At 45.9% G+C, this 143,198-nt stretch overlaps 7 protein-coding genes and 1 pseudogene across 12 annotated transcripts; 3 read left to right on the forward strand and 5 right to left on the reverse strand.

Annotated features, from left to right (window-relative positions):
• Positions 1–7,346: 7,346 nt before the first annotated feature.
• On the reverse strand, positions 7,347–61,161 carry KIAA0753 (the record flags this gene model as incomplete). Its single annotated transcript, XM_079725767.1, has 18 exons — positions 7,347–7,464; positions 16,254–16,478; positions 17,211–17,331; positions 22,718–22,799; positions 23,916–24,101; positions 26,919–27,002; positions 28,056–28,134; positions 31,372–31,461; positions 31,707–31,796; positions 32,880–32,999; positions 35,397–35,563; positions 36,256–36,491; positions 46,222–46,432; positions 48,338–48,553; positions 49,026–49,088; positions 51,176–51,282; positions 53,308–53,932; positions 61,066–61,161. 18 exons carry the CDS (start codon positions 61,159–61,161, stop codon positions 7,347–7,349), a joined length of 2,916 nt encoding a protein of 971 aa, XP_079581893.1.
• Positions 9,896–11,470, reverse strand: LOC307068105 (small ribosomal subunit protein eS1-like; annotated as a pseudogene). Its single transcript has one exon. The product of its transcript is annotated as a small ribosomal subunit protein eS1-like (transcript).
• Positions 57,873–58,473, forward strand: LOC307068038 (large ribosomal subunit protein uL1-like). Its single transcript, XM_079725664.1, has one exon. The coding sequence runs from the start codon at positions 58,027–58,029 to the stop codon at positions 58,426–58,428; it is 402 nt and encodes a 133-aa protein (XP_079581790.1). The 5' UTR covers positions 57,873–58,026; the 3' UTR covers positions 58,429–58,473.
• Positions 61,162–63,305: 2,144 nt separating the features above from the next.
• Positions 63,306–65,748, reverse strand: LOC307067953 (uncharacterized protein; the record flags this gene model as incomplete). The annotated part of the gene is made up of 2 exons (XM_079725571.1): positions 63,306–63,497; positions 63,763–65,748. 2 exons carry the CDS (start codon positions 65,746–65,748, stop codon positions 63,306–63,308), a joined length of 2,178 nt encoding a protein of 725 aa, XP_079581697.1.
• Positions 65,749–66,462: 714 nt separating this feature from the next.
• On the forward strand, positions 66,463–68,930 carry TXNDC17 (thioredoxin domain containing 17). The gene is made up of 4 exons (XM_079726188.1): positions 66,463–66,645; positions 67,240–67,321; positions 67,747–67,822; positions 68,694–68,930. Exons 1-4 carry the CDS (start codon positions 66,501–66,503, stop codon positions 68,760–68,762), a joined length of 372 nt encoding a protein of 123 aa, XP_079582314.1. The 5' UTR covers positions 66,463–66,500; the 3' UTR covers positions 68,763–68,930.
• A 1,087-nt stretch (positions 68,931–70,017) lies between these two features.
• On the reverse strand, positions 70,018–76,992 carry MED31 (mediator complex subunit 31). 2 transcript variants are annotated; one of them, XM_079726272.1, is made up of 5 exons: positions 76,921–76,992; positions 75,955–76,032; positions 75,364–75,460; positions 73,466–73,498; positions 70,018–70,365 (listed from the first exon to the last, which is right to left on the reverse strand). In XM_079726272.1, the coding sequence occupies exons 1-5, from the start codon at positions 76,946–76,948 to the stop codon at positions 70,173–70,175; spliced, it is 429 nt and encodes a 142-aa protein (XP_079582398.1). In that variant the 5' UTR covers positions 76,949–76,992; the 3' UTR covers positions 70,018–70,172. The 2 variants fall into 2 exon arrangements, with proteins under 2 accessions (XP_079582398.1, XP_079582399.1); XM_079726273.1 differs by lacking the exon at positions 73,466–73,498.
• A 404-nt stretch (positions 76,993–77,396) lies between these two features.
• Positions 77,397–77,774, forward strand: LOC307067313 (uncharacterized protein C17orf100; the record flags this gene model as incomplete). The annotated part of the gene is made up of 1 exon (XM_079724770.1): positions 77,397–77,774. One exon carries the CDS (start codon positions 77,397–77,399, stop codon positions 77,772–77,774), a length of 378 nt encoding a protein of 125 aa, XP_079580896.1.
• A 28,685-nt stretch (positions 77,775–106,459) lies between these two features.
• SLC13A5 (solute carrier family 13 member 5) lies at positions 106,460–130,833 on the reverse strand (the record flags this gene model as incomplete). 4 transcript variants are annotated; one of them, XM_079725185.1, is made up of 12 exons in its annotated part: positions 106,460–106,585; positions 107,762–107,899; positions 110,939–111,100; positions 112,771–112,889; positions 113,945–114,045; positions 115,118–115,333; positions 118,585–118,707; positions 120,447–120,612; positions 121,618–121,754; positions 124,111–124,247; positions 124,530–124,658; positions 130,732–130,833. In XM_079725185.1, the coding sequence occupies 12 exons, from the start codon at positions 130,831–130,833 to the stop codon at positions 106,460–106,462; spliced, it is 1,656 nt and encodes a 551-aa protein (XP_079581311.1). The 4 variants fall into 4 exon arrangements, with proteins under 4 accessions (XP_079581311.1, XP_079581310.1, XP_079581312.1 ...); XM_079725184.1 differs by having other exon boundaries at positions 121,618–121,805; XM_079725186.1 differs by lacking the exon at positions 124,530–124,658 and having other exon boundaries at positions 121,618–121,805.
• Positions 130,834–143,198: the final 12,365 nt, after the last annotated feature.

A 143,198-nucleotide genomic window follows, 5' to 3' on the forward strand; every position in this document is an offset into this window, starting at 1 on the left:
ACTAGAGTTTCAATTTTCTTTCAAGGTCTCATTCAAAGGCCACGTCCTCCATGAAGACCACCAGGATTGCAACCTTCGCTCAATAAAAATGAGTCACTCCTTTGAACGCACAACCATGCTCTGTTGCTTCCCTCTGTTTCACCTTAATTTTCATTCTGCTTAACGAGGGTCTGTGCCTTACTTATCTCTGGATTTCCATAGATGTAGTAAACTTTGAATGAAAATTAAAATACATCTTGTGACCTAGTCTTAAGAAGACATGCTACTTTTTGTAGTGCGCACCCGCAGACTCTCTCTCCAGCTTCAGGTAACGCAGCCTCTGTTTTCCTCCTGCCGCTTCTCCATGTCCAGTCCATGTCGTTGGGATGCTGCTGATCCATCCTCTTTTCCAGGTGCACGTGACTAAGATCTGACCAATCAGAGCACAGGCATTAGGTCAGGGATGGGTCTGTTACGTGGGTTGGGCCTATTCGACCAATGAGCAGTGACCCTGCAGCCTTCGTGGCACTCCTGGGAGAGAAGGGCGTCTCTCTGCTGAGGTTGCCAAGGGGAGAAATGTCCAGCTGCGGCCGCTGGGGCCCCGCGTGACGCTACGTGGGGAGGGGCTGCCTGAGAATGATGCCTTGAGGAGGCAAAGGAGGAAATTAGACCGGAGGGCGGGGACACTGGTTTTGCCACTGAGGCTGGCCTGCACGGGGCAGAGGCCTTTTGTGAACGGTGCTTGGCAGGTAGAGCAAAAGCCCAGGTACCGCCCAGGCGAGGGTTGTACCAGCACGTCCAATTCGGCACATGCCCCGGGCACAGGAGGCGAGGCCGCAGCTGTGGCTTCGGCTGCCTTCTGAGCGGACGCCCAGCCTCCGTCTGGGGGAGGAGCCTGAGAGGCAGGCAGGATGCCAGGGCCCAGGGGGGTCCACTGCGGTACACTGGGCAGAGCCCAAATTTGTAAGCAGACCCAGAACCACTGTCTCACTGGGAAAATCTCCTTCTCACTTGGCTTCAGTTTTATCTGTAAAACAGGTTAATAATCTCTATTTCAGTTTAGTGTGAGAATCAAATGAGATCGTGTAAATAAAGCACCTACCTGGTCAGCACTCAAGCAGTGGATAATTATCATTACTCTGTGGGCTGAGTTCTGGGCAGGGTTCAGCCCCGGCAGGAGCGCAGGGGACGAGGGAGGCAGATGATGGAAACTGAGGCAGCAGCTCAGCTCTGGGCAGTGGGGATGCTGTGTCAGGAAGGTGGGAAATGCATCTTAGTCATCTTTGTAGGCCCCAAACTAAGCCTAGTGCCTGGCAGAGTGCAGGACCATAGCAAGTATTTTTAAATGCAGATTCCACTTACAATTACATCTACTAAGACTTTCTAGACCATGTAAGAGTCATCTGCTTGAGAGAAAGACCAAATGGTGTCACAGAATGGAAAGGTTACTAGGTCTGAAGTCAAAAGATGCAGATTGAGTTTTGGTTCTGTCACTGTGTGTCCATATGACCTCTTCATTTCTGTAGACCTCAATTTTTTCATCTGCAAAACAAGACTAGTAGACTTCCCTGGTGGCGCAGTGGTTAAGAATCCACCTGCCAATGCAGGGGACATGGGTTCGCACCTTGGTCCGGGAAGATCCCACATGCCATCGAGCAGCTAAGCCCGTGCGCCACAACTACTGAGCCTGCGCTCTAGAACCTGCGAGCCGCAACTACTGAGCCCGCGTGCCTAGAGCCCGTGCTCCGCAATAAGAGAAGCCACCACGATGAGAAGCCTGTGCACCGCATGGAAGAGTAGCCCCTGCTCACCGCAGCTAGAGAAAGCCCGTGCGCAGCAAAGAAGACCCAATGCAGCCAAAAAGCAAAACAACAACAACAACAAACCAAGGCTAGTAATACTTCATCCGCCTGCCCCTTAAGGATGTGGTCCAGTTCAGAAGGTTCTGGTGGCACTGGGAGCCCTAGAGCAAGCGTACAGGACCACTGTCCACCGTGCAGTTAGTCCCGTGGCCAAAAGGGACATCTCTCTGAGGTGGTCCAGGGGGATAAGCTGGAGGGGGAACCAGATGCGTGGCCAAGGGCAGCCAAAGGAATGGCTAAGTGTTGCCGAGTGTTTGGCTTTGAGGGCAAGGCAAGAAGAGGCACAGGGCTGTAGGCAGGAAGAACACAAGAGCAAAGAGGCAAGGAGAGCACTTGAGAAGGAAGGCTGTGAGAACAGCCACAAGCGTCCCCCTCCTAAGTCCTCAGTGACAAACCTAAGAGTGAACACTTGCTGAGCACTTACTATCCGCCAGGTGCTCTTCTCAATGTTTGCAAGGATTACTTCCCTTAATCCACACAGTAACCCTGGGTGGATACTACTGTTATCCCCATTTCACAGATTAGGAAACTGAGGCATGGAGGTCCCAGGAGATTTTAACTCATTGCTCGCATTCTTAAGCAGTCCATGTTACTGCTGGTACACAAAGTAGGATGACTACAGTGCCTGAAAGAGAGAAGGGAATGTATTGAAAGGCATTTTGTGAATTGTGAAGTGCTGAGTAGATGTGGGATGGGGTTAAACCCCAAATATTCACTTAACCTCTCTCGGCCTCTCAGTAACTCTCCAAGAACGGTGTGTTGGACAATCATGGCTAAGGAGAACCACGTTTCCTCCTGAGCCTGGCCCTGGAGCTCGGTCTGTAGGGGCCATAAAGGCAAGTGGCTGCACAGGTGCTGGTGGCCAGCCTCATCTCCCCAGCTCTCTGGACTCCCAGCCTCCCATGCCATCTCAAGGAATCGTCTGCTGTGGGCCTCCTAGGTAATTCAGCCCAGGCTTAGGGAACCCTGGAGCTGTGGGGTAGATGGCAGAGCCCAAGTGTCCAGGATCTGATCACAGTGTGTCAGAGCCGGACGCTGCTGGAATTCTCCCATTCCCAACTGGGATGCCGGGCGTGGATAGAGACAAAGCAAGCTTCTAGACACAGGCACGGCGACCACAAGTGGGAGGCCTTAGGCTGACCTCACCCGCACCCAAGGGAAGACAGAGGAACAGTGTGTGGACGGAAGATTCCAGGGAGACAACCAGAGCAGAAGGGAAATGCTTCTGGTCCAGGGAGGGGGCAGTGAGGGAGGCTGGGGAGGGGAGGGCGAGGAACGCCACAAGGTGTGAAGACACACCCAGAGGGGGTGCCGAGGGGCCCGGGGGAGGGTTGCAATGGAAGCAAAGGGAGACAGAGCCTGGGGAGGCAAAGGCTGTGACAGAGGGGCTCTGGGAGAGGGTGGCTTCTCTTGGATCCAGAGCAGAATGGGAGGGGAGCAGCCCCTCAGTCAGCCCCTGGGAGAGCTGGGGCTCAGAGAAGGGTAGGAGGCGCAGGTGTCTTACTCATTTCATGGCGGTGGGACATGGAGTAGCCCAACCTCCGGACACCCGCTGGGGCATGCGGGTGGGGGGTCTGATTCAGTGGCGGGAAGGATGGACTCAGCCACAGGAAAATTCCCGCTGGGTGGATGGAAAGTCAGCCAGAAAAAAAGGTGAGAGGCAGCAGGTTTGGTTCAAGAAAAATCAATCAGGGTTACCAGGCAGATGGAGCACAGAAACAGCTAAGGGGACTCTAGGAAGAGCAGCGGATAAAGGGGGTTCATCAGAGAGGGTGGGGGCAACTTCGGGGCTCCCTGCTCCAGGCTGAGGGTCAGAGGCCACACTTGAGGCTCTGGGAAGACTGACTGGTGAGAGCAGAGCAGGCCCAGTGTCACAGGAACAGGGCCCTGGGCAGGCTGGCAAGAGGGACCTAGAACTGGAGCCGCAAAGCAAAGAGGAGGCCTGGCCACACAGCCAGCCCAGAGTCATTATCAGAGCTGCGAGCCTGGTCGGGGTGGGACCCGCACTGATGGACGAGTTGACTGAGATCACTTGGGCCTGACAGCCAGCCCGGGGCCGACGTGGGATTCCCTGGGGCCCTGACCGAAGGAAGCCCTCAGGACGTCTTGTGGAAGCCCTTCCAGGCCAGCCGGCATTATTAGGTTCAACCAACTAATAAACAGATGAGAGGTCTCTGCTCTTGAACCAGCAGAGTCGAAAGGGAGAGGCCACTATTTAGGAAGATAGTGGTCACACCGCTGCTTCTCATGAGCCCCAAGAACCGAGAGCTCTCCAGACCGCTGGCCCTCCCAAAGGGCGCTCCTGTGGTGACCCGTGCGTGGTGAGCAGACACCCCTGATTTACAGGGTTTGCGGGGAATTCTCATCACTCCCTCAAGTTGCTAAAACAGAGTTCCTCAGAAACGTTCAAGCATTAAGGAAACCTACACGGCACCAGAGAAAACCGGAAGCTTTCCGACCGGGCTTAGAGCCCCTTCCTCTCCTCTGGGCCCTGGGGGCTTCGCTCAGAGCTCACTCTTGCCTTCCTGACCCACCAGTGCACAGTTCATGCCTCCTCCAGGCACTGCCTCTGGCTGCCCACCCCCTGCACACACACTCCCCTCAATTTCAGGGAAGCAGGAACTGCGAGCAAAGGGAGGGAGGGAGGAGAGGCAGAAAGGATGCTACTCACCGCCTCCCCTCCGGCCCCCAGCACCGGCAGGCAGAGGGGGAAGGGACCCCAGCATCAAGGCAGTCATTCCTGCGGTCCCCCATTCACTCCTCTGCCCTCCGCCCGAGCCCTGGGCCCCCGCCAAGCCCACTCTGCAGCAGTTCTGGAAGTTCTGAGTTGGAATCCCTGATGTGTCGGCACCTCGGAGATGGGATCTGCAGCTCCTCAGAGGTCACATCCTACATCAGGTCACAAAAGATTAACAGAGATTTCTGTGGACTCTGCAGAGATGTGATAGATCCCCCATCCCAAACCAAAACCGACCCCAGGAAAAAGTGTGCCTTCCTTCTTTCATTAACTCAAAAGAATTCACTGAGCACTAACTACATGCTGGACAGAGGCCCTGCCCTCAAGGAGCTGTACAGACTAGAGGCAAGCATGTAAACAGGTAAGACCCCCTAGGGCCAGAGCTGTGAAGCTGGACAGATCAGGAATTTCAGCATGTCCGTCCACTGGGACAGCCTATGTAACACAGAACTACTACACTCATGCACTTCTCTGTTTCTGAAAATAACACAGGAATAGGTCAGGAGAAAACTGGAGGGGATTAGAGAATAACCTATACAGGATCAGCCTTTGCTCATGAAGAACAAAAATTCTAGAGGTCTGGGATAATTGCAAGGCTATAAACAGGAAAATTTATATTTTAAGGATTCAACTTCCATTTTCAAGTGAAAGTTTTTATTTCTTGCAATTTATTTTTACATCTTTGGAGAATGCTTTGGCCGAGGAGGTTCACTGTGGGCCAGGGCTATGAAGTAGACAGCAGACACGGAGGTAGGTGTAAGCCTCACCCATAGGAGTCAGAGACAGGGAGACCCAGCCGGTGGGAGGAGCAGGAGAGATACTGGAAAGATCTGCAAGCAAAGGAGTCTGGACTTGACTCTTCAGTGGACAGGAGGTGCTTAGGAAAGGACTGGTCCAGACAACAGTGTCTAAGACATGTTGCGCGGACACAGGAAGAGGCAGGAGAATGCACTTGAGTGAACTCTCAAAACTTTGACACCTATCTTTATGGGAGTAAGTGAATACATGACCACTGTGCTGCTGCGTATAGGCTTATGTGATCAAATTATCTCCCCATTCTGTGCCTCATTTGATTCATCTACAAAATGGGAATAATAATGGTATCTACCACACACAGATATGAGGATTAAATAAGTTAATACAGGGAAGGCATTTAGAGTTATGCCTGGTACATAGTATGTGCTCAATAAAATGTTAGCTTTTTATTATCATTTATTTCTTTCTGGGGGTAGTGAGAGGTGGCAAATAATCCACTACACTCATGTTAATCATAAAAGTATTCTCAGTGGTTTCTGTAAATCACATTTCACTTTGTCTGGAAAAAAAAAGGAGATGTAAATTTTTTCAAACCGACATGTACATACTTTAAAATATTGAGTTTATTTAAAAAATGAGCACAGTAAAAACTGCCACACAAATTATCAATAACAGACACTCCTATCAAGTGTATGTATATAACTCCTCAAATAGAGGACCTTTAATTTCCCTTGAAGCCTTTTAAATTCTCAGTTTATATAAAATTAAGCAGGAAAACATTAACATTAAACAAAAATCAATTTTGCACAAATAAGTGTGATCAAGCAGCTTAAATTATCACCTGAAATACTTGTACTTCAGAGAAAAATCCCAGATGACAACACTATATGTGCTATAAAAGGATTCACAGTATTCTGTGGGGTATGTCTCACGTCACTCATTCTCCACATTTCTTTCACCAAGCCCCAGGCAAAAAAGTGAGGGAAACTTTTTCGAGGCAGTGGCCTTAGTTTATACACATTCCTTTTCTTTTTCTGAATCCAGAGTTTCTGAAAACACAGAGGCTTTTCTCTTGGTAAAATATGACTTACAAGACGTTCGAGGACCAAGCTATTGTGGTTCTTCAAGTTTCTTCCTTTCTTGGGGGAGACCTTGTGGTCTTCACACTATCCAGATCTGTTTTCTCCTCCCACACAGGCTCCTTTTTGGTGTGGAAACATAGCAACTTGTGACCTCAGCAGAGAGCAGGGTGAGCTCTGTACCTCTGACCAGGCCCCAGAGAAGGCCGGCCTCTCCTGATGTCCTCAAACTTCCTCTGAATTCAGAGTTCTGTATATCAGAATATGTCAACCCACAGCGACAAAAGACTTGAGGAACTCAAAATGTGAAGAAGCACCTAGCAACTGAGAATTAGAGAAATGTGTGCTGATTGTTGTACACAGATAACTGCTGGGTTCCTATTTTAATGATGGAGCAGAGTTTTGGCAGCATAACTAAGTCCCGTGCTCGACACAAGTCTGTAACCCGGCAGGACAGATGTCCTGGTAGGAAACTGTCAAAGAAGCAAACACGAGCCAGGTGATGGGACCACAGAGTAATTGCACTTGTGCTGGCATCAAGACCACCCACAGATCAACAGCAACTTGAATCCCTGTGTGAAATAGACTTATCTGTTATCTTTCAAAACGCTCTGATCACCATACTGAGCCAGTGTAATGAACATGGTATTTCAATGGGAAAATTATACATTCAGAAAATATTATACTGTCATAATTGATTCACGTTTCCTGGGCACTGATAAATATAACACATTCCATCGTAAACTACCAGAACCATTGCTCTGACAATGAGAAGATGCAAAGTGAGGATGGCCTCACTGACTTCCTTCCTTTCAGTGGGAAGCACCTTCTGGGCCTGGATGGACAGCTGAGGACAAAGATTTCCTGTGGCTAGTAGAAAGGGTGGTGCCGTCCCCTCACCAGTGACACTGGGGGCCCTGCCTTGGAGAGCCTTTATGTAGCTGCCTCCAAGAATTCTGAGGTGAACACGGCTTCTGCATAATCTTCACACACATCCTGAAGTTCAGCAGCCACAGCCCCCAGAGCTTCATCTACGAGCTCTTCTGCAAAGCTAGAAGACAAACAACACAGCTAAAGGTACATACAGCCAAGTATGGGAGCCATTCTGTTACTCAGCTGAGGAACTTACCAAGTCACTTCTAAGATTTAAATGGAAACTCAAAAGGCCAAGAATAGCCAAGATAATTTTAAAGAAGAAAAACAAGGTGAGAAGCCTGGCTTTCCTAGACAGTAAAATGGTGGTGCTGAGATCCCAAAGTCAGGCTAGAGGGAGGGGCCTGTAATACACACAGGGCAGACCTCACCCTTGAGATGGTTGAAACCAGAGGTGACTGTAAACTAACTAGCTGCAACCCAGCCCCAATCCAGATCTACCTCCTACAGCTGCCCAACTGCCTGACAGAGGAAAGGGTGTGGGCCTTCTCTGTGGGGCGGGGGGCAGGAAATTCCAGGTTTCTCACAACACACACATACACACACACATTTTCCCGCCTCCAAACTGTTTGAGAGTAAGCTGCAGACTTGATATCCCTCAGGTACTTCTGGGTACATTTCCTAAAAACAAGGACATTCTCTTAAATAACCCTGATACAATTATAAAAATCTTAACATTAACACGGATACAATACTATTATCTAATCTTACCTACAGACCTTTTTCAAATTTTTGCCAACTGTCCAAAAAATGTCCTTTAAAAGAAAACATTTTCTAGTCCAGGATTCAGTGCAGGATCACATGTTGCATTCAGTGGCCACATCTCTTTAGTTTATTTTCATCTAGAATCGTTCTTCAATCTTTGTCTTTCATGACCTTAACGTTTTTTGAAGAGTAAAGGCTTTTTTTTGTTTGTTTTAGAATGTCCCTCAATTTGGGTTTGTCAGGTTCAGGTTCTACATTTTGGGGACAAATGTCCAGAAGGGATACTGTGTCCCTCAATACATCTTTGTCTTACTATGATGAGTGCTAATTTCTATCACACAGTTACGCTGATGCCTGCCAGGTTTCTGCCTTGTAAAGTCACTATTTTCCCTTTGTAATTAATACTTATATTGCAGGGAGATACTTTGAGACTATGTAAATATCCTGTTTCTCATCAAACTTGCTGAATCAATTATTGCAGGGTTGCCAACACTGATCTTCTAATTCTGTCATTCCCAACTACATGGAAGAGCTTTCCCTTCTCTATTACTTATTTATGTATTTATATCGGCTTGGTCTTACACATTCTTATTTTATTCAACAGTTTGTAATCTGTTTCTATTATTACTTATTTTGATACTCAAAGTGTCCCAGATTGGCCAGTAGGAGCCCCTTCAAGCCAGCCCCAGGTCCTCTTGACATGTCCCCATCATTCTTTGAGCACTTCCTTTCTGCCACAAGATGATGTTTCAGCCTCATCTTACATTTTCCCAGCCCCAGTCTTGGAATCGGCTATTTCTCCTAGGAGCCCCATACCTTTTCATGGAGAAGAGTATTTAGAAACCAAAATCTGGGTACTAAGTGTGCACATTGCTACTAAGTGTGCCATCGCTTCTAGGCCCTCTCAGCAGATAGACTCGGACAGACAAACAGACACAAAGATACACACCCCATGTCTATTTCTGTATCTATCAAAAACCATAAATTCATAATACCGCCAATCCCACTTCAAAACAGGGGATCCATTCTAGCCTTCCCCCAGAAACCTGGCTCTCATTATTCACAATATACTTATTTACTTGATCAACCCTAAAATATAGAGAAAGTAGTTTTAGAATTGTTAACCCATGCTGCTGGGTAAAAGAAACCTACTTGTTAGAATCTAATATGTGTTTACAGTCTTTTTGTCTTTAGCCAGAAGGTACAGGGTCAAAATACTGCATTCAAAAGTAACTCAGACAAGGCCTTATCTGTATGTATCCCTTTAGTATGGTTATTTCTTGGAAATACAGTTGGTGTCATATTTCTTTTTGTATTCCAATTTAGCGTCAACCTCCACTGCCCCCCTCATCATCCTTGATGATTTGGAGGGATGTACAGGAAACATGAACAGTGCCAAAAGTCAGAATTATACAAAAGAGGTAAACGAAGATAAGTGTACCGTCCCCTTCTCGCATCCCTTCTACCCCGATTCCTGTCCCAGCTGTTTTATTTTGGCTAATCTGACAATCTTTCATCTTTTAATTGGTGGGTATAGTTCTTTTTCACTTAATGTAATTCTGATATATTTGAGCTTCTACTACTAGAATACTATGTACTTTCTATGTGTCTATTTGTTCTCTCTTCTTTCTTGCCTATTTTAGGATTTTGTGATTGTTTAAATTACATTCTTTCCTCACTACTAACTTGGATTTTAAACACTCTTACTATTCTTTTAGTGGCCACTCTAGATTACAATAAGCATCCTTGACTTAAAGTCTAACATTAATTGATATTCTTACCATTTTCCCAGACAATTCAAGAACCTTATTAGAACTCTATTTATCCCCTTCCCAATTTATATGCTATTTTTATCGTGGATTTCAGATGTATATATACATACATACACACACCCATAAGACATCAGTTTTTTGTTTTATACAGTCAATATTCACTTACCTACATTTGACTTTTTCTTAATTCATGCCTTCCCATATTTCTGACTTTTCATCTGTGACTGTTTTTGCTCTGCCTGAAAAATACCCTTTTAATGTTTCCTACAGTGACGGTCTACTGGTAATATATTTTCTCAGCTTTGTTTAGAACCTTTATTGCCTTCCTTCTTGAAATACATTTCACTGGGCTTAGATCCAGATTGGTAGCTTTCTCTTTTAGAACTTTAAAAAATACACCAGGTCATACAGCTTCCACTGTTTCTGTTTCTCCTTTTTCCTTTGGCTGATTTTAAGATTTTCTCTTTGTCTTTCATTTTCCAACAATACTATGATATGTTACATATGGATTCCTTTTATTTTTCTTGCTTGGGGCATTTAGAACTTCTTGAATCTACGGCTTGATGTCTTTTGTTATTTGGGGAAGTTATCAGCCGTTCTCTCTATGGATGTGGTTTCTGCCCCATTCTCTCTCTCTCTCCTCTCCTTCTGTGACTCCAGCCACATGGATATTAGACCTTGTCCCTTTATCCTCCATGTCCCTCATCCTCTCTTCTTTATTTTCATCTTTTTGTGTGTCGCCGTGCATCACACTGGATATTTTCTTCTGTCCTATGTCCCAAGTCTCTAATTTTCTTTATTTCATAAATAAGATCTTTTATTTGTCACCATTAAAAGTCTGAATTTTCAGCAGATCCTTGGCTCATGTCCATCAGCTCGTTCAACTTGAGCACCTGCCTCATCCCCAGTAGCTTTTCCAGAATGAATACCTTCACCACGTAGCTCCATGAGTTTTCCCAATTCAAACTTGGGCTTCTTCAGCATTTTTACCTTTCTAGCAATGACATCATGGAGCAGATAAATAGATTGGCAAGCCTTTTCTATGTCTTTTCCAATGCTGTCTGGAATCAATTTATTGACCACCTCTTTCAAGTCATTTGTCTGCACCTCTCGGGTCATGATTTCCCTCATCTTCTTGCGGATCTGGCAGACCTGCTGGTGCTGGGCATAAAAGGTCTTCCAAATCTGACTGTTGCGTTTTTTAGTAAAACCCACACAGAATAGATGAAGCAAATAGCCATCATTAGTCTTGACATCAACGTGAGCTTCAATCATGGTCTGACATTTTTTGACCACGGGAGCACATTTTGTCATGGGTAATATCCATGCCACAGAAATTAGTCAGGCAGTTTTTGCCCTGAACATCCTCAGTAATTAGCTTGAATTTTCTAAATGCAAACTCATCATTCTGCAGATCAGCAAGGCTCACTTCAAAAACACAACACTTGAGGCCGTCAGATGCGATTTTGGTTCCCTGAGTTCTCGTGACTAGTGTTTTCCCAATATTTCTTACATTGAACATAGCTGGTGCTTTCACATCATACCAATCTTTCTTAGAAAATGGGTCAACCACTTTCTTCTTGGCTCCCTTTTTGCCGCCCTTCATAAGACTCCTGTTCTTGCTGGCACCACGGTGCTGCACAGAGAGCCAAAAGGCTCTAATTTTTTCTTTTGATGTGTCTAATTTGCTATTAAGCCCATCCAATGAGTTGCTCATTTCAGAATTTGTATTTTTCAGTTCTAGAACATCCATGTGGATTTACTTTAGCTCCCAGTTCTCTGCCAAAATTCTAAATTGTGTCCTTTATCTCTATGCCCATAGTAGGCACAGTTATTCCAATATCTGTGCCCAGTGGCTCTAATATGTGGAGCTGCTGTGGGTCTGGTTCTTGTTATTGTCATGTTTCTCTGTTGCCTGCTTTTTTTTTTTTTTTTTTTTACCATATACCAGACATTGAATTTGAAAACTGCAGAAATAATTTCAATCCTAAAATGATATTATAAATCTTCAGAGAAAAGTTAAGTTTGCTTCTGCTCGGTGCCTGTGGGGCAACAATCTAGAATCACCTCAACGTAATCTCAGGAAGTGAGATGACGTGGAGCTGAGTGGAGTCCTGAGAGGGCCTGCCGGCATCCCAGTCACCCTTATTCCAGAGTGCCACCCTTCAGGGTCCCAATCAGAAATGAGCCAAGTTCATCAGGCCAGTTCCCCGCCCTTGGCAAGCCCTTAATTTCCACCTCTGTCCTCGGATCTGAAAAGGCCATTGAAAGTGCCATTCATCTTCCTCCAGAACCGACAATCCAGTGCCAGACAAGGGCTAACTTCCCTGCGTCTCTGTCTTCTCAGGATCCTGGCCCAGTTATTCTTCATTACCTAGTTAACTTCCTGGTACCTTCAAGCATGTATGTTTTATTTTTAATCTAGCTTTTCTATTAACAGTTATCCTCAGTGGGAGAGGCGGTCCAAATTACCAAGTGTGTCATTACTAGAAGCAGAAGTGATTACTTTGTTTTTACACTTGCTTTGCTTTCTATATTCCTATCACTAATTCATCCCCAAACTATGAGAGAAACACAAAGGTGCTCCCAATACATTCAAACGCATGAGGTAATGTATCTGTTTTCTTCTTCTTTTTTAACCTTCCTCACGCTGGCTTCCCCCTCTGGAAACTCCTCCTCCTGGGGCCCTCTGTCCTCCTGACTCCAATCTAGACTAGCTGCTTTCTCTGCTCACTGAAAAATTCTCTTAGAAATAGCTTTTCCCATTTTCCTGCAAGTTCCACGTTGGAGTCTTAAGTTTCCTAAATTCCGTCTTCCTCTTTCTCAATGTGCACCTTGTGCTGGTGGCACACACCCTCTGGTAGCTTACTGAGGAACAGTGCATGGGAACTACATTTTTGGACACTTTGCATACCTTAAACTGTCTTTATTCTACCCTTTTATCAATAATTTAGCTGAACACAGAATTCTAGGGTAAATATGGGAAGTATGCTCTAGTATCTTCTAGCAGGGCTGCTACTGACAACAGTATGCCATTCTCATTTCTGATTATTTGAATGTGCCCAGTTTTAACTCTCTGGAACCTTCTGTCATCTTCTCCTTACATTGGGATGCCCGCCTATCCTTTGCACAACAACATGCCGTGAAGTGTTCTGTTCTGTTTATTTATTCAGTTATTCACTCACTCACTCACAGTGGACAACTGGCGAACCCTTTCAATCTAGAGGCTAACAACTTTCTGGGGATTTTTCTTATAATATTTCCTCAATAATTTTCCATTCCTCCTTTTTCCCTGTTTTCACATTCTGGAACTCCTATTATTCAGATGTTTTCTCTGTTATAATAGCCTATGTAGCTTTCATGATTTTCAGCAAATGTCTGGATCTCTTAGCAATCTGCTATATTCAAGAATGAGAATTTCAACTAAGCCTCCTACTTTCTGACTCCCCTGGACCCATGCATCTAGTGCTTCTCATTCCTGAGGCTTACCAAGGTTCTTCTGCACAAATCAGCTAGGGTCTTGGCTCCACCCTCATCAGGCACTTGGCTCTCTCTGGTGTGCTAAGTCACTTGCCATTTGTCTAACTGCTTCATGGCTTCCAAAATTTTCTTGCTATTTCTTATTTGCTGTCATCTATGGTTTCATGCCTTTTATTTAGTCTTTCAGTGGCATAGAGTGGGCTAGGGATATAGGGGGTAGAGATAAATCATATGTTCAATCTGTCCTTTTCAACCAGAAATCTCCTGATTTGTTTTTCAAACAAGGAATCTTTAAGAGTTTGCTTTCATTAAAAGCATTATCACCTTAAGCCTTCCCTTCCAGAATCACTCTTTTATTTACATCCAGTTTATATCACCTGCCCCATTTGACCACCGGAACAGTGCTTTTCTCCACGTGGAGGGAGAAGTGGAGACATTAAAAGAAAGAGAAAAACTCAGCTTACTTCTCCCTCACCCAAGAGGCTATCAGATGAAGTCAACTGTCTGGATACTTTTTCAAGATTTGATCAATATACTTCTCATCTCTGGAACACTCAAATAAGAAACAAAACAAGGGAGATCAAAAACAGAGCTAGAATATTTAGATTTGCTGTCACTTAAGGGTCAAGGACAGGAGAGGAGAACATCCGTGAAATTCAGGCGTATTTTAATAGATCTGACCTCAACATCTTAACCTATTAGTCCTTATAAACTGAGAGAACTTTTCCCTACATCTACAAAACAACTCTGAGCAAAATGTATCGTTAATCAAGTGTTAAGAACATACAAGGAACAGTCTATCTTCCTTAGCTTATTTTGGATTTCCCAAGATGCCAGTTAGCCTAACCAATCCAGACAGGTTCTGTGCAAACCAGTGAGTATGCTACAGGACTGTGTGTTAACACATGGAAGCAAGTCAAGTGTACCTACTCTCCTCTCCAGAAAATAAATGCGTATCTCAACAGAACAAAGGGTCTCATATGCTTTGAAGGGTATGTACATTAAGAGAAGTCCCAGGACTTCAGGCTAAACCTGAGAGATAGAACATAAGTGATTATCTCTGACCTCACCCAAAAACCCACCAAAATAAAAGGAGATAAATGAACACATAAATCTGCAAGGAGAAAAAGACAAAACTAGATGAGAAATGTCCAAGATTTTCGGAAGATAAAAAGCACATGGAAGAATCAAAATTGACTCAGCAGTACAGAGGAAAAATACAGAGGAAGCTGAAACCTTAGGGTACACAGAGGGAGACGCCAAGGAAAAGCAAGCTGATCTGTTTCACAAAACATGTCTCACAGAAAGACTCTGGAAGTAAGAGAACCAGGAACCATGAAAGTGGAATGAAGGATCCGGTAGGAAATGAGGCAACTGTCTGAGAATCTGCAGAACAAGCAGTTAGACTGATGGGTCTCCAGGTCTGCTCCTGGCAGCTACCTGACGATCCCTGCTTGACCCCCACAAAAAAAAGGAAGGTATATTCTTTGGAAAAAATAAACCAGTAATTTGGGACTTTCCTGGTGGTGCAGTGGTTAAGAATCCGCCTGCTAATGCAGGGGACACGGGTTCGAGCCCTGGTCTGGGAAGATCCCACATGCCGCGGAGCAACTAAGCCCGTGCACCACAACTACTGAGCCTGAGCTCTAGAGCTCGCGGGACACAACTACTGAGTCCGTGCGCCTAGAGTCCGTGCTCCGCAACAAGAGAAGCCACCGCAATGAGAAGCCCACGCACCGCAACGAAGAGTAGCCCCTGCCGGCCGCAACTAGAGAAAGCCCGCGTGCAGCAACAAAGAACCAACACGGCCCAAAATAAATAAAGTAATAAACCAGTAATTTAAAACCCAGCCAAATCATGAATCAAGTATGAAGACAGACACCTTCAAACATGTTAAGTCTCAAGAAATGTCCTCTAATACACACAGCAGTATAGGCTCCATCAAAGTAAGAGAGTAAACCAAGAAAGAGGAGGACATGTGCAAACAGAAAATAAGGACCCTAACATGGGAGGGAGAATCTCACACTCAGTGTGGTTCCCAGGACAAGAACCACACTGAAGACCTAGAAAGTGGCTGGGCCAGACTGAGACAGAAGGAAAGAGGGCCTCAGAAGGAAGAGTGGGGGTGGAGGCGAGAGACAGAGATTAATCAACGTATCTGATCATGAGGAAAACTATGTTCCGACGTGCTGGCTAGTATGTGGGGAACGATAACAAATACGTAGAAGAATAAGCAAATTAAAAAGAGGCAATTATTAACTGCTGGAATACACTTGAAACTTGTTCAAGAAAGAAATGTAACCATAGTATACTGCTGGGCTCAGTGATGAAGCTTACCTGCATGTATGTAATAAAGTGATACTCATGAGGAATTTAAATTTGGGCTCCATTTTAAAAGAAGGAATTTACACACATCTTTCAATTAACTATTTACGTAAAAGAAGGCTACCCATTCTTCAAACATTTAGTAGCAGTGGGACTGTTTTCTGACTCCACAAAACTCCCCTTCTCAGGGGAGGTGACAGCCAGAAGGAGAAGGTTAAGTGCAGCGAAGTCTGTAGGCCTGCTGCTCCTACTGTAAGTTTGTCCCGACCGTGAAGATTTCATGATCATAACTGTTTCCTGCCCAGTAATAATCTGTGTTCTCTGATGACACAGCCCTCAGTAACAGCAACAGGAAACCTGTCCTGACTTGAATATTGTGCCTCTACCCAAGGAGAGGAGTCTGCAGAACGCTCCTTTGGATGCCATCAGCCATGCAGTTTTCTGATCTCCTGTCCCTGAAGAAAGGCATTTAGCAGAGAAAACCTGTTCACTAGCCCTGATGCAGCCACTGGAACTCCAGGGCGCAAAAGCACGGCCTCAGACCCCAGCCAGGCCTTTCTCCAGCCTTTCCATAAGTTGACACGTGGCACCCAGTTCCTCAACAAAGCACAAACCTTCTACTGACCTTTCAGCTATCAGCCACGGGTTGAAGGAGCCCACAGCCTCGTGCGCAATAACTCGGAGGTACTGCTCGAAGCGGCGGCAGTAGTCACTGATGCTGTGCCGCATGCCCCGCGGGACAAAGAGGGCAGCTCGGCCTTCCTTCTGCTGAGCATCTTCTGAAAGGGAGAGAAGGGGAGGCTCTCTTTTTTCCGGTCTCTCCTCTGTTCCCACACTTTCATCTAGGGAACTGAGAGCAAATAAAAATGATGAGAGCGTTCAAAATCATCTGCAAGCGAGGATAAACTGTTAACTCATCCTGATGGTTTGACAACCAAAGGTTTACCTTCATTTCCCTTCCTCACACTGAATAAAACTCAACATCTTTTTTTTTTTTTTTTTTTTTTTTTTGCGGTACGCGGGCCTCTCACTGTTGTGGCCTCTCCCGTTGCGGAGCACAGGCTCCGGACGCGCAGGCTCAGCGGCCATGGCTCACGGGCCCAGCCGCTCCATGGCATGTGGTATCTTCCCTGACCGGGGCACGAACCCGTGTCCCCTGCATCGGCAGGCGGACTCTCAACCACTGCGCCACCAGGGAAGCCCCAAAACGCAACACCTTATCACCACTCATTGTTTCTCCTTTACACCGGACTAACCCTCCACACAGGAGGAACATGTGTCCCACGGACAAAAGAATTCTTAAAGCAGATCTTGCAGTAATTACCTGCACAATCACCTGTGCCAGCGTGATGCTTTCAATCGTAAAAACCAGCTAAACGTTACTGAAAGGATCCTTAAGATGCAACACACTCAATGCCCATCTTATAAGCACTACTATTTTACTGGGCCATCTTGGAGTTTGTCAAGATCTTGGTCAAAAGAAGAATCTCTCTCTGTCTTGTGGTAATTGAAGGAATGTGAAATCTAACAACATCAAAGGCAACCAACTACAATGAAATCAGACAGTCTCGTTACCACTTACGTGCCATTGCAGGGCCTTCCTAACACGATGTTCACATCTGGGTCTTTACGAGCTGCTGTCTTTGTGATCCTGATTGGATGAGGAGAAAGACGCCTTTCACTTACTGCTGGGATTTTTTGGTCTAGAAAAGGAGAAGCATAAAATGACTGCATATAAAGAAATGCTGGTGTATATATCAGAGCTGTCTTGGTGGCCAATAACCTGTGAGGAAGTCATGGGCACATCTCTTAAGCACAAAGGTTGCATTAGCAGTACAAAGGGAAAAAAGTGCCCTTGTTTTAAATGAAAAGGGGGAATTTAGAAGTCCCCAAGAGGGACTTCTGTCGTGGTCCAGTGGTTGAGGATCTGTCTTGCAATACAGGGGACACCAGTTCGATCCCTGGTCAGGGAACTAAGATCCCACATGCTGCGGGGCAATTCAGCCTGTGTGCCACAAGTGCAGAGCCTGCACACCACACCTGGAGAGCCCGAGCGCTGCAACTACTGAGCCTGTACTCTCTGGAGCTCACACACCACAACTAGAGAGCCCACGCGCCACAACTAGAGAGAAGCTTGCGCACCGCAGCGAGGAGCCCACGTGCTGCAACAGAAGATCCCGCACGCTGCAACTAAGAACCGATACAGCCAAAAAATAAATAAATAAATATTATTAAGGGGACTGTCCTTAAAAAAATAAAAAAATAAAAGTTACCAAGAAACAAACCAATGAGGAGTCAGTTTTAAGAAATAAAGAACTTGTTTAAAAGCTTCTGTCAGTTCTTTGGAAGACTCTTTGAACAGGTTCCATTAGGATCCAGCCCCCATTCCGAGGAGTCTTAAGCAGTTGGGTTTGTTCTTTAACCTTTAAATGATTTGATTACTGGAGAAGGAAAAAAACCACTCACATCTGAACACTTAATTAGCTGATCTAATTTGTCTCTGGGCTGCGTTGGAAGAATCTGCATGATGATAGTCAAAACATTTAACTTATTAACTATACCTTGCAGGCTTGACAGCTCTTTTGAGTTTTGGATTATTTATCATTTTAAATGCATTTCAAATGTAGAATCCCACTACTGGCACATACCCAGAGAAAATCATAATTCAAAAAGACACATGCACCACAGTGTTCATTGCAGCACGATTTACAATAGCCAGGTCACGGAAGCAACCTAAATGCCCATCAACAGATGAATGGATAAAGAAGATGTGGTACATATATACAATGGAATATTACTCAGCCATAAAAAGGAATGAAATTAGGTCATTTGTAGGAATGTGTATGGACCTAGAGACTGTCATATAGACTGAAGTAAGTCAGAAAGAGAAAAACAAATATCGTATATTAACGCATTTATGTGGAATCTAGAAAAATGGTAGAGATGAACCGGTTTGCAAGGCAGAAATAGAGACACAGATGTAGAGAACAAACGTATAGACACCAAGGGGGGAAAGCAGGGTGGGGGGGATGAATTGCGAGATTGGGATTGACATATATATACTAATATGTATAAAATAGGTAACTAATTAAAAAATGTAGAATCTCTGACTCGCATATTTATATGCTTATGATTTTTTACACTCAGAAATACTGCATAAGTCAGTTTTTGTAAAAATATTACTGAGAGGGGCTTCCCTGGTGGTGCAGTGGTTGCGAATCTGCCTGCTAATGCAGGGGACACGGGTTCGAGCCCTGGTCTGGGAGGATCCCACATGCCGTGGAGCAACTAGGCCTGTGACCCACAGCTACTGAGCCTGCGTGTCTGGAGCCTGTGCTCCACAACAAGAGGGGCCGCGATAGTGATAGGCTCGCGCACCACGATGAAGAGTGGCCCCCGCTTGCCACAACTAGAGAAAGACCTCGCACAGAAACGAAGACCCAACACAGCAAAAATAAATTAATGAACTCCTACCCCAACATCTAAAAAAAAAAAAAGAATATTAAAAAATATTACTGAGAGTACAATTTTCAATTGATTTCAGAAAAGAGAAGATAAGAGATATAGATTCGACACTGCACAATTCAAAAATCACTTTAAATTTGGTTTTTGTGATGCAACTGAACATACAATCAGAACAATTAGAATCAGAGGGTTCTTATGAGGATTTCATGATTCTGGATTTAAAGTGTCCGAAACTTGATTTCAGAGCTCCTTTTAAATGCATACCTAGACACCAGCAGAGTCAGAGATAGTGACTAACAATTTAAATTGTCCTTGAAAAAGAGAACACCAAATCCTTGGTAAGGCTGTCTTCTGCATGATGCAAGCTGACTGTGGCCATTGGCCAAACCATCAGTGAAACACTTGCCCTTCAACATTTCCCTCTCCTCTGCTTCCTTACGAAAAGATGCCCGCTGATTCACTAAGCAATGATTAGAAGGGTCCTCCCTGTGCCAGGCCCATGCTAGATACAGTTGGGACACAACTGAATATGACAAAACTCTCTGGCCTCAAAGATTCTGTGGCTTCTCTGGGAGAGATAAAGAGCTCTAACAGGGTAGGACATGCCAAAAGTCCATGGGAGCTCACCGGAAGGGAGCAAAGTACCAGCCCAGGAAAGCCAGGAAAAGCACTGCCGAGTAGGATCACGTGAGCCGAGCCTCGAAGAATGGTTCAACTGTCATGTGAGGATGGAAATGGAAGCTGGAGTAGGACTAGGGGAAAGAGAGAACGACATGAACAACGAATAGTGCTGGAAAAATTACAGAAGACAAAAGGAACAAATTTGTATTTTGTTTAGATGGCTCACCTGTCTGTCAAAATTTGACACGGAGAATACTTTTCCTAAGACAATACCCCAAACTCATACTCTAAAAAAAGTATATATACATAAGCTGCTGTTGTAAACCTTCTATATCCACAAGTTCCTTTACTTCTCTTAATACTCACAGTACTGAAATTCCTTTAGAGGTAATGTTTAACCACATTTTATTTTCCTCCTTTCACTGAGTAAAGTAATAACTGATAAGCATGTGTCAAAGAGAATTTGAGTAACACTCCCCAGCCCAAATTGTGATAGTAGCCTAGCAACTGCAGCCAAAACGCATATGTATGAATTTTTTAAAGTGGAAGAGAAAAGTGAAAGTCTTTTCAACAAATGGAGCAAGAACAAGTGGATATCCATTAGTGGGGAAAAAAAAGAACCTCTACCTCAAACCACAGGCAAACTTTTATTCAAGATGGAATCATAGGCCTACACATAAAAGCTAAAACCATAAAGCTTCTAGAGGAAAACAAGAGTCTCTCTTCTCAACTTGGGAGTAGGCAAAGGTTTATTAGATCAGAGAAAGCAAAAACTATACAAGAAAAAATGCACAGGTTAGACTTTATCAAAATTTAAAATGTCTGCCCATAATAAAACACATTTGAGAAAATAAATACGTGAGTTATAGATGGGGAAGAATGTTTGCAGATATTCACTGGAGGAGATTAGTGACTACTGGGATGAGGGGAGGGAGAATGAGGGGTGATGCTACTGGATGCAGGGCTTCTTTTCAGTGATGAAAACGTTCTGGAATTAGCAATGACGTCTGCACAATTCTGTAAATATACTAAAAATTACTGAATTCTTTAAAAGGGTAAATTTTTTATTTTTATTTTTTTAATTTTTTTGCTGTACGCGGGCCTCTCACTGTTGTGGCCTCTCCCATTGCGGAGCACAGGCTCTGGACGCGCAGGCTCAGCGGCCATGGCTCACAGGCCCAGCCGCTCCGCAGCATGTGGGATCTTCCCGGACCGGGGCACGAACCCGTGTCCCCTAGCATCAGCAGGCGGACTCTCAACCACTGCGCCACCAGGGAAGCCCTAAAAGGGTAAATTTTATGGTATGTGAATTACATCCAATAAAGCTGTTTTGAAAACAAACAAACTATATATATATATATATATATATATATATATATATATATATATATATATATGACAAAGAACTCAAACCCACAATGCATAAAGAATTCCTACAACTCAAAAATAAAAAGACAATCCAATTTCTTAAAATGTACAAAAGATTTGGACACTTCACAAAGGAAGATATACAAATGACTAATAATTACTTGAAAATGTTCTAAACATCATTATTCACCAAGGAAATGAGATTAAAGCCATAAAGAGATATTGCTACAGGCCCACCAGAATGGTTACAATGAAAAAGACTGACAATTCAAATATTGGCAAAGATCTCTAGCAACAGGAACTCAATGTAGATGGGAGTGTAAAACCGTACAGACACTTTGGGGAAAGGTTTGGCAGTTTTTTATCAAGTTAAACATGTACCTATCCCATAACCTGCCAAGTCTACTCAGGTGTTTATCCAAGAGAAATGAAAACTTATGTCCATACAAAGACTATACATGAATACACCCATAGCAGATTTATTTCTAATAGCCCCAAACTAGAAACAACCAAATGCAGATCTACAGGCAAATGGATAAACTAGATGTGGTACATGCGTACAATGGAATACTACTCAGCAATAAAAAGGAACGAACACTGATACAAAGTGTGGTCGGCTGCACACTGGCTCCACATTCTATTCCCTGGAACCTGTTAATGTCCCCTCTATGGCAAGAGGGACTTTAAGGATCTTGAGATGGGGAGAGTAGCCTGGATCACTGGGGTGGCCCCTAAATGTAATCAACATGTCCTCACGACAGGCAGGCAGAGGAAGATTTGACTCAGAAGAGGAGAAGGCAATATGACAACAGAAGCAGTGTGAAGTAATATGGCTGCAAGCCAAGGACTGCAGGCAGCCTCAGAAGCTGGAAGAAGGAACCAGCCCTGCCACCACCTTGATTTTAGCCCTTTAAGACTCACTTCAGACTTCTGACCTCCAGGAACTGTAAGAGAAAAAATTTGTTTTAAACTGCTAAATGTGTGCTTTAACTTGTTACAAACTTGTTACTGTGGCAATAGGAAACAAGTAATAGATAAATTTATAAAATATCATGCTAAATGAAAGAAGCCTTAGACAAAAGAGTAAATACATGTATGATTCCATTTACATGAAATTCTAAAACAGGCAAAACTAATCTATAGTGAAAAAAAAAAAGCGCAGTGGTTGCCTGGGTGGTGGGGAAGGGAAGGAGCATAGGGGTACTCTCCGCCGTGATGAGAAGCTCTGTTTTGAGAGGAGTGTTGGGTAACAAAGGTATGCCCGTCTGTCAAAACCCATCAAATAACACTTAATAAGTTAAGATCTGTGCATTTTATTATATGTGAATTTTATCTCAAAAGGAAAAAGAGCCATAAATAAATATTAAGCTCTAGTTAGTGATAACAAACGTTGAAATATTTCAGATAAGATGTACTGATGTCTTCAAATTACTCTGAAATGCATCCAAAAATAAGATGGATTGGTGGATGCACAGAGGATAAGTAGACATATGATAAAGCAAACACAGCAACATTTTAATTGTAGAATCTAGAAGATGCGTATATGGGTGTCCACTGCAGAATTTTTTCAACTTATCTGTATGTTTGAAATTTTTCAGAATACAATGTCGAGGGAAAAAGTGGGGAAACACTCACCATTTTTTTCTTCCTGCATCCAGAGATGAGGATCAGTATACACAATTTTATTATATCTTTGGCGAACCGTCTCCTGGTATTTCTTTTTAAAAAAAAAGTATAATTTATGAGGAAAAAAATTAGTTTCATTACAAACCAGAGACTAGTACAGCAGACATTTGCTATAGACACGTTGCCAGAAACAGGCATCTCCCAGGGCCAGGAAGTGATTAGTTCATGAGATGAAATGTAAAAGAAAATGAAGCAATTAATCTAATTAATCTAATCTAGACCCACACTGCCCACTAGAACTTGAAGTGATGATGGAAATGTTCTATTTTTGCCATGTCCAATATACCAGCTACTAACTACTGACCACTTGAAATGTGAGTAATGTATTTAATCTTAATTAATTTACATTAGATGGTCATCTGTGGCTACAGACTACCATTTTGGACCCTTCAGGTCTAGACAGTTAACGAGGGGAAATCAGTTACAAGACTAGGATAAACTATACATTTAAAAATTTTCAAAAACCAACTAAAAGTTGCCTTCCCTATAATGTTTCTGTTTAGCAGCAAAGCCAAAATGAGATTTCATCATGGTGGAGTTAAAAAGAAAATGCTGAACTAGGAGTCAGGAGACCTGGATTCTCAGCCCACCTCTGGTGGGAATTTTTGTGTGACCTTGGCCACGTCACTTACTCCCTTATTGGGTCTCAATTTCCTGCTCAGAACAATCCAGGGGTTGGCTTGAGTAATGTCTGAGGTCTAAAATTCTCTGAGAAAAGTGTTCTAAAGTAGTATCATGGGAATTAGAGAAGGTAAAGTTAACTGTGATTTGCCAGGATCACATGCTAGCAGAGCAGAAGAGGCAACTGAACAGCTTTTACAAGCTGAGGGATGAAGAAGTTAAGTTGTTGGTCACATCTGTGGGCCTGGGCTCCGCTCCAGTGTCTTTCGTATCCCATACCAACGATGAGTTATGTGTCAGGTAGGGTGCTGATACTTCATACCTCATTTTGTCCTTAAAAGCACCCTACTTATTAGAGAGGGTACAGGACTTTACCAAGGCCGTACACTGGGCTGGCAGTCGAGCTGGGATTTAAACTCAGGACCAGGTGACTCTGAAGTTCTAAGCTACAGAGCCATGAGGAGGAGCGGCGCTCGGCAGAAGTCAGCTGCCAGCCGCCAACAAGAGCTGGCAGTCCTGGCCTTACCTCCATTTCCTCCATGCGGAGCATCATGGCCTCTAGACATGGGCTGTCCTTGCTGTCCCCCAAGGTGGCTAAGGCCTCAGGCTCCGAGATCTTAGAGTGAGTCACAGCCCAGAGCTCATGAGCGGCATCTTCCAAAAAATCATCCAGCTGATGAATGCTACTGGATTCACAATCAATAGCTGTAGCCTGCAAAACAAGGGAAGGGGATGGAAAGGCAATACAAAAATAACAGAGATCTTAAAGATTAATGCTAATCATAATAAACCAACCACGCAGTGATCCAACACGCAGTTTCTACACTAAATCTAATCTCTCCTAAGTCAGTAAACATCAAGGGCAGTGACATCAGTACAATTTCTACCACAGTCATTTAAACAGTAACATCAACTGAGGAGTATCATTACTGTCCATGGGAATTATTTTTATTACCTGTTTTGCCAGTTGGTAAAGCAAATATATTCCTGTGCTATACTCAAAAGAATGTCCAATATTTCACATGTCACATACTACAGAGGACATACCTACAGTATTCTCTTTTTGGCTCAGTGCTTTGTAAAAACACCTGTTCATGACATCACAGAAGTTCATGATTCCTGTCTTTGCTTGAGACTTTCTACCTATAACCTGGAAGAGCTTTACCAGCCTTCCTTGACCTTGTATTCTTTACATTCACTTTATAGCTCGCAAAGCATTTTTATATGTGTTATTTCTTTTGATTCTAATATATGTCTATAATCTGCTCTGAAAGAGGCTTTTACAAAGAATGTCTGCTGGGGGAATAATCATATCAGGCTCTGGAATGAGACATTCCTGGGACTAAATCTTGGTTCTGCCTACTGGTATGCCTCCAAGTGTGGGCAAGTTTACTTAACCTCTCTGGGCCTCAACCTTCTAGTCTGTAACATGGAAATAATAATCCTATATTTCAGAGTTGTAAGGATTACATGAGCATTTGCACATTGGAACACTTACAATAGTGGTTGGCACGAAGAACAGTTACTGCCATAGTAATTTTTAAAACCTTTTAATTAATGGTTCACAGAAGAAAATATATTAATGGCCAATCAAGATATAAAGAAATGCTCAACCTTAACCAAAGTTAAAGAAAGAAATATCAGTTGAATAGCCAATATAATAAAATTAACAAAAAAATCTAGAGACAACTAAACCAATAATACAGGCCTGGTTAAGATTTGTTTATACTTTCATTCTTAATATTTAAAGAATTGAATATCAAGAATACTATGAGATGAGAGATAAGGAAGGTCCCAATATGCTGGTATGGAAAGATCACCAAAATATAAAGAAAGAAGCTGGATACAGAAGAGCATATGGTATCTGTTTGTGGGGAGCTTTTACTTTTTACATTACACTTTTTCTGAATCGTTTGCATTTTTAGCCATGTGCATATACAACTTTTAACTAAAAAAAAACACACTTTGGAAAAATGTATTTCACATACAAGTTCAGTTAATGACAATAAACTTTTTCCTGATATCAGGGATCATCTTTTCTGCAAGTAAAACTACCGAGAGCTTCAGTTTACTTGCAAAGCGCAGCAAACGTCTTCTCCATTAGAGAGATGAGAACTCTGGGAATATGTGTTCAAGGTCCCACAGCTCTTTTATAAGTTAACACAGCAAAATAACTCTTTTTACTTCATCATGCCAACTTCAATGAGTTTGTTTTTATTCAGTTATTTATAAAAACTGACTGCTGATGGTGCTGCCTGGGAAATTCTTTGCAGTGATGCCGATGTTTACCAGCAGCCCGGAATACTGAATACTGGATAGAGTTACTTTTCTTTTTCAAGAAATTGTATTAAAGCCCATTTAATGCCTATAGAATGATTATTGTATATAAGGCTGATCATTTCTAGTAATATTCAGACATGTCTACTTCACTGACAGCATTTATGACCACTTCATATTTCTGTCATATTAATATGCCTTATGGAGCTGCCTCCCTAGATGAGAGGCTAGTCTCATTTTTCGCTAGGGAAGAAGGTATTTGGTGGCTCTGATGCACAAAGCATCCAGCCATAGCGTGCCCAGTCTGTACGAGTCAGAGGTAGGCTTTCAGCTTCCGGTCTCAGAAGCCTCACCTCACATGAGATTCTGTCACAAAATATTGGTACAATAAAATTACAATTGCAAAAATTACGAAAATACACCAAAACTAAACTATTGCTTAATAGATTAGAACAGGGATACATTCTCAAAATCTACTTTCTTCCCGTTCCTAAGGTTGGGCTGGTGGAACTTCATTCCAACTTCCTTCTAACTCTGAGACCTTCACCCTTGCTCTGCCCTTTACTTGCTTTGAGCATGTAAAGCAGTAACTTCTTTCCAACCTCCACAAAGACCCACTAGAGGCAGCCTGCACCTCCCCCTCCCTACGCCTAGGCAGGGTGGGAACATTCCCACAAATGCTGAACACAAGTCCTCCGGAGGAAGAGCACAAGGGTGGACAACCACAAGATATGTTCTCATTCTTCTCAAATGTTATCATTTGTTCCTAAGCCACCTCTTCTCTCTGCCAGGCCAGGTACTGGTCATTATTAGTCACTCAAAACATGCTTGCCTAACAAGAAATATTAGGCCCTCAGTATAAAGGAAATTAGGCCAGTAATGAGCAAAACTAGGCTCATTTCCTCCTTTCAGAGGAAATGAGGGCAGCCATTCTTCTGCCGCAGGCCATCAACAGTCAGGGTCACGCAGTCTACACACATTCCATCATCAGGAGGAAAGGAAAGAGCCGCTGACAAAAACCTGTGGCTCTAGAGATTTCTGTGAGCTGTCTGCAAGGCTCATCTAAGTCATAATGCTAAATATACACTCTAAGAATTAACATGCCAAATATGAAAAACAACCTCCACCCTCTGGAGTGGGATAGTCTAGCGTTTGCAGGGTAATCCGCGTATCAGTTTTCCTTACAACCGAGGACATTATCATGCAATAATACCAGTGTCAGTCCAGAATGCCAGCCCCACACAACACGCACCTTCTCTGCAGGCTGGGCTGTTGCTGCGATCACTGATAGTCGATCCTTCACATGAGTATCTGCTTCCAGAGAAGAATTGACTCTCTATTAAAACAGACAAGCATGCTCATAAATTATGAAAATTTACAACCCATATTAGTACAAATGAATTTTGCTCCCAGAATAACTTCTGTGTGGAACTGTTCATCAGCTTTAGCTATACTGGGCTTTTTGCGGGAATTCAAAGCACTCTGTCTTCATGAAAATAAATGCCATGTGCTGGTCTTGGCTTTCTGCCCCTTTTCTTCCCCCAACTTTGTAAACACTGTCAGAGTAGCTGTGTGTTTTTGTGCAATTACTCAACTTCTCTGTTCCACAGTTTCCTCACTGATAAAATAAGGAGGTTGGACGGTTTGGCCACTAAGAACTCTCCCAGTTCTATAGTCCTGAGATTTCCATGGACTCTAAAAATGACTTAACATTTCTTAGACCAAGAGATACAGAAGTTCAGTGGTCTATTCAGGGTCCCAGAATGTCCTTCATTCTATTTAAAATTCTAGTGCTCTTCTGTGGCCTCATCTATTCACACGAACAAGATTATTTCCATTTACGGGGTGGATCTACAGGGTCTGGCCACAGCCTTCAGCTCACTGCTTATAGGAGGACGGCCAACCTACTGGTGGTGCTCTATGCAATTTCATCTTGAAGAAAGTACTGGTTTGTGCACAGAAAGCTGTCCTAACATCTCTCTCCTTGGGAAAAATAGAGCAAATCATTCCAAAGCACTGAGGTGAAAGAGCAGTGATGGGATTAGAGTGGAAGCAGTGAACGGAACACTAACACCACCAATAGCTCTATTTGATTAAGAACGTAAATTGCAATAGAAACTCATTCCCCAAACTAAAATCTCACCTTTCTCAAAAGTGGTACTTTCTCTTCCCTCATCTTGTTCCCTTACTCACAATGGAAGACACATCAACAGTGTGGGTGCCCAAAAGGGGCCCCAGCAGCACTGCACGCACGCTATGAAGCACGGAGCAGCACTGTAGCTTCCAGCTGCCAGGCACTCAGCCCTGCAAAGGCTCAGTGTGACCTCTGGAGCAACTCTTTTTATTTGAGAACTTCCAAAAGGCAAGCACATGGGATGAACTAGATTACCTGGGCCTTGACCAGAAGAGGCTTCAAACGCTCCAGAACTGCCTTCTCTACCTTATCCGCTAATTGGGTGGCAGAAACACTGTTTAGAAATAAAACTGAAAATTAAAATCAAAAGCAAGAAAATATCTTATTGTGCATATTTATTTACCACCCCAGGCGAAGGGAAACCAAATGATTATAAAAACTGTAGGGCCTCTCTAATGTTCATGGCCATCCCTGGGGATCTTGTTAAATGCAGATTCTGATTCAGTTGGTCTGAGAGAGGCCTGAGAGTCTGCATTTCCAACAAGCTTTCAGGTGATGCAGTAATGCTGGTCCTGAACCTAACTTTGAGGACAAGGGCTGAGATAACATCTGAAGAAGTATATTAGGCTCTGAATCCATTTTGAAAGAATAATGGCTGCCTTGAAACAACTAAAGAGGGCAGAAGACTCAACAAATGAAGCTAATTTTGTTCCCTCCCAAGCCCAACAATAACAGAATTAGACATAAACTCATAAAGACAAGGGGGGAAAATGGTGCTGGAAACAGAAGGACAAAAGTGGTAAGTAACTTACTGACCTGAGAAAGCTGAATTCTAGGGTCATAATGGGGAAACCTGAGAACTCACACAATTTGTACTGCTGACTTAAAGAGGCCCAAGACTGGTAGCACCAGGTATGCCTAGGCCTGGGGGTGAGCTGGGAGGAGGTGGCTTAACTATAAAAGACAAGAGTCAAATGATGTTTGAGAAGTTAGATCCCTAGGTCCCTTTCCCTCCTTCGCACAACTGGACCACTGCCTCTCTCCAACTCTGAGGGAAGTCTGGTTGCTCATTCTCTGGAGGGGCCTCTTGACTAGGGGATGCCAATTACATTGAGACAGTAGGTGCCCTACTGAAAAGAGGGGATTCATGTACGTAAGCTGAATGCCGAGTGGTAAGACTCACCACCCTCCTGCCCAGCTCAGCTCCTAGGACACTGGCATCCAGGTCCTCACCCTCCAGGCAGAAGATCAAAAGACTCATCTCTGGATAGTTTGACCTACCCTAAAGGAAACACCTAAAGACCCACATGAGGGTCCTTATCCAACAGTCCACCCAGATGACCCTAGAGTAAAGCTCAAGGTCAATAATCCTTTCATCAGATAGTGCTAGAATAGCCAGATATCCATAAGGAAAACAATGAACTTGGATCAGCATCTCATCTTGTGTACAGAAATTAATAAAAAATGGATTGCAGACATAAAAATAAAACCTAAAACTATAAAGCATTTAGAAGAAAACACAGAATATCTTTGAGATGTCAGCATTGGCAATGATTACTTATTTCACAAAAGAGACTGTAAAATGAAAAAATTGATAAGCTGATCTTAATCAAAATTTAAAACTTCTAGTCATCAAAAGACCCCATTAAGAAAATATATAGGCAAGCCACAGTATTGTGAGAAAATATCTGCTGCACATATTCTGAAAAGGGCCTCAAATCCAGAAAATATGTTTTAAAACTCTTAAAAATCAATAATTAAAAAAATGATAAAAAATGGCAAAAGATTTGAATAGACACATGACAATAAGCACTAAAACAGATCCTCATCATCATTAGACTTCAAGGAAATACAAATTAAAATCCCAACAAGACACCACCACACTCTCACCTGAACGGCTAAAATTAAAAAAAACAAAAAACAAAAAACCCCAGACATTACCAAATGTCAGCTAGGATGTGGAAAAACTAGAAAGTAACTCCCATACTAACTAAAAATGGAAAATACCCCAAAGGTTAATTCACAGGAGGATGGATAAACAGACTGTGGGATAGTCATGCAATAGAATACTTCTTGGCGATAAAATAGAACACTATACAAGACAGCCCGCTGTCCCCCTGACCAGGCTTCTTCCAGAAGTCCACTGCACTTGGTTCACTTCCAGATGCCCCAAATGGTGTAAGCCCTACATTTGCAAGGACTCGTTCATGACCTTGCCCATTAACTTCCCAGGATGGGCACCTAAAAACTCCTAGGGAAGTGCAGGATGGACTCTGTGCAGACTACTTTCCCTGGGAATCTTCATCTACTACCAGCAGCATTGCCTTTTCCTTGTTTAGCTAGGTTTGGGCTTGCTTCTCAGCTGTCAGGATGAACAATATATGGCTAGCGATACACACTTATGTAACAGATTTATGAATAAGGGTAATGAAAAGATTAACACAGGAATCAGGACAGTGGTGAACTCTGGGGAGAAAGAAGGGGATGCAACTGAAGAGAGACTCACAGGGAGTTTGAGAGCAGGGGTGCTGATCTATCTCGTGGTTTGGGGTGGTGGTTCACAGTGCTCACCCGCTAAAGAAAGAGCCACGGCCCTTCCAGCCTGGGAGTGAACGTTCTATCATGACCAGTGACAGCATGCACAGCTGTGTCAATGAGAATTCTGTTCATGTGACTTCAGGGTGAATCGTTATCAGAGCTAGAAAAATGAGCCAACTGCAGCAGTACCAACTCAACCTTCTCATGAACTTCTTCGTGCCTGTAGTTAGGTGGTAACACTCTTGGGGGCAAATGGGAAAAGCAACCTCATTCAAAAACCTTAGGCTGCACTCAAGCTAACACGTGAAGCAAAAGTATCCACACAGCCACCCACAAGAGCAGACTGCACGTTAACCTCCTACCCTACTGAGCCAGGAGAAAAGCACCTCTGAGTGCAGTACAAACAAATAGATATAATACCGATCTTTCAGATAAAACTCCTCCGAAACTATAGATATCATTCAAACTCCACACAAAAGAAATAATTCCTAGCAAAAATACTGTGTAAAATACACACAGGCACGCAGATATTCATTCATTCATTCATTTAGTGAGCTTAGGCCCAAATGGTCCAGCTTGGTGGTGAAACTATCTAGACCAATTAGAATAGGCAAGCATTCACTATCCTTCCTCAGAAGCAAACACATACCTCAGTTTTTTTTCCCCCTTATTAATTAAGCAATCTATTTATCTATTTATTTATTTATGGCCGTGTTGGGTCTTTGTTGCTGCGCGTGGGCTTTCTCTAGTTGCGGCAAGCGGGGGCTACTCTTCATTGCAGTGGGCGGGCTTCTCATTGTGGTGGCTTCTCTTGTTGAGGAGCATGGGCTCTAGGTACACGGGCTTCAGTAGTTGTGGCACATGGGCTCAGTAGTTGTGGCTTGCGGGCTCTAGAGCACAGGCTCAGTAGTTGTGGTGCACAGGCTTAGTTGCTCCGCAGCATGTGGGATCTTCCCGGACCAGGGCTCAAACCCGTGTCCCCTGCATTGGCAGGCGGATTCTTAACCACTGCGCCACCAGGGAAGTCCCATACCTCAGTTTTTGAAGTCTATCCATTTCTCCAGTTTTGAGTTCATTCAATTCCTTTGTTCTTCTGGAAGTTTCAGCATCAAGCCAATTGAGCCTAGAGGATGGTATCAGAGTCACCCCAACTCTCCTCAAACCAGCCAGGACTCCCTGGGGCTCCAGTCTGGGCTCCACTGTTGGCTTCTTAGGTGACTTCAAAGTACTTTAAGCAGGCAGATGGTCAATAAACATGAGAAGTGTGACTACACCACTAAACAATCTCAACTAGTTGTGAAAATGACTAGATGATGTAAAACAGCCCTGCTGCTTTGGTTTTTCTCTACCTCAGAAACACACAGTTACCTCTGTTTTTGCATTTTGTCCATTTCTTCGGCTTTTAATTCTTCTAATTCCTTTAATCTTTTGGAAGTTTCAGCATCAAGCCAAGTGAGTCTAGCAGACAGTACAAAAGACTCAGACCAATTCTACCTTGACCTGCAGGTATCATTACCACATAAAGAGACCAGGAGTCAGGATCCCCCAGAGCACCAATCCTGGCTCCATTAAAGACTCAAGAGGTAACGCAGCCTCTGGGCCAGTAAAGCTCTCCGTGTAACGTTTCACGTAAAAAGACATTCACCCGCAAGAGCACTCCTAGTGAGCGTGCAGAGCCACACACACAAAAAAATACCCACGAATATTCTCGAGAAAACTAGCCATTGCTGCAATTAGGACTTCTCGCTCAGCTGTAAAACAAAGCTGTTCCTGTATCTTCCAGCTCAGACAAAGAAATGGGCTCCCAGGAGAGCCCTAAAGGCAGAGCAAAGTCAAATAAAAACAGAAAGGCAAAGCTAACTCGGAACAACGTTATTGTATGTGTTAGGGCTTGATGCTTTCAGTTTAGGGTACGTGAATAGTATCAAATTATCTAATGGTCCACTTTCGCTTTGGCTTCCCCATAATTGCAAGAACAATTCCAGCCAAATGAATGCAGAGCAACCTGTTTTCACTGCTCTCTTGTCATGGAGTGGCCTCACCTCATCACCCCCTATTTAAAGCCTATTCTTTAAGTCCTAATTGATTTTCCATCTCCCTCCACAAAGCCTAGATCTCTGCAGAGGTGTCCTGTCCCCTTTCAGAACTCTCTCAGCTCTTAACTCTTCAGTTCTCAGGGGACGTACCATGTTCTATCTTAAATTATAGTCAGTGATATGTCCTCTCTACTGAGTATAAATAAGTAGCGGCTGGGATTCTGTCCTTTTTGCCCCCCTTTTTAAAAGTCTCCAGAGAGCTCACAACTGTACCATATACAAAACGAGCAATTGGTAGACAACAGACACATACGTAATTTTTGAATGAATTAGACAAGGAATAAAAAAGGGGTTCACTGTCTGAGCTGCATAATTTGACAGAAAAGTTTAGTAATTTCCATTTTAAATAGCCAACTTTACACATGGGAAAGAGAAGAGTTCGCTTTAGAATCCTCGTGAAACGGGGCCTTTACTTTTCAAAGACTTGACGAACGCCAGGACAAACCTCACTGCTTCGTGCTCAACAGCACCTCTCAACTGACTTTCCTCTTGAGTATCTTCTTGCTGGACAGACTGTTCTTTTGCGGCATCTTTGGGGCTAGATTTCACCTTTAGCCAGGCAGCACTGCAAAAAAATGGAAAACTATGCCTTTGTAATCATTCACTCCACATCCAATGACTCGTAAAAGGTGCCAGCTTAGAGAAGACAAGAGCGTTAAATTAATGGTGATCTACAGGATGGGGCTCTGAATCGGAAACTGAATGTAAAGCAGAGTGAGATCCTCCAGGGTTCAGGCTCAGTGTCAAAGGAAAGAAGTCCTCCTTTGCTTCATAGAAGCAATCACTATTTTAAACGAAAAAACAACTGTCAATTACAGAATAATGGGTGAACCTCAACAGAACCCTGTTTTAATATATAGATTTGGGTCACTAACTACATTCCATGTTACATAGCAACTTTGTGCCTTTATAAGGCCTAATACAGCACTTTGAGCCCATAAGCCTTATGCCCTCCCCTCCCCGACCAACCACGCATACACTCTAGAAGACAGTCCACTGTATATTTGGTTTGCAATATAAACTCCAACCAACTGCTGGTTTTATGAGCTTACAACTGAATTCACATCTCTATACTAACGCATATATAAAAATACAGATTTTTTTTTTTTTTTTGGCCACGTTGGGTGGCATGCGAGATCCTAGTTCCCCAACCAGGGATCGAACCCATGCCCCCTGCAGTGGAAGCACGGAGTCCTAACCACAGGACTGCCAGGGAATTCCCCAAAAACATAGAATTTAGAGCAGAGAAATAAAAGCAAAAAAGCACATACACTGTGAAATCAGAAGACCTGATTTTAGTCCCAGCTCTGCTATATAAGCAAGACATTAGATTCGCTGGACACCGTTTCTTCAGCTTTAAAGTGAGAGTTGAGGAATAAGCATAACCATCCATTCACAATCATTCAGAGTCTTCGGGGACTCCATCCCACCAGGCTTCTCACCGTGTTTCCTGCCCGCCTCTTAAAGGCTGAACCCTTCAAGTCACCTATCTTCTCACTTGTTCTCCTCCCCCCATTACTACTTTTGGCTGCCTTCCTTTTACTGTCCTACCTCCTGGCCCTTTCCATTGTGCTTTTGAGAACCGCTGTCCCACAGTATACAAGCTCCCTTCACTTTTAATTTTTTTTTCTATATATATATATATATTCTATAAATTTATTTATTTATTTTTGGCTGCATTGGGTCTTCGTTGCTGCGCACGGGCTTTCTCTAGTTGTGGCAAGTGGGGGCTACTCTTTGTTGCAGTGCGCAGGCTTCTTGTTGAGGTGGTTTCTCTTGTTGCGGAACACGGGCTCTAGGCGTGCAGGCTTCAGTAGTTGTGGCGCATGGGCTCAGTAGTTGTGGCTCGCAGGCTCTAGAGTGCAGGCTTCAGTAGTTGTGGCACATAGGCTTAGTTGTTCTGCAGCATGTGGGATCTTCCCTGACCAGGGTTCGAACCCATGTCCCCTGCATTGGCAGGTGGATTCTTTTTTTTTTTTTTTTTTTTTAATTTATTTATTTTTGGCTGTGTTGGGTCTTCGTTTCTGTGCGAGGGCTTTCTCCAGTTGCGGAGAGCGGGGGCCACTCCTCATTGCGGTACGCGGGCCTCTCACTGTCGCGGCCTCTCCTGCTGCGGAACACAGGCTCCAGACACGCAGGCTCAGTAGTTGTGGCTCACGGGCCCAGCTGCTCCGTGGCATGTGGGATCCTCCCAGACCAGGGCTCGAACCCACGTCCCCTGCATTGGCAGGCAGACTCTCAACCACTGCGCCACCAGGGAAGCCCCGGCAGGTGGATTCTTAACCACTGTGCCACCAGGGAAGTCCTCCCCTTCACTTTTAACCAATTCCCCAAAGACTACTTCCACCTAACTGGACTCTGCTGCCCCTGAAGGACAATGCCTTCTCCCCAGCTCCGTGGAATGGCAGGTCCTCATTCTCCATGTGCTATGAGTGAGGGTGACAAGGCAGTAATGTCAGCATTACCCTAACTGTCCCCTGCGGTCAGGACAGCATCTATGAGATTTGCATGGTTTTATCATTCATATTGTCTTGACTTGGAATAGGAATTATTTTTAAATATTCATTCATTCAGCAAAGATTTACTAGATGTCTACGAAGATTTACTACATCAGGCCCTGTACATTCAGATATAAGGAAGGCACAGTTCCTGGCCTCAAGTAACTAGGATCCACTGGGTGAAGAGACAAGTGAAGGCAGCCCATGATCCTCCATACGGTGAACATGTCCACAGGGTATTGGGGTGACCCGTGGGAGTTACTCTACTCATAGCTAGGTAGGAAAGAGGAACCAATAGGCTTCTAGCAAAAAATGTCTCATGTATATATTACTCATCCAAATAAGCTTTTCTCCTTAATGGGAACTAAGGATGCTGCTTTATTTGCTCTAAGGAGTAGGTCACCTTTGATCTGCGGAGGAAAATAAAGTCACACACCCAAATGGTTCCGTTAATTTTTACATACCATTTAGGAGATGCCAGCGGGGGTGTGGGGTTTGGAGGTATCCAAGGAGCCCTATGGTCCTTCACAGGCTGCTGGTTCATTTTTAACCTGGAGGAGACTGTTGTCCGTTGCAACCTGCTTTTGCTGTAAGATCGGGGTGGTCTACTTTTTTCAGCTTTGTGGAGTCTCTGCAAGAGATAACTATGAATTATAAAGCCAAACGGACATCAAAGAAACTGGCTGTAACCTCTGGCTTACTGAAGCTTCAGATGGCCCTATGATGTTCATACACCCATTCAGCAAAAACCTAAGTGGAAAGCACTGTAGCAGAAATTTGGGGAGGGTACAAATTACATTGAAACAACCTTGGTTGTGGGGAGAGGGTTGGAGGCATAAAACTAGAATCCCTGGCTTGGCCGTACATTAAAATATAATATACTTTCAAGCCAGCTGGCTCCCAAAGCCATATTAGAAAGTACTCACCCTAAGATGCCTTTCAATATCAAATATTTATCGATATTTATCTGTAGCAGGAAATCTTAATCCTCTCAAATTTCACACTTCCAAATCAGAAGCAGAAAAAGTCTGAATTTTAAAATAGCCTACCCAGTGAAGACCTTGGTATCCAAACAGTTAGGCTCTTACTAAACCAGGACAAGAAAGAATGCCCTGCCCTTAGTAACAGTATTAAAACTTGTTGTTTTTTGTTAAAAAATAAAAACGACCTGGAGCTAAGCTTAGTTTAGACAGTTGGACTCAAGGGCTCTGGCATTCAAATGCCTGAGAACTCAAATCCTAGCTCCACCTCCTACCAGCCTGTGTGACCTTGGACAATGTCAGATTAATACAAATGGGCCAGAAGAAAGGAGTGATTTCATACTTGCTGTAGTCTTGCCGGTGCCAGAGTATCTTTCTTCCTAAAGGGTGGCACGTTCTCAGTCACAAGCTTCTTTTTCCCTGCTCTTGTTTTTGCCAGGGCTAATGCCTCTTCTTTGAAGTTTGCATTTTGGTCTACAATAGATGGAGCTTCTTCCGGAAGGATATCCACATTTAATACATCAAGCTCGTTTTCCAACCTCTGGGTCATTGGAAGCTCTGTATCAGGTTGATACTTATCTACATGGAGATTTCAGAAGGACAAATTGAGAGAAATGCTGTTCAAATCAAGTGAGAGTGATTATCTAGAGACAGATAAGCTCACAATACCCTGTTAAAAACTGAGGTGTTTTGCTGTCAGAGTTGCTCCTAATCCTATGACTCCTACTGCAGTTCTACAAGCAGAAACCTAAGTGCCATGGCTGACTCCCTGAATCTCACCTCCCACAGTTACTTACTCACCTGGTCTCTCAGATCCCAATTCTTAAATATGTCTTATCCTTCCTTGCCTTCTGCCACTACCCAAGGTCAGGCTTGCAATATCCTGTGACTGTAACAATAGCATCTTCTAACTGACCCCTTCTTTATCTTCAATCACACCTTCTCCTGGCTACCATAATTATTTTTTTCAATGTAAATATTTAAATATCACTTCTCAAAACCTTCAATGGCTCCTAATTTGATACAGAATAAAGTCTGAACTCCATACATGACATACAACCTGCAGTGGAAAAGAAAGTAAAACTGTCTTTATTTGAAGATGAGATATTTCCTACATAGAAAAAAAATCCAAGAGAATCTACAGATAAGCAATTACAACTAAGAATAGAGTTCAGCAAGGTTTCTGGATAAAAGAAGAAAAATATACAAAAGTCAATATCATTCCCACAGATCAAAATAACTAATTAGAAAAAACACCCCATTAACATTAGCAACTAAACTGTAGGGCACTAAGGAAGAAATCTAATGAAAGGTGTACAAGACTTTTACCGAAAAAATTCAAAGGTATTTTAAAGGACATGAAAGAAAATTTGGATTAATTGTATTTATGAATGAAAAAATACTGTAAAGCTGTCCATTCTCCCCAAAGTGATCTACAATTTCAAATGCACGTTCAATTAAAATCCCAACAGATTTTTTTGTGGATCTAAACAGGTTAATGCTAAAATTCTTATGAAGTGTAAAAATCCCAAGATAGCCCAAATAATTCTGAAGAACAAAAAAGTGGGGAATAGGGCAGGGGTGGGAGTCTTATTTTCCCAGAGATAAAGTGTTCGTGATAAAGCTGTAATAATTAAGGCAGTGTGGGAGTGATACAGGAACAGGCAGAAACCAATGAAGCAGGATGGATATGACAAAGGCAGTATGACAAATCAGTGAATATGAACTGGATTGTTCAATAAATAGTGCTGAAATTATTAGTATCCATAGGTAACAAAATAAAAACTTAACTGTTCAGCGTGAGGATCCTTGCCTCAAACTGAACACTTACATTCTAAATGGAATAAAGACCTAAATGTGAAAGGAAAACTTTAAAGATTTTAGAAGAAAATACAGGAGAATATGATTATGACATCAGGGCAGAAAAGGCTTTCTTAAAGTCAAATATAATGTTAACATATTTAAACTTAATTACATGAAACTACAACTTCCTTTTGACAAAAAGACACCATAAAGTCACAGACAAGCCAGAGTCTGGAAGTACATCTCTGTAATGCATATAACTAATATAGGCTTAATATACAGAATATATAAAGAACGCCTATGAATCTATAAGAAAAACAAACAATCCAACACAGAAACAGGCAAAGGAAAGAAAACGGCAATTTAGAGAGAAAATCTGAACCGTCAATAAAAACATGAAAAGATGATCATCAGTAATCAGAAAAATTGAAATTAAGACAATGAGGTACCATTTCACATCCATCAGATTAGGGGGAAATTTTTAATGTGACAATACTATGTATAAACAAGGATATAGAAAAACAAGTACTCTCACAAGCTACTAGTGCAGGAGTAAACTGGCACAGCTACTTGAAAACTCACCCACACTGTCAGCCAGCAGTTTCACTCCTGGGCACAGACTCAGCCTAGAGGAACCCTCACGCTTACACAGGAAGACATGAACACAGATATTCACTTCATCAGTGTTTGTAACAGCAAAAAAGTGGAAACGACCCAAATGTCGATCAATAAGAACTGAGAATAAACTATGGTATATTCATACAAGGGAAACCCACCCAGTGGTTAAATTAATAAATTAGAATTCATGTATAAGTATGAACAAGTCTTACAAACCTAAGTGGAGGGGAAAGCAAACTGCAAATGTTGTATTTGTAAGATATCACTGACATGAAATGCATAGCATATGAAACAATACTTTATAGTGTTTATGGATAGAGACATAAGCAGTACAGGTATAAAAACAGGGCAGGTCCCTATTATAATAACAAAAGTAACCTCTGGTGAGGGAGGGAGGGGTATAGAATGGGGAGAGAAATATAAAAGGCACTTCAGCTGTAGCTGTCATATTTTATTTCCAAAAAAAATTCTGAAGCAAATAAAACAAAAACGTTAAAGTTTATTAAATCTGGCTAGTAGATATACAGGTATTTATTATTTTCATTCTTTTTCTATATGTCTAAATATTTCATAATAAAAGGAAAACTATATTTAGACTACTTTAATCTGGCCAAAGGCCAGACTCTCCTTGCATCACCATGGCTCACGGGCCCAGCCGCTCCGCGGCATGTGGGATCTTCCCGAACCGGGGCACGAACCCGTGTCCCCTGCTCTCAACCGCTGCGCCACCAGGGAAGCCCATCACTTTTTTAATCTGGTACTTTTCAAGGTCATGGAAGTTAAGCAGCAAGGATACATAAATTGGAAGGAAAGAATGCTTAGACTAAATCCTCAGTCTAAAACTTATTTATTAATCCCCAAGTTTACATATAGCAAGGCAACTCTGACCTCTAGGTCCTGATGCCTTTTCAGCTCTGACTTGCAAAAATCAACTGCAAATATAGTACAAGTTCCAGAGGCAGCTGAGTTTGAGGACATTGCTGGTGATGGGGAGGGAAGCAGCATCCTTACATCTGACAAGTTATACTAATGAAATCAACCACTGTAAGAACATTTCAGAAGCCGGTAAAGAAACGTGCCAGCCAACAATTACATAAATCACAAGATCAAATCAGGCTCACACATATATCCCAACTGAAAAGACTGGGTTTTCCACCCAAGTGGCTCCCTGTGACTTTTAGGGATCGGGGCGGGGGCGTTGGGAAGAGGACACCTTAGGAATTCAGAATGGAGGTATTAGGTAGAGTGAATTCTAAAACAGAAACAGAAACTGCAACCTTCTGAAATCCAGATTATAATGACCAAAAAAAACCAGTAAAATAAATAAAAATAAGAGGGCTACCATATCCTTCCCCATAAGCAACTGTATTAAATTTGCAAATTTACAAATTTCCATAATACCTCAATTTGTAATGATGATAACGACAGTGATTTTATGATCAGCCCTGACATCTGCACACTTTTTCAGTATCTAACACAATTCACATTCACATTTGAGGCTCACCATGACACACAGAGCAGGTGGGGCAATGATTACTATGTTTTTTCAGATGAGGAAGTAACAGTTAAGTGCTTTACTCAAGGTCACAAGGTCAGCAAGCAGCAGAGTCACATCTTCTGACTCTCTCAGTCCAGGGCAAGGCCCATTCATTCTGCCCTGTCAGGAACTACGGAGCTGTTCCACATGAACACATTTTCCAGATAACTGAAGCTCACTTAATTCTTGATGAATTATCTAATTTGCTACTTACCACAACTAAGTCAGTTACATCGGATAAGGACCACAGGCGTACCTGAGAGATCTTGCAGGTTCGGTTCCAGACCACCAAAATAGAGCAAATATCATCACAATAAAGCGAGTCACACAAATGTTTTGGTCTCCCAGTGCACATAAAAGTTATGTTTACACTATGTAGTATGTAGTCGATTAAGTGTGCAATAGCCTTATGTCTTTAAAAAATGTATACACCTTAATTAAAAAATACTGTATCACTAAAATATGCTAACCATCACCTGACAATGCAGGATTGCCACAAACCTTCAATTTGTAAAAAGCACAGTATCTGTGAAGCGCAATAAAGTGAAGCACAAAAAAATAAGGTATGCCTGTATTATCCCCAGTCACAGATGAAAAAATGAAGGTTCAGAGAGATTAAGTCATCAACCCAGGATCACAAACTGGCGGAGCTGGGACTAGAGTGAGGTCTTTCTGGTCCCCGTTTTTCCCACGGTGGTCTGTCTTCCTGCTTTCCCACACTGGTGCCTACAATGAGTTTTATATTAGCAGGTTTCCCAAATTCTCTCTCTGAATCTGGTCCTCACCTTTCACAACTCAGTTATGGGCGCCTCTCATCTTTTAACTCATTTAGGGAACACATCTCTGTGTGCAGGCCTGGAAAGTTCTCCACATTCCCTCCAGAGTATCATAAATGAGCACCCAGAACTCAGGTTACTGTGATTTGCTGCTCAGAGGCCTTTTCTTGTCCTATTTCACTTCTTCACAGTCACTCATTTAAATGCCTAACTATGTGTCGGCCTTGGGGCTACCACAGAGGATACAGCAGCAAATAGACATCACACCTGTCCTGAGGGAAAGGCTGGCAAAGGCAGCCTTCTGGTTAGAAGGAAGGTGCTATACTAGTTCTACCTGCCTACCAATGAAGGGAACAGAATACCACATTACAGTGAGTAAATATCTAATAGTAACTGAGTAAGTTAGGTTTTGTTACATTCATGATAGAGGCAGTGCATTAAGCTACAGATTTCCACAGAATTAGTTTAGATTGAGAAATAAATGAAAACCAGACTGATATATAACTTTCAAATCAGTAGAGGAAACAAAATGAAACAAGAACAACTTGATTAACATAATAAATTACAACGAAGAAAAAAAAGTGGCAAGTGGAAAACAAAAAATAAGGTAAAAGAAGTTCAAATGTGCTATTAATCTCAGTAAATGTAAGTAGGTTAAATATAGAACTCTACAACAGGGTTAAAAATACCAACAATAAACTATTTACAAGAGACATTCTTAAAATAAAACAGCAAAGAAAAACTGAACATAAAGGGATGGAAAATGTTATTCTAGGTAAATGCCAAACAAGTTAGGTAGATGAAACAATATTAATATCAAACAAAACAGAATCCGAAGTGAATGACGTTAAAAAGGCAAAGAGAGATATTTAATAATAACATACAAAATCCACAGAAAAAAGATTTATCAGTAAGGAACGCTTAGGCATCTAACAGCACATCTTCAAAATGTACAAAACAAAAATGAATAGAAATACAAAGAGAGGGCTTCCCTGGTGGCGCAGTGGTTGGGAGTCCGCCTGCCGATGCAGGGGACACGGGTTTGTGCCCCGGTCCAGGAGGATCCCACATGCCGCGGAGCGGCTGGGCCCGTGAGCCATGGCCGCTGGGCCTGCGCGTCCGGAGCCTGTGCTCCGCAACGGGAGAGGCCACAGCAGTGAGAGGCCCACGTACCGCAAAACAAACAAACAAACAAACAAAAAAAAACAAACAAAAAAATGAATAGAAATACAAAGAGAAATTTTTAAAGTCTCAAGAGACTTGAACATACCTTTAGATCAGTCATCTACAGATCAAGTAAATAAAACCAGAAAACCATAGAAGAAAAAGAAATAAAAGCAATAAAGATTGGAAAGGAGGAAATAAACCAATGGTTATATTCATAGATGACATGACTATATACACTGCAAAACACAAATAATCTGCCCATAAATTATTAGAAATAAATTAGCTTAGCAAGGTTGCTAGATATAAAATCAACACATAAAATCGACTATATGTCTGTATATCCACAATATTCATTAAAAATTAAGTTTTTAAAAAGACATCATTTACTGAATGCACTGAAAATAGCAATACCAAGGAATAATTCTAAATAAAGATGAACAAACACACACACACATTATAAGTTACTGAGAGTATTTAAAGACAACCTAAATGAATGGAGGGATATATACCCTGCTGGTGGATTGGGAAATAGAATATTGTAAAGATAACAATTCCTCACCAAAATTCCAATAGGTTGTTTGTTGTTGGAGGGGGAGGGGATGAAAATTAACAAATTCTGATTCTAAAATTTCTATGGAAATACCAAGGGTCAAGATTTGCCAAGACATTCTGGAAGAACAGGTGACAAAAGCTGTTCTACTAGATATCAAGACTTAGAATAGGGCTTCCCTGGTGGCGCAGTGGTTGAGAGTCCGCCTGTCGATGCAGGGGACATGGGTTCGTGCCCCGGTCCAGGAAGATCCCACATGCCGCGGAGCGGCTGGGCCCCGGAGCCATGGCCACTGAGCCCGCGCGTCCGGAGCCTGTGCTCCGCAACAGGAGAGGCCACAACAGTGAGAGGCCCGTGTACCACAAAAAAAAATTTTTAAAAAGACTTAGAATAGTTAAGTAAGATAGTGTACACTAGCATAAGAACCAACAAATAAATCAGTGGAAGAGAACAGAGGACCCAGAAACTGACCCACACATATGTGGACACAACTTATGACAAAAGTGACACTGTATGCCACTGTGGGGAAAGAATAATATTTTCAACCAAGAGTGCTAGCTCAACTAGATATCCACCTGGAAGAAAATGAACCTTTTTTAGGAAATAACATCGGAAAATAGTTTCTTAATTTGGGCATAAGGAAAAGCTTCTTAAACAGGATCCAAAAACAAACCAAAAAAACAAACAACAACAAAAAATCTATACAGGAAAAGATTGCTACATTGGAATACAGTGAAATTAAGAATTCTGTCCATCAAAAGACACCTCGGCAACATTTAAAAACAAGCTACATCTTATTTCTATGAGGATATTTACAACACAGGTAACTGAGAAAGGGTCCTATGTAGAATACTCCTACGAGGAACTCCTACAAATCAATAAAGAAAAGGAGAGAGAGAGAGAAAGGAAAAATGGGAATCGAAAATGGGGTGGGGGGAGGGAGGACTGGTCAAGAGACCTGAACTGGCCCTTCACAAAAGAAGACATGTAAATGGCCAATAAGTATATGAAGAAGTACTCACCATTAAACATCCAGAAAATGTAACTAAAACCACAATGACAGCCTTACACAACAACCAGGTCGCCAAAAATTTAAAAACTAATAACAAGGGCTGGCAAGGATGTGTAGCAACTGTTCTCATACACGGTTGGTTGGAATATAAAAGGATAAAACTACTTTGAAAAAAATCTTTATTACAGTTGAACCAATACATACCCTGATGAACTAACAATTATACTCCTGGGAATAAACCCAACAGAAACACAGGCACACATGTACCAAGAGACATATATAAAAACGATCGCAGTAGTTTCCCTTATAATCACCCCAAACTGGAAAAAACCCAATGATTAAAACAACAGAATAGATAAATGGCCATATATTCGTACAGTGGAATACAGCAATGAACATAAACAAATTACAGCTACACAAACAGAACAGATGAATCTCACAAAGTGTTAAGTGGAAGAAGCCAGTCACAAGAAAATACCAATTGTGTGATTCTATTTTTTATAAAGTTCCAAATCAGGCAAAACCAAAGTACAGCATTAAAAATCACAGTGATACTTAATAGAGGGGAAGAAGCAGGGGAAGGAGGTTGGAAGAGCAGCGTCTAGGGGGATTTCCTAGTGCTTGTAATGTTCCATTTCCTGGCTTGGGTGGTGTTCATACACAAACGTTTGTTTTCTGATAACTGAGCTGTAAATTTATAGTGCCCTTTTCTATCTGTACATTCCACTTCAATTAAAAGAAGGAAAACTAGTTTACTGGATTCATCCACACTCTAATATAAATGGCATATTAAAAAATTCAATATTAAAATCTTAAAACTATTTTAAAATACTATCAATGTATATATGTCAGTTTAAGAAGGAAAAAAAAAAGAGGAAAAGAAAATCTCTTAGCAAAACAGGAACAGAAGAAAATTTCCTTAACTTCATATGCAGATTTGCCAAAAATCAATAGTCAGCATCACATATGAAAAAGCATTCCCTTTAAACTGGTAAGGGGGGGGCACGCAAGGCGAGTTGATGTCCACCATTCCAGTTATTATTCAATATTACCTGAATTAAAATCCATTCAATAAAGCAGAAAGAGGAAAAAAGAAAGGTATAAAAATTGCAAAGAGAGAGGCAAAACTTAAGTGAGCTCATCTATCTGGAAAAATACATAAAAGTTAACAAAACCTCATATTTTATTCAAATCTGAAATATCAAGTATAAGACATATCATTATTTTATGTACCGATACGAAATTTTAAAATATCGTCAAGTAATTGTAAGATATCATCAATTTAAGAATGCATCCCAATTTCGAAAATGTTCAAATGTATACCTTAGAACCAATGAAATACAATACCATAACAAATAAAAGATTTCAGCGAGGTGTCAGATATAAGAGCAATGTACAAATCCAACAGCTCTCCTATAAGTAGCAATAACCAATTTCAAAATGTAATTTTAAAAACAGATCCCATTCACGATAGCAATAAAAACTGGAAATAAACCTAACAAGAAAATTTAGGAATTCCTATATATTCCTACGTCAGGGATTATCATATGCAGAAAGTTATAAAATTCAACTGAAGGGATGGAAAAAGGGCATGAATAAATTGATAGATCATATTGTAAAGATGTCATTCCTCTCCTAATTAATTTATGAACTCAATGTAATACCAATTGAACTCCCAACAGCATTTTTCATGGAACTTGACAAGCTCATTCTAAATTCCTCTGAAGATAAGCAATCACCATCGGCAAAATTTTGAAAAAGCACAACAACAAAGAGGAAAGAACTACCTCTTACAATATTAAAATATGTAGGAAAGAATGACGATTTTGCCTACAAAATTAAAATTTTCTGGGAATTCCCTGGCAGTCCAGTGGTTAGGACTTGGTGCTTTCACTGCCAGGGTCCAGGGTCAATCCCTGGTCAGAGAAGTAAGATCCCACAAGCCTCGTGGCACAGCTGAAAAAAGTAAATAAAATAAATAATAAAAATAAAATTTTCTGTGCCAGAAAAGATATCATAAACAAAATTCAAAAGTAAGTGTCTAAGAGAAAATATTTACAATACATGTAAACCAGAAAAGGATTAAGATCCAAAATATATAAAGAACTTCTATATACTCATAAGCAAAAGACAGAACCCAGTAGGGAGATGGCAAAGGATATGAACAGATAAATCAAAGAAGAGGAAATAAACAAGGCTAAGGAACACATGAAAGAGAAACCTTCCTGACTAGGAATCAGGGAAACACAATATAAAACAGTAAGGTACCATTTTCCACCAAGAGACTGGAAATTTTTTATATTTCATTATATAAAGTACTTGGCAAGGATATGGGGAAATACATACTGATGGTCACTGCTAAACAAAACATAATTGTATGCCCATTTTCAAGGGCAAGTTGGCAGTATCTGTTTAAATGTGCACACCACGTAAGCTTGCAACTCTGCTTATTGGAATAACGAGAATTTATTACCTATGTAAAAAAAGATCATATGTATCAACCAACGTGTATTTGTGTAGATATGTATATATCTATCGTTAAAATGTAAATAAAGAAACTTAAAAAAAAAAAGCAGGGTTCTAACTTCCAGCTCTGCAGGGATTTACTTTGGTTAGCCCAAATGCTATGATGCAGGTAAAGGGAATTTTACTTTCTCCACCCTCCTCTAGGGAAAAATACTCCAGCCTCCAGCCTAAGGAAGCATTTTGGTTGCTATTCCTTTATCCTAGTTCAAGTGCACCTATTGTGGACTAGGCTTTAAATCCTGACCCAGGGGGGCAACTGTTACAGTCCAGACAATTTCAAAGAATAAAGTATCTTGTAATAAACACTTTAGGACACATACTAGCAAGAAGCTTCTTTGCCACTGAAGGTCCTCTTGTTTCCTGTGGAAATATCTCCTTTGCTACGACGGGCCTCCTCTCACTCTTTGGTGATGTACTTCGCCATCTCTCTAAGGCCCTTTGGCTACCAATAGGAAATCTCCTCCGAATTTCACTGAAACATTTCTTTGCCTTTTTTGGTGACAGTGTCTTTTCCAGGAGGGATTCCAAAGCCTGCCATGAAACAGTTAATCATTCTCTTAGTTTATCTCACAAAAGTCTGACTTCTCAATTATAAAACTGAAAATGGGAACTCCAGAGAAACTCATTATTAAATGGCTATCTCTAATTGTTAATGAAACATCACTTAGTTTTAAAACTTGGTTATTTAGAAATCCAATTTATAAAAGAATTCGGCATGTTCTTTTATATGTTTAGCTCACTAAAACCAATAGCAAAAAAATAAAGAATATGACCACTCTTAAAGGCATCCAAATTCTAAAATTAAGGATTCCTATTTTAAAAAATAACCACAGTCTTCAGAATATAATCCTATACGCTATATAAGCATTTTAATTCCAATGAAAACCTCATAAACTTAAATTATCCTTTAAGTGAGCACACAGACTGTATTTAATGTACATCTTCATAAACTAAAGGAAACTTAGCATGTCCAGTGGCTCTAGTCACTCATCTACCACAACGGGGGAGATCTGTGCCCCGCCACCCCTTCTAAGAGAGGCATGTCCTCTAACAAGTACCCACTCGTCACCAGGCAGCAAGGGCCCAGTCTCCCTCCAGTCAGTACAAGTTAAGGACACCTGAACACAGCCAGGGACATTTAGTTCAGATGACAGTAAGGCAATAAGAAAATAATAAGCTATGGGTTGGTGTAGTACACATCAACAAGAAAGAATAAATTTCTTGTGCTACTGAATATTTTCAAATGTAGAGGAGACAAACATTATATTTAAGAAACATTATGTTAAGGCACTCCTGCTCAAAATTTGGGAAAGGGACTATATCTCTTGAGATCCTTTCTAGGATTAGCAAGATATGTCCTCTAAATGAAATCATCTGGCCAATAAATATTTCTTATGGATAAGTTTAGAAAGCACCACATAACTTGATATGCTACCTAAAGGTCTCCATTTGACAATAACATTCCTGATAGTAAGTTCTATACACATGAATGTAACCAATGTAAATCACAAACATATTTGCTAGATAATGAAACTGTAAAGGTAGAAGGGGACTTAAAGATCACCAAGGGCTAGTTAATGGTAGAATTGGTCTGTCACTTAGTCTCGAATTCTTCCCACTACAGCATCCTTCCTCTACAGCCAACAGCTTACTGTGTCACACTAACAGAAAGGCCATCCTTTTATTTGTGGATGAAAATGTGTGGCGCAGTGGAAATAACAGTGGCATGGGAGTCAGAAAACAGGCACTGGATTTCCAGCCATCAAGAGAAGTAACTGTGTCATGTCTCTGACCTTTTTTTTTAATCTGTAAAATAAAAGTAATAAAACCTATTGCAAATCACAGCAACGCAGTAAGGATGAAATGACAGCACTCCACAAACTTCAAAGAACTATAAAGATTTAAGGACACAGTGTTTTTGCTGTCTTTGTCACCAATAAAACTAAAAACCCTATCTATTCCTGACTAGCACATGCCGGTTGTGATTTCCAGAAGTCTCTAGCCATAGCACAAGACTTTAGGCTCTGCTTCCATATATTTTTGTGTTTTTTTTCAAAAATCTATCTAGATTGCACACTGATACTCTAATCTAAGCACTAATCTAAACAGTGCTTTACTGTTTTCCTTTTGTATGCTAACAAGTTCTTTTCGTCACGGTATGGAACATTCTGTTTAATTAATGGACCTGGTTAAGAGTTGTTATATGTTCTAGACTCAAGTCAACAATTCTCAAAGCAGTGAAATACAATATAGACTAGACTGTAAAAACAAAATTAAAAGGAAGTGCTTCTTCTGCCCTCTGCAAAGCTTGAATTTACTAGGTACCAGCTTTGTCTTGTGTTCTCCACAAATCTCAATGAAATTAGGCAATGGTAAACATTACTTCCCTGCTTAGAAACAATGCACTTTAAACAAAAATTGGCATCAATTTCATACCTCAGTTTGTTGCAGGATATCTATCACCACATCAGGGACAGAAGAATTGGCCTCCAGCTTGGCAGAACAGAGTGAAAGCTGGCGGATGAGGCTGCCCAGTTCCTTGCACCAAGTAGGAACTGGGTGCTCTATCCGGTCAGTAAACTGAGTAACAAACATCTGTAAGGCCCGAATGGCTCCTCGATGGGCAGCTGCCAGCCTGGACACTGCCCATGACTGGCAATAAATGAGATGCGAGAGTTATTTCAATACTCACAACTTCTAAACATTAACCCAACCCTTACGAACGTTTATAGCCCATCTTCTTTCTATGTAAGAACAACTTCTCAACATTAACCCAACCCTTACGAACGTTTATAGCCCATCTTCTTTCTATGTAAGAACAACTTCTACTGTAAAAACGTTTTTCATAGTAAAGGGAATTGTAAAGCTGAAAGGTCTTCTAATGAAAAAGCCTTTTCCCTTGTATGCTCAGTTTCTTATACCAGGAGCAAGAACAAAAATCTATTTTCAGAACCTGTTTCTTGGAAGATGAGCCCAAATTCAGAATATGTAAGATGCTCACTCCCTAATAGGTTTCTACAAGCACTGAAAATAATATTAGTGCAGAGAACCCACACATAATACTAACAAAACACTGGAAATGTAGTTTATAAGTAGTATTAATCATAATTAAATTGCATCATACCTTCTTAGTGTGTTTAATTTTATGTGGACTCAATTTATCCAATTCTTCCTGGATTTCTTTAACCTGTTTTGTAAAGAGGGGAGAAATGAAAACTTCGTACCTTTCCACTGATCTTTTCTGTAGAAAAGGATACATTTTCTCTTGTCCAAATATAACCATTATTATTTTTTTTATATAAATTTATTTATTTATTTTTTGGCTGCATTGGGTCTTCGTTGCTGCGTGCGGGCTTTCTCTAGCTGCGGTGAGCAGGGGCTACTCTGCGTTGCGGTGCGCAGGCTTCTCATTGCGGTGGCTTCTCTTGTTGTGGAGCACAGGCTCTAGGTCCACGGGGTTCAGTAGTTGTGGCTCGTGGGCTCAGTAGTTGTGGCTCGGGGGCTCTAGAGCGCAGGCTCAGTAGTTGTGGCGCACAGGCCTAGTTGCTCCGCGGCATGTGGGTTCTTCCCGGACCAGGGCTCGAACCCGTGTCCCCTGCATTGGCAGACGGATTCTTAACCACTGCGCCACCAGGGAAGTCCCAAATATAACCCTTATTAATTCAAGTCACTTGAAAATGAAACAAGGCTCTTCATTCATGCACCCCCAAAGTAGCTATTGGTTTCCAGTTCGAGATGGTGACTAGAGCACAGGGTTCACCTTCCATCCCTTGGTCCCCAATGTAAGAGGAATTTAACATGAAGGAGTGAAGGTGAAGGTGACTCTGGAAAGGTAGGAGGGCCAGATCAGGATGTCTTCAGTGCTGTGGCTAACGAATTCAGCTTCCACCCTCTAAGTAACAGCGAGCCAATCAAACCTTTCAAGCACAGCTCTGATTCGTGTTTCAGAACAATCTTTATGGCAGCAGCACAGAGTAAAAAACAAAATGAACCCAACAAGAATACAAAACAAAATCTAACTCAGGCATTATCTTTGAAATGAAAGAGTCCAGTTTGGGGTTCAGCAATAAGGCTAACACGTGAGCTAAGTGGCCAGAAATGAGTTCAAGGCTTAATAATGAGTAAGGCGTTAAAGTTAAACCAAACATTTAAAAATTCTATCCACAATGTAAAAAATGTAAATGCCTGCTTATCAGCCACTCCATGTGTCCTGAAAGACACTTAACACATTCTTCACTCTTTACTATTTAGTAAAGACGATTAAACTATTTACTATCTACTAAGCTTCTAGTACACAATAAACATGAGACAGATGGGAAACTAACAAGGTCCCTAAACTCGAAGACTATAAGGTGCATTACTGGGGACCATGGGTTTCAGGGTAACTGATCCACTTAAATTTATCTGCAAACATATGGGCTGTATAAGCATTTTTTTCTGGGGAAAGGACACATAGCTTTTAGTAGATTCTCAAGAGTCTATGACCCCAAAAAGTAAAGAAAAAACAAAAACAAAAACAAAAAATCCCCCAGTATTTAAAGAGTTTGGCCAGGGACTTCCCTGGTGGCGTGGTGGTTAAGAATCCGCCTGCCATTGCAGGGGACACGGGTTTGATCCCTGGTCCGGGAAGATTCCACATGCCTCGGAGCAACTAAGCCCATGCGCCACAACTACTGAACCTGCACTCTAGAGCCCACAAGCCACAACTAGTGAGCCCGTGCGCCACAACTAGTGAAGCCCGTGTGCCTAGAGCCGGCACTCCTCAAGATGAGAAGCCACTGCAATGAGAAGCCCGTGCACCACAACAAAGAGTGACCCACACTCACCACGACCAGAGAAAGCCCGTGCACAGCAACGAAGACCCAACACAGCCAAACATTTTTTTAAGTAAATAAATAAAACAAATAAATTTATATAAAAAAAAGAGAAGGCATCGCAATGAGAAGCCCACGCACCACAACAAAGAGTAGCCCCTGCTCGCAGCAACTAGAGTAGGCCTGTGCACAGCAATGAAGACCCAAGGCTGCCAAAAATAAATTTAAAAAATTTTTTTAAAAGATAAAAATAAAATAAAGAGTTTGGCCATATACACATGATACACAAACACACATAAAGGCAAAGGACGAGAAGCAGAATTATTTGTCCACGTGTTCAGGAAATTCGGCCTCACAAACACATCAGAATTCATGTAGGATACCTGGTGCTGATATTCCTGAGACAAAAGGAAAACAGGAATTCCCTAAGAAGGTCCCCCGGTCCCTTGAGCCTCCGCACCTGCTGCTGAAGGACGTAGAGCATTCGGGCAGAACGGACGGCCTGCTCCTGTCTCCTGACACGGATTCTCCGCTCTTCATCTGGATCCAAAGCTTCTTCCATGCGATCTGAAAATATTTTTCCCCCAAAAGTGGATTATAAACCACACATTAAAAACTTATAAAAACTTCAATTACTCAAAGAGATAAGGAGGTTGACAATCTCTAGTTTTATTAAGAAAAATAATGAAGCTGTCATAACTGAAAATTTCAGTTTTCATCAGCCAAAAAACTAGGAACCAGCAAGTGGGCCTGTGTCCTGACTCAGAGATGGAAGAGACATGAAGACTAACTAGATCAAGCTCCGCTCCAGGCAGGAATTCCCTGAACCAAATCCCACTGGACAGCCTATGCCACAGTTATGCATCTCTTACTATTTTTAAATTCTTTCTATTGAACCCAAATCTATAATGCTTTCTATTTTTTTTTAAATTAAATTTCTTGGTCACGTCACGTGGCATGCAGGATCTTAGTTCCCCGACCAGGGATGGAACCCATGCCCCCTGCAGTGGAAGTGCAGGGTCTTAACCACTGGACCACCAGGGAAGTCCCGTGCTTTCTACTTTTTAAAAAAAACATTTACTGACCTATTTTTATGTTTAGCAAGATTTCTTTTGCACTCTCTTATCCTGAACCCACATGAGAAGTCCTTTCTCCAACATATTAAGACACCAAGGGCTAAAATTATTTGCGTGTCCAAAGTCTTCGTTTATTTGTCAGGAAGCACACCCTCGTACACACTGCTGGTCCACATTTTCAAAAGATTCATTCAAAGAAACTGTTTCTGGAAGACTGCCTGAGCAGCTCAGCTCTAAAGGTCCCCTGTATGAGGCCCCATCACCAGAGCAGTGGGCCTCGTGGCTTTGCTCCCCTGGTAGCATGGTTTCTACCAAACTATGCTGTGGAGTCATGCCGCAGACCGCTACTGAGCAATGTTAGGAGAAAAAAGCCACTACACTGCTGCTATTCTGATGTAGGAATGTTTTCGAATTGCTCATATTACACAACATACTCTTTATGGAGACCCACCAGAGAAATTTTTTTCCAGCCTCAATACGTGGTACAATTTTTTTCCTCATACAACTGTTTTCTTCTTCGTAAATTCTGCAATTGATCACATTTTCCTTGTGAGCGACTGTGAGGAAGCTCAGAAACAAATCTGTAACCCATTCCTAATAAATTTTATTTTTCCTTTCCTTATTTTTTCCTTTCCTTATTTTTTCCTGTGCCAAAATATCCTCATTTACCTATTTTTGTTCTATTTTATTCAATCTGTTTCTGTAAGGCACCTTAAATTTCTTACATAACATGCATACACGCACATATGCATACATTACTTGACTTTATAGCGTAAAAGATCATTATAGACTATGTGTTATCTTAGCACAGTAGCTCCTTTTGATGTTAACTCCCTATTCCTTGCAGTCTGAAAGCTAGGCTTGATCCCCATACTTGTTAGCTATGGTAACCCCAAATTTTCCATGTGCAATCAATCTTCTACTCCCCAGGGAAATGCAAGGGCATCGGGAACACTGAACAACTGTAGAGAACAGTATATGAGGATCACACACCTTCCTTTCTACCCTGTGGTCAGATATTTTATACGTATATCCATAACTCCCCATCACTGCTGTGTACTCATCTAAACATTGCCTAAGTTAGAACTGGTTTTAGCTATAATATACAGGTATTATGCTCTTTTCTGAACAAATTAAAAATCATTTTTCTGGATACAGAAGCAAAACATTACAGGATAATTACAGGATAATTTGCACTCAGGTGCTAGAAGACCTAAGCTTCAGACAACAGGTACTGCAGTTACTAGGCGGGGCCCTCAGTCAGTCGACTTACCAAGTACAGCCTAAGGAAAAGGGGCTCTTTCAGGTACCTCTGCTGGAAAGAGGGGCTAGGGCAGGGCAAACGCATCAGAAAAAAAGACACTGGTCAAAGTCAAAGTCCACCTGTCTTGTCCTGAGTGCTCACTCTAGTGACAGGAGAGAACGGAATGTGACGGGGGCGGGGGTCCCGAAGAATGTATTTGGGCTATACCCTCTCCTAGCATCTTTTCGAAGTCAAGAGTCCAATTTTTCTCACCTTTTTTAGTTAATTCTTCAATTTTATGGATACAACTGCTCAATTCTTTCTGGAGTCGCTGAACTTCCAGCAGGCTTTTGTGTCCGCATAGGTTTTTGTGGTCACCTATCCTGGCACGTGGCTGAAGTCCTGGATCACGAGTGGGTGGCGAATTTGGCTTGGTGAGGTCTGACTGTCCTGGATGAGATTTGTACAGATATACCTTGGCACCTGAGCTGGAAATTTCTACTTTGGATGGCTGGTTGCTGCCGTGACAGACTTCCCGACTCTTTGATTCCTTCCTTTCCACTCTATGGTCAGATATTTTATGGTTAGAGTGTCCACATTTCTGAAAGATTTGGGGCTGACTTCTGAGATGGTGTTCTTTTATATGTTCTTCAAGCTGTCTTCGTTTTACATCTCTTTTGGCTAGACGGACGGCATAGCTAAGTCTCTCTTCTGATATGACAGAAAATGAAACAGAACTGCTTACGTCAGGACCGTCTCTAAAACCTGAATCTCTGCAATGGTATGACTCATTGTATGAGTGCTTCAGTTTTTCAATTCTAATTCCATGTGGGCAAGAATATCGGATCGCCAAGTTGCTTGAATGTGTAGGAACATTCCTATTAAACTGCAGCTGGTTCTTTAAAAAAAAAAAAAAAAAAGCAAGCACACATTAGAAAAATAACATATTGCATAGTTAGTATATGTCTATAATCAAGTTTCTAACATTTCACCCACACGATTATTAGTGCTAAGAGGTATTTTCCTGTTGTACTGATAGAATCAGCTACTCTCACACACCCTTGAATTAACCATACACCCCTGGTTCTATCCTACAATCACCCAGTCCCCAGTATTATACTTCTGGTTTACTAGTAGCATACTAGAATCCTCCTCACAAAGTCAACTCAGAAAGCTTCAAACAGAACCAGTAAGTTCCTCAACTCCCCAGTGATAGACTTCTGCCCTGTATCAAAATGTCAGTTTCCAGCAAGTGATCAGTACAATTCATTATGAGTGTTCCTGAAAATTGCTCCACAGATGCACCACACAGAACCTAAGCCACTGACAATACTCTTCCTGAGATTTTTCATCTCTTATTCTACACCTAAGTGCATCTTGCTCTAAACAGTCCACTTCACCTTCTTATGCAGGTTTAAGTCTTTGTTAGTTATAATCATGATAGACACAGGTTTTGTTTTTCAGTTAACAAACATAGGCATGTTTCCATACTCCCACAGTTTGCATTATTTTTCACAGTTGAATTTTCCAAAATCCAATGAATGGCCTTTTCATGCTTAACCTAACTATAACCTTATTATTAAATATTTAGATTGTTTCAGCTTTTCCACTAATAGAAATATTACTTCAATTAATATTCCCATGCATTTAGTTCTTTTCTCTTTTTAGATTATTTCTTTAGGATAAATGATCTGTTCTGCAATTACTATGTCAAAGGGAGCAAACAATTCTGTGGCTTTGGACCTGTCCATGGCAGGTAAATAGCACTAGGAGAATCGTGCATGCAAACCCAGCGCAGCCTGTGCTATGATGCCTTATTCTTGGGACGGCTTCCCCAACTCTCACAGCACACACAAGAACATGTGTTTATAGAATCACGTGTATGAAGAGTTAGTTTAAACTAACCCAGTGTGATAAAACTTCAGGAAAGTATTTTAGGGAAAGAAAGTAGAGATGAGAGAGAAAAAAAATAATTACCATCTGAAAGGTGCACAGAATGAGGAACAATACTTGGAACTTATGGCCTTACTGGAGAAATCTTCCCCCAAAGTAAAAATAACCTAAAATACCTAGGGGATTTCATATAAGTACTAGGAAAAAAAAAAAATGAATGAATGAGTTCCTCTTTAACCTGGGTGTAGGGAAAGGCTTTCTAACTGTGACTCAAAATCCATATGCAATAAAAGAATGATAATTTTTACTACATTAAAATAAAATTTTTTAAAACAATTTCTATTTTTTATGGTTTCAAAACACCATAAACAAAGTCAAAGAACTGAAAAACCGGAAGAAAACTATTTGTAAATTGAGATGAATAAAGACCAAAACTCAGTAGAAAATGGTGAAAACATATAACAGACAACTAACAACAACAAAAAAAGAAACACGGCCCTTAAATATATGAAAAGTTCATCAAGTTCATAAAAACACAGATTAAAAATACACTGAGACAGCAACAGATCAGCAAAAATTAAGAGATATAACAACACATGCTGTTGGCAAGACTGGGAAAACAGGCCTTCTCACAGGACGCTGGTGGGAGCACAACCCTCAGAGACAGGACTCCGGCAACAGCAAACAAAACCACACACGTGTTTGCCTTTTGACCGAGCAGTCTCACTTACAGGGATTTATCCTGAAGATACACCCCCAACAATACATATGCACAGGGTTACTCACTGCTCTATTGTAACTGCCAAGTATTGGAATTGACCTAAATGCCTATGTAGAAGCATGTCTCAAACTGTGCTATATCCTGGACTTCCTTGGTGGCGCAGTGGTTAAGAATCCGCCTGCCAATGCAGGGGACACGGGTCCGAGCCCTGGTCCAGGAAGATCCCACGTGTCGCAGGGCAACTAGGCCTGTGTGCCACAACTACTGAGCCTGTGCTCTAGAGCCCTCAAGCCACAACTACTGAGTCCGTGTGCCACAACTACTGAAGCCCACGTGCCTAGAGCCTGTGCTCCCCAACAAGAGAAGCCACCACAATGAGAAGCCCGTGCACCGCAACGAACAGTAGCTCCCACTCGCTGAAACTAAAAGCCCACACTCGGCAACGAAGACCCAACGCGGCCATGAATAAATAAATAAATAAATAAAAGAAAACAAAAGAAACTATGCTACATCCACACAGAGGAGTGCTATGAAGATGTTAAGAAGAATGAGGAAGATGTGTATGAACTCATGCAGAGGGATTTCTCAGATATGCTGTTCAGTGAAAAGAGCCAAGTGCAAAAAAGAGTATCTGTAATATTCCACCCTTCAAAAAAGGGGAGAAGTACTTCATGAGAAAGCACACACACACACATCTGATCATTTGTGCAGAAAGAAACAAAGGGAAGAAAAATCAGAGAATAATAAGATTAGGTGTCTACAGGGTGTGGGTAGGAATTGGGTGGAAAGGATAGAGGGAATGGGGGAGGCGGTAATACTTCACTGAATGTTCCTTTTTGCACACGTTTGTTTGGAACCACATTAATGTTTCCCATATACTAGAGAGACAGGAAGGAAGAGGAGAAGGGAGGGAGAAAGGGAGGAAGATAATAAATAAAATTCATACGGATGAAGGAAAACCCTAAAAATAAATACTAACAGAAACCAACGAACCAAAATGAAGTTCAAATGACTAACATAACCACACTAAAAGGTGGAGGTTTAAAAAAAAAAATCAACCCAATTAACGTTTGAACACAGCATTTGGACTATATGCCCTCAGGCTAAAGATAAAAAGTTCTCTAAACAAATACTGAACTCTAATTTGTAGGGCTCTTTTCTTGCATAGGCATGGATTGCAATTCTCAAACAGTTTTGTACATTCTAGGATTGAGCAAATGAGTACGCATACTGTGGATAACTGGAGACTGGTTTCACACTGTTGAATACGGGAGTTACAAACGGGAAGTGTTGGATTGGACTGGAGATACCTGTGTGAACTCATGGGTTTAATATAGACAGATAGGCAGGTAGACAAACAGATACACGGAAAGGGAGGAAAGAATGGAGTAAGAGAGAGGAGGGGGGAAGGAAGGAGGAAGTGCAGATCTGCATACAAATGTGTGTACAGGCACACAAGTATATACAACTATTTCCCAGTTATGGCCTCTGAGAGGGCATATGAGAGAAACACTGACATCCGAGAACCAATGAGCATATCTAGTACCTGGATACTGATTCCTAAAATCCATTCTCCACCAAAGGGATGAAGTCTCCTTTGATAAATGGCTGATTCTAGGGCTGGGACCGGGGAAAATTATGCTGAGCCTGGAATATCTTTTTATAGCAAAAAGTAGTCAAAGATTGATGGAAACGTGAAAGGGACACTGGAATCAGCTTGAAGTGACTCTCATTTCACTGGCCAAATCAGAGACCTTTTTTTTTTTTTTTTTGCGGTACGCGAGCCTCTCACTGTTGTGGCCTCTCCCGTTGTGGAGCACAGGCTCCGGACGCGCAGGCTCAGCGGCCATGACTCACAGGCCCAGCCGCTCCGCGGCATGTGGGATCTTCCTGGACCGGGGCACAAACCCGTGTCCCCTGCGTCGGCAGGCAGACTCTCAACCACTGCGCCACCAGGGAAGCCCCAGAGATCATTTGAATATCATACTGAATTAAGTAACAATCTAAAAGTCTGCTCTGATATAAATAAATAAATAAGTCACCACTTGCCTACCATCATAATAAAAAATTGATTCAGGCAAAAATCATCCATGAGCTCTTTTCCGGTTATCGCTGTGCAAGGGACCATAAGCAGCAAAGTCTCCCGAGACACCCTCTACGAGGCAGTGCAGGAAGTCCTGCACGAGAACCAGCGCAAATGCCGGAAGTTTTTGGAGACGGTGGAGCTTCGGATCAGCCTTAAGAACTATGACTCTCAGGAGGACTAATGCTTCTCGGGCACCGTCAGGCTTAAGTCCACTCCCCGCCCCAAGTTTTCCGTGTGTGTTCTGGGGGACCAGCAGCGCTGTGATGAGGCCAAGGCTGTGGATATCCCCCCCATGGACACCGAGGCCCTGAAGAAACTCAGCAAGAATGAGAAACTGGTCAGGAAGCTGGCCAAGAAGTATGATGCCTTTTTGGCTTCAGAATCTATGATCAAGCAGATCCCACGAATCCTGGGCCCAGGCCTGAATAAGGCTGGCAAGTTCCCTTCCTTGCTGACCCACAATGAGAACATGGTGGCCAAAGTTGATGAAGTGAAGTCCACAATCAAGTTCCAGATGAAGAAGGTGCTGTGTCTGGCAGTGGCTGCTGGCCACATGAAAATGACAGATGATGAGCTTGCGTACAACATCCACTTAGCTGTCAACTTCCCGGTGTCGTTGCTCAAGAAAAACTGGCAGAACGTTCGGGCTTTGTACATTAAGAGCACCATGGGCAAGCCCCAGCGCCTGTACTAAGGCACAGCTTAATAAACCATACTCCCACCATTAAAAGAAAAAAAATCATCAGTGAATGCTAAACTAGCAAATGAAGTTTGGGGAATAAAAGGATATTAACATAGTCTCAAAGACAGATACTTCCAATTACAAAAGGCAAAAGAGTAACTTTACAATGGAAAACTTGGCAGAAACCACCTTAATCAAATAATTAAAGTTAACATTGTCAGTAATGGGACTAAATTGACAGCGTCTACCTCCTGATATGATAAACTGAGAAGAACTCAGTATCACCTCAGTGCTTTTCCCACAGCAAGTGCATAACCTGAATGTAATTATAAGAAAATTTCAGACAAACCCAAAATGAGAGGAAATCCTCAAATAATAAGCCTGTATTTTTCAAAAATGTCAATGTTATGAAATACAAAGACAGACTCAAAAATCGTTCAGATTAAAGGAAACTAAAGAAACATGACAATGAAACTCATGATCTTAGATTTTCTTTCACTATGAAGGACATTATTGGAACAACTAACAAAATCTCAGTGAGGTCCGTAGATTACATGATAGCATCATTTGATGTTAATTTCCTGATTTTGATCACTGTACCATGATTATACAAGCAAAAGTACTTAGGGGCAAAAGTGCATTATGTTTGTAACTTACTCTTAACCAGTTTAGAATTGTGTGTGTGTGTGTGTGTGTGTGTGTGTGTGTGTGTGTGTGTGTAGTAAGACAGAGAGAGAGAAAAAAAAGGAAGGAGGGAGAGAGAGAGGGAGGGAAAATGCAATAAAATGCTAACATTTGGGGAATCCGGGAGAAGAGTATCCAGGAATTCTGCGTCCTATTCTTGCAGCTTTTCTGTCAGTCTGAAATTATGTCAAAATTTTAAAAAAGTTTTTCTTTGAGATATTACTATACACCCACCAGAATGGTGTAATTAAAATATATATATAATTTAAAAACACCAGCAAATGCTGGCAAAGATGTGGAGCAACTGGAGCTCTCATTCATTACTGGTAGGAAAATAAAATGGTACAACCACTTTGGAAAAAGGTCTGTTGGTTTGTTAAAAAACTAAACATACACCTACCCTATGACCCAGCAATTTTACTTCCAGGTATTTACCCAAGAGAAATGAAAACATGTTTACAAAAAGATCTGTACAAGAATGTTCATAGCAGCTTCATTCATAGTGACCCAAACAGCCCAGGTGTCCATCAGTTGGAGAATGAATAAACAGTGGTACACCTTTACTATGGAACACTACTCAGTATTCAAAAGTAACAAACTACTGATACATGCAACAAGGTGGATGAATCTCAGAAATATTACACCAAATCTCAGAAACATCATACCCAGTGAAAGAAGCCTCACACAAAAGAGTATACAGTATATGACTGCTTACATGAAGCTCTAGAACAAACAAAACTAATCTATGTTGAAAAAAAATCAGAATAGTGGTTGTCTGTGGAGGGCCAGGGTGGGACTGACTAGGAAGGGGCACGAGAGAACTTTCTGGGGTAATGTAAATGATCTGTATCTTGATAGTGGTATGAGTTATACATGTGTATACACTTGTCAAAACTCAGCAAATGTGACAAGATGTATACATTTCAGTGTATTTGTTGCAGATGTAAAATGTACATCAAAAGAAAAAAATGGTAAACAAAGAATGAATTCTAGGGGACTTCCCTGGCGGTCCAATGGTTAAGCCTTTGCCTTCCAATGCAGGGGGTGTAGGTTCAATCCCTGGTCGGGGAGCTAAGATCCCAGATGCCTCCAGCCAAAAAACCAAAGCACAGAACAGAAGCAATATTGTAACAAATTCAATACAGACCATTTAAAAATGATCCACATCAAAAAAGTCTTTAAAAAAGAATGAATTCTAGTGTATGATATGCATGCTCAAGTACTCAGAGCCTGCAATTTATTTATTTATTTTTATTTTATTTTATTTTATTTATTTATTTTTGGCTGTGTTGGGTGTTCGTTGCTGCACGCGGGCTTTCTCTAGTTGTGGCAAGCTGGGCCTACTCTTCGTTGCAGTGTGCAGGCTTCTTGTTGCGAAGCACGGGCGCTAGGCATGTGGGCTTCAGTAGTTGTGGCATGCGGGCTCAGTAGTTGTGGCTCATGGGCTCTAGGGCGCAGGCTCAGTAGTTGTGGCGCACGGGCTTAGTTGCTCCGTGGCATGTGGGATCTTCCTGGACCAGGGCTGAACCCATGTCCTCTGCCTTGGCAGGCAGATTCTTATCCACTGTGCCACCAGGGAAGCCCCTGAAATTTATTTTGATCTGAGTCCAAAAGTATGAGGGATTGATGAATAGATTCTAGAGGGATGGATTGAAGGATAGATATGCAATGGAACAAACACGTGAAATAGTAATGGAATCTACAGGTTCACTGTAAAATTCTGTTTGTTGTATGTTTGAAGATTTGCGTAAACACAATGCTGGGGGAAAAGACATTTTGGGGACAACTGGGTGAAGCTGAATAAAGACTGGTTATTAGGTAATATTAGGGAATTATTTCTTGTCCATTTTCTTAGGTGTGATAATGGTTAAATCTAAAAGGTGATTTAAAACGTGTTCATTGCCCTTTTCTTTGTCTGAAATGTTTCATAACAAAACTCTGAAGAGAAAAATAAAACGGAACTACCTGGGTCTGAAGTTTCCTGGGTTCATTCTTCCCATCTAGTTGGACACTAGATGCTAGATGAACACAGGTTGAGGCTGGTCTGCCTGATCCCATCATGTCAGAAAGTATAGTACGATAGTGAAAGCTCAGTCATCAGCCAACAGTTCTCTCCTAAAATCATTGCCTAAAATAAAAGAAAGTACTTTCAAACCAACTGTATTCAAACAAAAGGAAAGAATAAGTAAAACACAATGCTATGCTCATATCAATATTCTAGTAGTCCCCAGCCACCTCATACTACAGAGTGAATGCTTAAAGACAGGTATATGATAGTTTCTTCCACTTACGAAAGCAACTACACTTTTGAAATTCTACCTTCCAAGAGAATAGGGCACACACTAGCTTAATGACTATCTCTTGAGCCCTTTTCATTCCAAATTTCACATCTCAAAGGTCGCCGATAAGACATTCCAAAAACAGCTCTGCTATGGTAAACAAGCACTTTCCCGCAAGGAAGTTTTACGGATATACAGCCTACATTAATAAATCCAAACTACTAACCAAAAAGCAGTACACTTCACTCTTCTAGGTAGCTCAAAAGGACGTAACTCTGAATGACTCTAAGTAAACCTGTGGCATCGGAGTACCTAGACTGACGCCAGGAACTGCCATTAACTAGCTGAATGGCCTCTGTACATCTTCCATTTCCCCCAAACTCCCCCCACCCTATATTCACATACAGTGTCTAACAGATGAGAGCGTTTTGTAAACTTCACACGCATCAGTGCCTCTCCCTATTCTGAATGCCTCCCTATAGACACTACTGCCCCTGCACTCACACACTTGCTCATGTCGTTATTTACCTATTTCACAGGTATCTGTCTCATCTTCCCAGCTAGACAAGGTTCCTGGAGGGTTAGGGCCTTGTCTTGCTCTTCTCTGAGATTCCCCACAACAGTGCTTTGAGCAGAGTGGACAATTTAACTCAACATTTGTCGAATTAAGCAGATTTTCCATAAACTGACTAGTGTTAACTGCATGGGGGAACTTGCCCTCTCAAAGAATCCCACAGGAACTCAACTGGGAAATTCAGGGTTTTTTAAAAGATCCCTAATTTAAGCTTTTGAATAAACTCAAGGATTGTAGACTGGATTTGCTTAAAGACTGACACATCTGTAGAAATATAAAGATTCCTTATTTCTAAGGCTGTAGAGACATGATCAAAAGCGGAGATGGGAGGAGGCACCCGAGTGAGGCAACCCCAACTGGCTTGACATCACCACAGTCCAGGGGCTGGAGCCGCAGAATGAAGGAGCCTGCAGAATCGGGGCCTGGGCATCTGCGGCTTGTACGTGGTCAGTGCTTTCCCCCTGGATGCCAAAGGCCTAACAGTCCGTTCTCCAACAGGAAGAAACTAGGTGATCCCCACAGTTTCAGGATACCTCAGGTGATGCTACACACACACACAAGCACATACACACACAAAGTCCAGGGACACCCACCCCGAACCGTTCCCCTACACAAAGTCCTGGGACGCCCCTCTCCTTGCAACCTGTCCCTTTCCCATTGTGCCAGGACACCTCCCAATGTGTTATCCCATATACCATGAGGCATCTCCACGAAGTATCTCTCTCCCCGATCCTGAGACACCCTTACGGCCTGTGCCTTCATCCATAACCCAGGACAAATCTCCCCCCAACCTGTTCCCTCCCAAAGTGCCCCAGGGCCCCCCAGCTTGTTCCCTATATATATTCCCTACTGGAATGCACCCCTCAATCTGTCCTCCCCATCACAATCTTCTCCCAAATTGTTCCCCCTCCCTCTGATTCTAGACCCTCCTGCAGCCTGTCTCCTCCCACCCTGCTGTGCACGATCTCTCAAGTGGCCAATGCCTGTCTCCTCCCTTGAAACCGGGAGCACTTCCTCGGCTTCATTCACCCCCCGAGCCGTGCCTGTCCTGGACACCCCTGGCACGTTCTCAGAGTCCGATTCTTCCCCCGCAGACCTTGGGCAGCTCCATAACCTGGTCCCACACCCACAGGTGTAAGACACCCCCCCCGGCAGCCCCAGGACACTTCTACCTCCTGTCTCCCACCCTGGAGCCCCGGGGCCCTCTGTGGACAGCCTCCTCCCCGCCGTGAGGCCGGAGACAGCCGCACTGGGTTCTTCTCCTGCAGACCCAGTCACCCACACTGCAGCAGGCCGGCGCCCTGCTGTGGGAACTCCTACAGCTGCAAGCACCCCCAAAGACAGAGGTACCCTCACAGCCCCAGGGACGGCTCCATCGGCGCTCCTTCTCCATAGGCCTGCAACGCCTTCAGAGTCAGTCTCCCCGTCCCCAGGTCCTGAAGCCCTGGCAGCAGTGGGCACCTCAGTCGCCTGTCTCCTTCCCCATACCCCTGAGCCACCCCCACAGCTGGCATCACCCACCAGCAGCCCAGGGGCCCCAGCAGCTGTGGACACCCCTGCGGTCAGAGGTACTCCTGCAGTCTGTCTCCTCCCTGGCAAGCGTGAGAAACCCCCAGGGCCAGTCTCCACCCCCAGGGGACCAGGTACCCGAGAAGCCATGGGCACCTCAGCAGCCACAGGAACCCTAGCACTCTGTCTCCTTCCCCATGATACTGGGGAAGCCTCACAACCAGTATCCTCTCCCAAAGACCACAGCTCCTGGGGAGCCATAGGTACCCCTAAAGCCAAGGGTATCCTAGCAGTACAAACCTCTCCCCACAGGTTCAAGTCATCCCTGGAGCCGCCTTCCTGACACACAGAGCCAGACACCCACACAGCGGCAGGTACCCTGGCAGGTACGCTTCCAGACCCAGACGTACACATAACTGTGGGCGGCCCTGCTGGGGCACTCCTGTGCTTGGACACACCTGCTGCCTCTGGCGACCCCACTGCCTCAGACAGCCCCGCGGCCTGTCTTCTCATGCAGAGACATGAGGCATCCCCACAGCCAGCCTCCTGATCCACAGACCCGGGTCCGCCTAAAGCTGCAGGCACCGGAGCCTCTTGCCCGCCCAGAGCCTGCCTCCTTTCCCACAGACTCAAGACATTCCCACCGCAGGTCTCCTCCCCGACAGCCCCCGGCACTGCATCAGCCGGGGGCACCCCCAGAGCCTGCTGCCTAGCCCACAGTCCTGGGACACCACCGCCGCTGGTCCATTCTCCCACGGCTCCCGCTACCACCGGAGCCTGGGATACCCTCACAGGCTGTTCCGTTCCCCACAGACCCCGGACACTCCCACAGCCTGTCTCTGGCCCCAGAGCCCTAGGTACTCCCATAGCCTGTCCTATGTCCCACAGGCCTGGAGCGCCCCCAGGACCTGCCTCCTGCTCATCAGGACCAGACACCTCTGCAGGCTGTGCAGCTTCCCGGGACCCGGAGTCGCCCCCAGAGCCTGTCTCCACCCACACAGCCTGCCCCCTCTCCCTGAATCCTGGCTCACCCCGACATCTCGTTCCCGCTCCAGTCGCACTAGGCACCCCTATGGGCTGTCCGGTGCCCCACAGGCCAGGGAGACGCCCGGCGTCTGTCTCCTCCACGGCTTGTCTCCTCCGCCACGCGGCTGGGGCACCCACAGAGGGAGTTTCCTCCCGCGCAGCTCTGGGCACCCCTGCGGTCCGCCCCCTTCCCCCTAAGCCTGGGGTATCCCCATACAGAGGCGCCTGCGCTGCCTGCTCCCTCCCCCGCAGACCTGGAGCAGCCCCGCCGCCTGGCTCTCCCTCCACAGCCTCAGGCCACCCAAAAGTGGCCCCGGGAACCCCCCCAGTCGGCCCTTTTCCCCAAGAGCCCGGGGCAACCCCATAGCCTATCCCCTCCACGGGCCCAGGCACCGCCACGGCTTGTCTTCTCCCCCGCGGGTGTGGGGCAATCCCAGAACTTGCCTCCAGAGTCCCAGGCACAGCCACAGGTGGCATCCTCACAGCCTGGCCCTGCCCACACAAACCTGAGGCCCTCTCACAGCCTGCCCCTAGGTCCGGAGCTATGGCTACTCCTGCGGCCCGGGGGGCTGTCCTGGCCTGTCCTTTCACCCATGGTCCGGTGAGACCACCACGGCTGGTCTCTACCCACGAAGCCCGGCCAGGAACCCCCCTTTCAACCGGCCCTTCTCCTGCGGACACAGGATGGAGCTCGACTCTGCTTCCTTCCCCACATCCTGAAGCTGCCCTCATAGCCTGCACCTTCAACCACAGTTCCAGAATGCTCTCATGCCCCGTAGATCCCGGACGACCTTTTCTCTCACAGCCTCGGGGGCTCCTATAAGCCGTCTCCTCCTCCTCCCCAGTGCCAGTCACCCACACAGAGCCGACAGGCCCCACCACCTGGGGTTCCCCCACTGCCCCGTTCACCCACACAGTCCCAAGGTCCCTTGCAGCCTCCATCGAGCCTGCCGTGCCAGGTGTCCCCGCAGCCTCGTTCGCCCCGGCGGCCCGGGCTGTCCCCGCTGCAGGTCTCCTCCCCCATGGCCGCCGACAGTCCTGCAGCCTTTCCGCACTCACACAGCGCGTCTCCCGCACCGAGGACCTCGCCCGGCGCCTCCCTCCACGGCCTCGGGACGTCCCTGCACCCCGTCTCTTCTCCCACGGCCGCCGGCCTCCGCGCCCGGACCTGCTGGGCCCCACGCAGCGGCCCGGCGTCTCCGCCGCTAGCTCGCCCCTGCGCAGCCCCGGCAAGACCCCTGGGCCAGCCGCCCCACTCATCGCTCCAGGGCGACTCCCGCCTTCCTAGCGCAGCCCCGCGGCACTTTCTGTCTCAGCACCGGCTCCCAGGGCGGCTCCACACACGCACCCACACACTCAGCTCCAGCCCTCGGAGCCTTCTTCCCGCCCAGTCCCGGACGCCCGCCCCCCAGTCCCGGGGCCCCACTAAAGCCTCGGCAGGAGAAAAGGTAATTAGGCCCGACGAGCGGCAGGATCTGCGCTGGGTCAAAGTCTCCTCTCCCGCAGATCCATGACTCCTAACGCGGCTTCCCACAATCCCCCCAGCTCCGGCCAGAGCCCACCTGGTCTAGGGCGCGGCGCGCCTACCAGAAAGCGGCTGGGGGCCGCAACTAGGCCTCCCTTCCGGCCGCTCGCCCAGTCGCCATGGCAACGGGCGCAGGGCGGCTTGGGAGCCGTTAAGGCTCCGGAGCCACCTAACGGTCCTGGGGCTGCGTGGCGGCAGGTTTTGCAGCCACTGCACATGGGGCTGGGGCCGGGACCAGACAGGGGCAGAAGCCGGGGTTTCGGGGCGCAGCCAGCACTGAGAGACCTAAGAAGAGAGAATAGAAAGACGGTGCGGAGGAGTTCTGGCCGTCAGAGGCTCCCGTAGCACCTCAGAGCCAGGCTTGCTTTCTCAGGCCCTGCCCAGCTCCCCGCCCACCCGGAAACAGCTTCGCCCCACCCCGCATGGAGCTCCTCCCAGCGGCAGCCGAACCTAAGACACCTCTAGCTGTCCGAGGCACGCTCTCCCGATGGCCCGCTACGAAGAGGTGAGCGTGTATGGCTACGAGGAGTTCATGCAGGCGGTGGAGCAGCACAGTGGCAAGGCCATTTTCGCCTATTTTTCTGGTTCTAAGGACGCCGAAGGCAAAAGCTGGTGCCCCGACTGCGTGCAGGGTGAGGCCGGGATTCGGGGGCTGCAGCCCAGAGGGAGTGGCAGGAAGGCCGAGGCTATGGCCAGAGAGTGGGGTGGAGAGGAAGCGGAGGGAGTCTTGCTACCGGAGTCCCGCAGGGCGATATGAGCTCTCACCTTACCTTTTCCTACCCTGTTCGCGACTCTCCTCCTATTCAGTCCTTCCCGCCCCGCCAAGTGTGCTCTTCTACCATTCGACCCAGGTAATCTTGGAATCTAGTCCATCAGAACTTTTCACTTCCCCAACGTGATTAGTGTCCTACAGGAGACGTGAATTGGTCTCCTTATGATAAGTCAGCAAATATTTGTCTTTCATTGTTCTGGGCGCTGTGGCCTGGGGACAAATCAGGACTGAGAGTGGGTCCTTACCCTTAAAGTGGCTCTCAAAAAAATCAGGAAAAATCATGTGACTTCTGTTAATCTCCTCAGTTAACTGCAGGATAAACTCTGTACTTTTCAAGACGGAGGGGAGGGGAGGGGAGGGGAGGGGGAGGGGAGGGGAGGGGAGGGGGAGGGGACGCTGTTCATCAGTGCCTGATTGTAAAGTTGGTAATTATTTCTATCAACTTTTTAAAAAGCTGAACCAGTCGTACGAGAGGGGCTGAAGCATGTTGGTGAAGGCTGTGTGTTCATCTACTGCCAAGTAGGAGAAAAACCTTAGTAAGTGGCAATGCGTACTCTATTTCCCACACATGCACTAGACTTGCAAATTTAGGCGGGAAGGGTCTTGTGATTCAGCTTCCGAGTTCTAAGATGCAGTCGGATAAGTCAAGCAATTAGAAGCTATTAAATACAAATTAAAAATTCGAATGTTCAGCCATTTGTATTGGGTAATGGTAATTCAATAATTTGGCCTGATGTTAGTTCAGAACTTGTCTTTACATTTATTTTATATCTTAGTATATATTCACTTAAATGAAAACTTTGCACAGGAGAATATATGTTGTAGACGTCAAGGTTTTTTAAATGTTTACAACAAAAACAATGATTATTGAAAGACTGAAAGTGGGAATATATCAAATACCAAGCAGAATGTAAGAAACCAAGTAAATGTTTTTCATGATCACTTTCTCCTTCTGAAATAGTTGGAAAGATCCAAATAATGACTTCAGGAAAAAGTTGAAATTAACTGCAGTGCCTACACTACTTAAATATGGAACAGTGAGTATCTTTCTTTAACTGTGTTGGGGATACAGTTCACCCTATCAAAACTCTTTTAACTTGTTCTGGATTCAAATTTGAAAAGATCTTGACATTTCATCCCAAATATCACATTGCTCTTCAGAATGTATTCAAAATACACATGGCTGTCCATCCCTATGGCCTATCCCAATAAGTTATTAATAATGCAAATATTAGGGGTTTTTTCATGCCTTTTAAAAGCCATTCTTTTTTTTTTTTTTTTTTTTTTTTTTGCGGTACGCGGGCCTCTCACTGCTGTGGCCTCCCCCGTTGCGGAGCACAGGCTCCGCACGCCCAGGCCCAGCGGCCATGGCTCACGGGCCCAGCCGCTCCGCGGCATGTGGGATCCTCCCGGACCGGGGCACGAACCCGTGTCCCCTGCATCGGCAGGCGGACTCTCAACCACTGCGCCACCAGGGAAGCCCCTTAAAAGCCATTCTTATTTTAAAATTCTGTAAGCACTGTTGAAGAAAGTTGGTTAACATACAATTCCTTAAAACAGTGGCATCAATAGTTGTTTTCGACTTAATCCATAATTCTGGATGAAAAGAAAGGGCATGTCCTCTAGTTTAGTCATGGCCCTGGGATTCTAAATTAAAGACTTAAAGGGAAGGGGTGACATCGGGCTTCCTGTCTCCTGTTTTAGTCCACGTAGCCAAGTATTTTAATGATTCACCTTAAGGTAAATATCTTAACTATTTCATAAAGCTTGTTACAACTAGTTAATAGTTTCTGAATAGCATAATTTCTCTGTTCCAAGACTTGTGTCATTCAAGGTAGAACAACTCATTCCCCTCCTAATAACATTTTTGTAGCTGTGGGTTAAGATATGACTGTTGTTCTCTTACAGCCTCAAAAACTGGTAGAATCTGAGTGTCTTCAGGCCAACCTCGTGGAGATGTTGTTCTCTGAAGATTAAGATTTGATGATGGCAATTACGTCTTTATTTCCTGATTTGCTCTAGTATAAAAGAATCTGCATACTTGCTTTGAATTCATGTTAGCAGTAAGTAAATAAATGATGATGTAAAAAAATTGGTACATGTCTAAACAATAGAGAGTGCTATTAAAATGCTCATGAACCCTCAGTTTGCTTTAATATATGGATATTTTTAAGCTACCATAGGTAAAATAACTCTTCAGGAGTGGCAGTAATAGCACAAAGGAAGCTATTATTGGAGATGACAGAAATACCTAAAAGCCCCTAATAGTGCAGTAGACAGCTTCCAAATCTCTAAAGGAGTTGGGATCTTTTACCTTAAATTCCACGAATTTACAAAGAACTGTTATTCCTAAAACGCCTTCTTTGGCTTTAGAATGTAGAACTTAACCTAACCACTGAAGGGAAGCACAGCACATCTAATCCAGCCTCTGCTTAATGCTGGCAGTTTTGTTACAGCTGTCTGAATATGCTTCACTACTTGGGATGAGGCGGGTGGCAGAGAGGTCAGAGACCATATAACCTAGCGATGGGAAGGACTCCAGCCTGTGAATCAGTCTCACTGATTATCACTTACTAGCTGTGTAACCATTAACCTGTCTAAACCTCAGTTTCCTCCTTTATGAACATGGATCGTTCTGAGGATAAAATGAGAATGCAACTAAGCACTTAACATTGTGCCTGCTTTGTGGTATCTGCCAAATAAAGGTCAGCTTTCCCAAATGAGCACAGATATTTGAGGCTCCTCACCTTTGTTCTAGTCTTAAGGTCAAGAGTCCAATTAGTAGTTAACCACCAATCTTCTCCCTGCCATTACTAGGTCAGTGACATATCAATGATTCTTCCTTAAAGCTCTCTTGCAAAGCAACTGGCGATACAGGCATGTCTCCTGCCCTGCAGAATTTAAGAACCTTTATGCAGTCCCTGCTGCCTGACGTAAAGAGGTCACTTACTCCACACCTCTCACTCTGTAGATGAAGGGCAGGATAGCTGATCTGAGGGACAGCAAGGTTCCAGGAGACAGACTTGTCCCAGGCCCCACTGTACATGAAAACAGAGCTCAGCTTAGAGTCTGGGATACTCGGTGGCTCTCCCCTTACCCCACCCCCCCCTACCTTAAATTGGTCTGAAACACCTAACATTTCTATTCTTACTCAGCTGACTGTGTTAAATACTAATAAAAGCTTACAAATCCACAGGGAAATCAAAGTAAAACAATTCTGGTTTAACAGAAATAATCTATTAACAATAAAAAGTTAGTTCAGTTAAATAGCACACTAACGGTTCTAGGTGCTACCACAATAAAGGTACATAGGAAGAGTCTTTTTTTGTCTTCACTGTACAAAAGCAATATATACATGTCTGAAGAGCCGGGTCTGGATCCAACTGTTCATTTTCCTGAGGTGTTATTTTGCTGGTGCTGCTCGGCCAGGGCTTGCTGCAGGCGCATCCGCTTCCGAGAATAGTGCTGCCAGTGCAGAATTTGCTGCTCATCGATAAATTTCGCACACTGAGCATTCACCAGCTCCTTACGGAAGTGTTCATACTGGAGCAGTTCTAACATGTGTAAACACTGAGGGTACCTGGGGTTAAGTTTGTAAGTTAATGATCGACATAACGTAATAATACCACGCTCTAGTTCAGTTACTCACCTAAAAGCGATCTTGCAGCCTACCATTTCTGTAACATTAATTTAGTACACTTTGGTAGTACAGTTCTTTTTTTTCCTGCTTATGCATCAAAAGTCTGCAAAATTTTCAAAAGTGAGAAAACTTAAGTTCAGAAAGATTAAATAACTTGCCTAAGACCACACAGTAACTGGTAAACGGAGTCAACATTGGGGGACAAATCATGCTCTTCTCTTCTGGTGGTTTCCAAGGTGAGGAACATGAACACTTTTTATTTTAGTAATTAATTATGTGTTTAATTAATACCTACTGGTTTTCCATAAACAATAAGACAACTTTTATTTTAAAACTGAGTCAGTCTCAGAACTAAGCACAAATATTGTATTCTAGCTTTCCATAGGGATATAACAATTCTGAAATTAAGTACATATACTCTAAGGTTGAGCAAATACCTAAGTAAATATGCTGTAGATAGAAAGCCAAATTTCTGGCTCTCAGAAAAAAAAGAGTTTCAGATAAGGAAGGGGGAAGGCTAGAATGAATCTTGTTACTGAGTTGGGATTGAAAACATCAGTATGAACTCATGGCTTTTAATATATACACACACAGAGATAGAAATAGATATTTATATACACACACACACAATTTCTAGCTTTTTGTGTTGAGAGGGCCTAGAAGCTATGAAACCAATGAGCACACTGAGTGCCCAGATCATGGGTTTTATATAGAATTATCCAAGGTTGGTTGGAGACATGGCTGATTCTAAGGCTAACAGAGGGAAAGTACAAGATGAGCCTGGAATATTATGTAGTGCCAGAAAGAAAAATGCTCAAAAAATTATAGGGAAATGTCAAAAGTACTCAGGAGCCAATGTGAAGGGGCTCCCACTGGCTATATCTGGGATCAAGAAGATACATAATTATAACCCACAAGATAATTCAAGAGTCCATATTGATGTAACTTCTTTAAATGAATAAATAAATCAGGAACAAGGAAATGTTCCTTACAACTGAATACCAACTAATAAACGAATAAAGAATGATGGAATTAGAAAATCTCCACAGTAAAAATTGTTTCAAGCAAGTATCTTCCATAGGTGCTAAAGTTAGGTAAAAGAATGAAATATGAAACAAGATATTTACATAGTCTCAAAGTATTCCCTCACAAAATACGTATTAAATACAAAAGGAAAAATAGTAACTTGATACAGAGAAAACTGGCAGCCACCACCTCAACCAAGTGACCAAAATATCTCCAGTAGAGGGACAAATTGACATCCTATGACTCCTGATATACCAAGAAGGATATAACATCACTTTTGTGTCACACTTATGGGGGGAAAAAAAAAGAAGACTGATGAACTCAGATTAATGGAGACTAAGACATGACAACAAAATGCAGCATCTGAGGGCTTCCCTGGTGGCACAGTGGTTGAGAGTCCGCCTGCCAATGCAGGGGACGTGGGTTCGTGCCCCGGTCCGAGAAGATCCCACATGCCGCAGAGCGGCTGGGCCCGTGAGCCATGGCCACTGAGCCTGCGCGTCCGGAGCCTGTGCTCCGCAACGGGAGAGGCCACAACAGTGAGAGGCCCGCGTACCGCAAAACAAAACAACAACAACAAAAAATGCAGCATCTGAGCCTAGACTGGACACTGCCCCAGACACAGGACATTAGTGAGACAGCTGGCAAAATGTGAGGTCTGCTGGGTAGATAACAAGATCAGATGATATTATCAATGTTAATGTTCTGATTTTGATCACTACTATGATTATATAAGAGGTTTGCATTTAGAATATCTGGGGGAAGAATATACAGGAATTCTTCTTACTGTTTTTCCATTTGTTTTTAAGTAAAATTATTTCAAATAGAAAAGACATAAAATTTAAATGAGTCAATTAAAAAACAGTAAGTCTTATAGGGAGTACACAGATAGAGCCAAAATTGTACAAGTGGTATACAAATGACTAAAGTTTGGGGACAGTGTACTACAGCAGTGCTTCTCAAATTTTAATGCACCCATGGATCACTTCTTAAAATGCAGACTCTGATTCAGGAAGTCTGGGGTGGAGCCTGAGGACTGCATTTCTAACAAGCTCCCAAGTGATACCAATGTTACTGGTCTGAGGACCACATTGAGTAGCAGGGCCCTACACCATGTTGTCCTTATTACACATTTGCTTCCTATACTCCAAAGATACATAGTTGCTTGTAATTGTCAGCAGCTAAGCCTGGAAAGCCCTACTCACACCTACCCTGGCTATTTCCTTTTCATGAGGACATTGTTGGTAGTTAAAAAGACCTAGGTTTAGGGCTTCCCTGGTGGCGCAGTGGTTGAGAATCCGACTGCTGATGCAGGGGTCACGGGTTCGTGCCCCGGTCCAGGAAGATCCCACATGCCACGGAGCGGCTGGGGCCATGAGCCGTGGCCGCTGAGCCTGCGCGTCCGGAGCCTGTGCTCCGCAGCGGGAGAAGCCACAACAGTGAGAGGCCCGCGTACCGCAAAAAAAAAAAAAAAAAAAAAAGACCTAGGTTTGAAATCAGCTCTGCCATTCTCCAGCTGGGTGGCCTCAAACAAGGTACTTAAACTCCCTTAAGGTTTAGTTTCTTCAACTGTAAAATAAGTTAATGTGATGACTGAGAGAATGGTCTTCAAGTAGCATTTAGTAACTGGAACTTAGACACACAGTGATCATTTATCAGACTTGTAGAGACAATGCTCAGAATACATTACATGACAAAATAAGGAATTATAAATATGTTAATAGGCTACAATTATAGCATTAACCAACAAGATGAAATAGAAGAGGTACAAAAGGAAAGTTCTGCAATTAGATTTTTTTAAATAAATAATAAATAAATGGAGAACTAAACTAATAGCATTGATGAAAATAAGAACTGAAAGATTTTAGTTGACATAAAGCTCCCAGCAAGTCAACAATATGAATCCTTGCCCCCTCATTCCCTGCCCCCCCAAAAAAGGTAATGTAAACTTAAGTTGAACAAATAGAAGTATAATGTCCATATGAAGAAAAAAAAGCTATTTGGTCCACTGTACCCTGACATCTGAAGGCCTGTGTTCAGCTCTTGGCTGAAAAACATAAGGCATAAGTGTAAAATATCCAAAGGTGGGCACATGAGAAATGGCTGAAGGTAGGTGAGAAAAAAAGCTGTAAGAGAGAAATTATAGTTGCAAGTCGTGGCTATTAGTGAAATGGTGGAAACTGTCCAGAAGAGGCAGCTGCTCCTCTGCCCTAGCCAGTGGCTGACCTGGGAGAACAAAGACCTGGGGTTACCAGATCATCCAGAATTTTAAAGAGTAGCTAGAAATCTGGATTAAAATATGAAACTTTCTAATCTTCAAATGTTGGCAACTATTAAACGAAAACCTTGTGCAGAAATGAAATGGGGGTTAATTTGCAACCTCTCTTGAATTTAAATATCTGAATGGCTGTTCCTCAAGAGGGCATAGATTGGTTCTGGATTAATTCAGGTACAAAACTCAACATGGGTTGATGTTACATGGAGGTATATCATATTATAATACAAGGAAGAACTTTCTAGCGTCTAGCTTACAATGGAATTGGTTGCCCCTGAATGGAGTAGTATGTGCTCACTGGAAACCTCCAGCCAGCATGTAGATGACCATCTCAGCAATGTTGTGGGTGAAACTGAACTTGATGGTGTCTAGGGCTCAGTGTCCAAAACTGAGTCTCTAAGTCTACATACATACAACATGTTGCAATCTAATAAAAAAAAAGTCTTTTCTCTGGATTATTAAATGAATAAGTGGTTCTTTATAAAGGGCCAGTAAGGGTGCCAAGGGTCCTGCAAGCTACAGGAGGATGTGGGCTTCACACATCCTCCTTGTTACGAGACACAGATCAGAAAAGTGGGAGTACAAGTTTGAAACATTTTCCTCTCAAACTTGTGTTTGTTTAGGGAAAAAAAAGACTAAAAGTTTCACCATTGCTTTTTGACTACCTAGTTAAGACAAAGCACAGGTGGGAGTTCACGGTTTCTTTTTTACCATTAAAAAGGAATAAGTTCGGGGACTTCCCTGGCAGTCCAGTGGTTAAGACTACGCACTCCCAATGCAGGGGGCCCGGGTTCGATCCCTGGTCAGGGAACTAGATCCTGCTGCCGCAACTAAGACCTGGTGCAGCCAAATGAATCAATAAATATTAAAAAAAAAAAAAAAAAAAAAAAAAAAGCAAGCTATAGCACTACTGCAAATTAGCAGAATTTTAAAAAAAAAGGAATAAGTTCGTGATTATAGTATGCTCCTTGCAATTCATAAGCCTTAAAACGAAAGCATCTATTGCACAACTTGAATAATAAATACATATATTTATTATGTAAAATATATAAAATAAAATAAGCAGCTACTAAGACTCAGGTAAGGCTACCTCCTCCAGAAAACCTTCCTTACAAGTAAGTACCCCTTTCTATGGTCTTTCATGTTCAGGCTATGGCTATGTCATTGCATATGTAGACTGTGGGTTCCTTGGGGTCAGAAACCCAGTGAGATGGAGTGAGTGGTACAAGGTAAGGTCAGACAAGACAGGGCCAGATCATACAGGTCTTTAGCTTGAGAAGAGAGACTAGATTTTCCTCTGCATGCAATGAGAAGCAACTGAAGAGTTCTAATGGAATGTTGTGATTTCTATTTTTCAGATACCAAGTTGGCTTCTGTGTAGAAAATGATTCTGCTTTGTTTGGCTTGGGGGCGGGGGATGGTGAGGAGAAAGCAGGGATACTGGTGAGTATATCACTGAAATAATCCAAGTTAAGTTAGAGATCAGTGTGTCTCGTATTAAAATGGAGACAACTAAAAGAAGTGCAGAGATTCAAACTATATTTTTTCCAATGTGAAACTAAGATGTCTATTAAATATCAGTGCTTTGGAGTATAATAAAATACACACATATTTAGGACTATAAAAATTAAACTTACTTTAGATACTTGGCGTATTCTGGTTCTTTCCAGTAAAGCAAGTACTTAAGATAATTAACAAAAGCTTTGTCTTTGAAGTAACCTCTTTGGGCAAGAACTGAAAGGCATAAAAAAAAAAAAAAAAAAAAAAAAAAACCTGTAGAGCAAATCAATCCTTGGACTACTGATTTGTGAGTCCTAACATAAAAGCAAAAAATTTACTTACATAACATCCCCACCACCAACACTCACTGAATTCACAACGGAAGTCCCAGTTTGCTCAATTATATATATACCAATATAAGTGTAGCAATAATTCTGTTCAATTGAGAATGTACAAAAGTAGATACTAAAGTCATCCCTCAAATCCACAGGAGACTGGTTCTAAGAGACCCCCCAGACACCAAAACCCACAGATGCTCAAGTCTCACATAAAATAACATAGCGCAATGACAATGACAGTACTGTCACCCTCCGTATGGGAAGATTCAACCAACTGCAGTTGAATCCGAGGATACAAAGGGCCAACTATGAATTGGAACTATGAATTGCAACTCTTCTATCAGAAATTATAAATAGCTACTCAATTCAATGAGGTGCTCAACAACTTACAATTAAGGTAATTTGGGTTGGCTAAACACTGCACAAATTCCAACTCCAACTGAAACCGAAGTCGATTTCCAGCATCATCTAGGAGAGAAGATAGCAAAAACCATCCAAAATAAACGTCACCATATACAATATTGATTTGTAGAAAGAAAACAGCAGTAAAGAAACCTGACTAATGATGGGATACGCTTCTACATAAAGAAGGGCATGTGAAGGTTTTCCTAAACTGGTTGAGGGAGGAGAAAAACCTTCCTTAAAAGTCTAAGGAAAGCAAAGCCCTGATTAAAAGGAATGTTTAATCAGGAATGAATGAATTCTCTAATGTTAAAGACAAGTTATCAAAGAAAACAGGATCACACACGGGCAGAACATTTATCACTCGTGAGCCACTATGTTGGGATTTTAACATTTTAACATTGACCACTGTTGCGGTAAGTTGCGGTAACTATGCCTTGCCTTACTTTAATAATGTGTTACAAGTTGTTAAGTGATTAAGCTCAGCAAAAACAAAGCAAACGCTAAACCTATCAAGAAAAGTTCAGAATGCAAGCTGAAAGAGACCACGGCGAAAACGCAAGATCAGGGAACGCGTGCTTCGGTGAGAGGCGTCAGTGGCAAAATAATACACGAGTTTGTGGACGATATTTTAAACTTATGCAAGCTCATTTAAGACGCAGAAAACAAATCGAGGAAGCGGTTTATAATCCAAAATCTCTCCTTTAGCCTAGCCGGAAGACGGTGGGGTCGGTGTCTGAATAACAAGTGAGGAGAAAGGATATACCAACAAACTCTGAAAAGGCCAAACTACCTTCGCCCTTCCAGACGCTAGAAGAGCCCTCGCCCCTCCCGGTCCGAACAATCACCTTGCAGGGAGTTAGGCCTGGAAGGCGAACCCGGGGAAGCGGGAGTAGGTGTCTGGGCCCAGGATAGTTCTATTTGCCAAAACGCACGGCGCCGAGCGCCACTCACCTGTCTCCATAGCGACGGCTGCTGCCATCACCAGCAAAGAAGCTAAGCAGCCAACAGCCCAACACCGCGAACGCCGGGAGTGGCGGGGGAGGTGCCGGAAGCCGAGGCTCCCACTTCCTGCCGCGGTGCAGTGTGGGATGCGGGGAGGCGGGCAGAGCCTCGCGCGGGGGCGGGAGGCTCCGCCCATCCCAGGCCTGGCCCGTACCCGCCTCCGCCCGCGCGGGCTCCTGACAGGATAGGGGGCGATGCGGGGGCTGACCTAGCGTGGGGCCCAACCCAGGGTTTCAAAGGGGCCGTCACCAGTCCCCGCCAGGACCACTGTTCCTGCCCGTCCCTGTGTCGTAGGATCCTAGGCTACCGCTGTGCGTGCGTCACAGTGCCATGTGATGTCACTCCTCACCTTGTGACGTAACCCGTCGAGGAGCGTGGGGCAATGCGGCCTCGCGAGGCCTGCTTGGTTCCGTTACCCCCGTAAGATGGCCTCAACCCTTGGGGGAAACCCCTCTCCGCCCCGGGCTGAGTCCGCCCGCTACGAGGAGACGGCGACGGTCCGCGTGGAGACCTCGTCCCACTGCGTTGAGACGACCTCCCGTCAGGTGCGGAGGTCTTCCCGGCAGGTGGAGACTACCCAGCGCCGCAGCGAGGGGCGCTCCGTCTCCCCCTCGGGGAAACGGCTCCCTCGCGTCTTCGAGGTGTCCTACCAGCACGTGGAAACCGCCTCGCAGCGCACGGAGACGGCCTCCCGCCGCCTCAGGGCCTCGTCTCTGCGGGTGGAGACGTCTCTGCACCGCGTGGAGAGCCCGCCGCGGCGGGAGCAGCCGGCCGCTCGCCAAAATGTCCAAAAGGCCCGATGAAATGCTTCCTTCCTTGGGGCCACGAGAGGGCCATGGCCCTTGGCCAGGGCAGAATTGCCTCCCGTTCGCAGCCAGCCTGCTGCCAGGTGGACCGATTATCTTTGGTTTCCTGGAAACGGACCACAAATCAATTTAAGAGCCAAGCTGCGGTTTCGGGACTCAGCCAACATTCATTGTCCCTGCTGCACCTTGGACCATCCTTTCCTGCCTTTGACCCAGTGAGCTACTTTAACTTGAAGCCAGCACAAAAATTTTCGGGCCCTAGATATTGTATATATTGAGATGATGGACAAAGAGACTGTTTGAACCTCTGAGGCAGGTGAGTTTTGGATTCTTAGCCCCTGAACGACCTTTGCTGCTTCAAATTTAGGGACAAGGAGCAAACTGAAGTCATGACCAGTGGAATGATTATATGCCTGCAGCAAACCTGAGGGGCAAGGAACGGACTTTCCTTAATTAATTAGTTGGCCTGTGTTTATGTTTCAAAATTGTTATTTTCTTTACGCCAAGCCCTTGTGCATGGTAGCCCAAGCCACACACATTTTAACATAGGTCAAATGTAGCTCAAAGTGAAACTACATCCACCGTCAAGAATAATCTTAGAAAGGAAACCTGACCTGTGATTTGAGGTACAGGGGAGGAATATTTATTGAGCACCTACCCTGTGCCAGGTGTTATTTTAGCATTTGGGCTATAGCAGTGAACAAGGCAAACAGGGTCCTGGCTCTTGGGGAGCTTACACTCTAGTGAAAAGGCAGACAACAAATGACAAAACAAGAGTTTTGTATCGTGATTAGCACTATGAAGGAAATAAACAGGTAATGTGATAGAGGATGTAAGGGGGTTCTTTAGACGGGGTGGTCAGGGAAGGCCTTGCTGATTAGGCAGCATTTGATCTGGGACTTGTTTAGTGAACAATGAGCCATGCAAAGGTCTGGGGAGAGTGCATTTTAGGTAGAGGAATCAGCCAAGTCCAAGGGGTGAAGGGGAGCAAGCTCGGACTGTTCAAGGAGCAGAAAAAAGACCAGTGTGGGGCTTCCCTGGTGGCGCAGTGGTTGAGAATCTGCCTGCCGATGCAGGGGACATGGGTTCGAGCCCTGGTCCGGGAGGATCCCACCTGCCGTGCAGCAACTAAGCCCGTGCGCCACAACTACTGAAGCCCACGCCCTAGAGCCTGTGCTCCGCAACAAGAGAAGCCACCACAATGAGAAGCCCGTACGCTGCAACGAAGAGTAGCCCCAGCTCGCTGCAATGAGAGAAAAGCTAACGCATAGCAATGAAGACCCAATGCAGCCAAAAAGATAATAAAAAATAATAATAAATAAATAAGTAATAGACTTTATTTAAAAAAAAAAAAGACCAGTGTGGCTGGAGCTTAGGGAGGGAGAGCGTTGTGTGGAAGAGAGGATGTTAGAGAAGCAGGCAGTGGCCAGTTCATAGAGGGTCTTGAAAGCCACGATAAGGAGCTTGGGTTTTATTCTAAGGTCAGTGGGAAGACTCTGGAGGGTTTTCAGCAGGGGAGTGACATGATGCATTTTGCATTTAAAAAATATCCTGGTTCCTGTGTGTAGGATGTAGGACAGTGGTTCTCGGGTGATTTTTATCCCCCAAGGGACATTTGGCAATGTCTAGAGACTTTTTTTTCGTTTGTCACGATGTGGGAGTGGGGCAGTTGCTACTGGCATCTAGTGAGTGGAGACCAGGGATGCTGCCAGGCATCCTACAGTGCCCAAGACAGCCCTCCTCCCCCAAGCAAAGGGAACTACGTTTGGACTAACACACTTAGTCCAAAATGTCAATAGTGTGAGGTTGAGAAACCCTGATGTGTAGGGGATCGGAGAGGAAACAGGAACTAGTTAGGAAGCTAATAACGTGGTCCAGTAAGAGATGATAGTGGCTTATACTAGGGTGGCAGACGTGGAGCTAGAGAAAAGAGCGCAGATTAGGGATGTGTTCTGGAAGCGAAGCTGACATGACTGATGGATATGGAAGGTGAGGGAAGGAGGAATAGAAGAGGGCTTCCCTGGTGGCGCAGTGGTTGAGAGTCTGCCTGTCGATGCAGGGGACGCGGGTTCGTGCCCCGGTCTGGGAAGATCCCACATGCCGCGGAGCGGCTGGGCCCGTGAGCCATGGCCGCTGAGCCTGCGCGTCCGGAGCCTGTGCTCCGCAACGGGAGAGGCCACAGCAGTGAGAGGCCCGCGTACCGCAAAAAAAAAAAAAAAAAAAAGAGAGGAATAGAAGAATCAAGGATGGCTTCTATTTTGGCTTGTTTGGTGTATGGTGGTGCCATTTACTAGGCTTAGAAATACTAGGGGAGGATCGGTTTAGGAGGAAAAATGAGTTCCATTTTGGCCGTATTGATTTTCAGATGCCTATCAAATACCCAAGTGGAGTTGACTGTAAGAGGCTGGCTGCCATGAGAAAGGTGAGGATTGGAAATATAAAATGTAGGGTCATCAGTCCATAGATGGTATTTAAAGCCAGGGGACTGAGTGACAATCGTCTGCCAGTCTGTCTCGCTCACTTTATGCCCATGAATGGATTGGAGCTCTTGTTCATCAGGGAGCACCAGCTGGCTAAACACCTCTTCCCCCCCTCTCACCCCCGCAGGGTCTGGCTTGACCTACCTAACTTGTCCTTGCCTGCAGCCCTTTGGTAGCCACCAATAAGGGAGAAAGTTTGCACTGAAATGTGAGACAAATGCTTCTGAAAACTTGACTTTCACTGGCAACATTACACTGCTCCTGGGAAGAGGGTTGTTAAAGGTTCAGAAGTTCAACGTTTTCGGGGGTTTTGTGTGTGGGGGTGTTTTGGAGGTTGTTGCATGGATATCAGTGTCCCAGGTTCTCGTGCGATGGCTGAACGACTGAACTGATATAAAACAGTGGTTCTCGACTGGTGGCAGTTTTCCCCACAGGAGACACTTAGCAATGTCTGGAGGCATTGTTGTCACAACCGTAGTGGTTGGATGCTACTGGCATCTAGTGGGTGGAGACCAGGGATGCCACTACACATCCTGCAGTGCGCAGGGTCATCCGCCACCCCATCCCCGACGACAAAGAATCACTTGGCCCAAAATGGCAATAGTACCAACACTGACAAACCCTGAAGATTCTAGCAGTTTGGAAAGCTAGAGCATGGTCCATTGGGGGAAGCACCCCACTTCATGACAGATTTGCTATGGGAAAAGGTTTAGAGGTAGTGGTCTCTGTCAGATGTCAGGGCAGGAACTGTCAGAGGGGAGAGATATGTGGCTTTTCGAGGAGACCTTACATCCCTGCTTTCAACAATGTATGATATTTATCCCAGGAGGAAAGGCCGTCCCATCTAGCAAGATGTAAAGACCTTGATTTTGTGGGACCTCCTTGTGAGGCAGAGTACTCTCTGTTGGCAGGCACTGTGCTCAGTCGTTACCACGTTACCTCATTTAATTACAGGGGAGCGCACTGGGCCTCCCAGGCAGATAGGGGCTCAGGCCAGGGAAACGTTAGAAAACCCCAGAGGCAACCCTAATGCTTCTGCCTCATAAAACTTCTGGTGTAGACTAACAATTAGACTTCGGAATTTTAGTCTTTGGTGAGCTTACTCATTCTTTTTAATGTGACAGACCGCGTGCATTATATACACTCTCAAGTGTTTTTTAAGTGAACAAAGTAGTTACTTTAACAATGTTCCTTATCAATGTTTTTAATACACAAGCGATAGGTGCTTAATGTAACAAATTAAATAATTCAAGATGTGTAAAGAAAGTTTAGTAATTTGTCCATTTCCATCCTCTGGAAATAATTCATGTCAGCAATTTGGTGTATATCCTTCTAGACCTTTCTGCATTAAGTGCTCCTAACCCCCTTCTTAGTCATACCTGGAAAAATGGTTGGAAGGTTACTGTGAAAAAGCCAAAGACTTGGTTTCTAGATGATTGATTCTCTTGGAAGGATATAGGATTCTGGTAGCTCTTTCTTTTTGTTACGCTTGTTTCATAAGAAGGGTTTTTACCTAGGTTTCTTCCTCCCAATTTCATTTACTCATATTTCCAAACTGAAATCCAAAGAGATATACACAGAGAAAGAAAGTGTCAAAAAAGACAAGAGACATGAAAAAAAAGGATGTGACAAGATACTAGTCATATATACTGTATATCAGATTCCACAGCTTTAAAATGATCCTGTATGTTAAAGGAGCTTATATCTGTCATAATTTTTAAGGTACCTGCTGCATATTGTTAAGTGTGTGCTACCCATACTGTGTGTCATCATCCTTCGCACTTTGTCTTGGAAGCTCCAAAGGAGCGCGGGTGCTTTTGTATCTGTGACATGGTATACAATCGCTAGCCAAACGTGCGTGCAATGAAGAACGAAGAGCAGTGCTGTCCCTCTATTCCCAGCCAAGAAGGCATCGCATGGCTCCATCTACTAATCTGTTAGACTTACTGATCTAGGTAGTAGCCATGACCTGCCTTCAGTTGTTGCCAACCAGGTTAGTTCGGAAAAACTAAGTACCTGTCAGCACCTGTCATTCTCATAATCCATTCACTTATATGTAAGCTGAAGGCAGCTTACAAAGTTCAGCATATGTATTTTCTGTCAGCTGTGTTGAAAATACTTGAAAGAATTCTGTTACTACAACACTCTTTCCCCAGATCACATGAGCCATGGAAAGAATCAGGAGCCCAACCAGCAAGGTATTTGGGTCAAGGGCCCATCTAGATCTCCCAGGATTCCGGTTCCTCCATTCTTACCGCTGCTCCCATCCCAGCATAGCTGGTACTTGACCCAGCCTCTAGGGGGTTCCACAAGCTGTTAGGCTGGAGAAACAGTTCACCGTTTAAAAACTTTTTTTCCGAACGGTTGATCTTCATGGTACAGATGGAAAAACTGAAGTCCATAGAAGCCAAAAGTACTTTGGCCAGGAGCAGAGGTGCCAGCCACCACTTGTGACTGCCTCCTAGGATGGTGTCTTTTGGTACCAAATGAAGGTAGGTCTAGTGTCCTTTAATTTACAACGAGCATAGTGGATCATACTAAAAATAGAAAAGGAGAGAGACAGAAGTAACATTTATACGGAATTCTGCAGAACACTCTCATTCCTGTGAGACTCCAAAAACATTATTATTTTGAAGCTCTGTTATTAAGTGCAGAAACATTTAGCATCATCATGGCTTCTTGATATCATTATGAAATAACCTTATCTCTGGTAATGTTCTTTGCTCTGAAATCTATCTATTTGATATCAATATAGCTGCTCTAGCTTTCTTTTGATTATTGTTAAGATGGTGCATCTTTTTCCAACCTATTTGTGTCTTTTCATTTAAAGTAGATTTGTTGTTAGTATTATAGTTGGATCTTGGTTGGGTTTTTTTTGTTTTTTTTTTTTTATCCTAATAATTTCTGCCTTTTACTTGGGATGTTTAGACAATTTATATTTTCTGTAATTATTGATGTGGCTGGGTTTAAATCTACCATCTAGCCGTTTGTTTTATATTTGTTCCCTCTGGTCTTTGTTGCCTTTTCTCCTTTTTTTTTTTTAAGACTAATTTAGTATTTTTAATTATTCCATTTCATCTCCTTTGTTGGCTTATTCACTCTTTTCATTTTAGTAGTTTCATGAGGGTTTAATATACATTTTTTGACTTTTCATATTCTACCTTAACATGATATTATACTCCTTGACCCATAGTATAAGAATCTTACAAGAGTATACTTCTGTTTTTCTTGACTTTTTTGCTGTTGTTGTCATACATTTTGCTTATACATGTTACAAATCCTACAGTACGTTGTTAGCATATTAGCTTTAAACAGTCGATTGTCTTTTTTTTTAAATTGTTTTACAGTAGGTCCTTGTTGGTTATTTATTTTAAATATTCAGTTGATTGTCTTTTAAAGAATTTTAAGTGATAACTTTTAAAAGCTCTACTCACGTAGTTAGCAGTTTTGATGCTCTCCACTCCTTTGTATAGATCCAGATTTCCATCTGGTAGCATGTTCCTTCTGCTTAAAGGACTTCCTTAATCATTGCTTCTAGTACAAGTTTGCTGGTGATGAATTCTTTCAGTTTTTATATGTCCAATAAAGTCTTGATTTTGCCCTCATTTTTGAAATATATTTTGAAAATCATCAATGTAGTCTAATCTGTTTGTTTTACTTAATAAGGAAACTGAGGCACAGAATGAGAACATCTTGCCAGTCACATGGCACTTAGCCTACCTGCAGTGGCACTGCCCCCACTGCTCTCTCAGAATAGCAAAGATTTTGCCACTGGAAACTCATTCATTTAGTTGTCAGTGGCCTGTCCACATTACCCTTTAAAGACACCAGGAGAAAGGTCTAAAGTAATTAAATTGCTCTTTAGTGTGTCTTCGTTGATCAGATTCCTTTACCACTTCCAGAGCCACTTCATCCATTAGGCATGGCAGGCTATAACCCTACAGGTTGTGAACTTTGTAAGGGCCTGCCAAAATGGTTGAAGCATGAAAACTTCATCGGCTTCAAAATACAAGAAGAAGGGCTTCCCTGGTGGCGCAGTGGTTGAGAGTCCGCCTGCCGATGCAGGGGACACGGGTTCGTGCCCCGGTCTGGGAAGATCCCACGTGCCGCGGAGTGGCTGGGCCCGTGAGCCATGGCCGTTGAGCCTGCGCGTCCGGAGCCTGTGCTCCGCAACGGGAGAGGCCACAACAGTGAGAGGCCCACATACCGCAAAAAAAAAAAAAAAAAAAAAAAAAAAATACAAGAAGAAGAAAATAGCAAAATTGAAATTAATAAGTGCCAATGTGCACACATTGTAATAGATGTGATAGGATACAGATCAGGACCTCCAAAAATAAGAGTATCTAAGACCCAGGTCTTAAAATGGCTCTGCCAAGGTAACTGTAAACTGAAATCTGGACTCTGGTGAGATGACAGGGTAGGGCCTCTCTCCAAAACTGATAAGACTGGTAAGACTTTGGCCAGTGGTAGCCTAGAGATCTCAAGTTTCCTTTATTTTCTTTCTTCCCTCCTTTGACCAGACTGACCTTCCCACTGACTGAAAAACTAGACCTCGGATAAGTGAATTCACCCCTCTGGGCCTCACTGCCCCCACTGAAAATGAGATGTTTGGACTAATCTTTAGATCTGGGATTTCCAAAGTGAGGAATGCAAACGTTGCTGGTGTGCAAGAGGATTTTAGGAGGTATGGAAACATTTTTTATTTTGATAATTAAATATTTATTTCAGTGTGTATTAGATTAAAAAATATAACTAGCCCTCAAACTTGTTATTTCACCAATATTTTACTTCAGCTATAGTAGGGGTTTTTTTTGTTTTTTTTTTTAAAAGAAGATGTTGGGGGTAGGAGTTTATTAATTTATTTATTTTTGCTGTGTTGCGTCTTCGTTTCTGTGCGAGGGCTTTCTCTAGTTGTGGCAAGCGGGGGCCACTCTTCATCGCGGTGCGCGGGCCTCTCACTATCGCGGCCTCTCTTGTTGCGGAGCACAGGCTCCAGACATGCAAGCTCAGTAGTTGTGGCTCACGGGCCTAGTTGCTCCGTGGCATGTGGGATCTTCCCAGACCAGGGCTTGAACGCATGTCCCCTGCATTAGCAGGCAGATTCTCAACCACTGCGCCACCATTGAAGCCCTATAGTAGGCATTTTTAAATGTTTAAATGAATTGATTTAAAGAAAAAATAATCAGATACCATAAACAATCGGCCTTGGGTGTGGCCAGAAGTTTGAAAGTAATATGGAATATACTGACTGATGTTTGGGAAACGAGGCACTAATTTAGTTCCTTAAGTGAATGTTTTTTGAACTCCATGAGAAAGCCTGGAGCTGTGACATCAATTTAGTGGATTGTAATCAGCATTTTTCTTATTAATGAAATAAAAATAGAAAAATATAGAACATATCAGAGTGTTCACACATAGTAAAGGTAATAATTGCTTTGTGAAACTTTTCTGTATTGTCACAGTGTAAAATATGTTAATATTGAGAGTCACTGTCCAGAAAGTTGGAGAAAAGTGCATCCTGTGAGTCCGTGACCATCCTTGAGTTTGTGCCATGACAGACAGTGGACAGCAGAGGTCAGGCAATCCCCGCACGGCAGCAAAGGCTGATCCTTAGCCCAGCAGAAACCTCAAGGGAATGCCAAGCGGCGCAGAGGCCTGACGCCAGGCCTGAGGTGACAGTTGTTAACAGAAAATCCAGCTCATTGGCCTTCAGGGGTGACCACTACTGAGAGCGACCAGAGCTCCACGAGCACCCTGGTCCTCCCCTACGGCGGGACACTCCAGGTGGCACTGCCGCAGCCACTTCCCGTCTTCCATCCCTAGATTGCATTCTCATCTCTCGACTTTCAAACACCCTGGGGATGCTTCGGTGTCTAGTGTTTCTCAAAGGCCCTGTGATTCAGGATTGGGCCCTAGCCGTGTTCATCTTGGAAAATCAAAGTATCTTCATGTTATGTGCCCACACTGATTTAAGGGAACACTCTCGTGTTTCACATTCCCTTCGCCTTGATTACTGGAGAGCACCCAACACACACTGAGCACTCACTCTCCCCCAGGCACCGTTCAGAGCACTCCTGCTTTCCTCACATCTGCATGAGGTAGATCAGAACACTGCGGCATAGAAAGGTTAAGTGATTTACCCCAGGTTACCAGCTAGGAGGAAGAGGAGCCAAGCCCCAAACCCAGGCTGGCTCCACTGCTTGTGCTCTTCGCCACTTGGGCTTGTGCTCTTAGCCACTAGTTTTTGCTGTGCTCTAAGAGAGGGCTAGAGAGCCTTCCCAAAATCTCTTCCTGCTCTTCCCAGTGTCATATCCAGTGGCCTCTTTGGTCCACATCTTCCCTGACCCTTCTGTAGCATTTGACCCCAATGACCATCCCCTTCTGGAAATTTTCTCCCCCATTGGCTTCCATGAGCCGCACTCTGGCCCCGTCTTCTTTCACTGAGTCCTCTCCCTGCCCCTGAAACCCTGCAAATATCAGTGGTCCCCAGAGTTCTTTCCTCAGCCGCCTTTTCTCACTGTGCATACTTCACCCCAGCACTCACGGTGCCAACTGCTGCCTGAGTGCTGACGGCCTTTCCACCCAGACCTCTCTCCTGAGCAACTGGCCTGGACATCTTGCTCTTGATGGCCTAGATTCATCTTCTACTCAAAATGTCCAAAACTGGCCCATCTGCCTCCTGTCCCAACTCCACCCCATAATTTTGGGCATATTCCCACGCACCTCTGCCTGCGTTTCCTCAGTGAATAACGTTATCTGCCCAGCAGCTGGGCAGAAATCTGTTACCTCTGACTTCTCACTATTACACCCTCATACAAGTCAGTCCAATGGATCTATCTGTTTTGTCTCTTGAGACGAGCCACTGCCTTAGTTCAGAGTTTTGTCATCTCTCTGCCTGGTTTTCCTTTTCTCTCTTCTGATCCACCTCCAACATGCTACCAAAATCACGTTTTGTGAAACACATTCCACTCTCTTCGTTCCCCTCTCCCTCAGACACTTTCAGTGCTTCTGCACCTCCTATGCTACGCCTGGCCTGGCCTTCAGTTCTCTGGCATCTCTGCCTCCAGGTCCCTCTAGGCACTCTGTGCTACAGCCGCTTTGTGCTTGTACTCACTCCTAAAAGCACACTTTCTGTGACCTGTTTCCAACTTATGCTGGGGCTCCAGCGCCGCTCCCTGAAGGAACAAGAGGAGGAACGTAGGAATGGGAGAAGGTGAAACCAAAGCAGCTGCAGGACCTGGTGTTCTGTGAGGACGATACACCAGGTGTGGCTTATCCATTGTCCTTGTGTGACCAAGTGGGCACTTCTGGATGAGGGTGTGTCATGTACCAACACCCTGTCAAGCACATTAGTGTGCAGGGCCTGCGTCCAATCCTGAGACCTTTAACTCAAGGCAGGAGCCTGGCTGTGATGCAAGAGATGCTATGATTCCCAGGAACCAACATCATGACCAGGCCAGGCTCCCCACTGCCTCTTTGATCTCACCTCCTATCACTCCCTTACCCCCAATTCCTTTTCACTTTATTTGCCTTCATGCTCATCCTTAAATATGCCAAGTTTATTCCTGCCTCAGGGCCTTTGCAGTTTCCATGTACGCTGCCTAGAACGCTCTTCCCCAGATTTTTTAATGATTGGCCTCTTCACATCATTTAGGTATTACATAAAATATTGATTTTACTGATTAAATACCCCCAACCCTTATTTCACATTTTTCCGTAGCACTTACCACAGTGCGAATTTATTTTATTTGTTGCTGGTTTACTGTCTGTGTTCCCCACTGGAAAGGCAAGGACCCTGACTTGTTTGTCACTATATCCCCAAAAACCTGTAATGACACCTAGCACAGACCAGGTGTGTAATAAGTGTTTGTGGTAAACATGAGTGAGAGAATGAATGAATGGTCAGGATGAATTTCAGGACCCTCAGCAGTTTGGGCTCAGACTGAGACTGCCACTGCCCTCTGTCAGTCTGGGCAGGATTGGCTGGTGCTGAGCCCAGGTCTTTGGCAGGCTCAAGGGTGAGGAACTGGGGGAGGCCAGGTGAACTCTCACATTCACCCTTGGCCCTCTGATGATCCTTCTGCCAGGTAAAATCCTGCCTGTCCTCAAGGCCCTGCTCCATTTCCACCTCCCCAAGGAGCCTTGCCTAGTCCTCCATCCCACCCTGAGCCTACTTCCTAAGTGTTGTCACTCCCCACTGCAGCTCCCTCTTTTTACGGCACCCATGTGATTGCTCTTTAAATTACTCCTTGTTGTTTACTCCTGTCTCTCCCATGAGATTGAAAGCCCATCAAGGACAGGGACTATCACAAAGCCTCTTTGTGTTCAGTAACTATGCCTAGACCGAATGAACAAGGTTAGGTTTGTCTGGACACAGGCATGATCACTGAATGTTCTCAGCTCCTGTAAGGCAGGGCATCCCCTGGCAGTAAGCAGGGGGTGTAGCTTCTCTAGAGCACAATTAAGGGCACACTTGGAAAGCCATACAGACTTTGAATAAAGACAGAGTTGTTCGGTGACAGACGCTCACTCATATACTCTATGGTCGTTTCCCCTTCTTTTTTTTTTTTGCGGTACGCGGGCCTCTCACTGTTGTGGCCTCTCCCGTTGCGGAGCACAGGCTCCGGACGCTCAAGCTCAGCGGCCATGGCTCACGGGCCCAGCCGCTCCACGGCATGTGGGATCTTCCCGGACCGGAGCACGAACCCATGTCCCTGCATCGGCAGGCCAACTCTCAACCACTGCGCCACCAGGGAAGCCCTCCCCTTCTTTTTATTCACCCATGATTTACTAAAATCCCACCCAGTGATTCTGAGATGGCCTCCAGGAGCTAGGGGAAGACGTAAACGGGAAGATTCAAGTTCAGAATCAGACCTGTGCCTACCGTTGGGGCAGGCCAGGAGGGGTGACCCCACGATCCCTCCCTCCCTTTGCCTTCAGTCTGTTATAAATTGCTTTCACGCCGTGATGCTTCAGCTGGGAGTCTGGACTTCAGCTGGCTTAGATTGCTGTGCTTGCAAATACCAAGGCACTTCAGAGCCTGCAAAATCACTTTATCCCTTTTCTTAAATGAAGATCCAACTCTACTATGTCTGTTCTGGTTTGGCTTCTTGGTCATAACCTTGGAGTGACTCAGCGGGCATCACCCAGACTCCCTGGGGCCACCAGAGTGAGCTGGCCAGGTGGGCAGCCTCAGCTGAGGCTGTCTCCCAACCAGTCTGAGGTCTGTGGATTAGGCTTCATGGTTGGAGAGCTCCAGACAGAGAGCGGCAGGGTAGGTCCCTTGGGAAGACAGGAGTGTGTCAGGAGTCAAGGAGCACCTTTCACCAGCTATGGTGGGCCACCCAAGCATCCAGGTGGCTGTTTTATGTAATTATTACTTTTTATGTACAGATAGTTTTATTTTTGTTTATTTGCACATACCATGGTCTTCGTATTCCCTATTTGCAAAAATATTCACAGCGGCCATACTATAGCATGTTGGACATATGGATAGCACTGCACTCATCATCTTTTATGTGCAAAGCTGTTATTTTTCTGTTGAATTATTTCCTTGCAGCCCATTCCCAGGAGTGGAATTACCACGGGAAATGGGATGAACGTTCAAATAGCTCTAGAGCCGTATTGCCCAATTCCTTCCCTAAAAGGCTGTGCTAATTTACGGGGCCACTGACAGTGTGTTTAAGCAGCTTTTTCCACAGCCACGGGAGCATGAGATGTTACCATTTCCTTAATGTGTGCTAATTTAGGAGGTGTGGAGTGGCACATTGCTACTCCAGTGTGCGTTTCCCTGACTGCATCGAGGATGAGCCTGGTGTAGGTACTGGTCCACTCTTGCGATGGCCTTCCTGCTGCATCACCGGCCCCGTGTGTCTGTCTCTCACCACCTCCCTGCCTCTCACTGACTGAGTGTCGGCCTCATTCTCTAAGCCTGTCTGTCTCGGTCTTTCAGCCTCTGAATCCTGTCTTTCTCTGGTTTCTAACTGGGCAGACATGTAGCTGATTTGTGAAGGTCCTAGACGAGCCCTGACAAGCTGCTGGCTGGACCTGGACACTGGCCCCTGGCCTCTAAGGCCTCCCTCCCCAATGAACTCAGACAAAGCCCTTCCAGCGGGGGCTCATCTGGGCTGACCTCCTGAGAAACGGCTGGTAATGACCAGGCTGTCCCTCAGTGATCTCCTCCAATGATCTGTTCCAGGCTCTCCAGCCTCAGGACAACTCGCCAAACAGACCTGCACGTGCTGGCAGTTGGGAATGTGTGGTCTGATAGAGCCAGTGAGTGGGGCCCCCAGAGTCCAGACGTGTGGACAGCAGAGGGGCCCACAACGGTGACAGCAGCTTGACCTGCCTTCCTGCTCCAGTGAGCCCCTTGCCTGAAGTGGCAGAGAGAGCTCACCTCTCAGGCAGAAAACCCACTTGGCCCAAGTGGATAGGGATCCCCCAGCACTCCATAGTGTGGCAGGGACAGGGGGCTGGCACACTGCTCCACTTCCAATGGCCTTGAAGGTTCATGGGCACTTGGGAAGATTTCAGAAAGGCAGCTGACCGCAAGGGAAGCTGTGCAGGTGCCCTTGATGAACCCCCGTGATTGGTGGGTTGCTGAATCCAGGCTCCGGACCTGCCTGCTGCCACTTGTCACGGAGGCAGACAGGCCTTGAGAGTTTGGGCTCCTGCAGTCACCTCTCAGACTCCATGGATGGTCCTAGCACATTAGAATCCAAGAGATTGTTAAAAGCCAGACAGGAACTCAAACATCAAGTTTTCTACCCTTTCATCTAATATTCTTAACACTCAGCTGTTTCTTTTTTTTTTAATTAATTAATTTATTCTTGGCTGTGTTGGGTCTTTGTTGCTGTGCGCGGTCTTTCTCTAGTTGCAACGAGCAGGGGCTGCTCTTCGTTGTAGTGCGAAGGCTTCTCACTGCGGTGGCTTCTCTTGTTGTGGAGCACGGGCTCTAGGCACGCGGGCTCAGTAGTCATGGCGCACAGGCTTAGTTGCTCCTCAGCACGTGGGATCTTCCCGGACCAGGGCTCGAACCCACGTCCCCTGCATTGGCAGGCGGATTCTTTTTTTTCCCCTTTTTTTTTTAACATCTCTATTGGAGTATAATTGTTTTACATTGTTGTGTTAGTTTCTGCTGTATAACCAAGTGAATCAGCTATACATATACATATATCTCCATATCCCCTCTTGCGTCTCCCTCCCACTCTCCCTATCCCATCCCTCTAGGTGGTCACAAAGCACCGAGCTGGTCTCCCTGTGCTATGCAGCTGCTTCCCACTAGTTATCTATTTTACATTTGATAGTGTATATATGTCAATGCCACTCTCTCACTTCGTCCCAGCTTACCCTTCCCCCTCCCTGTGTCCTCAGGTCCGTTCTCTACATCTGCGTCTTTATTCCTGTCCTGCCCCTAGGTTCTTCAGAACCTTTTTTTTTTTTTTTTTTAGATTCCATATAGATGTGTTAGCATACAGTATTTGTTTTTCTCTTTCTGGCTTACTTCACTCTGTAAGACAGACTCTAGGTCCATCCACCTCACTACAAATAACTCAATTGCGTTTCTTTTTATGAGCTGAGTAATATTCCATTGTATATATGTGCCACATCTTCTTTATCCATTCATCTGTCAATGGACATTTAGGTTGCTTCCATGTCCTGGCTATTGTAAATAGTGCTGCAATGAACACTGTGGTACATGACTCTTTTTGAATTATGGTTTTCTCAGGATATATGCCCAGTAGTGGGATTGCTGAGTCATATGGTAGTTGTATTTTTAGTTTTTTAAGGAACCTCCATACTGTTCTCCACAGTGGCTGTATCAATTTACATTCCCACCAACGGTGCAAGAGGGTTCCCTTTTCTCCACACCCTCTCCAGCATTTATTGTTTGTAGATTTTTTGATGATGGCCATTCTGACCAGTGTGAGATGATACCTCATGGTAGTTTTGTTTGTTTTTTTTTTGAATTTTATTTTACTTATTTTTTATACAGCAGGTTCTTGTTAGTTATCCATTTTATACATGTTAGTGTATATATGTCAATCCCAATCTCCCAATTCATCCCACCACCTCACTGCAGTTTTGATTTGCGTTTCTCTAATGATTAGTGATGTTGAGCATGCTTTCATGTGTTTGTTGGCAATCTGTATATCTTCTTTGGAGAAATGTCTATTTAGGTCTTCTGCCCATTTTTGGATTGGGTTGTTTGTCTTTTTGTTATTGAGCTGGCAGGTGGATTCTTAACCACTATGCCACTAAGGAAGTCCAACACTCAGCTTTTTTAAAAACTCTTATTATATAAGAAATGCATGCCCATTCTTAAATATTTGAAAAATACAGAAAACAATAAAGAAGGAAATGCAATACTACAGATTCATCAAAGATAACTGCTGTTATATTTCCACCTCAACATTTTTTCCTATGGTTGTGTATATTTTCGTTATCACCGAATCATATAGTATATACAATTTTGTATCTGCTTTATTCACTTTAAATTAGATATAAGTATTTTCATCATAATGAAATATTTTTTTTTGTTTTTGGCTGCATTGGCTCTTCGTTGCTGCGTGCAGGCTTTCTCTAGTTGTGGCTAGCGGGAGCTACTCTTTGTGGTGGTGCATGGGCTTCTCATCACGGGGGCTTCTCATCGCGGGGGCTTCTCTTGTTGCAGAGCACAGGCTCTAGGCGCGCAGCCTTCAGTAGTTGCAGCACATGGGCTCAGTAGTTGTGGCTCACGGGCTCTAGAGCGCAGTCTCAGTAGTTGTGGCACACGGGCTTACTTGCTCTGTGGCATGTGGGATCATCCCGGACCAGGGCTTGAACCCGTGTCCCCTGCATTGGCAGGCAGATTCTTAACCACTGCGCCACCAGGGAAGTCCCGAAATATTCTTCATAAACACTTTTAATTCCTGAATAAGAGTTTTGAGTGGACACACCATAAATACCTACTATTATCCAAATGTTGGGCATTTATGTTTTTCATTTTTCAAGAATGTAAAAACACACTGAAAGAAAAAAGGTTAAGGTAAACATCTTTTAAGTATAAATCTTTGTCCACAATTTGAATTTTCCCTTAGATTAAATTCATACTCATAGGGGTATAAACATGTTTTTAGTCTTTCTATTTTGCTTGCCAGAAAGGTTGAACCAATAACACATGCCTAAAACAAACAAACAAACAAAACACATGCTTATCTCACTACACACAGCTACATGAAGAAATATCATTTTTTAAAAAATTTACTTATTTGAAAGGCAGTGAGTCTGTTGCTTCCTTTTAATAGATAAACTGAGACTCAGTGAGGAAAAGAGACCTGCCTGGGGTCACCCCAGGAGTGTGTTATCTCATTCCATCCTCACAACCTACGATGGTGGGGAGCTAAAGCACACAGATGGGGTAACCTGCCCGGTCTCTCACTCAGCACGTGAGACGTGGAGCCTGAGTTTAATCCTACACAGTTGGAACCTAAGGCCCTTCACCTCTGTTCTGTACTTCACCTCTGTTCTTTGGCTGTTCTTCGTTCCCAGATATGATGCTGAAAGGTGGTTTGGGGCCAAGACCTGAAAGGACTTGGAGTTTGGATTTACCCTATAGACAGAGGGGCACCATTAACGGGTTCTTAAGCCTCAAGACTGTGTTTTACAAAGACGTTTCTGGTAGACTGGCTGGGGGAGGCTGGCAACAGGGAGGTTGGTTGTGGAGGTGCAGCACACAGATAATGTGAACAGCAAAGAGGCCTGCACAGACCCATGCGCACGTGGGCTTGTGGGTTATGGGCCGTGGGCAGTCGGGAACATTAGGGGTCTGGGGAGGCCTCCTCCTGTGCCCTTTTCACTGGGCAAGGGCCATTTTTATCTGCTACACATCAGGCAGAACCTGTGCCAACGGCCAAAGACTCCACCTCAAATCTAGCAAATAAGAGAGAGGATGGTATGGATTACGTTATATTTAAAACAAGCCCACACAATGCCTGTAATTTTTTATTCTGACTCCGTAATTATAACTCAAGACCAGTCAGATCATAGTTATCCCCACACCGACTCGCTGTTGAGACACATTGAATTAAAGGCTTTGCTGTTTCTCCAGATTCTATTTTAGACGCCAAGCACTGTCAGGTAACCGGCCTTTCACAAGGCTCGTCTTGGTGGAGCCCCTCTCAGGGCAGCCTGCACGAAGGCCAGGTCAACACTGGGCTCTTGAAAAGACCACCGATACTTGTGATGCTTTGCCCAACCTGAGTCTCAGGCCTGAGCCAGGGGTGTGGAGAGCTGAGGGAGCACCATCCTTGGAGCAGGCCAGCCTCCCTTGGTCAGGCCCACCTCAGAGCCTCTGCACTCTAGAAGATTCCTGAATGCTGCTCTCCCCCAGACCCTGACCAGGGTCCCAGGGTCAGATAGGCCAAGCCCTGGCTATTGGGCACAGTTGTCACAGATAAGCTGGCATTGCCATTGCCCATAGGGACCTAATTTAGAAAAGACGAGAAAAAGGAAACCAAAGGAGCACAAGCCAGCTGGGCTTACACAGGCAGCCCCTGTGACTAACCAGACCTAGGCTAATTAAGGCCCCCTCCCCATCTTGGGATCCACCAAAGAACACCACCTCTCAGCCCCACGAAGACGCCCCTGACAGAGCAAGAGTGGGGTTGGGTCCCTCCTCACAGACCTGGAGCCCCACTGCCCCTTCCTCCACGTGGCCCCCCCACACCCAGTCCTGCCTCCAGGGAACACTGTTGGGGAGATAGGCTAGCTCCCGTTTATCCATAAACTGCAGGCAGGCCTGGGCTCTGTCGGAGGTCCTTCACATGTACCATCCCATTTACTCACATCTCGTAATCATCGCTTTAGACATGAGGAAATGGAGCGCGGAGAGGTAAAGTGTGGGTCTCCAGGCCACCCAGTCCATATGTGAAGGAGTGGGAGCTGGAACCCACTTGTCAGACTCCCCCAGATCACACGGCTCGTCCATAGGCAGCTTGCCTGAAACCACCAGGCCTGCTCCCAGCTGCTGCTTGGTGGTTTCACACCCCTGGCAACTTGCTAAGCACTTGGGCCCAAGAAAGCCCAATCCCAGTACCTGTCTTAGCACAACTTTCTGCAGCACACGGCTCCTTGCCTCAGCCAGCTCCTTGCACAGACCCTTTTGCTCTCGTGTCCCACGGAAAGAACGGACAGTTCCTTCCTCAGGCCTTTGATGCATCTTGTACTTCTATTTTGACATTTAAGACATTATTGTCGCCATTCACATGACTCTCCTACTAGACTTCTCGGGGGCAGGGCCTGTGTCCTGTCTCTTTGTTACTAGTTTGACACCTGGCACGTAGTGGCTGCTTGCTGTTTGGTTTTTGTCTTTTTGGGGGGGGGTTTAATTTATTTATTTTTGGCTGCGTTGGGTCTTCGTTGCTGCGCACGGGCTTTCTCTAGTTGCGGCGAGCGGGGGCTACTCTTTGTTGTGGTGCGTGGGCTTCTCATTGCGGTGGCTTCTCTTGTTGCGGAGCATGGGCTCTAGGCGCACGGGCTTCAGTAGTTGTGGTTCGCGGGCTCTAGAGCACAGGCTCAGTCGTTGTGGTGCACGGGCTTAGTTGCTCCGCAGCATGTGGGATCTTCCTGGACCAGGGATCGAACCTGTGTCCCCTGCATTGGCAGGCAGATTGTTAACCACTACGCCACCAGGGAAGTCCCTGTTTGCTGTTTGTTGCAAGAAAAAAGGAGAGTCTGAAAAACTATTCATCCTTCAAAACTATGCCTAGGATAGATCCTGGGAAAGCTTTCCTGATTCACACAAGCTGAGTTAACCCCGCCTGCTCCTATACAATCAGTAGGAGGATTGTTTACTTGGGTACACCTTTGGGGGCAGGGACAGAACCCGATTCTTCCCTGTGACCCTGCCTCTCAGCACAGAGCAGGCATCTAGCAGGGGTCAGTAAATGTAGAACTGAATTGCTCTTTGCTTCAGAGTCCCAGATAAAGGGCACCATGACCTGAACCAGCCAGCTGCCCAAGTCACCCGGCTGAAACCACCGAGGGCTGGCGTGCCAGGGATGTTTGCTGAGCAAGGGAACACTGAAATGAGACCTAACTTTAAAAAAGAAACACACCCAATAGGTGTTCTATTTCTATGAAGATCAGCTCTGTTTTTAGGTAACTGCCATCCCACCTCACCTCCCCACGGTGGGCCCTGCCTTCCCACAGGGCCCCTCTACACCCAACCCGGTAATCATGGCCTTACCTGCCCCCATCCCCTCCCCTGTTTGCTCTCTGGGGTTTCCCTCGATTGCAGGGTGCAAGCTTCCAGACGCCCCAGAGGCCTGTCTCATGCCGGCCCCAGACTCCGTCCCTCCCTCCCTGACCTGCCCTTGTCAGGGCCCAGGCCTTGCGGGGGTGGGAGAGGGGCAGGGCAGGGAGTCAGCCCCTTAACTGAGCCAGAGCAGGGCAGCTTCACAGCCAGGGGCACAGGAGCCAGGCCGTGCTCCTCCCAGGTCTCTGTCAAGCCAGCAGGGCCCCATTCCCTAGTTCAGACAAAACTCGAGGTCTGCATGGCGCGGTGAAGAGAACGGGGCTTTGGTGTCAGGCTCGCGGTGCTGGGCCTGGGCCTGGTCCTGGCTCCTCCTCCTCGGCTGCCAGCATCTAGGCAGGTCGCCTACCTCCCACCCTCTCCCAGCTTCAGACCCCTCCCTGGGCAAACAGAGCTGGACCTGCTGCACGGGTCTGCTGAGGGCCACGCCATGATGAATTTCTTGCAGGGTGAGAAATTTGGATTGGAGAGCAGCAACTCCATGCTTCCTGTGTGCTCATCAAGAATCAAGCTCTGGGGACTTCCCTGGTGGCGCAGCGGTTAAGAATCCACCTGTCAATGCAGCAGACTCGGGTTCGAGCCCTGGTTCGGGAAGATCCCACATACCGTGGAGCAATAAGCCTGTGTGCCACAACTACTGAAGCCCACATGCCTAGAGCCCGTGCTCTGCAACAAGAGAAGCCACCGCAATGAGAAGCCCACGCACTGCAACTAGAGAAAGCCTGCGTAGCAACGAAGACCCAACGCATCCAAAAGTTAATTAATTAATTTAAAAAAACAATCACGCTCCAGGCACCCCAGCCCTGTTCTGTGAGCCTCCTTCTGGCTTATCCTCACCTCCTCCATCAGCTCCTTTGTCCCAGAGTCCCACTAGAGCCTTAGGGAGCACCCCACTCTGGCAAGGTTCCTGCTTCTCACAGAAGGCCAACAGGGTGAGGGACCCTCAATACCTTGGCAGCTCCCCCCAGCCTCCAGCCAGATTCTAGGAAGAGACCAGGGCAAGCCTGAGGCGGGGGCTGGGGCTGAGGCCCACCGTCCTGGGAAACTTGTGAGCCTCCCTCACAGCTCAGCACTCAGGCAGGCATCCAACTACCCACAGCTGCGGTTTCCAGAGAGCCGGGCCTCCCACCGCAGGGACAGTAAGCTGAGAAGCCCTGGAGCTATAAATGTGAAGTGGTGAACCATGGGACACTGCCGCAGCCCCACAGCGGGCAGGAGCCTGCCCCCACCCCCCCAGCCTCCCTGCCTCCCAGCAAGCTTCAGGCCCCGCCAGGCCTCTGAGACAGCCCAGGCCTGTCCACCAGCTCCGCTTTGGGCTCTGAGCAGGGCTACTGCCCCACTCCCACCCTCGGGAGGTCCCAGGCACAGTGTAAGGCCCAGCTGGGGGCAGGGCAGGCAGGACACCACACAGCACTTTGTACACCAGCGGTCAGGACCTCTGGTCTCACCTCACAAGCATCATCTTATTTTATGTTGACTTATGCAAAAGGAGGGGGGCCCGTAATTGTTTTGAAGCTTACTGCTTCTAAAGGTCTCACTCCTCCCTCCGGGTGGTACCGAGTCACAGCTTCAGATCCATCTGGAGGCTACCTTGGGCACAGTCAGGGTGACCTTGGGGTGGGCCTGGGGCTCGTGTGGTCTTGATGGGCATCCTCATAGGCCCTGCCAAAAAGGAGACCCTGGGAGCGGCAGTGATGCCTGATAACATAAGAGCAGCCCCTTCACCAAGTGCCCGCCCTGTGCCCAGCCCAGAGCTCTCAGACCATAGAAGGGTCATTGTTTCACAGGCGAGAGACCACACGCAGGGAGGAAGTCCGGAGCTTGGCTGTGCCTCAGGTCTCACCACCACTCCCACACTTCAGACCTGGGCGGGAGTGCAGTGCAAGCTGGGGAGCAGGGGCCCATCTGAAAGGGTCTGGGGAAACAGAGAACAGGAAGGAAGCCCCCTCTTTCTCTCCTCTCAGAGCCTGTCAAGGACAGACCTCTTCTCCAACACCCCTACTCTGCTGGACAATCTGTCCCCTAGCACAGGCCCCTCCTGTTAGGCTAGGGAGCTGGCCAGGAAAGGTAAAGTCACCCTCAGTGTGTCTGTCACCTGACCCACACGAGAGCTCAGAGGTGAGCCCTTGGGTCTCTGGGGAGGCCCCACACAGTGGGATTGTCTTGAGCGATATCACTTCAATATCCCTTAGCTGGCGCCCCTCAGGGAGGTGGACAGAGATGGATACCTAGGGAGTGCCATCAGCCACGGTGGAGGCCCTGCCAGGAGGAAGCACTCTGGGCTGGGTGATGGGCAAGAGAGACAGCGAGGGCTTCTAGACATGACCCCAGGCCCAGGGGTCACTGGCCAGGGAAGCAGCTGGCAGCCTGTCCTCACCCCTTTTGAGTCAGGTATTTTGGCTTCCCAAGTCCACAAATGGGGAAAAACAGGCTGGACAAATGTTTACTGCAAAAAACATTTAGTATTTCTTATTTGTATGAAACTTGAAAACTTTACAGGAGGACATAAAAGTTTAATATATGGAAAAATAACATTTTGTTGTGTAGCATGGATCAATATTATAAAGATGTCATTTCTCATCTAATCTAATCTATAAACCTATTCTGATTCATTTAGTCATCTAATATATATTGAGCCATTACTGTGTACCAGGTGTGTTCTAGGCACAGGGAATACAGGATTGAACGAAACAGGCAAAAATCCCTGCCTTCGTGGGGCTTACAGTCTTAAAGATAGGAGAGATAGACAAACAAAATGAAGAACTAAAGAAGTAAATTTTATAGTACGCTAGATGAAAAATGCAATCGAGAAAAATCAAAGACATTATAGAGAGTGTGGGGTGGGTGGGGAGATATAATTTAAAACAGCCTGAGTAGTAGTAATATTTGAGCAGAGATTTAAAGGAGGTGATGGGGCAGGAGTGTACTTGGTGTGCTCTAGGAGCAGCAAAGAGGCCTGTGTAGTTAGATCAGAGTGAGTCAGTGGTTCTTAGACATTTGGGGATGCCTGGAGACATTTTTCATTGTCACAACGGGGGGTGGGAAGTGCGGGGTTGCTGCTGGTCTCCGGTGAGTAGATGCCAGGATGCTGCTGAACATCCTGCAGTGCACAGACAGCTTCCTACAACAAAGATTTATTTGGTCTGAAATGCCAGTTGTGCTGAGGTCAGGAAACCCTGGAGAGTGAGGCAGAGTAGCAGAGAGATAGTCCGAGAGGTAACTGCCAACCAGGGTTTTTTTGGAACTAGAGAAGCTGATTCAGAAATTCTTATGGAAAAATATGTGATAATAGCTGGGGGCAGGAGGTGGGGAGGATTAAAAAGAAGAATAAACAGAGTTTTACCATATTTTAGCATACATTATAAATATTCTTATGACAAATGACTAATTTCCTTAATATATAAAGAGTTCTTATAAGTGAATAAGTAAAGGCCTTTTTAAAAAACTCTTAAAAATAGGAAACAAGGAGTTTACCCCCCCAAAAAAGGATACACAAATGGATTATAAATATGTGAAAAAACTATAAATGTTACTTGCAATTTAAAGAAATGAGAATGAAAATCATGAGAGAGCATTTTGCAACTATCAGAGTAGCAATGATTGAGAAATTTGATTATATACAGAGTTATTCAGGATATGTGAGAATATGGCCTCATGCACAGTTCTTTTTTTTTTTTTTTTTTTTTTGGCTGCATTGGGTCTTCGTTGCTGCACGTGGGCTTTCTCTAGTTGCGGCGAATGGGGGCTACTCTTCGTTGCAGTGCGTGGGCTTCTCATTGCGGTGGCTTCTCTTGTGGAGCACAGGCTCTAGGCGCACGGGCTTCAGTAGTTGTGGCACACGGGCTCAGTAGTTGTGGCTCACGGGCTCTGGCGCGCAGGCTCAGTAGTTGTGGCACACGGACTTAGTTGCTCCGCAGCATGTGGGATCTTCCCAGACCAGGGCCCGAACCCGTGTCCCCTTCATTGGCAGGTGGATTCTTAACCACTGCGCCACCAGGGAAGTTCTCATGCACAGTTCTTGAGAATATATATTGGCATAGCCTTTTTGGAAAGCAAGTTGGCAATATCTGTCCCAGATTTTTTTGGGGGGTAGGGGGGCCGAGGTGCCACACAGCTTGTGGGATCTTAGCTCCCCAACCAGGGGTGGAACCCGGGCCCTCAGCAGTGAAAGTGCAGAACCTTAATCACTGGACTGCCAGGGAATTCCCCTCTGTCCCAGATTTAAATACATATACGTTTTCATCCAGCATGCCATTCTAGGCAAGTATTCTACTCACGTACGTTTACAAAGATTTAAGTAGACACGTTTATTACAGTCTTAGCAAAAGATTGGAAATGACCCAAATGCCCATCAACAGGGGTCTTGTTTATTATGCGGTATACACTTACAATAGAATACTATGCAGCTTTTAAAAAGACTGAGGCTTACTCCTAGGCACACAGCCCAGAGAAGTGAAAACATATGTCCACAAAAAGACTTATGCAGAGAATTTTATAACAGCTCTATTCAGATAGCCCTCAACTGGAGCAAACCTAACGTCCATCAAAGGAGAATAAACAAACTGTGGCATATTCATACAATGGAACACTACTTAGCAACAACGATAAAAGGAATGAATGGATACACACAACAGGAATGAATTTCTAAAGCATTTTGTTGCACAAAATAAATCAGACAGAAGAGTAGGTACTGTATGATTCCATTTACATGAATTTCAACAGGCAAAACCAACCCATGCTGACAGAAATCAGTACAGTGGTTGCCTCAAGAAGGTGCAGGTTCCTGGAAGGGGCAGGAGAACCTTCAGGGGTTAAGGAGATGGAAATGAGGCGTTGCTTACACCTTTTATACAGTTGTCTAAATCACTGAATTGTACACTTAAGATCTGTGCAATTCACTGAATTTAATTTTACCTCAGTTTATAAACAAAATTGGGAATTCCCTGTTGGTCCAGTGGTTAGAACTTGGTGCTCTCACTTCCGGGCCCTGGGTTCAATCCCTGGTCGGGGAACTAGGCTCCCACAAGCTGCGGAACAGCCAAAAATAAAAAATGAAAAAATAAAAACAAAATTAACTATTGAATGGGGAAATAAAGTCAAACTTAATATGTCCTGAAATGGAATGATCTCCACATAAATTAAGGGGGAGGGGTGGAAGCAAGGGCAGAAAATGTGTACAGTTTGCTCCCAGATGTGATAAAGAGGACACATACCTATTACATAAGTTTGTGTGCAGTTGGCCCTCTGTATCCTCGAGTTCTGCCTCTGCAGATTCAACCAACCACCACGCAGGATCACAGATACGGGGGTGCCGACTGTACTAGGCCATCTTACACAAGGGACGTGCGCATCCGCAGATTTTGGTACCCTCAGGGGTCCTGGAGCCGACCCCTGCGGGCTGACTGTATATGTAACATGTCTGGAAGGACATGTAAGACACTGTTGGGCAACGGTTGCCTTTCTGGAAGGGCCTGGAGGCCTCAAGGTCTAAAGTGGAGGGACATGTCTCAATACTTTTTTGTACTGTTGGAATTTTTTCACTGTGTTCATGGTAACTTTTTAGATATAAACACTAGTTAAAATTCCTTGATTGGATAACAGGGTGTTCTGAGGTTGAATTGTCATATTTCTCTACCCTTGATAGCTGGAAGCAGGGACATAAATGCTACTCCAACACTGCCAGCAGTGGGGGAGCCTATGTCTCTGAGAGTAGAAGTGGGCATTTGCACAGGCATATCAGGGAAGCGCCTGGAAGGTGTTTCTGGGGCAGGGAAGTGAGAACCTGAATCCTGGCTCAGGACACCACAGGACATAAACTGAATATCTATCTGAGCACAAGGATTTTGGCAGGAAATGATAAGTTTTCTGTTGGAGAATGTAAAAAGCCATCCCATGATGTGGAAGATTTATCATGATGGAATTTTTTTTTAATGTGAAAAGAAGCTGCTTTGGTGGGTTGAAAGACAAGGCTTTTAAGAGGATGTGGGACCAGGGGAGAGAGTACCCCAGAAAAAGGAGTTCTGAGCTAAGAATAGGACTTCCAGGTGTAATTTTTAACCAGACAGCCCAGCATTTGGTCTTTATTTCCACAAACGAGAACATGCCATCAAGGGTCCTACCAGGGAATGTCCATATTCATTTTGAGAATTGGACTCTGTGCTAGTGAGCTGACTCCCTGCTTGAAGTCCAGAGCAAAAGTTTCATTATCCATTATTCTTGTGTGTAAGGGATGGTGGGGAGGAAGGAAGACTTTTCCTGTCCCAGGGAGATGCCCTGCTCACTGGCTTTGCCAGAGGAGGCAGTCCAGGTCTTTCTCTAAGGAAGTCCTCAGCTCAGAGGGACAGGGAAGGATCCCAATTCCAGGATCAAAGGATAAGGAACCCTGGAACGCATGGGATCCTTGTGGAGTCATAAGTCCCTGGCAAAACAGTTCAGAGAGCAATCCTGGTCAGGATTATGTGTTCAGCTAACCTTGGGCCCAAATGTCTGATGTATGCTAAGAAGAAAGAAATCAAGGGTCTTGGGTAGAACCTCTTTACAAGATATGAGGCAAAATATCAATGGGGAAAAGGTCTCAGGGCTTTCGGCAAATGGCTAAGACCCAGATGGGAGCAGGGAGTGGGCCATGTAATAGACTTTAAGCCAAGACATCATGGGGATGTGGCAGGGGCTGCATCTGGCCCAAGCAGATGAAGGGTCAGTGGGGTAAGGGTCTTCATGACTCTGGGGAAAGGCCCTTACAGATGCTCTAGTCCGGCCCCTTCCTGATGGAAACTGAGGCCCAGAGAGTGGACTGACTTGTTCAGTATCTGACGTCAGGACTGAGCTTGGTCCATGACTCAGACTCTAGCCTCCCAATCCAGTGGTTCTCCTGGAAGTGGAGGCAGAGGTGAAGCCCTTGACCAAACACATACTCTCTTCCTACCTAGGAATGTGTTTCTACTGAATTCCATGGAAAGGGAGCCACTCAAGTAGCCTGGAGTGAGGGCAGCCCTCTGAAAGGGTCATAATAGCAGACACTGGTTCATCACCGACCCAGCAGCTCCCCCTTTTCTTCCCCTGCCGGAAGCCATATTTTGTAGTAGGTGAAAACCTCTTGATTTCAGGAAACATAGGCCAATTTCCCACGCCCAAGAAATGAGTCCTAATTGGTCTCATGGTATTCCAATTCCCCTTTGTCAGTGATTGGCCTAAGGGTGGGCATATGATCTAGTTCTGGCCAACAAGACATAAAGGGAAGAGTGTAGGGCCTTCTGAGAGAGCTTTTGCTTTTCTAATAAAAGGGAAAGATGCAGTAGGCTCCATCATGCCTCCATCTCCCACACCTTCCTTCCTGCCTTCAGTGCAGATGTGTATATAGTATGAGGGTCAAGCATGACAGTAAAGGCATAGCACCCTTAAGATAGCAAAGTGGACGATCAATCCCAAGTCTTTGGTGGCCCGAGTGAGCTGCTGGACCAGTGCCAGCAACCGTCTACCCCCAGACTTCTTGTTAAGCAGACATTAAATGCCCTTATGATTTAAGCTGCTGTTAGCTAGGTTTTCTCCTACTTGCAGCCGAAAGCAATCCTGATCGGCACTGGCCATAAATGTTAGTGCAACTCCAGCCAACTTCAAGAGACACTGTTTAGAAACAGCCTTTGGTCAGCCTCCTCAACCTTGGGATCTGTTCTCCTGAACCCCCGCCCAGCTTTCTTGTCATCCCTCAACCAGATGGAATCCCCCCCGCTTCCACCCACCCCACCACATCCTCCCCCATCAGCCTGGCCAGTCCTACTCATCCTTCATTGCCCACGTTGGATGACCTTCACTGACCTTGCTCACTACCACCAGGCATACATCTAATTGACAATACTGATCAATCATTTATTTACCAATCACACTTGTGGTGGCCTGCTGTGGATTAGCCATAGGGCCAGCACTGGACCCAGCAGGCAGTGCAAGTCCTTGGGAGCCCTCACTGGTGGGGCAGACACATCAACAGCGGCAGTGTAGGGAGTAGTGATAGAGGGGTGGGTCGGTTTTATCTTGGCAGGGGAGCAGGTAGCCATTTCCATACTGCTCTCTCCAACCAAAGGCTTTATTTCTCTGGGCAAAGACCAGCCCTGTCTGTTCCAGGACTGACCTAAGCCCATCTCAGAGGAGGCAACAGAAAGGGCTCTTGTGAATGATCCCTGAGCAGGCAGGGCCTTGGGGTAGATGTGCTCTTGGCCACCCACCTTTCCCTACCGTACCTGTAAGGCCAAGGCCCTTAATGGCTAGAGGAAGCAGCAGTGGACATGGCAGCGGAAGACCCAAATTGGAACCTTAGCCACCACTAACTTGATGTGTGACTTTGGACATGACGTGGCCTCTCTGAGCCCCAGTATTAATGAAAGACAGAGGAGGTTAATAATGCCTGCCTATCTTGCAGGCTGCTGCAAAGACTGAATGAGATAACTGTCTGATGCACCAGGGCCAGGGAGGCCTGGCACACTGGAGGTGGGCAGTAAGTGTTCATTCATCCACCTGCCTACCCACCCCCACCCCACACACAGCAGAAAGCCGGAGACAGCGCCGTGCACCTTCCATGGGAGACAGACTGGGCGCTCAGACATCATCCCACCCAAGGAACCAGGTGGTGTATGCTTGGTCCTCGGGTGGGGCATGGGGGTTCCTTGGGTTCCCAGGCTTTCTCCTGCTCTGAAAAATACCATCAATGGAGCAGCACAAGAAGGAAAGAAAATTGGGTTGGTGGGTAGGAGGATAGGATTCTCTCATGTGTCTCACAGGTGGTTCTGAGGGTTCCCAGGCCACTCTGGAGTCTTTGTCCAGCAAGTTCAGATAGATTCACTCATGGGCAGGGGCTGTCTGCTCAGGGACTGCCGGGCACTGCTTGTTCTCAACGATGCTCTGTCAGCAGCAGGCTAGACTGCCAAGACCAGTCAGCAGAGGGAGGCTTTCCTCAGAGGTGCCCAAACTCTGGCATGACAGACAAACCCTGAAGGAACCCTGCTTTTGGTGGTTAACAGGTATTCCCTCTGGGTCTGCAGGTGAGGGAGGACCTAGACCTCTGCCTGTGGCCCCAAAGGAGGCCATCACTGCCCATACTTGGAGTGTGATCCCAGCTGTCGTGGGGCAGGAAAAGCATCTCCCGGAAGAGCCAAACTGACCTGCCTGGGAGAAAAGGGGCGGATTCCAGCAAATGTCGGCCAGACAACAGAGGGGCCTAGGAGCTGAAGGAGGTGCCCCACAGAGCTGGGAAGGGGGTCCAAACTGTCAGTTCAAATGGAGCAGTGAACTGTTAGTGGGGTGCTGCAGGTGGTGTCATCCGGAAGTTATCGACTCAAATTCCTCATCCTTTGGCGGTGGCACCATACTCCTGGTGGTCCCAGGAGGCTCTGATTCCCACTCGCTCCAGCAGTGGAAAGCTGCCCAGGACCGGACATTTTGTCCCTGGGCTGGATTGTCCCTTCCGAGTGACAGGAGGGATCTGAGGCAGCCCAAGGTAAGCTGGGAGAGACACAGGCTCTGGAAGGTTGTTTTCTCACCTCCACAGCTGGGATCTGATTGCCATTTAGATGACAAGAGAACACCAGAGCCCAGCCATGGGGCCAGCTCGAGGCTTAGTGGGGGTGGGACCGTGCCCGTCCCAGAGATGATGGCAGGCCCCCAGGAAAGATGGATGCCAGCAGCCTTATGGGAGGCTCCCTTCACTTCCGAGCCGGGCCTCCAGACACCCGTCCCCAGCTGAGACCCCAGGTGTGGAGGAAGAGGTGGCCCGTTGGCTGGGTCTCCGTGGGGTGTGGGCATCATGGGGTCATCTTGGGGCATGAACCCCAAAGCTCTGCTACAAGTTGTAGTGGAAGGTTCGGGTGTCCTCAGGAGGGCAGGTGCCTTGGGCGTGGTCTTGCAGCTCTTCCTAAGTCTCAATGTGCTGTCACATTAGCCCAGTCAGGGAAACTGTCCAAGTCAAATATGACCCGTCCCCAGGTGTTGACGGCCAAAAATACACAGGTGATTCCAATGACGTTCATTATTAGTCCTGTTTTCATCTGGAAAAAAACAGGGTCAGAGTCAGCACCCTCGGGTCTGCCAGGCTGTCAGAACAAAGGTGAATGGGCCTAGGGAACCAGCACTCTGGGAGAAGGGAACAAAGGCTGTTTGCTGGGCCTCCCGTCCCCAGGCCAGGCCCTGTGCTCACCCCACCCCCCAGACAGAGCAACTTCGTGTCCAGTAAGAATCACCACTGCTAAAGCAGCCTGGGAAACAGGCAGGACAGGTGGGCTCTTCAGGCCCATTGGGACGTTTGGAAAACTGGGCCTCAGGGAGGTGAGGGAGTTACTGGAGGGGCCCGGGTCTGACTCCAGGTCCAGCGCTCACCCCAGCGCCTTCACTGTCCCACAGGCACGTGCTGGCCTTTCTAGGGCCTGCTCTGCGTTCTTTGGGTGCTCACTAACCATTGCTTTCACACCCTGTGGCAGATTTTTCACTAGGGATTGGAATTGAGTTTGCAATTCCTGGTTTCTGGGACCCACCCTCTGTGTGAGAATGCTCCATGGAGTCCCAAAGATACCCAGCGGAGGCTCTGAGTTAACTAACACCTGACTGGGCTGAGGGAGGGACCCGCCTTCCTGGCCTCCCCTGTTTGCCCACTTGCCTCTCCCCATTCTGGAGCTGCAGAGCCGCCCTCCTCCCACCGGAGGCTGGGATAAAGCCAAAGCAGAACTGAAGAGTTCCTCCTTTGGCAGCATTTGTTTCCAAGGCAGCATCTGCTCCCAGGCAGTGGTGTCTCTCCCCCTGCCTGCTTCCATGTCTGTAGACACCTCTGTCAATCTCTTTGGCTGTCATTAACATTTCCCCTCATCTCAGCCTTGCCCCTCCTGACTGTCCTCATGGGTTCTTACTAGATTGTGAAGTCCATCTTGTCCATGTGGGACTCCCACCCTCACCCCTTCCAAGTGCTCAGTGAAGGCTCCCCTGGTGGCTGCTCGGGCACTTCCAGGTGGGAGATTCTGTAACCCACCTCTCAGCTTTGGGAGACAGAACAGTCTATGAAATAAGAGATCATGTCAAAACAGAAGAAAAAAGCTGCATATAAATGCAAATAATGAGTTAGGTCTGGACATTTGGTCCCAAACTGTTTGACACCACAGGTCATTAATAAATGGGGCATCCCTCATGACAAAAGCATCATAGCTGATAGGAGTGAATAAAAGCGGCTGCGTTACCATGTCGGAAACCTTGAGGTGTCCATAGGAAAACACGATGGCATTAGGTGGGGTGGCCACGGGCAACATGAAGGCAAAGGATGAAGTCAGGGTACAGGGGATCATGATGTACAGCGGGTTGAGGCCAATGGAACGTGACTGGGGAAAAACACAGCACTACAACGTCACAGATGCAGAAAACAAAAGCTCCTGGGGACCATCACTCTGAAAAGCTTTTCCCTAATGTACTGTGTACATTCCCACCTCTGTGCCTTTGTCCTGCTGGCTCCTCTACCCTTTGCCACATCTGGATGATAACTCTGCTGGACCCTGAAGGCTAAACTTACTGGGAAGCCTTTCTGAACCCCCTCAATTCACTCAACATATACTTCTTGGGCACCTACTATGTGCCAGAGACCATGCTGGGCACTCCTGCAGCCCATGTGTGCACATGTCTGTCTGTCTGTCCTGACACAGAGAGAGCCTAGAGGGCAGGGACCACGTCTCTCACCTGTGGGTGTGCCTCTGTATGTATGTGTTTTTATACACATTTGGGATCATTTTGTGTATGAAATTTGGTATCCATCTGTTTAAAGCTTAAAATTCAGCCACATCTAGCACAGAGTAGACAGATGCTCATAAATATTTGTTGAATGAATGAATGATATAATAATTTGTAATGTCTGTCAATATCAAAATTAATAATCTATCACGCAGATCTACTGGCACATGAGAGCAGACACATATGCAGAGATGTTCAGTGCAATATTGTAACAGCAAAACACACAGGAAACAGACTCAACAGCCATCAATAGCAGGACGGTCAAATAAAATGCATATATACAAACAATGGAATAGTTTGCAGCTGAAAACAAGAATTGAGTAGGTCTTATGTGCTAACAATGGAAGGATCTCCAAGATATATGATTAGATTTAATAAGGTGCAGAACAGGACCATGGAATAATGCCATTTGTTTAAAAGGAGAGTGTTTGTGTCTGTGTGTGCATGTGTAATACGTCCAGAAAGATACCTAAGAAATTAATAACAGGAGTTGTCTCTAGGGAGGAAGCTAGAGCGTAAGGGTCTGTATACTCTTTGGTATTATTAGACATTTTCTGGCTATGTGTATGTATCACATTTTCAGCTTTGAAAATTACGTGTTCCCATTTTATGAAATAACCTTCAGGACTGTGATTTTTTTTAAATGGCTTGATAGTATTACATTGTATGAATATATGATAACTTATTTCACCAATCCCTGCTATTATGGAAGTATTTTTATAACAAATAATTCTTTGATGTGCATCTTTATAATATAAGCTTGTAGGCATCTCTGATGATTTTCCTAATACAGATTCCTGGACATAAAATTCCCAGAGTCCGGTGTAATCTCTTAGCAGTTGGGTTTTTTTAAATCCTTGTCACTTTATTTTCACAAACCTTATATGTTAAACCTTTCTATGCACAAAATATAAATATGTACATAATATTTTTTTTACCAATGGCCTCCAATTTTCTTTATTTTCACCACTGTCAGGAAAGTATTTTAGCATATACTTTTAATGTAGGGAGTTTTATTATAACATATATACATGTATCACTGTATTGATATATTCTAAACCATAGGAAAAAATAAATATTTTTTTTATTGGAAAAAAAAAATATTCCCAGAGTCAAAGGGTATGAGCAGGTTTCAGGTTATGGTTCCCATGGGTAAACAGGTCTCTGAAAAGGCTGCGCCAGTTACACTCCCTCTAGGAGTAACTGAGAGGAACCAGTCTGCTTCCTGGTTTCCCCATGGTGTATGCACCCCATGTGCCTCTGTGACCCAGCTGGGGGGTCACCACCTTCCCCTTGCCTGCAGGTGGGTGCTGAGGCAGGAGTGTGAGGTCTGTGTGGAATCTAACTCGGGGCTTCGGATTCTAGAAAAGCTTGTTTTCGAAGGGCCTGGCCACCCTCTCAGGTGAAGACCCCCATTTGACTAGTGTCTGGAGGTGACAAAGCCAGGCCTCTGCTAGGGGAAGGAGTCCTCACTATGGCACGACCAGCATCAGAAGATGTTCCTCGGCATCTTTTCACCCTGGGCAGCCTGCTTAGGGGAGGGGGAGATGGGCCACCTTGCTCTTTCTAACACTTCCATCTTCTCTTGGAATAAAAGGAGAAAATCACTTGGGTTTGCTTTTTATACACGTGGACACCCTGGCAACTGAATGAAAATTTACCAACTTCAATCCTGTGTTGAGGCCTTTGTAAGTCTGTCCTCCCAACTCCAGAATGACAGCCCCAGCCTCTCCCCGGCTCATTTTGCATCTCTAGAGGGTTTTCATAGGCCTCATCCTTCTTGACCCTCAGCACAAGAGTAGGGGAAAGAACTCGAGTGACGGGTTTGAGGATCTCACAACCTGAACTCAGGTCTTCTGACTCCAAACCTCGGTCTCTTTCTGTACCACCTTGAGGTTGGTACTGCCAAATGATGAATGACAAAAGGAAATGAAAGAGAAGGTCACATTCGAGCTTCCTGTAAGCTCTGCTTTCTTCTTAGTCCCAATTCAAAAACATGCTTACCCACAGAACACAGCTTTTTAGCCTGGCACTCAGCATCCCCATCCACCACCACCCACAGCCTCTCTGGGCTCAGTGCCCACTGATCCCCAATCCCTGAGCTTGCCAAACAAGGCTTCTGGGAGTTTTCAGTCATGCACTTCATTTCCTTTATGTGGGCTACTCCATCTTCCCAGAGCGTCCTCTCCCTCCCACCATTCCCAGGCTCCATTTCCCCCAAGATCTCTTCCTGGTGGGTTCCAGCCAATGGTGTCCCCCTGTCCTGCAGGCCTCCTGCTCACCTGTGCTATATTCTGAGAGACCCTCTATCATTCCCCCATGGCATCCTTGGTGTAAGCCCTGTCTCCCCAGCTTGAGAAATAATCTGTTACATTTATAAATAAATTTAGGGCACCTGGTTGTTGCTTAGCACTTTTGGTCAGCGTGGAGGATACGAAGAACAGCGAAGCATTGAGCACAGGCCCAGGGCCATCAAGGGCACACAAATCTGTGTTGGATCAGGGCTCAGGACCCAGGTCTCCAGAGCCTGGCCAGGCTTGGGCCCCTGATGTCACTGCCTCTCTAGGGACCCAGGATATGGTCAGCTTCCTATGAAATGATGACTAAGGGTCATCACCCCCAGCAGAGTTACTTACCATGGAGGCAAAGATGGGCAGGAACAGGGTGGTGGTAGCCACGTTGCTTGTGCATTCAGTGAGCACGGCAATGAGTGTGGACAAGATCAAGGTGATGGCTGCTGGGGACACAGCATGCAAGGGCTCCATCTGCTTCCCCATCCATTCTGACAGCCCCGAGGCCTGGGAAATACAGGGAGGGCAGTCACCACAGGGCTCGTGGCTCACAGTTCCTCCGGAGCCTGGAGGGACCTTCATCTGTCTCCAAAGAGCTCAGCCCATCCCTCACTTCTGATTCTCTCTCTCTGCATACATACCATAGGTGATCTAATCCATACCCACAATTTCAATCTCCATCCTCACTCTGCTGTCTTTTAAATCCTCATTTCCAGCCCAGCTGGTCTGCTGTCTGGATTTCCACCCAGATATCCCATGAGCATGTCAGACCCAACATGCCCCAACCTGAATTCATCTTCTGCTCCCCCTGGGCTCCCCAGCCCAGTGACTAGACTCACCTAGTGTCCAACCTAGAAGGCTAGGGGGTCATCCTGGGGTCTCTGTCCCCCTTATTTCTTATGCCCAGTCACCATGTCACCTAAAACATCTCATGTCCATCATCTCCTCTCTGTCTCCCACAGTTCTTAAAGCTCAAGAGAGTGATTTGAGCCAGAAATTGGAAATTTAGATTTGGGGCTTTAGGCTAAGAATAGATTGTCCAGGGAGAGACTGAAACGTGAACAAAGAAGAAGCCAACGACAGAACCTTCAGGAACACTCATATTTAACGGAGAACAGAGGAAAAGTAAACCAAGGAGGCAGGGCAGGAATAGTCAGAGTTAGAAGTAGACAGGAGAAAATGATGTCTTGGGGACCAAAGGAGGAAGGAGTTTCAAGAAGGAGACAGTGGTCCATGGAGTCCAGTGTTCTGAGCCTGTGTTAGATGAAGGCTATGGAGCATCTACTGGGTCTTCCCCAACCCCTGTCCGGCCTAGGCCTCCACTTCAGACATCCAAGAGATTTTTCCCAAGTGCAGATCTGACCAAGTTACTCTCTGGCCTCAACCCTTTAGTAGCTACCCACCACCTTCAGAATAAGGTCCACACTCCCTATCTTGACCCTCAGTGAAGTGGCTTCTGTGAGCCTCACCAGCCTTATCGTCTGCTGTTCCTCAGCTGGATATAACAGGCTGATTTCTTTACTCATGTGTCACTTCTTTCTGAAATGCTCTTCCAAACATGCCCCCCTCTCTAGGCTGTGAAATCCTCAAGAACAGGGACCATATGTCAATCTCCTCTGTAATTCCTGTGCCTGACCTAACACAGACATAATAGGAAGGTTTGATGACGAATGAATGAGTGAATGAGGGATGGAGAGGTGACTAAATGGATGGATCTGTTCATCAGAATAATAGTTGTGTACCCACTATGTGCCAGGCTCTGTCCTAGATGCTGAGGAAACAGCAATAATAAGATAGACCAAGTCTATGTATTACGCTGTATTCCTGGATAGATGGATGAACGGATGGACAGAGGAGAGCAGCACCAAGCATCCCTCCCTCTGGCTCATTTCTTCCCTATCAGGGAAGGGGGGAGGTAAGAAAGTTGCATTTTGGGGTGTTTTCCCCCAAAAGCTCTTCCTCTCCTCCTATGTCACTACATACCTAGCTAGAGAAAAAAAAATTTTAATTTTTTAGGCAGAGGCCCTGTCTTCAAGAAATGAACAGTTACATGGAGAAGACAGACAAAGAAACACACAGGCACAGGGCTGGGGTGCCGAGAAGGAGGGGTGCAGCAGTTCTCAGCTTCCCTCTTGGTGAAGGAAGGGGCCCTAGGCAGCCCACAGTGGAGAAGTTACCTCGCATCCTTTAGCCAGAGCAAAGCCACCCCCCAGGAGCAGCACGATGCCCCAGGGTACTTTCTCCTGGGCCACCTTCCAATTCAGCAGCGGAGGTGGATAAAATGGTGTTTTCCTTTCTGAGAAGAGATGATAAAAACATACACACACATACGTTGGGAATTCCCTGGCAGTCTAGTGGTTAGGACTCCATGCTTTCACTGCTGAGGGCCCAGGTTCAGTCCCTGGTTGGGGAACTAAGATCCCACAAGCCACCTAGCATGGCCAGGAAAAAAAAAAAAAACCCATACATAACCCAGAGCAGCATTAGCAGGCAAAAGAGATAAAACAGATCTAATGCAGGGAATAAAAGCCTGCAAGGACAATAAGTGCCATCTCATATCTGTAAATTAGCTAAAATTTACGGTAATCACTACAACACCCACTGCTGGTAAAGACATGATATGGTAAAGCTATTTATTATACACTCCTGTTAGTGTTATAAATTGGTGCAGTCTTTTTGAAAAGCAATTTACCAATACATTTAAAAAGTCTTGAAGACATATATACTCTTTTACCCCAGCTGCAATCACTGCTAGAAATTTATCCTAAAGAAGAAACACCCTCAAAGAAAAAGCTATATTCATGAAAACATTAATTCATAATAATGAAGAATTCAAAACAGCCAGAATGCTCCATGACAGGGGAATGGTTACAGCCCCCGTTACAATATAATGCCGTTATTAGAGAAAATAAATTTGAAGACTGTGGCAATAGCAGGAAATGTTTCTAGCATAACCACAAGCAAAAACATGAAAACAAAAACCAATAAAGAAACAGGATTGAAATTATGTGTGTTTTGATTATAGCCATATAATATATATGCATATTAATGAAGACTGGGAGGGAGAGAGAAACCCCCAAAATACTGATGGCATTATGGGAAATATGAAATCTCTTTCTGTTCCTGTTGTAAAATAAGATTTCAAATGTTTAAAAAGCAGAAGAGGAGATTTTGCACTAAACAACATGCAGAGAAGGCTTGGAAAATACGCTGTGCCCAGACTTTGTAATCTAGCCAGTCCTTTTCAACAGGGTGAGATGTTCTCCCTCCCGGGCCCAGGGAACACCATGGAGATCCTTTGCTGCCGGGGCCCCAACCCTGATGAATGGGAGGCCAGGACAGGAGCCTTACCTTCCTCAGTCTGGCTGCAGAAGTTGAACTTGGGCTTCTGCGAAGGCACAATGAATAGCAAGATGGCCACAAAGATGGCCACTGTGGCATCGGAGGCATACCTGGGCAGGGAAGAGCACATGGGATTAGCCCATCTTGGCTACACTGACAGTCATGCAACAAGCCTGCTCTGTGTCTGAATGCTCCCACATGAGGAAACAGGCTCATCTGAGTAAGAAAACTGGAACCCCATGGGGCTTCCCTGGTGGCGCAGTGGTTGAGAGTCTGCCTGCCGATGCAGGGGACACGGGTTCGTGCCCTGGTCCGGGAAGATCCCACATGCTGCGGAGCGGCTGGGCCCGTGAGCCATGGCCGCTGAGCCTGCGCGTCCAGAGCCTGTGCTCCGCAACGGGAGAGGCCACAACAGTGAGAGGCCCACGTACTGCAAAAAAAAAAAAAAAGAAAAGAAAACTGGAACCCCAAAGGCCAAGATCAGGAGGGGTGAGGTAGACTGAATCCCGGCTGGAAACCAAGACTCCCACGTTCTTGGCCTAGCTCTGCCACCAACTTTGAGGGGCTCTGAGCGGCTCACTTCCCTCTCTGTCTGTGTTGCTCCATAAGTGAACTTCATGAGCTCTTCTCAACCAGATTCTCTGGGATTCTGGGTTCACCAGGGTGACCACAAGGACTCTGGGGCCACCCCAAGCAGACCTTCAAAATGGAATAAGCAGTAACAGGCAGCAATCTCCCTGTCCACATCTTCTGCCCTTTCTAGGATATGCATGTTTCTCAACCTTTCATCTATTCTGACCACATAGCATCTTAGCCAGAAGAGAAACTTCATATCCCCCCTTTTGCCAAGTCTCTGTCTAAAGAAGCTTCTGGACCCCAGAATGTGTGTCTTCAGAGGGACTCACCCGGATCTGAAGAAAGATGAAAAAGGAAAGATGGCAGATCCGAGACTTGGAAACCAGAGCACTGAGAGCCCCAGTCCTAGCCCAACCGACCTCTCTCTGTCACAGCCTGGCTACCCTGCCAGCCTCCTGGGGCAAGAGGGGCCTCAAGGACACATCTGCGAGCTTGTCAGGAAGACGGGTGAGACGAAAATGAGTCCAGAAACCAGCAGCGTGCTCCAGAGCTGGATGACAGAAAAGGGGCAGAGCCACGGGGGGCGCTGTGGGGGGAACCACTTACTTTGTCTTGCCCTCCACCCAGGCGATTGACAGCCAGCCGGGCATGAAGCCGGGGTCCCGGGAGAACCACAGGCCGACCAGCAGGAAGAAGCAGAGAAGGACGTTGACCTCAGCGAAGGAGAGGGGCCCCAGCGTCCTGTACTCCGCCCACAGCACCTCGTGGGCAGCCTTCTCCTCACTCTTCTTCTCCAGCCCGCAGCCCCAGGACTCTTTAATACTAGAGAATGCGAAGACAAGAGGACGGCGGGGCGTGTTGGTTGACTCAGGGCTGGTTGAATGGAAGCGTGAACACTGGGCAGCAGAACATGATAGAAAGCCACACAGGGCTGCCTGTCACCCGGGGGCCCTCGAGCAAGTCCCTTCCCACTCCCCAATTCTGTCATCTGCCTACCGTACCTCACAGGACATAGTGGGGCAAAGTCTCTCTTTTATGGTCCCAGCATATGCCCCCAGGGTGCCCCCAGAAGAAACCTGAGATGGCACAGGTCGGGTGTCAGGGACAGTGGAGGTAGGAAGAGAGGATGGCCAGGAGGGTGGGAGGCTGAGCGAAACAGGGAACAGGGGATGGACAGGAGCGTCGGAAGCAGAAAGAAGCAGACCCGAGACCACTGCTGGCAAGGGGGTCCCGGCAGGTGCCAGTCGCCTAGAGACCGGCGGCTGCTGACATCTGGGGGTGGCCGTGAGAAATCTGGAACCGGCTCCAGGTGGGGCCGAGGCTCCTTCACATGCTCCGTCTTCCTCCTCCCACTGCGGCCTGGAGCTGCCTTCGATGGTACCAGGATGCCAGTCCCCATCAGCAGGTGGCTCAAGAGGACACAAGGAACAAGGACAGGTCCCAGCAGACTGGGTCAGGCAGGGACAGGGTGGGTGCTTGCCTTGCAAGGAGCTGACATGTAGGATTAAGGACACAGAAGACTCTGGGGCTCATAGTAGCTGTGGCTGAGGCAGGAGGGAAGCCAGCCAGGTCCTGCTCTTGGATGGACTCCCTAGGAACCAGTGCCCGTTGGCCAACACGCCTGCCCAGGGCACCCTGCAGGACTTCCCTGGGGAGTGTTGGCAGGAGGGGGCAGGAAGGAGGAGGGATCTCTGAGGAGTTATAGAGGGTACCTAGCCTTGGGGAGGGGCTGACTGGGACCACGGGCACACAGGATGCCAACCCCGAGGGATCCGCTGAGGATTCCAGTCACACGTTCCAGCCCCCGTCAGCCTGAAGGTGGGGGGCAAGGCCAAGAGGATTATCCCTAGAGAGCCTTCCCATGTGGGAGTCCTTCCTGGGACCCTAAAACAGACTTCCTAAGAGCACAGGGGTTAATGGAATACGTGCTGAGGTGCCGAATGCTGAAGCCAGGGCTGGACGGCAACCACCCTTGAGAGGGTGAGGGCCATGCAGGGCACGGGGCACAGCCTAGAGCAGGGACTCAAGGAGGTTGGGACACAGCTTCCCGCGGTGCTCAGGGGTTAGGAAAGGAAGTGGCGGTGATGGGGACTCAGGTCTGCACAGCCTGCCAAGATCTCCGTTCTGGACAAGGGGCAAGGACATTTGTCCTCAGGGTCACCTGCCAAGGACACCCTCCAGATCGTCCAGCATGGGGATGGCTCTGCTGGCGTGGGAGCTGGCCTCTTTGTCCTTGCCCCCTTGGCATGAGAGAGTCTGTGTTCCACCCACTACCGATCTGCTGCCACCTGTCATTCTCGAGACTCGGAGGCTGGACCAGAGGCTTCAGGCCTCCAGGATAAGGGGTGACTTTGGTAGCTGCCCAACCCATGTCTGATGCTGGAGACACATCCCGACACCACACTGGCTGCAGACTCTGGGGGCTGCATCATATATGCAGTTGTCCAGTGCTGGCCCCCTGCAGTGGTGCCCCCAGGCCTTCAGGTCCCTCTTACACTAAGTGGTTTCACATTCATCTTTGGGTTAATCCGTCTGGTGACCGCTGGGCTGGCACGAGATGCAGGCAAATGGATCCAGCTTTCCTGTGGGGGCCCTGGAAGCTGGGTGGGTGCATGATGAACTGGGTCAATGTGCTGCAGGAGGGGCACAGGGACCCCGAGCCCTGTGGCAGGGGTCCAGAAGAACCGTCATCCCTAACTCAGGGCTTAGCCTGGTGAGGAAAGTTGGGTATAAGCCAGCAGGAATATCCCAAGGGTCCTGGGTGGTCTTGGGAGGGTCTGTGGCTCCCTTGGCTGGATGTGGCCTAGGAAGCTGCCCATAAACACAGGAAGATACAGTTTTTCTGAATTAGGCTGGAGGGAATGACCCTGACATTGCTCTCCACGACCAACCAGATGAGGGATTCAAACTGTGCAGCCAAGCACCCATAGGAGCAGCTTCCCTTTCACATGGGGGCCCGGACACCGGGCAGGGTGGGGTGTGCACAAACGCCTACAGCTACCATTATGTCATCATTATGGCTGCTTTGATTATGGACAGAGATTTTTTTAACGGCACTTTTCAAAACAGTTCCTCCTTCAGGAGAAAACTTAACCAAAGTGCCCCTTTTTCCCATTAACTCACAAGTCTTCGTGCACGCTGTTACCTTTCAGCTCTGAGATCTCTTGGCCACATAGGCCTCTGTTTTTTGTTGGGCTCAAGCGCCATGTGAATTAAGGCACAGAGCACATGGCTCACAGCTAGGTACTTTATACTCCAGTGTGAGAGGGTCACCTTCACACCAGAGATAAGTTTGTGCATTTAAAAATGACAACAACATTTTGAGGTATTTGTCAGCCACACATCATGGTTTCTGTCCAAAGTCTGGCTGCTGTCAAGGTTGACTCTTGGTCAGCTGTGTGCTGGGAACTGGAAGGTAAACTTTGCAGAAGCTGTGCGCTGCTGGGAACATTGTAAGCATTCAGTAAATCTGGGTTTGGACTGATTTGGATATTATCAGGAGGTCTGCTGTGACCTGGCCTGACAGACACTGGCAGCCAAGTGGAAGTCTGTCCAGCAGTGTTGACTGGCACCGAGAACAAAGCTGCTTGTTCATTGCTTTGACGACGGCACACCTGCTCCTTCTCCCTGGGCTGGGAGCTGGGCCGGGTGTAGGGGTCAGAGAGGACTTACCGCAGGCCACAGAGGAGCTCAGGTCGGGGGAGGGATGGCACTGGAGCATGACTACAGGTGCCAAGGGGCAAGGCGTGGTGTGCCCAGGGAAGTCCGGAACGGCGAGCAGGCAATCCGTCAGCGTCAGAATGGGGGTGGGGGGAGTTGGGAAAGGTGTCGCTGAGGAAGGAGCATTTGAACTGGCCTTGAGGACTGAGGAGGTTGGAAGGTAGGAAGGCAGGGAGTGGCATTCCAGGAAGAGGGAAAAGCACGCGCAAAGGCACGGTGAGCAGCAGGGGTAGCGGGAACTGGAGGGCAAACTAGCAGGAGGTGGGGCTGGAGAAATGCTCAGGGCCAGACAGGAGGGACTCTCGAGCCGACGCATGGTTAGATCCTCTATTCCATAAGCATCTCAAACTTACTTGAATCTCATATAAATAAACCGGAGCCACAGCCAGGAGAGCAGCAGCATGATCAGCATATTAGGGAAGGCAAATCCAAACCAAGAGGCGAAGTTCACGATGTCTCTGCTGTCAGGAAACAATCTGAAGGGAAGAATGCTGGTCCACATCTCTGCCAGACACTGAGCTGCGGAGAGCGGGCGGGCCGGACCCTGCGGGCGGAGGCTGGGCAGCAGCCGGGCCCTGAGAGGTGGTCTGGAGCGGGGGCCTCCTCCTCCTGAAGTCCAGCCGCCCACACCCATCACTCAGCACTACCCCAGTCAAGCAGGGGCCCCAGAACACGGCCATGCACAAGGCAAACCTGAGGAGTGACCCACTGCCCCTCCTGGAGGTCCACACCCCGCTGAGAAGCTCATTAAAGGCACGGCCCTTCAGTCCAGAAAAATACACCTTGGTACACACATAATTTGGCCAACAGCTCCAGGGGGTCCACAGATGCCTCAGAACCTCACCCCGTGGGCTTCTGCAAGGGAAGCCCCCCCCTTAGGAAATCAAATCTCAAAAGCTTCCCAGGGTGGGACCAGAAGATGTTTCCTGGGGGCTGGAGGAGGGTCACTTCCACCCCCAACCCCAGGCACTGCTCCCTTTAGCCCAAGGGTGTCAAACTAGCCACAGAGCTTTTCCCATTCAGCCCAGAGGAACTTCAGGGCAAACCATAAGGCTGTCATTACAGAAAACACTCGCAGGAGCCAAACAGTCTGCTTGTTCGATCTCGAGTGTCTGCAGGCCCGCCCTTCTCAACTCCCCGCTGCCCTCCCGACCCCTGTCCAGGGTGTTTGTCTGCACAGGACGGGCACCGTCGTACTTCTGTTCCTTCCTTCTGTGCCCACTGCAATTTGTACTTATCTTCATTAACACATTTACACAACCCGCCAGAACTCTCTGGGTGTCTGCTACCCTCAGCTGCCCACGAGTATCCCATGGGCAGGGCCCAGGTTCCTCTCACTTCTGTGACCCAAGCGCCACCGGGCACAAGACCAAGAACAGAACTGGGTCCTCAAAGCCTGGGTCCCTTTGTGGCCAAGGCTGGAAAGTTCTAAACCACCCCATGGTCCACCTGGAGCCTCACAGGGGCACACATGCCCCTCAAGGGCAATTAGAGGGGCCATAGTGAAAGAGCCGGTGAGGCACCAGGTGACCTAACCTCTAACCTTTCTGGGTGTCATAGGACCATCGCCATTAACAACCGAGGTCGTGAGCCAGCCTTGAGGGGAGCATCTTTAGGGGCATCTATTTTCTACAAGTTTTAACCAAGGACCCCGCTTCTCGGATTACAGTGTCAATTCCCATGACTAGCTCCACGTTCAATCCACATTCCCTGTCTGAGTGAGAATCCTGAGCCCAGGAAAGAAAGGCAGGACTTGTTCTGAGCAGAAAGCAACCCGGTCTGTGGACATCAGCTCCCACGCTGTGGGGTCCTGAGCATGTGCAGGGAGGTTGCACCACAGAGGCTGATGGCAGCCCATCCTCTCACCCCTGCCAGGCGGCCCCCACCCCCATCCAGGCTCCAGGGCCCAACTGAAGAGGAGGGAGAGGTGGGTGGGCCCCTCCAACCCCATCCCCCCCCAACTATTGTCCCCAAAAGGCATGGCCAGGGCTTCCCTGGTGGCGCAGTGGTTGAGAGCCTGCCTGCCGATGCAGGGGACGCGGGTTCGTGCCCCGGTCCGGGAAGATCCCACATGCCGCGGAGCGGCTGGGCCCGTGAGCCATGGCCACTGAGCCTGCGCATCCGGAGCCTGTGCTCCGCAACGGGAGAGGCCACAACAGTGATAGGCCCACATACCAGAAAAAAAAAAAAAAAAAAGGCATGGCCAGCAACTCACTCTTGCATCTGTCCCAGGAGCACCACGTTGGGTCCCGTGCCGGTCAGGGTGGCAGTGCCTCCGATGCTGGCTGCGTAGCACACGGACAGGGTCATGGCCTTGCATATGTTCTTCCTGTCGACCTCCCGCTGCCTCGTGGAGGGACCTTCACAATTCTCTTGGCTCCCTGCAGTGGGCACACTGCCGTGGGCACAGTGGGGACCACCTGCCCAGCCCCAGCTCCTCACCCTGCCGCTGACCTGAGGACCCAGGCATGCCAGCTCTGCTGGCTCCCCGACCAGGTTGTGTCCCCCGCCTCCAGCCCAGTGCTCTTATCCGGCCCTACGTGCCCCCCGCAGCTGCGTCCCTCGGCCAGCCCCAGGCTCCTCAGCACTCCCGAGCAAAGTCAGCAACTTCAGACACACTCCTTTCTTTCCTGCCTCCTTGCTCTTGCTCACGCTGTTCCCTTCGTCTGGAGGGAGGGGTCCAAATCCATCCCAGATGTCCTCTCCTCCTAGCAAGGCCTCTCCCTTTTCTGCGCTCCCTCAGTGTCTGGCTAATGGCAACCCTTGGCCTCCCCCAAGTCAGATGAACTATCCAAGGGGCCTCTTGACTCCATCCCACCGGGCTTCACAATATGAGTGTGTCTGCTTCATCTCTGCAGCCCCAGGACCTGGCCCAGGGTCTGGCAATCAGGCTATCAGCACAGGCCCTGAGTGGCCCCACGCCGGGCCCTGGGGATGGGGTAGCGAAGAAGACAGAGAAAAACACAGGCACTCTCTGACTCGCCTGAGCTCGGTGCCTAGCGGGGAAGCAAAGGTGGGATGACCAACCCCAGTACCTGTGGGAACAGAGTGGGGAGGGATTTGGCCTGTTCAGAGGAGGCCTCCCTGAGGATGAGTAGGGCTAGAAGGGATTGAGGGGCATCCAGTAGGTGCTCAAAAGATACCCAAATGAATGATCAAATCAACACGTATTCATTTCTGTGATGGCGGGAACGGAGGGCAGGAACTTGCTATAAGCTCTGCTTAAGGATCTAACTTTTATGCACTAATCACATTCCTAAAACTTAGGAAAACAGCATCTTCTAAGTATATCTCTATGTGCCTGCGAAAAGGAGGGCTCCAGGAAGCAGGGAGGTGGCTAAAGCTGTTGGCAACAGAGGGGAAGGCTGCCCTGGCCAGGGGCTCACCTGGCAGCTCGCCGGCCTTGCCCTTGTCTGCCAGCTCCAGAGCCCCGAGGCTGGCCTCGGTGGCTGCACTCATGGCCTCCATCTGCCGCAGCACGGCCTCCACAAGGGGCACCATCATGGCCGTGGTGGCCGTGTTGCTGATCCACATGGAGAGAAAGGCCGTGACGCCCATAAAGCCCAGCATCAGCCTGCAGAGGAGGAGCAGGGAGGAAAGCCGGAGAATCCCCCACCCCCCACCTCTCACAACCCCTAGGGAGCAGCGGGGGGCTAGGTGCCCCCTGCAGGGATGCCAGGGGTCAGGGCCAAGGTGCTGAGGCCAGTTCAAGCTTGGGTATCCAGGAGGGGATTGCAGTTTTAGTGCCTGCCTCCCTCCCTCCCTCCCTTCCCTTCCTTCCTCTGCCTCTCCCCCACAAACATTACTGACATCTACTCTGCTGGCTACCGGGTCACCAGGCGGCCTGAGCCACAGTTGTGGTTCTAAGGCGCCCACCATCTAGCAAGGGAAGCACCAGCATCCAGTTTGTGCGGACCTAGTGTGGAGAATTGGCCCTAATATGACTTAGGGGTGCGTTGGAGCAGCCCTGCGTGCAGGCAGACCAAACTTCCCACTTCTATCTAGAAGATTCCCACCCTCCCTGACCCCACTTCTCCCCTCATGAGTTCAGAAGGGCTGTGTGGAGTCAGCCTTCAGGGGTAGAATGAACCGGGGAGGGCCCTGGGGAGGTGGGACCTCCTTCATGGCTGATCCCCGGCCCCACCTTCCTCCATTCACACTCTTTGCCGCCCTCCGCTCTGCAGTGGACCAGATCCACAAACAGGATTCAGAAAACGTTCCCTTTCCGTGTAACACCCCACCTTCCATCTCTGTGCCACCTGTGTCATCTGCCTAGAAAACTCCTCACGGTCTCTCAGAGCCTTCAGGCAGCATCCCTTCTCTGTCATCTCCTTGCCAGTGCGCACCAGGTAGGGCTGACCACACCCTCCTCAGTCTTCTCTAGGACACTTCTCGCTGGCTGGATTTGAAACTGTTTCCATGTCTGCTCTCTCCTTAGCACGTGAGCAGGGAAGGTCTGATTCTTCTCCATGGGTCCCGCACACCTGGCACAAGGCCAGGAGAAGAGGCGCTTGGGAGGGGCAGTTGGCTAAATGGAACTCCACCTCTTGGTCCCCACGCCCCTCTGCAGTCAGGCTCCCCCCCAGGGCCACTAATTTGTTTGCCTGAAGAAGGGTCTCGGGGCTGCACTGCACCGGGCTTTAGCTGGTATCCATGCAGGTAGACCTCATGGACCCATAAGTACATAGGCTGGGATCCAGGCTAGGATGAGGGCCAGAGTTCACATGAATGAGGCTTCAACATGATGCTCCGAGGCACCAAGGGGGCCTCGACATACAGGCCGCCCCCAGCACAGGCAGTGCCCTGGGCAGCTGGAAGCCAGGCTCGGAGGAGGAGCCAGGTGACAGGAAGGAGCAGAGAAGCGCATGTGAGCGCCCTGGGTTTGGGAGCAAAAGGCTCCAGCACATTCCAGGTGAGGCCCCCCCGCTGACAGAGAAAAGCCAACCACTCAGAGGATCCTGAAAACAGGAACTCTGAGGCCTCACATTTCTAGAAAATGCAATGGCTTCTGATTTGACCCTGTAAACCAATCATCGGAGGGGCTCGGGTGACAGGTCGGAGAGTCACAAAGCCCTCACTCCAGGGAGCTGAGGCGCCAAGCGTGCTCGGGTGGGCCGGGGCCTCTGTGTGCTCAGAGCCCAGCATGGCCCTTGACGTGAGGACGTAGCAGGAGGGATTTACTGTGAGCTACCAACCTGCCTTCCCAGGGCTGGGCTGGGTCACGCCATCATTTAGGGAGCACGTTGCCTCAAAAACAAGGTGCGTGCTGAGTTCCCAATTAGAGGGGGCAAGGCCCCATCAGGCCCGGTCCAATCCCCATGTGACGTCAGCAAACCATTTAACCCCTCTCTGCCTCAGAACAGAACGTGGGTGATGGGAATAATCCCCAACCCTCAGAGGTGCGGTGAGAGTCAGATGAGGTGGTAAATAAGCCCCCGGTATCATGCCCGGGGCCCTGTGGGCGCTCAGTACACCCAGGTGATTCTGCTATATCAACTCCACGGCTTGGTTGGAATGGCCTGTGACTGGCAGGGGAGATCTTGGAGAGGGGTGAGACGACTGAGTAATGGGGGAAAGGTGGGGCAAGCAGCAGCTTTGCAGAGGGAACAGATGTGCCAGCTTCTGAGGGATGACCTTTCTGCTTCCCCCTGAGCTGGGTAGTTGAGCCATCTCTTTCCTGCTTTCCCCACAAAGCCCCTAGGGGTATCAGGCATGGTTTGATCCGGCCTCCACCCACCCAGGGGTCTGCCTGGCTGCAAAGCCCAGGTAAGGCCATGGCCAATCCTTGCCTGTGGGTGATCTGGCCTGTGCCACACACCCCTCCCTGGCCCTGGGGCCTACTGCAGAGCCCTGCGGTAAGAGAGAGAAGGGGTAATTACTGGGCAGGCTTGGCCCCCACCCAGAGGAGCGTGCGCAGGGCGATCCTCTTATGCAGGTTCCAGTGCTCCACGGCCACAGCCACGATGAGGCCGCCCAGGAACAGCATGTTGGTGTCCTTCATGTACTGGATGCACACCTGCAGGATGGCATGGAAGCCCCATCAGGCCTGCCCCCTGACCACACACTACTTGGGCTCAGGGTCACCCAAGTCCCCAGAGATAGGCGAGCAGAGCAGATGCTGACTTCAGGGCAGCTTGGAATGGGGATGGAGGGGCAAGGGTATGTCTCTATGCCAGAGAGAGCCCACAAACAGGGTATTACCTAGTCCCCCAGGTCCTAGGCAGCTCAGAGAAGGGCTCGGAGAAGGAGCCACTGGGAGAGAAGCAGGAAGCCACCCGGATGCTCTGGGGCTGCTCACCTGTTTGGAGTCCAGAATCTTGAAGAGCGGGAAAAACAAGGCAGGCATGAGGGCAGTGACAGCCAGAGGGATGACTTCTGTGCACCAGTAAATCGCCATGAGGATGATGACATAGGCACACCTGACAAACTGAAGAGACGGCACTGAGGCCTGGTGAGCCACTGCTGCCGTGCTCCCCACCCAGAACGCTCGGGACAGCAGGGCATGGACTGTCAAAACAGGGTGGCATGTCAGTGGGAACCCCTGCTTCCCTGCCCCCGTCAGCACAGCCTTCCAGGTTCAGGACAGTGAGGAGGGCACAGGACCCATCATCAAGAGACTCCTGCCCCCTGCCCCCCAGCTGTGCGGTCCTGGGCAGGTCTCTCACCTCTCCAAGCCTTGCATCCTCACGTCTTCACAGGGAAGAAGAGGGGGGAAAGGAGGAGAAGGAGGAAAAGGAGGAAGAGTGCAAGTGGGGGGAAGGGGAGGAGGAGGAAGAAGGAGGAAAGAGGAAGAAGAGGAAAAAAAAGAAAATACTGTTTTTGATGACCCGCTCTACAGATTAAATCATCTTACAAAGTAAGTGCAATTCTTAGGGAAGGCTCCCCAAAGCACATCCTCAAACTCTTGGTATCTCTGTCTAATTTCCTTCTCAAAAGGCTGCTCCAACTTTCTCGGCTCCCAGAAATGTGTGTTGTAAACCAGCTCATTCAGAAAATGGCCAGCACTGAGTATTTTCAGGGTTGTTTTTTATTATAACTGAGAACATGGTCTTGGTGTCTATTAGCCTCTCTAGTTACAAGGGTCTCAAGCTTTACTGTTCGCATTTAATCTTGTGTGAACTGCCTGTTCACACCCTTTAGCTACTTAGCCACTGGGATCTTGGCTTTGGAGTGAGACAGACCTGGGTTTGGTTCAAGTGCTCGCAGCCCTGGCCCCTTACTCACTGTAGGACTTTAATTCTCCGTCTCATCGCCTAATAAAATAGGGATAATAATGCCCGCCTCCCTGGGTTGTTTTCTGTTTCATCAGCATTTTTACTATAATCATTAGTAACCACCCAGCCTCTGCCTCTCCCTCATTCCAGCCCCCTCCAGTTTAATCAGCCTCCAAAACCTATAGCTTCTACCCCCAAATCTTCCTCTTTCCCTTCTTCCTTCACCCTGTGGCCCTGCCTTTGCTCAGGTCACATCTTCTGCCTGCATCACTGCCACTATCTTTTTTTTTCCCGCTGTTTTATTCACTGTAGTTTTTTTTTTTTTTTTTGTAATCGAAGTATAGTTGATTTACAATGTCGTGTTAATTTCAGGTGTACAGCACAGCTATCTTCTAACACCATCTTTCCACTTGCATCACTCCACACTGCTGCTCCCTCTTTCTCTTTTTACAAACCGGATCATATCACTCCCTTGTTTAAAAGCCTTCCTTTGCCTTCAGGACAAAAGCCAAATGCCTGAGCATGTCTTGGGAGACCCTCTGTGATGGAGCAGGCCCTACAGGGCCCTCCAGCCACATCTCCCATGCCCACTCCCACCCCGAGCTCCTGAGACCCCAGGGCGCTGGTGAGAACTGAGGCAGATGCTCCGCCTCCCACAGCTGCTCTCACACATGACACCGTTCCTTTGGCCTGGAGTGAGTGCTCGGGGCTCAGTTCACCGCTGCCCCTAGTCTGGGTCTGTGTCCTTCCTCTATGCACGCCCCCACCCGCAGCAATTAGCACACTGGGTTGGCATTATATTTCACCCACCATTGAACACTGAACAGTGGAGTGAGCAGTGGGGGGCAGAATCCTGTCACTCGGCATCCAGCACAGGCCTGAAACCCCGGGGACACTGCAAATGCTGATTAGAGAAACGGACCAGCACAGCACAGGCTGTGACAACACTGCTGGGAAAACGTACCTGCACACAATCACTGTTTATCACCACCCGAGATAACACATATTATATGCATGGAACGTCACACAAAGGCTGAGACATTCTTTGTCTGGATTATCAGACAAATAACTGGTAACTGGTGTTATCAGTGATAAAAATAAATCTTTCTTCCGCAGCCCATGAGAACCCCAGGACACCTCCCTACTGTCTAAGGCAGGGTTTCTCAGCCTCAGCACTACTGACATTTTGGGTTGGTTCTGTGTTGGGGGGGGTGGGGGCCTGTCTTGTGCGTGGTAGGATGTTTGGCGGTATCTCTGGGCTCCCCCCTGCTAGAGGCCAGTGGCACTCTCTCCAGTTGTGACAAGAAAAAATGTCTCCAAACTTTGTCAGATGTGCCTTTGTTGGGAAGGAGGGGAGAATCAATGCTGGTTGAAGCCTCTGGGCTCAAGGCAGGATAGCAACGTGGTTAGAAGACCAGCCTTTGACACCGGGCAGGCCTGATCAGTGTCCGCTATCTGCCATTGTGTGGCCTTCAGTTACGCCTTCTCTGGGCCTTGGTGTCAAGGGAGAGAGAGGTAGGAATGGTCCACTGCAGGGGGGGCAATAAGAGGGTGTGCTGTAGAGAATTTTAAAACGGTAATACTGTCTAAAACTCACTCTCCTTCCTATCATCATGTGAGAACAATTCCCAACAATGTCTTTTTTTTTTTTTTTTTGCGGTATGTGGGCCTCTCACTGTTGTGGCCTCTCCCATTGCGGAGCACAGGCTCCAGACGCGCAGGCTCAGTGGCCATGGCTCACGGGCCCAGCTGCTCGGCGGCATGTGGGATCTTCCCGGACCGGGGCACGAACTCGTGTCCCCTGCATCGGTAGGCGGACTCGCAACCACTGCGCCACCAGGGAAGCCCACTCTCCTTCTTCTTATCATCATGTGAGAACAATTCCCAACAATGTCTTTGATAAAATACTCCTCCCACTCCCAACCCTGGCCCCTCCCCCTGCTTGTTTCATGTCCTCACCTGTAAATCGAGGATTTAAAAGTACCCATTCTTAACATATGGCACACAGAAAGTGATTTTTTTTTTTTTTTTTTTTTTTGCGTTATGTGGGCCTCTCACTGTTGTGGCCTCTCCCGTTGCGGAGCACAGGCTCCGGACGCACAGGCCCAGCGGCCATGGCTCACGGGCCCAGCCGCTCCGCGGCATGTGGGATCCTCCCAGACCGGGGCACGAACCCGCGTCCCCTGCATCGGCAGGCGGACTCTCAACCACTGCGCCACCAGGGAAGCCCGAAAGTGATTTTTTTTTATTATCTGAACTTAGAAGCGGTAGGTGACACGTGTAACCAGTTTTCCCGGGACAGTTCCTAGAGGCGCCAGAAGTAACCAACAGAAAAGACAAAGGCTAACTGCCCTCTCACCTCCATGCTCCTCTCAGGAGGCCCAGGAGGTGCCCCATCCCTGAATACTACCAGTCAGCAAACTTGACCCTCCCTCGTCTAGAATGTTCCCAGAGTGTTGTGGAGCGAGCAGAATAGGACAGGCAACCTTAGAGAAGCCTGAGGCGGGGTAGGTCACTGTGAAGAATGAGATGGATTCTACCTGCAGATGGGAGCCCGGTTCCTGGTCAGTTCAGAGCCTTCCCTGCAGCTGAGAATGTGGCCGGAGGAGCACTTCAAGCTGAGCTCGCAGTGGACAGTGGGATTTAAAAGTCCACACCCAGCACAGTGGAGAGCACATAGTGGGGCTCAAAGAATACGTTAAGTGCACAACTGAAGAAAACCATGGCTCATTATTTACCTAATTATTAACGAATAAGGGCGTCCATGACATAGTGCTTAATGGAAAATTGTAGCTAAGAGAACATACTGTGTGTGTGTCTTATGGGATTTGAAAGTCTTTTCATTTTTACTTTATACTTCGCAGACTTTAAAAATAAGAATTTTCACATAACTTTAATAACACAATGAATCTATTTTTTAATTTAATAAAAAGCTTTTTTTTTTTTAAAGAAAGAACCCAGAGAACAGGCAGAAAAGTGGAACAGAGATGAAGACAGGAAGGAAGCAAGGTGCAGGAGAAGAGTAAAAGGAGAAAGCCTGCAGGAGAGGGGCCCGGGCACTGGCAGAGGGTGACATGCCCTGGGAGTCGCTGCCCGGCTTGGACAGTGCCGCCCAGGCTGCCAAGTCCTCGCCAGCTTCCCCGCTGCTCTGCCTCCTGCCCTGGGTTTCCTTGCAAACTTTGTGGCCGTGGGTGGGGACGGGGAGCTCTTCAGTGGTGACCAAAACACAAGCGCACAGGGAGAGAACAAGCAGACAGGGTTCTGGCTCCCAGTCACCTGCACCACTGGGAGAGAAAGCACATGAAGTCAGCCCCTGGAATGACCTTTACTGATATCTCCTCTTCCCTCGCCTGATCCTCACTCCCAGGGCAGGTCAATGACATGCATACACAGCCTGAGTTGGGGGTCCCAGCTCAGGGCCACCTGTGTGTGTGGGGATGGGAAGGGCAGGAGTGGGGCTGGGGTCTCAGTCATACTCTTCCGGAGCAGGAAGGTCAGCAAAGCTACTATAATTAGTCCAGGGAACACCACTTCCCACCAGCAGAACTAAAATCACAGCTCTCCTGCCTGGCCCTCCCACAGATGATAACAGCCCCAAATCTTTTTCTACAGAGGAAATATGGCCAATCACAGTTGGTGTGGAAACTAAAGAACCACTGTAGTTGGATCTACTGTCCTTGGCCCATCCAGGGTCTGTGTTCAGCCCACCCAAGGGCTCCTCCCAGCCTCCCCGTCCCCCATCCTAGGAACCAGCATAATCTCTTTTGGCACCTAAAGCCATAAAATGTCAACAACCAAACCACCTTGCCCCGTCGTACAGACGAGAACACCAAGGCCCAGAGAACGCAGGGGCTTGGCTAAAATCACAAGGATGGGGCTTCCCTGGTGGCGCAGTGGTTAAGAATCCATCTGCCAGTGCAGGGGACACAGGTTCGAGCCCTGGTCCGGGAAGATCCCACATGCCGCAGAGCAACTAAGCCCATGCGCCACAACTACGGAGCCTGTGCTCTAGAGCCCACAAACCACAACTACTGAAGCCCGCATGCCTAGAGCCCGTACTCCACAATAAGAGAAGCCACCGCAATGAGAAGCCCGCGCACCGCAACGAAGTGTAGCCCCTGCTCGCCGCAACTAGAGAAAGCCCACGTGCAGCAACGAAGACCCAATGCAGCCAAAAATAAAATAAATAAATTTAAAAAAATAATAATGATAATAATAAAATCACAAGGATGGGTGAAAGGTGGATGTCCAGTTCTCTCAAAGATTGGCTTCCCAATACCCCAGTACAACCCCATTCCTCTAGCACTGCCCTCAGAACATCCCCTAAAGAGCTCCTCTGTTTCCCAAACCTGCTTGGGCTGGGGGGAGCTGAGGTTTCCTGTCTGAACTGAGAGTGAAAGGTGGAAAGAGGGAATGAGGCAGGAGCAGCCAGCAGCCAAAAGCCTTCAAAGGGCTCGGGCCTCTGCCAAACAGGCCTCGCACTGCCCAGCAGGGCCTGAGCCAGGGCTCCCCGCACCGCCCCCACCCCGTGGCCAAGGCCATTCATTCTCCGCTTCCCTCCTGGGAGCACCAGGAGGCCAGGGCTTGGGACACGGCTTCCCAGAGACCCTGCGTCGTGCCACCCAAGACGTGAGCTCTGGGACCGTGTCCCGCCTCCTGCCGCCGCCACAGTGGGCAGTGAGCAAAAGCAGGCCAACCTGACCTGCCTTTCAGCTGGGGGCAGGTTTCTGACTCAGCTGTGGCTCCCCAGGTTTCAGAGCTGGAAAGAAATGTGGATCATAGACAGGGAAACCGAGGCTCAAAGGAGGGCCAGAGAGGGACAAAGATGGCACTCAGTGTTCACTTAGATGATCTTTTCGTGTAGGTCCCCGACTGGCCTCGGAAGCCCCAAAGGAAGAGACAGGAGAAAGAAGGGAAAGACAAGCCCCCAGGCTCCCTCTTGGTACAGGTGGCACTTGGGGGGCCTGGGGACCGGGTTATGCACTCTGGGGAGATTCAGAGCCTATAGAGGGGCTGTGTGGCCAAGATCGGTGCTAACTTCTGGGTTTCTGTGCTTGCCCAAACAGTTCTTGCGCCCTGGGATCTGTGAACCCCAAGATCCATGCCTGTCAGAATTCTTTGCAGGGCACCTCCCATAGCACCCGGAGCTCCTGAGCCTCCGTGCCCCAGGGTAGCCGTGCCCGCCCCCAGGAATCCGTGCGCTCCACCTAACGCTCCCGGGTTCGGTGTCCGCTGCTGGGCACCCGGCGCCCGGAATCCAAGGGGCTGCCCAGAGACGCAACTGACCTTGGCGGGCATCAGAATGATGAGTGGCAGCAGCAGAATCGGGGTGACGAACAAGATCACGAAGGACTTGAACTTGGAGACATAGCTCAGTGCGGAGGCCATCGCGGAGAGGGAGTCTGGCAGGAGAGGCGAGAGAGGGGCAGCCAGTAGCTTCACGGGCTTAAGAAGGGGCCGCAGTCCAGGGGGTTGGAGGGGGCGGCGGGAACTCCGCCTCTCATGGTGGGGCCTCCCCGCGGCCCCGGGGCAGGGCCAATCCCGCGGGGTCGGTGGGACAAGCCTGCCCCCAACTCTGTCTCCGGGCGGAGGCGGGCGGCGCCCACGGACTCCAGCGCTTCGGGCGGGCCCTCCAGGAGTGGTCTGGGCCCTGGCACCTCCTGGCTCTCCGAGACTTTTCTGCGGTGCACTAGACAGGCGCGCCCGCGGACGGCCAAGCGGGAGTGATCGGTCATTCAGTCTGCCGGCTTAGGCGTACGGCGCCCCCTCTGCATCCGCACCTGCCCTTCCTGGGCCCTGCCGGGGTCCCAGGTGAAAGTCCCTAGCGGTTTCTGAGTCTTTCGGATCCGTCTCCCCAACCTCTCCCTCCTTTTCACCTGGTTATTCCTGCCCCTCCCACTCCCACCCCGGAGGGGCCTCCCGCAGCGACCCACCGCGCGCCCAGCGCTGTCTGCTCCGCGGGCCTCCGCCCCCCTCCCCCCCGCCCCGCGCCGTCACCCTCAGCTTCCCTGCAGTGTCCGCGCTGCTCTGGGCACAGGACTCGTCCCCAGCGCGCCCTCTCCCACCCAGCGCATCCCGGGCACTCTCCAGCGATCGCGGAGGAGGTGAGGCCACCGTCCTCCGCAGGCGGCGTGCTTTCGCCCTCCAGCGGACACTGGCGCAGCCCGCCGACGTCCTGCTGGCACTGTGTGCGCGGAAGGCGGACTGAGCCCTCCTGACAGTGGCAGCTACTGCCATTCTACAGGGGAAGCGAGGGTCCCGAGAGGAAGGGACTTAACCAAGGCTGCCCTGAGAGGGTCGTTCATTCACTCGGCCCGCCTCCTGCGGACAAGTACTGAGCACCTATTCTGTGCTAAGCCCTGTTTTGTGCGCTGGAGGTACAAGGTTGCAGACACCACCACCCCTATCACTTTCTTCTTTCCTCCCTTCTCCTCGTCTGCCTGCCGGGCTTCTCATTCTGCAGCTTTCTTTGGGGGAGGCCTACCCCTGTTGATGATTTAACCACAGCCTGTTCCTTAGTGATTAGTATCCTCTGTCTTCAACCCAGCCCTGGTGCCAGAGTCCCAGATTCTCCATATTTCTAACTTTTTCCAGCCTGGATGTGCCTCAGGCCCTAAAACTCAACACATCCTAAATCAAATTCACGAGTCTCCTCCTGTGACCTCCACCTAAGGACAGGTATTCCCCCAAACTCTTCCTGTATCTGTCTTTCTTCTGTCCTCCCCCTTTGTAATTCTCATTCATCTAAACCTGGGTTTCCCTCCCTCCCCCCATCCCACGGCACTTAGCATTGTTTGTACCTATTTAATTATTGGTGTGATTTTTAAATTATTTATTTATTTATTTATGGCTGTGTTGGGTCTTCGTTTCTGTGCGAGGGCTTTCTCTAGTTGCGGCGAGTGGGGGCCACTCTTCATCGCGGTGCGCGGGCCTCTCACTATCGCAGCCTCTCTTGTTGCGGAGCACAGACGCGCAGGCTCAGTAGTTGTGGCTCACGGGCCCAGTTGCTCCGAGGCATGTGGGATCTTCCCAGACCAGGGCTCGAACCCATGTCCCCTGCATTGGCAGGCAGATTCTCAACTACTGTGCCACCAGGGAAGCCCCATTGGTGTGATTTTTATTTAACGTTTGTTTTATTCATCACCATATGTCCAACCAGCACCTTTTACAGTGCCTGATCTGATACGTGCACTCAAAACTTTTTCTCTGGGATGTGTGAGTGAATGCAAGTTGTCAATGAAAATATCAATCAATAGTCAATCTAAGAAAGAAATGGAAATTTTTATTACAGCCAACCTGAGGATTAAAACCCAGGAAATAATCTTTCAGAAAGCTCTGAGGACTGCTTTGCCTGTTAGAGGTCAAGGCACTTGAGTTTTTGAGACAAAGGGTTATACATCAGAGTAACATGTTGACGGTTTACGTAGTCCAACAAGGCAAGTAGTGGGTTACTGTGACCCCTTACAGGATTGAAAGAGGAATGTTATCTCCCGAGGAGTTACCTTGCTGGCGCCAGGAGAAGATTCCCCCCCACCCTTTTTTTTTGGCGAGTAGGCATTCCTGTGTCTTCTAAGGGGGTCTAGTTAATGTATAATGCAGATGCCCAATGCACGTTAAAGGGATGAAAGTAGTGGCTCAAACAAGCAGAGAATTTTATGTTTAAAATTTTTCTTGTCCGGCCTTAAAAATAATTGTATTTCCTCTAAGTAAACCATTTCCTTACAGTAATACAACTGCTTTTATAACCCACCGCACTTGGGTCCGTTCGCCCAACACTCAGCAAAGCCAGTCTACTGACAGTAGGTTGTGGTGAAGTGTGGTGTTTATTGCAGGTGCCAAGCAAGGAGAATAGGCAGCTCATGCTCAAAAAGACCCAGACTCCCCAATGGCTTTCAGGGAAGAGTTTTTAAAGGCAACATTTGGGGTGAGGGTTGCAGGGGACATGACTTTCTTCTGATTGGTTGTTGGTGGTGGGGTAACAAGGTGGTGTCTTGCGACTCTTGATCGTCAACCTTCTGGTTCCAACTAGTCTGGGGTCTATATGCTTGTGGTCAACATGTACCCCATCCTCCACCTGGGTTGGGGGTGGGGGGGTCTTAGTTCTTGCAGAACAATTCAAAGATGTGTGTCAGATTGTATATATATCCCTCGAGGAGGAACTAGCACCCTGTTTTATTGCTGACCTATTGTTTCTTGACTGCTTTTCCTCTGTTTCTGCGTTCCCTCACTTCCCTAATTAATAACTGCTTGAGTCTGCTCTTTGGAATTCAGGGAAGACCTAGGAGACCAAAGCCTTTTTCTACAAAAAAGAAATGGACATGGAGGGGCTTTTTTACCCAGGAGGGCCCCACAGGGTCCTGCTCAGTTTCAATCCCCCTTTTCTTTGATCCTCCTCAATCCTAAGGGGAATAGGGGCAGGACAAGAAAGAGAATAAAGTTTTGGATAGAGAGGTTAATCATAAACTCAGCAGGGGTACTCGGTTTTAGAGGGACTTGATTTCACTTTAAAGGGGGTATATGTGGTTAGAGCATGGACTCTAGAGCTGGACCTCCTGGATGCATGTCCTGCCCCTAATCTCATCCTGGCTGTGTGCCTTATCAAGTTGCCCTCTCTGAGCTTATTTTTTCACAAATAACACCAACTTTGATTTGAGAAGTTTGCTTTGAAGATTATATGAGTTAATGCTCAGAAAATGCTTACCAGTGCCCTGGCATATAATCAACAATCGGTAAATATTTGCTCTTGCAAAATACTCTTAGTGTCAGGAACAGTGGGGAAGGCTTCACCCAGGAGGTGGCATTTGAGCTGAGACTTCAAGGCTGAGTAAAAATCTGCCAGGCAGCAGTGGAAGGTAGTCAAAATCACCAATGAATGATAAAGTGTTCAAATCGTTGAGAAAAATCCTGAGATAATTCAGGAATACTGGGGACTAAAGTGCAGCTACAACAAAAATAAGCTAATAAATGGAAAGATTATACCAAGTTCATGGGTAGGAAGACTAAACATTGTAAAGATATGCATTCCTCTCAAATTAATCTATAAATTCATTTCAATTCCAGTGAAAATCCCAACAGAATTTTTATTTGACAAGCTAAATCTGAAGTTCAAACTTTTGCAAGGAACCAAGAATAGATAAGACACTTCTGAGGAGAGGGGGGAGACTAGTCTTATCAGAATAAGACTCACTAAGTGATAGTAACTGATGTAACCATTAGCTATTGGCATAAAGATCAAAAAATAGGTGCGTAGCATAAAATGAAGAGCCTAGAAGTAGACCCAGGCTTAGATGGAAACCTGCTATGCAAGAAAGATTACATGGACTAACCAAAGCCTGCTGGCAGCTGCTAAACTAATTAGTTTTTAGCAGTAGAGGCATTTTTCTTTCACTAAATATGTTAAACACATAACAAAAGTTTGATCATAATATGTAAAAAATTAATAAAGTTATTTCTGATTTTTTAATCCTCAAGTCATTCAATTATTCCCAATTCTCATCAATTGAAATGGGAATTCAATTGATATGTGCAAATTTATTTACCAGAAAATACTGACAAAGTACTGATGAGGACGTGTAGCAACCGCGTCTCTCATTCATTGCTGGTGGGAATATAAAATAGTGCAAACACTCTGAAAAATAGTTTGGCAGTTTCTTATAGAGTTAAACATACATTTACCATAAAACCCAGCATCACACACCTGGGTATTTATGCTAGAGAAATGAAAACTCATGTTCACACAAAAACCTATATGTGAATGTTCAGAGGAATTTTATTTACAATAGCCCCAAGCTAGAAACAATCCACATGCCCTTCAGCGGGTGAGTGGTAAAGAGGCTGCACTTTATCCACGCAGTTGGAATACTACTCAGCAGTATAAAACAAGAAAAAAGAAAGAAAAAGAACATACTTGGATGGATCTTAAGGGCCTTATGCTGAGAGTAAAAAGCCAATCACAAAATGTCACGTACAGCATTCCATTTATATAACATTCTGCAAGTGAAAAAAACTAGAGGGAGGTGGAAAAGACCAGTAGATGCCAGGGGTCAGGGTTGGGGGAGAATGTGACTATAAAAAGGTGACTGAGCAGTTTTATATCCTAACTGTAGTGATGGACATACTAATCTATCCACATGATAACGTTTCATAGAACTACACCCACACTCACACCCACACCCCCCCCACACACACACACACTGCATGTAAAAATCATTAAAACCAAGTAAAGTCTGTAGTTGAGTTGTTAGGATTTTACCAATGTCAATTTCCTGCCTTTAATAGCATACTATGTCTGTATGGGATGCTGTGTTGGGGCAGTCTGGAGAATGGTACATGGGAACTCTCTGTACTCTTTTTGCAACGCCTTATAAATCAAACTATGTTAAAATTTAAAAACCCTTTTAAAATTGCAGTAGGTAAAAAATAAACTTTAGACTAATGAATCCAATCCCTCCCAATTCATATTTTTATGGCTGATATTGTAGCAAAGAGAATGGTATTACTGTTGAGAGGGTGACATGCATAAAACATGCCTAGGAATCCAGTTGGTGAATAGTTTTTCTTAAACTTTAGATACTTTTATTTGAGTCTATTTGTGTCTATTTGGGCAGGGTGTGTAAGTATTTCTATGGATAGAGCAGCTACAAGGACTGGTCACTGCTACTAAAAGCAGGCATCGCTTGTTTCCAGGCTTTAACTAGGGAACACTGTTTTATTTGTAAACAAGTTTTGGTTGCTAAAAATTCAGCTTGATTCGCTCAGAGTATAGGATGTTGCCAGTAGAAGAGAGTGTTGGTCAGCTTTCGCTAGGTTCAGCTTGCAACAGCAAATATTTACTCCAGAGCTGCAAGTCGGCTGGGAGTCTGCGGTTTTCCAACTCTGCTCCCGGCTGTGGGTAGATTGTGGGCAGCTCCATACTCTGCTCATTTCTGAACTGTGGGTCTGCTTCACTTGCTTTCTCATTCCGGGACCCAGACTGAGGAAGAGGACGCTCTCAGGACACGCTGTTCCCAAGGCGGAGAGCAGGAGCAAGAGGGCTGGTGGGACCTCGCAGCACCTCTAAAGCTTCTGCTCAGATACAGCATACCTCATCTCTCCCCTTCCACTAGCCAAAGCAAGTCCCATGGCCAAGTCCAAAGTCAACAGGGTGGGAATTGTACTCTGTCTGCAGGGAAGGATTGCAAAGATGGGAAGGGAATTAATAATTGTGCACAAATAATCTGACCTACCACACGTGATAAATATTATTAAGTCCAGGGCATTACACTTACATCTTTTAGAAGTGATGTGTGTGGAAATGGGATCAACTTATATGAGTTATATGAGCTTGGTTACTTGAGTTACAAGAATTCAGAAGTGAGATGGTTGTTACAGGGATATAAATTAACATAGCTCTTCAAACTGGAAAGTGAAATCAGACTTTTTTTCACACAAAATAAGTCTTATTTGGATGATTACTTTGACCATAAATACTGACTTTGCCAATTAGGTTATATAGAGGATGCTTCCCATAAGCCAACTGAGCTAAATTTGTAGCTTCAATATTTTGACACATGTATAGTTGAATCTCATGATAACAGAAAATAACTTTCCCTTGCAACAGATGTATTGAAACTGTAAGATGTATTACAATTAACAATATTTTCATTTTCCCAAGTCTTTCTGAGTATATTGAGTCTTAAGAGATGCTTCTATGGTGAAAGAGGTATTTAATTATCATTTGAAAATCCTAATAAAGACTTTTTGGTGGAATTCTTGAAAGTTGAACAGGAAAATGATGCTAAAAGTCTGAGCAGCAAATGCTTTTCTGAGCCAGGTGCTTTGCAGTTCTTTGCTGTCAATGAAATTGAGTGAGAACCAAATCAGGCTGCCAAATGATACAACATCCAAAACAATTTTCTATGATAGATCATTATGTGATTTTTGGCGAATTTGGTGCAACTTGGGAAAGTTCATAGAAGTAAGAAACTCTGCTCTTAAAAATCTTCTATTCCTATCTATTTACCTCAGCAAAGTTGCTCAGAGCCTACATCTATAACAGAAAATAAGGATAGAATTGATGCTGAATCTTGCCTCCACCAAGTAATAAGTAACATTCATCCATGGCTAACTGATAACAAATTAAGCCCCATCAACCTTATTGAACTGCCTTTGCAATCAAATTTCACTTTTTATATATAATAATTATTTATAAAAATCTCTTATACTTATGTTGCTTTGGTTAAGTATATACTAATAATTGCTGTCATAACTTAAAGCAGAAGAAAATTTTAACTCTTAGAGCCTTACTTTCATAAAAAATTTTGAAACATGAGCATTTCAATTTATACACGTATTTTTATGTGGAAAAATATGGTTGGGAGAGCAGTAGAAGACTTCAAATAAAAAATATGTTAACAGAGATTTTATTAACTAAATGGAATGGAAATATAAGATAAATGAGAAACATAACTACATAAAATTTTGGTCTGTCAAGGAAGAGTTTATTTGAGTAATTTTAAAGTGGAGGGCTTCCCTAGTGGCTCAGTGGTTAAGAATCCGCCTGCCAATGCAGGGGACACGGGTTCTTGCCCTGGTCCGTGAAAATCCCACATGCCGTGGAGCAGCTATGCCCGTGTGCCACATCTACTGAAGCCCGCGCGCCTGGAGCCTATGCTCCACAACAAGAGAAGCCACCGCAGTGAGAACCCCACGTGCACCACAACAAAGAGCAGCCCCCGCTCGCCGCAACTAGAGAAAGCCCATGCACAGCAACGGAGACCCAACGCAGCCAAAAATAAATTTAAAAAAATAATAAATGAAGTGGATAATAGCATGTATCAAATTACTATGATATTTAGATTCCATTGGGTACATGTTGAAAAGTGAAGTAACAATTTTATTTTTAAATGATATTTATAGTAACCAGACATGACATTCTTTGCAACTGTCAGTTTGAACTATATGAAATTGTTAATATTCAACCATTTTCAACCTACAAATATGGCAGATTCATATGGCTCAAACTAGTATTTAAACTTATGCTGTAATAACCTAAATGAGAAAAGAACTTGGAAAAGAATAGATACATGTATATGTATAACTGAATCACTTTGCTGTACACCTGAAACTAACAAAACATTGTTAATCAACTATACTTCAATATAAAATAAAATTTTTTTAAATAAATAAAATATATATATACATTAAAAAATTTTATAATAAACTTATGATAAAAAATTTAGATGACTACTTAAAATTGGAAAGAGATACATAATTTTTTCAAAATTACCTTAGGGAGCACATGAGTGCACAAGAAGTTCAAAGATCATTGTCCTAGGAAAAAAATCTGCACATATGTACAGGAGACATATAAAAGAAAGTTATGGTAATAGTGTTTGCAAGAACAAAAAATTTGAAAAATCCAATAACAAGAGAATAAATAAATAAATTGGGATATTTTCATGCCAGATTTTTATATAGCAGGAAAAATGAAGGAATTAGAGGTATACACATAAATATAAATGAAGCTTATAAGTATTTGGTGAAAGCTTTATAATATTTGGTGAAAGAAGTAAGTTACAGAAGGAGAGTTACAGAGTGATAATGCTTATAACATTTTAACTATGCAATATAATACTATATTTTGCTTAAGGATACAAACAGAAATAGTAAAAGTGTAAAGACTAGAGGGATAAATAAACACCATATTCAGTCTGGTTTTAACCTGGTAGGGAGGAGGCCTATGATTAGAGAGGAGAGCTCCAACAATATCTGAAATGTTTTATCATTTTAACTGGGTGTGAATACAGAGATGTTTATCATATTTTCCTTTATAGTTTTTAACGTATTTTAAATATTGCAAAATAAATGCTCATAATATTTTTAAAGGGGCCTGCATATATTTAACACTAGAAAAACATTCGTGAGGCTCCAGGTATAAGATAAAGGAAAAAAAAATATTTCAGACAAAGAAGAATAGCTAATGTCCCACTTATTGAATATTTAGTCTCCAAAGGTCATCTTTGGGGGTAGGGGTATAGAGGGATAGTTAGAGCAGCATAGGGATGAAAAAGAACTGAGTGTTTTTAGGTTAGGGATCTGTTTAAAACTGTGTATACAAGTGAGGTCTGAATGAAAATGTGAACTTTGATCCCTTTTCCAAATTGATGGTGGGTCCGAAGTTTTGTGCCATGAAATAGTAATGGTGGCCTTGATTGGCAAATCTGAAAACACAGATTCGCTGAGTGAGGATTCAAAATTCCCCCTTTGCTCTAATTATTCAGTTCCCTTCTTGCTGAATGGCAAGTCCTTTTTTGCCCTCTCTCCCTCTTTCAGATACATCCATCAATAGAAAAGATAAACATATTTGTTGGAAGGGTCTTCCCTTTAGTAAAATGCGTACCTTTTATAGCACATTGCATTTCATTGTTAAAGATGCCGTATAGAGTTCTAGCCCTCTGAATTAAGTTATATAATTCTTTTTATGTAAAGTTGTTCAGAATCCCCACAGTGCAGATTGTCAAGTGGATGAGGACTGGACAATAAGGTAACTGTAGATGGAATGGGGTTCAGCAGAGGCAGAAGCCAGACTGCAGTAGGGTAAAGAGGACGGGAGATGATGCACGGAAACAAGCAAGATGAGACTTCTCTTTACAGAAGTTCAATTGTAAAAAAAAAAAAAAAATGAGATTTACTTGAAAGGGCTAGAGGGTCAAAGGAGTTTTTAATTTGTTTATTTGTAGTATTATATACATTTTAACTCCATTTATACAAGGTTTAACAGTATGCAAAAACAATATTATATGTTGTTTATGGGTCCAAACATATGTAGTAAATGTTTAAAAGCCACGCAAACGAATAATAAGCTCCAAATTTAGGAGAGTAGTTATATATGGGAAGGCAGGAAAACAGAACTGGAGGACACAGGGAACTTCAACTATTATTTCTAATATTTTCTTAAGCTGAGTAGTGGGTGAACAGATTTTTTTTTAATTTTGACATTTTAAAATATTAATAATAATGCTTTTACTTATATAAAATAAGTGAGGGGATTATTTCAAAAAATAAACAAAATTTATAGAAAGATCAAATTTTGGGCTTCCCTGGTGGCGCAGTGGTTGAGAGTCCGCCTGCCGATGCAGGGGACACGGGTTCGTGCCCCGGTCCGGGAAGATCCCACATGCCGCGGAGCGGCTGGGCCCGTAAGCCATGGCCACTGAGCCTGCGCGTCCGGAGCCTGTGCTCCGCAACGGGAGAGGCCACAACAGTGAGAGGCCCGCGTATCACAAAAAAAAAAAAAAAAAAGAAAGAAAGATCAAATTTTATTTAAAGTAGAAATAGGAAACTGGAAAGTCAGGTCTTTGCTTAGAAATTTCAGAAAAAAAGAAAAAAATAGAGGGATAGCAGAGAAGATATCAACAGAACCCCAGCTGTCATTTACAATATGTAAGTAAATAATCTAGTTTTGCTTAACTTCAACCAAAAAGGGACAGAGACTGGAATATAACTGTTAAAAAAATAAATCAAGAGGAATGCAACAGAAGGGAAATTGTGCAAGCAGAAGGGAAGGTTTCCCAGTATGCCTAAATGACTTCCCTTACTATAATTCCAAAAGGTGGTTATGTGGACCTAATCTGGAAGTCTGTATGTGTGGTTCTTTTCATCTGCCCTGAGGATGGTACAGACGGCCCTCCAAGTATGAGGAGGAAGGAGACACAGGTGGAGCTTTGGATTGTATATAAATGTGAGTGTTCTCCCAACTGTATGCCCTAGAATTTCTTGATTACCCTGAATATCTGGTGTTTCTTCCTGCCAAGCAGGCTACTGTTGAGGTCAAATAAGCCAGTGTGGTCTGATCTGCATTGCCTTACTTGCTCTTCCCATCAGCGGCCATACATGGAAGTGGCCCTGGAATGGAGGATAACAGAGTTCATTTTCCTGATGACATTTCCAATCTGGCTGTTGATGGTCATCACTGGGGCAACCTGTTATCTCTTTGGCTCTCCCGGCACCCTTGTACCACTAGAAAGGGCCGAGATGCCAACAAGAAGGAACTAAAGGGACTTCCCTGGTGGCACAGTGGTTGGGAATCCGCCTGCCAGTGCAGCGGACGTGGGTTCGTTCCCTGGTCCGGGAAGATCCCACATGATGCGGAGCAGCTAGGCCCGTGCGCCACAACTACTAAGCCTGCTCTCTAGAGCCCGTGAGCCACAACTACTGAGCCCGCATGCCACAACTACTGAAGCCTGTGTGCCTAGAGCCCGTGCTCCGCAACAAGGGAAGCCACTGCAATGAGAAGCCCGCGCACTGCAACGAAGAGTAGCCCCCTCTCGCTGCAACTAGAGAAAGCCCGCACACAACAATGATGACCCAACACAGCCAAAAATAAATAAAATAAAATAAAAAGAAGGAATTAAAGCAAGATGTTCAACAGCCCTAAACAGATATTTCAACAGCAACCAATTAATCACCCTACCTACCCCACCTCTTCCCATCCCCCAGAGGTACACACTTGTAACACTACTTCTAGCACTTTCTTCTAGTATTTACCTCTATATTTCTTTTCTTTTCTTTTCTTTGGCCTGCGCCATGCAGCACGCGGGATCTTAGTTCCCCGACCAGGGGTGGAACCCGTGCCCGCTGCAGTGGAAGCGTGGAGTCCTAACCACTGGACCACCAGGGAATTCCCCATATTTCTAAGTAAAATAAACTGCGATTTTGCAACTCCCCAAGTTTATGAAATATTTCTTGACTTCCTATCATAAAAGATGAGCATGCAGCCCTCTTACACAAATCCTACCACATCACTGCCAGCCATTTCTCCTTTCCCTCCCCATGTCTTCTCAACATTTTATATATCAACATTCTAACTGGTGATCATACATCGACCTGCTGGGAGGGTGGCTCATCCCTGAGGACGTGAAAGCTCTTCGTCTGGGAGCCTCCAGACCTCATTCTGTGCGTCTCTTCATTTGGCTGGGCCTGGTTTGTATCCTTTATGATGCACTGTAATCATAAGTATAGCACTTTCCTGAGTTCTATGAGTCATTCTAGTACCGGAGGGAGTCCTGGGAACTCCCAGACTTGTAGCCAGCTGATCAGAAGTGAGGGTAACCTGGGGACCCCCAAGCTTGTGGCTGGTATCCTTAGTAGCTAGTGGGAACCCCAGGATTTGTAGCCAGTCAGGAGTGTGGGAGGGTTTGGAGTCCCTGAACTTGCAACTAGTGACTGAAGTGAGGTCGGACTCAAGGGGAGTGTGCCTTTATCCGGTGAAATTTGATCTAACTCTGGTAGTTAGGCTTAGAATTGTATTGTGCGTGGATAAATACAAAAGACCATTCTTTTCCCTCTTGATTTCTTTAGAATTACTATGGCTTTTTTTTTTTTTCCTTGCGGTACGCAGGCCTCTCACTGTTGTGGCCTCTCCCGTTGCGGAGCACAGGCTCCGGACGCGCAGGCTCAGCGGCCATGGCTCACGGGCCCAGCTGCTCCACGGCATGCGGGATCCTCCCAGACCGGGGCACGAACCCGTGTCCCCTGCATCGGCAGGCGGACTCTCAACCACTGCGCCACCAGGGAAGCCCTCCTATGGCTTTTTAATGCACAATTTACAACATTGTCAGATGATGTCAGGACTGAATTGTATCCTCTCAAATTCATATTTTGAAGCTCTAACTCCCAAAGTGTCTGTATTTGGAGATAAGATTCTTAGGAGATAATTAATATGAAATGAGGTCGTAAGGGGGGGGGTGTCCATTTTTAAAAACTAAAAGACA

Source organism: Hyperoodon ampullatus (assembly GCF_949752795.1).
Source record: "Hyperoodon ampullatus genome assembly, chromosome: 19".
NCBI classification, from domain to species: domain Eukaryota; kingdom Metazoa; phylum Chordata; class Mammalia; order Artiodactyla; family Ziphiidae; genus Hyperoodon; species Hyperoodon ampullatus.

Excerpts from the sequence above, each read along its gene's own strand:
- LOC307068038 (XM_079725664.1), top strand. The coding sequence starts at position 58,027 with ATGGACACCGAGGCCCTGAAGAAACTCAGCAAGAATGAGAAACTGGTC.
- TXNDC17 (XM_079726188.1), top strand. The coding sequence starts at position 66,501 with ATGGCCCGCTACGAAGAGGTGAGCGTGTATGGCTACGAGGAGTTCATG. Across the intron at positions 66,646-67,239 it reads GTGCCCCGACTGCGTGCAGG|CTGAACCAGTCGTACGAGAG; the intron begins GTGAGGCCGGGA and ends CTTTTTAAAAAG. Across the intron at positions 67,823-68,693 it reads CACTACTTAAATATGGAACA|CCTCAAAAACTGGTAGAATC; the intron begins GTGAGTATCTTT and ends GTTCTCTTACAG.
- MED31 (XM_079726272.1), bottom strand. The coding sequence starts at position 76,948 with ATGGCAGCAGCCGTCGCTATGGAGACAG. Across the intron at positions 76,033-76,920 it reads AGCCGTCGCTATGGAGACAG|ATGATGCTGGAAATCGACTT; the intron begins GTGAGTGGCGCT and ends CTTCTCTCCTAG. Across the intron at positions 73,499-75,363 it reads GAATACGCCAAGTATCTAAA|CCAAGAGCTGAACACAGGCC; the intron begins GTAAGTTTAATT and ends TATGTTTTTCAG.